We start from the raw sequence: 129,290 nt of genomic DNA on the forward strand, positions 1-129,290 counted from the left end.
TAAAAAATTTAAAAATTAAGCCTGAGGTTTGGAGTTCAAGATCAGCCTGACCAAAATGGAGAAGCCCCATCTCTACTAAAAATACAAAATTAGCTGGGCGTGGTGGTGCATGCCTGTAATCCCAGCTACTCAGGAGGCTGAGGCAGGAGAATCGCTTGAACCTGGGAGGTGGAGGTTGTGGTGAGCTGAGATTGCGCCGTTGCACTCAAGCCCAGGCAACAAAAGTGAAACTCTGTCTCAAAAAAAAAAACAAATTAAAAATGATCTGGGCATAGTGGCATACACCTATGGTCCCAGCTACTCAGGAGGCTGAGGGAGGAGGATCCCTGAGCCCTGGAGTTCAAGGCTGCAATGAGCTATGTTTGTACCACTGCACTACAGCCTGGGTGACACAGTGAGACCCTGTCTTTAAAAAAGAAAGAGAGAGTAAAATAAGAATCTTAAGACAGATGCTTTAATGGTGGGATTTCATGCCCTTTGATATGTCAAAAGCCATATCTTGGCATCACTCCCGGGAGAAGGTGGCACCCAGAATGCCCTCTAAATCTAACTAGAATTCCAGGAGCTTGAACTCAGACTTCTTCATGCTTTCTACTCCCATCATAAACTCCATAAGAAAAAAAAAAAGTCATTCACCTCCAGGTGAGCACCCAACCACTCATAAATTGGACCCTAGTTTAGTTTGGGTCACTTAAGTCTACATGTGGCACAACTAGGGTGTTCCAGGCAGCTGGCAGGTTGATGCCAGTCATTTCCTTCAGTCCCCAAGCCTCAGGCCCAGGAGAGAAGAGGGTGAGGCAGTGTGCTGCTTCTTGGGTTGTCCTGCCCCCAGTCCTCAAGAACTTCTGGACACTTGCCTGCTCCAAACCCCCAGCCACCAAACCCATTTGTATTCCTGGTGGCTGACAGTTCAGCCCCGGTAAGGGTGGCCGAGTGGAAAGAAGAGGAGAAGCAAAGGGGAAAGGCGAGTAAGCCCAGTGAGGTCCCCACCACTCCCATCCTAGGGATGGGGCTCCAGGGTCTTTCCTGCTTCTCACTGACCTCCATAACCAGTAACACACCCCACCCCTGCAGGCACACCCAGGGCCCAGTGAGTCCTGAAGACAGAGGCAGGCATCATTTGGACAAGAACTCACCCATGCAACAGACACGCAGCTCCCCCACACAGCATGTGAATCCACCATGAACAAGTGTCATTGACCAATGCCAAGAAAGAGGACTATGGAGGTAGAAGACCTGGTCTCCAGGCCTGGCTCCTCCTCCATTCGTTGAGGGCCCTTGGGCAGGTTACTTAACCCAAGTCTCAGTTCTCTCATCTACAAAACGGGTTGTCATGAAGGATGGTGCAGGGTCAGCATGGGACTCCCTTGAGATGATGAATGTGAATGAAGCCTCTGTGAGATGGAAAGCATGACGCAAATATTTCTTTTTTTTTTTTTTTTTTTTTTTTGAGATGGAGTCTCGCTCTGTCGCCCAGGCTGGAGTGCAGTGGTGCCATCTCGGCTCACTGCAACCTCTGCCTCCCGGGTTCACGCCATTTTCCTGCCTCAGCCTCCCGAGTAGCTGGGACTACAGGCGCCCGTCACCACGCCCGGCTAATTTTTTGTATTTGTAGTAGAGATGGGGTTTCACCGTGTTAGCCAGGATGGTCTCGATCTCCTGACCTCGTGATCCACCCGCCTCAGCCTCCCGAAGTGCTGGGATTACAGGCGTGAGCTACCATGCCCGGCGACACAAATATTTCTTAAGCTACATGTTCACTAGCTTGACAGGTACCTAGGACCTATCATCCCCTGCCACAGACTCCCTACAGCCGACAGGCATCTTGCCAAATGCTTTGAAGACCCCCTTGCAGGGCACAGTACCAGGTGGCAGATCCACACACATTTACACATTGCATACTGTATAAATATAGGTTTTATTAATAATGGGTGAAATCCCACAAATACAACTGGCATCTCTGTGTGATAGGAAGAATCTGTGGCAGGGTGAGAGGAGGTAGACAGGGATGTGTACAGGAAAAAGGGGGAAAATGAGCCCTGGGGGAGGGGAAATCAGAAGCAGAATGAGCCTGGACCCACCAGGAAAGCCAGACATGCTCTGAGTGTCTGCCACCTGGTGCTCAGGGCAGGATGTTCTGAAGCCCAGGGGCCACCTGCTGATAGGAACAGTGAAGGGACATGGACAGGAGTTTGAATGAGCAGCAGTGGCTGGGGAAGGGGTAGGGGAGTGAAGATGCCAGCATGGAGCACAAAAGGAGGGCCATGGGTGGCAGTGGCCAAGGCCAACTTATGCCCGTGCTTGTGCTTGTGTTGGGTCCTGAACTCCAGGGATCTAGTGCCCTGTGCCACCCCTGGCTTGGGAGGAGGGAAGACTTGGGGGTAGACACCTGCAGGTCCTGTAGACACCCTGGGCAGCACCAGCCTTATCCTTAGAGTCTCCAACATGGGATCCCCAGGAGGAGGTTGGCACTGTCCTCCCACCAGCACCTGCCACCACCAGCATGCCACCATCACTCTTCCTCTGCACTGTAGGGGATGGCAAGTGTGTAGGGCTGAGATAGGCTGTTCGCATGTATGTGCCTGTCACTCTGGAGAGGGAGGGAGCATCACGAGACCATGCATGCGTCAGGGGCAGCGAGAAAGGAGGGTTGGGTCTTCCCCCACTCACCCCCCCAGAATAAAGTGCATTCTCCAGTTCCAGTGGCAGGTGGGAGAGAAACACAGACATTATTGCACAGGTGCCACCAGGCCCTACCCCCACCAAAAGGATGGGGAGAGGGACGGGGCATCCCACAGCCCCAGGCCTCTCCAATCCCCAGGATTGGGAGTGGTGACCTAGACAGAAAACCCAGCTTCTGTCCTGGCAGATTGTCCAAGTCAGCCAGGGTCTAGGGGTGGGGAGAAGAGGAGGAGGAGGAAGAGACTTCCAGAGTCCTTCCCTGTCCATTTCAACATCCATAATGGGACTTCCAGGGGACTCCACCAGGGCCCAGCCCTGGAACTCCAACCTTGTAGCAGCCCAGTTTACAAACACTTGTGTGGTGGGGACCCCCAGAGGGGGCCACTTTGGTCAGTTGTAAGTGGGGCCTAGAGAGCCTGGGGCTCCCAGGCAGACAGCAGAGGAGGGTGCCATGGGCAGGGAGGAGGGAGCAGCCTCCCAGTGGTCTTTGCATGCAGGTGTTGGAGAGAGTAGGGAGGAAGCTACAAACTGCATCAACTTGGGAAGATTCCTGGGCATGGTGTGGAGTGCTGGAGCCCCCACTCCCAGAGCCCAGGCTGGGAGCGCAGTCCGACAGCCAGCCTGTGGAGGAGCCAAGGGAGGAGAGGGTAGCCCCGCCAGGAACCAGTGCCCAAGTCTATAAGGTTAAAACAGTCCCAAAGGGCTGGGGCTGGGGGTTTCCTGCTGCAGGGGCTGGGGTACAGGCTGGGGCAAGCCTCTATCTCTCTGACTTGACCCGGTAACGGAGCACAAGGTAGGCCAGCAGCCGCAGGGCTAGGAAGAAGATGCCCAAGACCAGGAAGTCCATGTAGAGCTTGGCATCCTCCACATCCAGCGCTCGGAGGATGCTCTGTGGCTCCCGGAACGGGCAGCGTTCCTCTAAACATGTCAGGTCTCCTCGCTCCATGCCATAGATCGTCAGGATCACACCCTCAAAGCCATACCTAGGCAGGCAGGGATATCAGATAGGACACAGCACACAGGGTCCCTGCTCTCTGAGAAAACTGCCAGAGCCCAGCTGCAATGCTCTCATCCCTGGGGTGCAGCCAGGGTGCCCCTGCCCAAAGGATAATTGGGGCAGGCAGCAGACTTGGCACAACCCAGGAAGCCCTGGGTATGGACTCCTCCAGGGAAGAGCAGAGGCCAACGAGGAGGGCAGGGGTACTGACCTGACATAGGAGAGATAGGAGCTCCATTGCAGGTAAGTGGGGATGGTCTTGAAGCTGACAAAGAAGCCGGAGAACAAGAGGACAGGGATGGCGGTAACTGGGCCCACAAAAGTGGCCACCTAGAGGGGAGGGGAGGGGGCCAGGCCGTCATAGGGGTGACCAGGACAAACCTAGCTTTCCTAGAGCTCCACCCTACCCCTTGCACCAGGCCCTGCTTCCTCCCACAAGACCTCATCCCCTTGGGAATTCCCAACTGCCAGCCCTCCCACCTGTAGGGAGTTGGAAGCAGCTCCGATCAGCAGCCCCAAAGATTGGGCCACCAAGGCGGTGGCGGTGGCCAGGGCTGAGAAGAGCAGGAAGCGGCTGGTCTCAGCGGGCTGGCCCGTCATCCAGTACACAATGCTGCAGTACACCACCGGACACACCACCTGGGGAGTGGGCACGGGCTGGGCAGTGGACTTCAAGCCAGGGGCGCAGCAGCCAAGACCTCCACTCCACCCAAGCCTGGGCCTCTAGAATACCTATTCCCAGGGTGCCCATCCTGCCTCCACACTCTTGTTCAAGCTGTCCCCCAGATTGATACAGGTCCCCTTCCTCCCTGGCCATATGACTGTCACTTATCTCGTCTCACGTCTTCCATTGGGTCCACCCTGACTGCTTCAGGCACGGTGACTTTTCTCTTCCCTGAGTGCCTAAAGTCCTTCCCACCTGGACCAGCTTATTCATTATATTGTTAATTAATTAACTCTCCATAGGAGAGCCATTTTGTTCCCCCATGAGCTACCAACTCCTAGGGGGCAGGGTCTGAGCCTACTAAGTACAGTCATCCACTGCTCAAGGACATCCAACCAAGAGCCAACCAAAGGCCAAAGGTCCAGCTTGTGCTCTTCTTATTAAGCCAAGCATCCTGTTACGGTGTCCACCCTGAGGAAGGGGCACCTTTTTCTAATTTGCACAGATGTGCCCTATGGATTACTGGTGGCCCTGATGCTTGGAACAGGGTGGCATTGGAGGTAACAACAACCAGCTAACATTTGTTGGGCGCTTCGTATGTGCCAAGCACTATTCTAAGTACTTTATATACATTAACTCATTCAATTCTAACAATCCTGAGGTAGATACTATTGTCATTCCATTTTATAGATGGGGACACTTTAGCAAAGAGAGTGATTTGCCCAAGATCTTGCAGGTAGCAAGTGGCAGTAAGAGCCAGAGAGTACACCATTTCCTACCGCCCCTAATAAGAGTTACAGAGTCATTTGTAGGGTTATTGCCCCCAGTAGCTGAGACTACAGGTGCACAACACCACGCCTGGCTAATGTTTATATTTTTAGTAGAGACGGGATTTCACCATGTTGCCCAGGCTGGTCTCAAACTCCTGAGTTCAATTGATCCTCCAGCCTCGGCCTCCCAAAGTGCTGGGATTACAGGTGCAAGCCACCGCGCCCGGCCCTATAGGGTTATTTTCATCATTTTTTGTTTGTTGTCAGTTGTCGTCACTAAAACATAAGTTCCACGTGGTCAAGACTACATCAGTCTAGTTCATTGCTATATCCCGAGGGCCTGGTACAGAACCTGGACTATGACAGGTACTCACCATCTATTTGCTAAGTGAGTAGAAGGACAGCAAAGGAAGGAAAGTGACAAGTTTGAGGGAGGCAAGAAAGCAAGGATAGAAGGAGCAAGACAAGATGGAGGCAGTGGGCAGGTGGGAGGAAGAGGCCCACCTGAAAGGGCACGTCAGCCATGGTCTTGGCCAGGTAATATGCTTTGAGGCTGTACCAGTAGTTGAGGTGCTCCCTCATGAAGACCGCCATCTCTAAGGGGACTGAGGACACAGGCTGCTTAGGCACACCCGGCTGACACCCTGGCCCCTGCCCCAAGCCCCAGCACCCATGTCCTTGCCCCATGCCCAGGGCAGCTCAGCTCACAGGTGAGCACAGTTGGCATGAGGGCGGCGAACATGAGGAACAGCATGGAGAAGAAGAGGCAGCCGGTGTTGTTGAAGACCTTGCTGGCATCGTCGCCAATATGCAGGTAGAGGAGGCCGATGAGCACGCCAATAACCACGTGGGACACGAACCGTAGGTGAGTCAGGACCTTGGGAGGGGTCATCACCAGGAAAGGGATGTGTTACAGGCCAGGGCAAGCCACAGAGTAGGCTTGGAGTAGGAACTCAGAGCTGCCCTCAGAGGCACAGAGACCCACAGGCACATTGCAGGGCTGTGAGGGAGGGTCCCCATTCGCATCTCCGCTGCTGGGATCCTACAGCCCAAAAGGTCAGGCCTGTACCAGCCTCCTCTCCCCAAGCCTGACGCCTCACCGTGTCCCTGAGGATGGACAGGAAGGTCCTCTTGAAGAGGATGCAGAACTGTGTGAGGGTGCTGGTGGCAAAGGTGTGGCTTTCAATGGGATCCACTTCCTGGGAAGAAGAAATTGGACCGGGATCAGGTGAGCCTACCCCATTCACCCACAGAACACCCAGCTCAGTGAATGAAAAACCTCAGAGCTCTTCTCCAGGGCAAGGGTCCTCCAAGTCTACAGAGAATCTTCCACCATTAAGTTGTGTACCTGAAAGCTAGGCTTAGGGGTATGAATCAGAGCAAGATTCAGACAAAAAGAGGGGGCAAAAACTTGGGAGGGAGGAGATGGAAAGAAAGTAATGGACACCCGTGGTGGCTAATAATAGATTGGTTACTTTTTTAATCCACCAAAACACATTAACTCTAAGGGTATAATTCCTTTTTTGTTTTGTTTTGGCTTTTTTTTTTTTTTTTTTTGAGACAGAGTCGCTCTGTTGCCCAGGCGGGAGTGCAGTGGCGCAATCTCAGCTCACTGCAAGCTCCGCCTCCCTGGTTCACGCCATTCTCCTGCCTCAGCCTCCCAAGTAGCTGGGACTACAGGCACCCGCCACCACGCCTGGCTAATTTTTGTATTTTTAGTAGAGATAGGGTTTCACAGTGTTAGCCAGGATGGTCTCCATCTCCTGACCCACCCGCCTCGGCCTCCCAAAGTGCTGGGATTACAGGCGTGAGCCACTGCATCCGGCCGGGTATAATTCCTTTATGCCACCAATTTTACAGTAATGTTATTTTATACTAATGATAATGACAACAATAACAACAAAAACTAACCAATCTGGTTTTCAGGGGTTATAGTGTCTCATTTAAGGAAGAGAACTAGCACTGGGCAGACGCCTGCTGTACCAGCTACAGTGCTAAGAGCTTTATGTGATTATCTAATTAGTCCTCCCAATCACCCTGTGAGGTAAGTATCACCATCTCTAAGTTAGAGAGAACAGTAAGCCACACTGGCCACTAAGCTGGGGACCATGTTGATCTTGCTTACCAGATGGACACTATGCCAGGACCAAGGACAGCACACTGTAGCTGCTCAACAAGAACTTGCCGAATGAATATGTGAATGAGGAAACCGGAGCTCAGGGAGGTTAAATAATGTGCCTAAGGTCACAGTGCTGTTCACAGTAGGTCGATTCCAAGTCCTAGGTTCTTCCTAGCACCCAATGGTTGCGATGCCTCCGGGGAACAGCCTCTTTGGCAGGGCCACTGTCCACGGTCCAGTCTCCCCTCCCCAACTATGCCCTCTCTGCCCTCTCCACCCCTACTCACTGGAGGACAAGGGGGGCAGGGGGCAGGGACCTCGTTCTTCTCAGGGCTGCTCTTCTTCTCAGCCATGGCGCACAGCCCATTCTGCACAGCCCTGAACAACATGGGGTTCAGGTCTCCATACTCGCCAGAGGCCACCTCGATGACTGGGGACACAAAGTGGAGAGCTCAGTTTAGATTCATACTCACTTCCCAAGGGCAAGTCAGTCCCGCCTTGGGTGTGTGGGGAAGGCAGGCGATGGTGAGATCTCTACCCCTAGAAGGCCTAAGTGCAAGACCAGAGCCCCCAGGTTCGGCCCACTGCTGTTTCCCAGCCCCTACCAACAGACCCCCACTCACTGAAGTCAGCCGGGTTGTGGTAGGTGGGGCAATGCAAGCCGAGTCCCTTTAGATAGGGGATCAGGTTGGTGACCACGCCTTTGAAGATGCACTGACCCTGGCTCAGGATGTAGAGCTGCAGCAGAAAGAGAAGGGTAAGGAAGGAACAGCGGGCCAGGCACCCCTACTGACCCCCTTCCATCCCTCCATCTCAGGCCAATCCTCCTTGAGGCCTGGAGACACTCACCTTGTCAAACATCTCAAAGAGCTTGGCACTGGGCTGGTGGATGGTGCAGATGATGGTACGGCCCCCCTGTGCCAGGGACTTCATGAGGGACACCACTTGGAAACAAGAGGCACTATCCAGACCACTGTCCAGAGAGAGGCCACCAGGGGGCCACGTGAGGTGGGTGAGGCCAAAAGAAGGGAGTGTCTGGGGTGGGGCAGCTGCTGTGAAGGGGATGAAGCTGGCAGGAAGAGGGCACTCTGGCCGCATCTGTATCCTTTATGGTTCAGGCACTTGGAGGGATACCCAGAAGCCAAGAGCACTGTTCAGTTTAATAAGCATATATTGAGGACCTGTTGTATGCCAGGCACTGGGATTACAATGATGCATAAATAAGACATAGACTCTGGTCTAGAAGGAGAGAGAGACAAGCACACAGATGATTTTGGGTAATGTGGAAAGTGCTGTAGCAACACTGGGTGAAAGAGGGGGCGGATTCAGCTCAGCTGTAGCAGGTGTTGGAGGGTAGTCAGAGAAGGTTCCTGAGCAAGCCCAGGAGTAAGAGCTAAGCAGGTGAAGGGGAGAGGGGAGGCACAGTGGTGAAGAGCATTCCAGCAGAAGACACAGCATGGGCAAAGCTTAGAGGCATGAAACACGTGGCTTGACCAGGGAATTATAAGCAACTCAGTATTATTAGAGCATAAAGTACATGACATGAGGCTGGAGAAGTAGGTTCAGACCAGGCCCTTGTAAGTCACCTGACTTTATTTCGAGGACAAGTCGGAAAGGAAACACTGCATGTTTTAAGCAGGGGAGTGAGCACTGAAGATTTGTCTTTAGAAAGTTCACTCTGGACGGGCACGGTGGCTCACACCTGTAATCCCAACACTTTGGGAGGACAAGGCAGGTAGATCACGAGGTCAGAAATTCAAAACCAGCCTGACCAACATGGTGAAACCCCATCTCTACTAAAAATACAAAAATTAGCCAGACATGGTGGTATGTGCTTGTAATTCCAGCTACTCGAGAGGCTGAGGCAGGAGAATCGCTTGAACCCAGGAGTCAGAGGTTGCAGTGAGCCGAGATCGTGCCACTGCACTCCAGCCTGGGTGACAGAGCGAGACTCCATCTTAAAAAAACAAAAGAAAGTTCACTCTAGCTGCAGTTTGGAGAAAGGATTGACTGGGAGACACTGGAGACAAGGAGATAAGAATCTATTGCTGTCCTAAACTTAACATCAACATTAGAGATGCGGCAGGGCAAATCTGAGAGATATCAAAAGGAGGCAGAATCAACAGGACTTGGTGACTGATGGCTGAGGGTGACTGGAGAGGGAGGTGTCAATCAAGGAGGACATCTAGATCTCTGCCCGGGCGAAGGATGGGGCCGCTCACAGCAACAGAATTGGCAAGGGTGGAGATGAGGAAGAAGCCCTTATCTTGGCCCCAGGAGGCTGTGAACAGAGGCTCTGGATCATGGAGAAGACACAGCCTCCAGCCCTGGCTCAGGGCCGAGAGGAGAGGGGTATCCTGGTGGGAAAGGGTGGAGAGAACTACCTGGTGGGCTCATCAAAGAACATGACAGGCGGGTTGTTGACCAGCTCCAGGGCGATGGCCAGACGCTTCCTCTGCCCGCCAGAGAGTAGGGCTGTCCTCGTATGGGAGCATGACATCAGGCCCAGTGCCGTCAGGATCTCTGTCACCTGGCCCCACCCCACCCATGCCAGGTCAGCTTCAGAGTCTCTGCTTCCCCCAGGCACCACCCCAGCTTCAAAAAGCATCTCCCTTAAGTCCATTGTCTCGGCCTAGGCCACCACTCTCCCACCCCCAGCTGGGGGCCTTGAGCTCAGCAGCACCACAAAAGGGAGTGGTCCCACTGCCTCCCTCCCCCACTCACCAGCTCCTTCTTCACCTCCTGCTTCTCACTCAGCTTCAGGTTAGCAGAGACCTGGGGCCCAGAGAGTAAGCGAGAAAAGTATGTATGGGAGGGAGCTCTGCCTTGAACTCTCCGCCAATGGTGAAGGTGGCGACAGCAGACAGAGGGGGTTGCTGGGAGGAGGGGTGACTATCCAGCCCTCACCATCATGGCTTCCAACACTGTGAGGTGCGGCAGCAGCATGTCATCTTGCATGATGTAGCAGGACATCTTGCGGAAGGTCCTCAGCTCTCGTGGCCTCCCATTAACCAGGATCTGCCCCTTCATTCCAGACTCCCTGCAGGGATGTGGGTTGAGGATGGGGGTCAATGCCACTTCAGAATACCTTCTGTGTTCCCCAAGGGATACTTCTTCCTGAGTCCTGCCTCCATTCCACCCCGGTCTCATCCTTACCTGTATCCTGCCAAGATGTTCATGAATGTAGACTTGCCAGCCCCTGAGGGGCCCATGATGCCAATCAGCTCCCGGCGGCAGAATTTACCTGAGAGGCACTTGAGAAGGGTCTTATAACCTGCAGTGAGGTGGGGAGGAATTTTTGGTCAGGCTGCAGTGAACAGAGGTACCCCCAAAATTCTTAGGAGCAGCCATGGCTATCAGTGAAATAGGTAGTCCCTACTCAGTGTGATTGGGTTAGGATGGAGGAACAACCTTATAGCCCTGGCAGGAACCCATCCCTCTCAACCCATCCCCCTAGAAACGACCACCACTAATATCAAAGTACCAGAGGCAACAATCCTCTTCTGAAGGGCATGGGAAAATCCACACATCTCATGGATGGGCGTGGAGAGGGGATCAAAGCTATAGAAGACCCTGGTCCTCTTCTGTAATCACAGTGGCCACTGTCTCGCCCCCTCCAGGAAAACTCCCACTACTGCAGCCCGAGCTGGCTGCCTCTCCTCTGTGTTTCCATAGCACCTCTCCTATGCCAGCATGTTTGTTACTTGATGTGCCTGTCACTTGCCCCGCTCTCCCAGCCTCTTAGTCAGTGAGCTCCTTGGGGGCAGTTCTCACTTATCTTGGTAATCTCAGCAGACTGTCTGGCCTGTAGTAGATGTTCAGTAAGTGTCTGTTCCATGAGCGTGAGTTCTCAGAGCTTTTCCGTAATTCAGAAAAAGCCGTCTTCTTTGTGCTCTCTCTGCCTACCAGGCTTGTCTCTCTAGCCCCTATGTGGCCCAGTAAAATCTCACCTTTCATTCATTCATTGGAAGGCAGCATATGCATTTAGAGCACGGTTTGGAGTCAGGTGGATCTGGGTTCAAATTCTGGCTCCACACTTACCAGCTGTGTGACCTCGGGCAAGTTGCTTAACCTCTCTGAGCTCCAGGTCCCTCATCTGTAAAATGAGGATGATAGTACCTATCTCATAGGGTTGTTGTAAATATTCAATGAGATAATATATGTAAAACACATGACACAGTGCTTGGCACATAGAATGCATTAAAAAGTGACATTTTACTATTAATTCTACTTGATAAATGCTTATTGATATCTACTATATACCAAGCTCTGTACCAAACACTGGATAAAAATTGAGGAAGACACAGTTTTTTATATTCAAAAAGGTCATAGTCTAAGTAAGATAGACAAACAAAAAAATATATGAAGAAAAATAAAATTAGGGTTATAACAGAAGTACAAAAAATGTGCTGTGAGAATGCAAAAAATGGAATTGATGTGAGTCGGGGGGAAAGGGAAAAATCAAGACTGGCCTCATGGAAGAGGTGGCATTTGAGCTAAGCCTTGAAGGATGAGCAGGATTCTAAAAGGCAAAGGGAAAGCAGAGGCCTTCTAGTCTTTGGGAGGAAAAGCTCTGTGATATAAAAGTATGTGTATATACACTCACAATCCAAGGAACAGAGGGCAGAGCCTACATGGAGTGACCTGGTGAGACATGCAAGTGGAGGGGAAGGATGAAGCCACCAAGGAGGGCCTTGCCTGCGATGCTGGCAGACCTGCCTCATAGGTGAGGACATGCCAATCCCTTACCCAGCACCTTGCTCATTGCCGCCCCCTCTAACCCCCACAGAGCCCAAGTCCCTCCCCACTCCATCTCCTTAGTGTCCTTAGTGGAGACAGTGAAGGGATGGCATATTTAACCCTCCCTCCACGACACCCAGGACTATGTTCTGGGCCTGGCTGTCCCTCTGGATGCTTCCCGTCAGAAGGGGGAGCAGCTCCTGCCCGCTGCCAGGTCCTGATCACAGCAACTGCCTGGATGGTACCCATGGTTTACAAAGCTTCAATTGTTTCTCTAACGACATGGGTGAGGCAACTGGGGCCCAGAGACATCTAGTGACTCACCCAGGGTCACACAGCAAGTTCTTTCCTGGGAGAGGGAAGCCGTGGGCTCTAGCCCTCTGCCTCAGTCCTTCTCGCCATCAATCAGAGACATTTGGTGGCGCACTCCAGCATATGCCTTTCAGAGCCACTCACAGGAAGTGATCTCTTGCAGGAGAAGAAACTGGCAACGACGAACCTTCCCCTCAATTAATTACAGTAGCTGGTTGAACACTGATGCCTAACACAAAAATCATCTTACATTTGCCTCTCACAGATACCATCTCAGCTGAGCTTCACACAAGTCTGTGTATTCTTATCATCCCTGTTTACAGATGAGAAAAGCAAGGCCAAGAGCAGGTAGGCAGCCTGCCCAAGGTCACACAGCTTATAAGTGACTAGGAACCCATGTCCCACAACTGCTCAGCACAGAAGAGGCCAGCCAGGCCCTTGGGCTGGAGAGACACTGGTATTCTAGTTCTGCCGCCGTCAGTAGCTCTCTTTGCAATTTTGTCAAGTCACTTAATCTTTAAGGCCTCTGACTCCTCATCTATAAGGGAAGGATAGTAATATCTATTCCCAAGGACTTATAGGGTTATTACGAATGTTAAGTGAGATTATTAAAAATAATTAAAAGGAAGCTGTTTTGAAAAAATAATAAATGCTATACATAATTAGGGGAGATGATAACAAATCCTTACTTGGGAAAGGTAGAACTCCCCCTCTCTCCATCCCCCTTGCTTTCTTTCCTTTCTGCCTACCCTTAATTGCTTTCTGTCCTCTAGAGAAGGGGAGAGGGATTCAATGGAAAACAGAAGTCATTGAGGGGAGGGCAGGGGGCAGAGAAAGGGACAGCAGATGAAAGAAATGGCAAAATGGCCAGTAGAGCAGAATGAGGCTGGCAAGGTCAAAAGGAGGGAAGGGCCAGATGAGGGATATCAATCTGTGGCTGGTGCATGGAAGCAACTGGAGGGCTTGCCCGTCTAGACACATTTTTTAAAAAATCTTAGTTTCTTCTTAAAATTATGAGGAAATGAGAGGGCTAAGGAAATAACTGCCTCATCATTTTGCCCAGAGCTGGTCTCAGGACCAAAAGAGGTTGCTTAGGGACAGGGCACACTGGGCAGGAAGCCCAGATGCCTCAGTTTCCATTGGTTCAGCCATGTGACCTTTTGGTCACTCATGGGAGTCAGGATTTGGAGAGTGCAGAGGCAGATCATGCTCAGCCCTGCTCTGAAGCACCCCAAACCTATTTGTTAAACCTCTGAGAACAATGTCCCAGCCCCACCCCTGGCCCACACCCAGGCTCTGGGAAACAGCCTCAGCTTCCCTACTAGCAGCTAAAGCTGCTCAGGGTAGGGGCTGCAGGGGGCTAGTCAGGGTTCACGGGAACCTGTCCTCATGGGCGGGAAGGGGGAGGTGATGGGACTGCTGTACAGGGAAGAGACAGAAAAGAACAATGCATGGAGAGCTGGGAAACCGGGCTTCTGGTCTCAGCTCTACCACTTACTAGCTGTGTGACATTGGTCAAGTTACTCAACTTCCCTGGGCCTCAGTTTCCTTATTAGTAACATGGAGATGACATCTATCCTGCCAAACTGCCACCTTCCCTGCTTCTGAGCACTGTGGTAAGAATGGAATAAGATGACAGGAATGAGAATGTCTTTATAATTAGGTCCAAGGATATTGCTCAACCCTGCAGACACAGCCCCCTACTTTTTCATACCAGCCCTCATAGGTAGGAATCCTCCATAAACAAAAGAAGGAAAACTCATCAAGGACCACTCAAGGACCAGAGGTCACGGGATCTCTTTAGAAGATAAAGCTTCAATAACCAATTGCACCTAGTATCCCATGGTGCTCACGGTGTTAGGGAGCGTAGATCCTTACACCCCAACAGTGCACAGTGAGCAAGGGGCTGGGGCCCAGATTTTAGTGTTTCCACAGAGCCCACTGGTGCAGGACTTGCCGAACATGGGACACCCAGGCCTCATGCTTCTGGAGAGGCAACTCAAAGAGGGCCCACGGACTCCCCCTACTAGGCTGTTCCCTACCCCTTTTGCGCCAGCAGGGCCCCTCCCGCACGGAATAGGACAGCTCCACGAACTCGATGTCCACGGCTGAGCGCTTGGGTAGGTGGGAGAAGCGCTGGGCTTCAGTGATGTGGTTCTCCACCTTCTTCAGGTGCGTGGTCAGCACAGGGGGTTCCGCCCCGTCCTCCATCGTCACGGTCATGGCCACAGCCCCCGGCCCTAGTCCACAGCCCACGGCCTCCAGCGCCTTCTCCGCCATCACGCCGCCGGCCTGCAGGGAGAGGGCCTGCTCAGTTTGGGGCAGACCACCGAGCCCCGCTCAAAGCTCCCTGGCGTTCTAATGCTTCCCCCGCCCCCACTCCCCACCTCATTCTCGGGGCAGATCCGCGACTGTTAGCCCCGCACTCTGCCCCCGCCCCCCACTCCCCGCACGGAGACGCTCAGTCCCGGGCAGCCCAGCTCCAGCCTGGCCCCAGCCCGTCCCCTTGAAGCCCTCAATCGCTCCTTCCTCCCCGCGGCTTTTCTAATCTCCTTACCCCGCAGGCCAGCAGCCCCTGGGGACTGAAGGGATAGGGGGCGGGGGAGAAGAGGCAGCCGGCGGAGGCTGCCTGCTAGGAGGTCGGGGTAGCAGGGTGAGTGCAGGGCTGACCAGGGGAAGGCGGAGAGGAGGAGGCTTCAGGCCTCCGGCTGCGTCCCACTCCCCATCCCTTGGCGCGACGCCCAGGCCGGCCCCTCCCGCCGGCACCCCCGGGCCCGCGTGCCCCGGGCTGTCCCCAAAGCCAGGCGCACCACCCGGACTCAAAACTAAGCGCCCCACGGCGGCTCAAGCCCCCGCCCCATCTCCCGCATGCCTAGTCACCTTGACGCGCCCCCGGGCCGGTGCGGGGCCGGGATGCTCAGCGCTGCCACGGACCGGGGACGGAGAGCCGGGGCTCCCCTTACCTGCCTCAGGCTGCAGCACCCGCGTCCCGGCTCCCAGTCCCGGCGGCCCGGGCCGGGGCGGGGCCGGGGAGGGGCAGGCGAGGCAGGAGGGCCGGCCCTCGGCTCGGAGGAGATGGCAAGGATGGTGAGAGGCGGTTGGGGTCGCGCCCCGACTCTGCTGGGCTGTGCACACCCGCTTCCCAGAGCCTGGTCCCGGACGCTGTGTCCTCCGAGCCCGCGGGGCGACTGCGCTCTCCTACCAGCTACTGCTCGCCGGTCCCGCCGTTCTTAAAGGGCCCGCGCCGCTCGGCAGCCCGCAGGGGGCGAGGACGGCAAAGGAGAGAGCAGCGCTTGCGGCGCGGGGGCCGGAGGAGGTGCAGGGGTGAACTCAGGACTGGGGGTTGATGGCAAAGGGCCGACTTGGAGGCAGTGAGGAAAGGAGAGCTGGAGTCACTCCGTGGGGACAAGTCCCTGGAAGACAGATTAGGCAATGCTGTTGGGGGTGGGGGAAAGTGGAGGGATTGTAAAGGTGTCAGTCTGTCTTCACACACGTTACCAGTTCCCCAACAATTTCCCTCAGTTCCAGCCCATAAATGAGCGCAGGCCTCCCTCCAGGAATCCCCAAACTAGGTGTAAAGGCTTTCAAAAACGCAGGAGGCTTGGGACATTGGAACATCCTCCTGTCTCCCCAGTCACACTTTCTCTGAGTTAGGACACTAATAAAGAAGGGGAAATGGCAGCAGCTTTGGGAGAGCCTGCAGTAGCTCCAGAGTTAAACTGGAACCCAGTGCTCAGCCTGCTCTGACTGTAGTCATCTAGCCAGAGACAGGCCTTCAAGACAGGCACATGCCATATCCTGGAGGGACCTGTGTGCCAGGGCATGCACAGGGCTCGCAGACATGCCCCGGGCATCTCATGCACCTGCACATTCTCTCCCTTGCCCCCAAAGCCTTCAAATGTAGGTCCCCAGAACACACTTGGGGCTTTCCCCTGCTCTGCCCCTTTCTCAGCCAATTCCTCTTGGCCCTTGCCTGTCCCAGCCACTATGTCTTCAAGGGGTAAGTAGGTTAGCTAGCCAAGACACGTGATCTCAGCTTTTAAGTTCCCACCTGTCACACAGCAGAGACGATGGGAGGGAAGGCTCTGAGGCTGCTGGTGCGACTGCCACTGCTGAGGCTTCTCCTTACTGCAGCAGTTGAGAGGTTACTAGCAGTCAAATCTCTCCCCTGCTGGCCACCCTCCCAACCACCTCTCCACAGCCCTAAAAGCTGGCTGTCCCTGGAGAATTTCTCTAGGCCCCGCCCTGTTACTCTGAGGTTTGTGTGGGGTTTGGGTCCAGTCTTTCCTATCTTCCCCCAACTCCATGCCCCACATCACCACCATTCCTCAGGACCAACCTCCTATTCTCCAGATGGACCCTCCATTCTCCAAGTCAACTTCTCATCAGCTACTATAGACCTCCCCATCCCCCAACAGTTGCATTTATTAACTACTTTGTACCAGGCATTATCTTATTTAATCTTCACAATATCCCTATGAGACAGGTTTTACAACCCCCCTTCAGAGATGAAAAACTGAGGCATAGGAAGGTTAAGCAATAGTTGGTGGCAAAGCAGGGCTTGAACCCCAAAGTCCCTGCTTTTACCCTGCTAATTGGGCCTCTCAGAACCTTATTCCCAAATGGACTGTCTCCCTCTATTTTCTAGACAGGCTCTTCAACCTCCTGAGATAACCTCCATGTCTTAACGCCACCCAGCTTTATTCTTTGGCACACAACTTTCTTCTTTCTTTCTTTCTTTTTCTTTCTTTCTTTCTTTCTTTCTTTCTTTCTTTCTTTCTTACTTTTTTTTTCTTTCTTTCTTTTCTTTCTTTCTTTCTTCCTTTCTTCCTTCCTTTTCTTTCTTTCTTTTTTCTTTCTCTCTCTCTCTCTTTGCTTCTTCTTTCTTTCTTTCTGATGTAGTCTCATTCTGTCACCCAGGCTGGAGAGCAGTGGCGAGATCTCAGCTCACTGCAGCCTCTGCCTCCCAAGTTGAAGCGATTCTCCTGCCTCAGCCTCCTGAGTAGCTGGGACTACAGGCACACATCACCATACCCGGCTAATTTTTGTATTTTTTGTAGAGATGGGGTTTCACCATGTTGACCAGGCTGGTCTCGAACTCCCGACCTCAAATGATCCGCCCGCCTCAGCCTCCCAAAGTGCTGGGATTACAGGCATGAGCCACCACACTCAGCAGATTATGATTTTTTATTCTCAAGAATAGACTATAGGCCAGGCATGGTGGCTCATGCCTGTAATCCCAGCACTTTGGGAGCCAAGGTGGGTGGATCACTTTAGGTCGGGAGTTCGAGACTAGCCTGGCCAAGATGGCGAGACCCTATCTCTACTAATATTACAAAAATTAGCTGGGCATGGTGGCTGATGTCTATAATACTTTGGAGGCTAGGGCACAAGAATCACTTGAACCTGGGAGGCGGAGGTTGTAGTGTGCCAAGATCGCGCCACTGCACTCCAGCCTGGGCGACAGAGCAAGACCCTGTCTCAAAAAATAAAATTAAATAAATAAATAAACCAGACGTGGTGGTGTGTGCCTGTAGTCCCAGCTACTCTGGAGGCTGAGGCAGGAGGATCACTTGAGCCTGGGATCATAAGGCTGCAGTGAGCCATAATCATGCCACTGCATAGACCATACATTCTTACTTCCCAGGTCACACCATGGTTCAGGCCCATTTCCTTCCCCTAGATGAATCTTCCTTTCCTTAGCAAAGGAGGGGAAACTACATTTATTGAATGCCTACTACCTGCTAGGCACATAGCATAGAGATATGGTTGATCTCTGAATAAGGGGCTAGGCCAGTCTCTTTCTCCGCTATATTCCTAGAACTTGGACACAGAAATTGCACTCAAAACCGGGTGTGGTGGCTCATGACTGTAATCCCACCACTTTGGGAGGCTCAGGCAGGAGGATTGCTTGAGCCCAGGATTTTGAGACCAGCCTGGGCAATATAAGGAGACCCTATCTCTACAAAAAAAAAATCAAAAAATTAAAAATTAAAAAAAAGAAAATGCACTCCATAAATACCCATTGACTGAACAGTCTAACCAGTCCTTGTAACAATGTTATGAAGTCAGTATTATTCTTCCATGTTTTAGATAAGGAACTGAAGCTCAGAAATGTTAAGTACAAGTACGAAGTACATAGCTAGTGTGATGGATGTATGGATTCAAATCCAGGTCTCAGTGATTCTAAACCATGGCTTTATCTACAATGTCAAACTTCCTCATTACCTATTGTCACCTTCCCACTTTATAAAGCAGATTTTCTCAGTTCCCCTGAACAGACCTGTCTCATTCTAGGATATAGAACCTTTCCACCCATCCAGAGGTCCACTAGCACAGACCTTCTCCATCCTAGAGATACTCACCACTCCCACCACATATCCCCCAGGATGGACCTTTGATTCCTGAGAACACACACTTCCAACTCCTAGAGTAGACCTTGTAACTCAAGAGCAGTGGTCCTCAAATTTGAGCGCACATCCAAATCATCTAGAGAGCTTGTTAAAACACAGATTAGATTACTTGGCTCCACTCCCAGAGTTTCTGATTCAGTATCTGGGGTGGAGCCAGAGAATTTACATCTCTAATACGTTCTCAAGTGATGCTGATGCTGCTAGTCCAGGGACCACCTTTTGAGAACCATTGCTTAAAAGAACCTTCTTTCCTTAGTCTAGACCTCCCATCCCCCAGAACAAACCCTCTATTTCCCACCACAGACTTTCCCTCAACGTCCAGGTGGATCCTCCCCTATTCCTCCAAACAGATATCCTCCCATTCCCTGAGATGGATTCTCCCCTTTCTCTAGGATTCTCCCAACTCCCACCCCAGACCTCCTCACCCCCACCACCAGGACAGAGCCTCCATCCAGGGCATGTTTCCCTAGGCCCAGACATGTAAGGGTTGATGATAACTGGCTTAAGAGGAGCAAGGCAGAAGCAGAAAATTCCCATCTCAGCTTAGTGCCAGGAGCTAATCTAACAGACACAGGCTGCTCTGGGCAGGGATTTGTGGGAGAAGCAGTTGTTAAGCAGCTTTGTGGGCCTATGAAAAAAAAGGAAGGTTAACAGGGTCCTACGGGAGCTGGAAAGGAATTCGACTGGGGGGATATCAGAACTGACCATTTCTGCTTCCACCATCGCAGGTCTCTTCCACTGTGCCTCCCTTGCCCACCATGACAGTCTGTCACCTCTGGACAGAATGGTTTTAAAGTGTATTTGTTAATGAAGGCCCCTCTGCTGGTCACTTGGAGAGATGCAGCCCAGGACCAGGAAGGAGGGGTGGATAAAGAGGAGACTGACTGCAAACCCCCACCTTGCCCCACCCACTCAGCTGGCTTCAGGGTTCCTGCCAGTACGCAGCAGCAAAGCTCTCCAGTCCTCCTGTGGTTCCCCAAGGCAGAAAGGAAAAATGTGCATAGGCGCTGGAGTGGAGGCTGTGGAGGGGTAACTATTGATTGCCTCTCCCAACCCCTCAGAGACTAGGCAGAGTCTCTGCTGTTGCTGTTGCTTTTTAAAAAAATTATAGGCTGGGCACAATGGCTCACACCTGTAATCCCAACACTTTGGGAGGCTGAGGTGGGTGGATCACCTGAAATCAGGGGTTCAAGACCAGCCTGGTCAACATGGTGAAACCCTGTCTCTACTAAAAATACAAAAATTAGCCAGGTGTGGTGGCACATGCCTGTAATTCCAGCTACTTGGGAGGCTGAGGCAGGAGAATCACTTGAACCTGGGAGGCAGAGGTTGCAGTGAGCAGAGATCACGCCACTGCACTCCAGCCTGGGTGACAAGAGTGAAACTCCATCTCAAAAAAAAAAAAAAAAAAATTATAATAACAATGAAACAAAATCAAGCAATTTTGAAGTGAATTTTAAAAGTGCAGTGTTGCTGGGCGCTGTGGCTCACGCCTGTAATCCCAGCACTTCGAGAGGCCAAGACGGGCGGATCATGAGGTCAGGAGATCGAGACCATCCCGGCTAACACGGTGAAACCCCATCTCTACTAAAAATACAAAAAATTAGCCGGGCGTGGTGGTGGGCGCCTGTAGTCCCAGCTACTCGGGAAGCTGAGGCAGGAGAATGGCATGAACCCAGGAGGCGGAGCTTGCAGTGAGCCAAGGTTGCGTCACTGCACTCCAGCCTGGGCCACAGAGTGAGACTCTGTCTCAAAAAAAAAAAAAAAAAAAATAAAAATAAAATAAAAGTGCAGTGTTTGTCTCTCCCTCTCTCTCCTGCTGTGTACCACCATTTCCTTTGATAATCATGTACCACATTTCCTTTGATAAGAAGAAACTGGGGTTCTCCAAAGCTGCAGAATGCCAAGGGTCTCTGCCCAAGTCTTTATCTCTTTTTCTTCCTTCTCTTAAAACTAGAACTCGCACCACACCTGTTGGCTTTATCTTTTGGGTGGAACCAGCCTTACAGATCAGGTGTCTCCCCAGCTTTTCTCTGGGCCCTGTTCTCCTACCCCAATACTGGGTTGAGAATATACAGAAATAAACAAACTCAGTTTCTCTTACTATACTCTCACAACACACTTCTGACGCCAGATGTGTGGGTGTTTTGCCCCACACTTTAAGCAAGCAATCAATTCTGCAGTGGACACCAGCTGGTTGTCCTCTAATTCAATTCAATTCCAACACTACCTGCCTGGAGATAGTATCAGATGCCACAGGTTGAGGGCTCAGTCCCACAGACTACCCCCCACTTCCAATGCCAATCACAGGTTGTTTCTGTTCATGCTTCTGACCAACTGGCTAGAAATCAGAGTTCCCTCAACTTCCTCATTGGGTTTAATTTGCTAGAGTGGCTAACAGAACTTGGGGAAACACTTTACTTACATTTATCAGCTTATTATAAATGATATTACACAGAATACAGACAAAGAGAGGCAACGGGTGAGGCATATGGGAAGAGGAGAGAAGTGGAGAACTTTTTTTTTTTTGAGGTGGAGTCTAGTTCTGTCGCCCAAGCTGGAGTGCAGTGGCGCGATCTCGGTTCACTGTGAGCTCCACCTCCCAGGTTCATGCCATTCTCCTCCCTCAGCCTCCCCAGCAGCTGGGACTACAGGCGCCTGCCACCATGCCCAGCTAATTTTTTTGTATTTTTAGTAGAGACAGGGTTTCACCATGTTAGCCGGGATGGTCTCAATCTTTTGACCTCTTGATCCACCCACCTCGGCCTCCCAAAGTGCTGGGATTACAGGTGTGAGCCACCGTGCCCGGTCTTCTTTTTTTTTTTTGAGACGAAGTCTTGCTCTGTCGCCCAGGCTAGAGTGCAGTGGCGCCATCTCGGCTCACTGCAACCTCCGCCTCCCAGGTTCAAATGATTCTCCTGTCTCACCCTCATGAGTAGCTGGGATTACAGGCGCATGCCGCCACGACTGGCTAATTTTTGTATTTTAGTAGAGACGGGGTTTCACTGTGTTGCTCAGGCTGGTCTCGAACTCCTGAGGGCAGGCAATCCGCCCACCTCGGCCTCCCAAAGTGCTAGGATTACAGGCGTGAGCCACCGCGCCCGGTAAGAGGTTGGAGAACTTCTATGCACTCTCCAGGAACCCTCCAGGAACTCTCCAGGAACCTCCACATGTTCAGCTATCCAGAAGCTCTCTGAACCTCCTTTGAGTTTTTATGGAGGCTTCATTACATAGGCATGATTGATTACATCATTGGTCATTGGTGATCAACTCAACCTTCAGCCCCTCTCCCCTTCCTGGTGGTTGTGGGGTGGGGCTGAAAGTCTCACCCTTCTAATCCTGCCTTGGTCTTTCCAATGATCAGCGCCCATCCTGAAGCTACCTAGGTGCTGCCAGCCCTCAGTCAACTCATCGGGTCACAAAAAGACACACTGTGAAGAGTCCAAGGATTTTAGAAGTTACATGCCAGGAAATGAGGAAAAAGACCAAATATTGTACATTTGTACAGTCGTCCCTCAGTATCTGTGGGAGATTGGTTCCAGGACTCCCCTTGGATATCAAAGTCCACAGATGTTCAAGTCCCAATATAAAATGGTATAGTATTTCCATATAACCTATGCACAGCCTCCCATATACTTTATATTTTTTTAATTTCATGTATTAAAGCAGACTTTATAGTAGTTTTGATCTGATCTTTGAAAGCTGGCTTTGAATTCCCTGCACACTTACATAAATATTAAATATTTATATATTATATATACTTATATAAAAATATATACTTATATATTTTATATATACTTATTTATATAAGTATATACTGGGCCGGGTGCGGTGGCTCACGCTTGTAATCCCAGCACTTTGGGAGGCCGAGGCGGGCGGATCACGAGGTCAGGAGATCGAGCCCACAGTGAAACCCCGTCTCTACTAAAAATACAAAAAAATTAGCCGGGTGTGGTGGCGGCTAGCTGTAGTCCCAGCTACTCGGAGAGGCTGAGGCAGGAGAATGGCGTGTACCCGGGAGGCAGAGCTTGCAGTGAGCCGAGATTGCGCCTCTGCACTCCAGCCTGGGCGGCAGAGCGAGACTCCGTCTCAAAAAAAAAAAAAAAATATATATATATATATACTTACATATTTATATATACTTAAATATATATTTATATAATGTATGCTCGTATAGTATATATACTTATATAATGTATGCTCGCATAGTATATATACTTATATAATGTATGCTCGCATGGTATATATACTTATATAATGTATGCTCGCATGGTATATATACTTATATAATGTATGCTCGCATGGTATATATACTTATGTAATGTATGCTCGCATGGTATATATACTTATGTAATGTATGCTCGCATGGTATATATACTTATGTAATGTATGCTCGCATGGTATATATACTTATGTAATGTATGCTCGCATGGTATATATACTTATGTAATGTATGCTCGTATGGTATATATACTTATGTAATGTATGCTCGTATGGTATATATACTTATATAATGTATGCTTATATAGTATATATACTTATATAATGTATGCTTATATACTATATATACTTTTATATAATGTATGCTTATATAGTATATATACTTATGTATGCTTATATAGTATATATACTTATATAATGTATGCATATATATTTTATATATATATATATATATATATATCTCGAGACAGTCTTACTGTGTCACCCAGGCTGGAATGCAATGGTGTGATCTCAGCTCACTGTGATCTCAGCTCACTGTGATCTCTACCTCCTGGGCTCAAGCAATCCTCCTGCCTCAGCCTCCCGAGTAGCTGGGATCACAGGCATGTGCTGCCATGCCCAGCTAAGTTTTGAATTTTTAGTAGAAACGGGGTTTTGCCATAATGACCAGGCTGGTCTTGAACTCCTGGCCTCAAGTGATCTGCCCACTTCAGCCTCCCAAAGTGCTAGGATTATAGGCATGAGCCACTGCGCCTGGCCCTTCCCATATACTTTAAATCATCTCTAGATTAGTTATAATACCTAATACTATGTAAATGCTATGTGAATAGTTGTAATACTATTCTGTATATTTTTAGGGAATAATGACAAGAAAAAAAGTCTGTACACGTTCAATACAGATGCACCTGCCATTTTTTTTCTGAATATTTTCAATCCGAAGTTGGTCGAATCCATGGATGTGAAACCCACAGACATGGAGGGCAACTGATATGTTTCACAGTATCATAAAGATCCACCTCACTGATGGGTGGGTCAGAAAGGTCACTCCTAGTAGGCATTAAAAGGCCTTATTTCCCTTGGTCTATTCTACTCCAATGACCTGTCTCCATTCAGAAGCCTACTTCCCTGTGGACGTACTCTGGACTCAGAATAGCTCCATTTAAAAATGTCCCCTTTCTGGGAACGCTAGTACACTGTTGGTAGAAATGTAAACTAGTACAGCCACTATAAAAAACAGTATGGGATGGGCACAGTGGCTCACGCTTGTGGTCCCAGCACTTTGGGATGCCGAGGCAGGCAGATCACTTGAGGTCAGGAGTTCAAGACCAGCCTGGCCAACATGGTGAAACTCTGTCTCTACTAAAAATACAAAAAATTAGCCGGGCATGGTGGCACGTGCCTGTAATCCCAGCTACTTGGGAGGCTGAGGCAAGAGAATTGCTTGAGCCCAGGAGGTGGAGGTTGCAGCGAGCCAAAATTGTGCCACTGCACCCCGACCGGGGCAACAGAGTGAGAATCCGTTCCCCCCCCAAAAAAAATCAATATGAAAGTTTCTCAAAAAACTAAAAATAGACCTACCATATGACCCAGCAATCCCATTGCTGGGTATATATCCAAAAGAAAGGAAATCAGTGTATCGGGGAGATATCTGCACTCCATGTTCATTACAGTACTATTCACAATAGCCAAGAAATGGAATCAACCTCAGTGTCCATCAGTGGATGAATGGATAAAGAAAATGTAGTACATACACACAGTGGAATATTATTCAGCTATAAAGAAGAATGAAATTTGTCCAGGCGCGGCAGCTCACGCCTGTAACCCCAGCACTTTGGGAGGCCGAGGCAGGTGGATCACCTGAGGTCAGGAGTTCGAGACCAGCCTGGCCAACATGGCGAAACCCCGTCTCTATTAAAAATACAAAAAATTAGCTGAGCGTGGTAGCAGGTGCCTGTAATCCCAGCTACTTGGGAGGCTGAGGCAGGAGAATTGCTTGAACCTGGGAGATGGAGTTGCAGTGAGCCGAGATCACGCCATTGCACTCCAGCCTGGGCTACAGAGCGAGACTCTGTCAGAAAAATTTAAAAAATAAATAAATAAAAATAAAAAGAATGAAAGTCTGTCATTTGCAGCAACATAGATGGAACTGGAGAACACTGTTAAGTGAAATAAGCCAGGCACAGAAAGACAAATATCTCATGTTCTTACTCGTATGTGGGAGCTAAAAAAGTTGATCTCATGAAGATGGAGAGTAGAATGATGGTTACCATAGGCTAGGAAGGGTAGTGAAGTGAAGGGTGGGGGATGAAGAGATTGGTTAATGTTTACAAAAATATAACTAGAGGGAAGGAATAAGTTCTAGCATTCTACAGCACAGTAGGGTGATTCTAGTTAACAGCAGCTTATTGTATACTTATTTTTCTTTTTCTTTTTTTTTGAGATGGAGTCTCACCCTGTCGTCCAGGCTGGAGTGCAATGGTGCAATCTCAGCTCACTGCAACCTCCGCCTCCTGGGTTCAAGCGATTCTCCTGCCTCAGCCTCCTGAGTAGCTGGGATTACAGGCACGCGCCACCATGCCCGGCTAATTTTTTGTATCTTTAGTAGAGACGGGGTTTCACCATGTTGGCCAGGCTAGTCTCGAGCCCCTGACCTTGTGATCACCCGCCTCGATCTCCCAAAGTGCTGGGATTACAGGAGTGAGCCACTCTGCCTGGCCGCTTATTGTATATTTCAAAACAGCTAGAAAAGGATTTGAAATGTTCCCAACACAAAGAAATGATAAATGTTTGAGGTGATGGATATCCTAATTACCTTGATTACACATTGTATGCATGTATCAAAATATCACATATTACCCATAAATATGTATACTTATTATGTATCAATTAAACAAAAGTTCCCTTCTCGACCACAACCTTTCCTTTCTGCCCACTAATCTTCAGAAGCCTCACTGGAACCTCCAGTGGTGTGACTCTAACTGCTGTACTACCTCCAGCTCCCCAGGCCCTCACCATCCAGTCTGGACTTCATGATCCATCTCTAGCTGCTCTAATTGCCTTGCTCCTTGGCCCTGTGCAACCCAGGTCCTGGCCGCCATGCCATTGCTGTGATACACGCAGTGGTCTGTTTTCTGTTTTTGTTCCAGGGGTGCTCCTGTCTGCTGAAAAAAAAAAAAATTGTATGGTTGTATTGAAGTTGCCCCTGCCCAATCTTGGTCTCCAATTTCAGCTGGGTCGTCAGGTCTTCTATCTCATTCTTACATCTGTTAATGGCATTTCTAAAATGCGTCAATTCGTATAAATCCTTAATCCAACAGATTATCTTCAATAACTTTAATTCCTACTTTATAAATGAAATAGAGACCACCAAGCATGAAATCCCCCTTATGCCTATGAACAAAATCCATATCTACTCCCATTCCTACCTTCTTCTCTCTACTCCATTCCTTTCCAAGTTTTATTTATCTACTTGTTCTGTATATTCTTCCCACCCCAAATCTAGGGGCTTTACCCTGTCAAATATCCTCTCTCCTGTATTTTTCTCTTTTTTGTTGTTGTTGTTGTTGTTTGTTTTTTTAGACAGAGTCTGGCTCTGTTGCCCAGGCTAAAGTGCAATGGCACGATCACAATTCACTGTAGCCTGGACCTCCCAGCTTCAAGCCATCCTCCTATCTCAGCTTCCTGAGTAGCTGGGATTATAGGCACGCACCACCATGCCCTGCTTTTTGTAGTTTTTTGTAGCTCGGTTCTGCCATGCTGCCCTGGCTGGTCTCGAACTCCCAGGCTTCAAGCAATCCTCTCACCTCTGCCCCTGCCTCTGCCTCTGCCTCCCAAAGTGGTGGGATTACAGGCATGAGCCACCGTGCCAGGCTTCTCTTGTATTTTTGAAATCTTCTCTCACTAGCTTCTTCCCCCTTGGCCTCTAGTCTCTTCCCCTCAGGAAATTAGCCTTAAGTTCCACCAGGGTGGGGACATCCCCATTCCTTTCCAAGTTTCATCTACTTACTTGTCCTCCACATTCCCTCCCTAGCCAAGAAATCCAAGCTATTTAGCATGGTATGAAGAAGTTTTCACCTCTTCCACCCTTCCCTCTCAGCCTTAAGTCTCTCTGCCACTGTACATGAAATGGATATGTTCCTCATTTGAAATGGATATGTTCCTCATTTGATTCCTGATCTTGAGCAAAATTCATTTATTCATTTAACATGCACTGAGTGTCCAAATTCACTAGGTCATAATCTTACAGTAATTATTTATTCCCCATGACCATTCATCATTCCTCTCTCTTCTCATCTTGGAGAAATCATTTTTCTTTTTTCTTTTTTTTTTTTTTTGAGACACTGTTCTGTCATCCAGGCTGGAGTGCAGTGGCACAATCACAACTCACTGCAGCCTCAACTTCCCCAGGCTCAGGCAATTTTCTCACCTCAGCCTCCCGAGTAGCTAGGACTACAGGCATGCACCACCACGCCTGGGCTGAATTTTTGTATTTTTTGTAGAGTTGGGGTTTCGTCATGTTGCTCAGGCTAGTCGCGAATTCCTGGGCTCAAGCCATCCACCCACCTCAGCCTCCCAAAGTGCTGGGATTATAGGCATGAGCCACTGCACCCAGCCTCTTTTTCAATTTTCCTTTTTAGTTGACACTTTTTTTTTTGAGACAGTCTTGGTCTGTCGCCCAGGCTGGAGTACAGTGACATGATCTCGGCTCACTCCAACCTCTGCCTCCCAGGTTCAAGCAATTCTCCTGCCTCAGCCTCCCGAGTAGCTGAGACTACAGGCATGTGCCACCATGCCCGACTAATTTTTGTATTTTTAGTAGAGACAGGATTTCCCCATGTTGGCCAGACTGGTCTCAAACTCCTGACCTCAAGTGATCTGCCCACCTCGGCTTCCCAAAGTGCTAGGATTACAGGCGTGAGCCACCATACCCGGCCATAGTTGACACTTTTTTATATCCACCCAGTTCTTCTAAGTCTTCTGTGGTTGTGGACTTGCCACAAATAAGAGAAAAGAAGTTATCTGCTTCCAACTCCTGGGCCACCTGCCTTCTCTCCTATCCCTACCCCCTTTAAGGAAGACTAAAAGAGTGTCTCCTTAATCTTCAGACACCATGATGCTGGGACCAGGGTTGACTCTAGGTGAAACTCTTAAGGTAACCAAATTAGTATCATCGCCCTCCTCCCTCCAGGAGCCCACTGTCACCCACCACAGCCTTTAGTACCCTTCCAGAGGCCTCTGGCTGCCTAGACTACTCAACAATGACCCCTCACTCCTCATCCAGTACTTTCTAAGCCATGCATACTGAGTCCAGGATCCCAAGTCACCCCTCCTCCTAAAGAATGGAATCACATGGTAACAGACCAGAATCTCTTCTGCTGTCTCCATGGTCCAGATAGAGCAATGCGATTTGGTGTGGGCATGACTGAGAAGACTAGTAGGGAAGGTCCTTTTCATAGAATGCTGGCCTGCTCCCGAAGACACTGCTCATGGAAGAATGGATAAAGTCATTAGTGCTGCATTACTCAAGGGGCACCCCACGCCAGTGCTTAGAACACCAGCAAAACAGGGGAACTGAAAAATAAAAGATAAAATTAGAAACAGAATTTGATAGTTAATCTACATACAGTATGTGTTTTAAGTATAATCATGTTGAACTTTAAATGTTTCATGGCTTAATATTTTCATTCTGATTACATATGAAAAATGGGACACCACAATCTTTTCAAAGTTTAGAACCTTTAAAGTCTTCATCTAGTCTTGGTTAAGTGGAAGATCTCTTCCTGGATGAAACCTTTCCTGATCCCTTGCCCAGGTAATACCATTTACTCCTATTTGGAGCCTTCTAAATGTACCCTGATAAACTTCTATCACTCAGCTTACCTAGTCTTTCCTCACTTCTACATTGCAAGTCCCTCCAGGGAAGGTCCTGGGTTTGATTCATCTTTGTATCCTTAGCACCTGTGCCTGGACTATAGTAGGAACTCAATAAATGGCCGATGGGATTAATGAAGAGATCTTTTTCTTTCCACAAATAGACACACACAATTTTTCATTTACTTACTTATTTATTTATTTATTTATTTGAGATGGAGTCTCGCTGTGTTGCCAGGCTGGAGTGCAGTGGTATGATCTCGGCTCACTGCAACCTCAGCCTCCCGGGTTCAAGCAATTCTCCTTCCTCAGCCTCCCGAGTAGCTGGCACAACAGATGTGCGCCACCACACCCAGCTAATTTTTATATTTTTAGTAGAGATGGGGTTTCACCATGTTGGCCAAGATGGTCTCCATCTCTTGACCTTGTGATCCGCCCGCCTCAGACTCCCAAAGTGTTGGGATTACAGGCGTGAACCACTGCGTCCAGCCTTAGTTTTTCTAGTAACAGAATTAGGTCTTAAAAAAAAAAAAGGCCCAGAGATCCTTTTTGGGTAGCTTCTTGTCCCCAAGACTATTTCCTTGACCTCTCCAGCATAGCAGTAGACCATAAAAATGGACACAGGGTGCTGAGAAGTAGCTAAACCAGACTAAATAATGATTCTTATTTTGGGAGGTTTCAATCTCTTTGATAACCTAGCGAAAAACAGATCCTTTCCCCAGGAAAATGCACATTCAGACACACAATTTTCTAGTTTGGCTCCTGGACCACTTGATTGCCTCTCTTCCCTGGGAAGCTTCCCAATCCACTCTCCACCCCCCTGCTTCCTTCCCACTCCCAGGTAAAGAACCCCTACCCTAGAGGCACTGGGTTCTAATCAGTATTCAGAGTGAGGCCACGGTCAGCTGCCCTATCCTCCCAGTAAGCCCATTCTTGTTCATTCTATAGCACCACTACTGCCCACTCACAGCCAAAGACCTGGGACCTCCATGGAAATGGCATATGCTCTGAGAAGAAATAGCGAACCTTCATCAAGGGGAGGAGGAGAGGACAACAGGACAGTTAAGCAAACAAAAAACAAACCACCTGAGTCACCAGAAGGGGAACAAGCCTAACTATTCAGCTTCTCTTCTGGGTGGCTATATCTCCTCATTACCTAGTAAACTGCCACCAAATGTAAGAATAAATAAATAAGAGTCCAAGCATTTCTTTTATTACCGAAAACAATTTGTTAATAAACACGCTCAATGCCTCCAATCCTGTCCCTGAGGATAATCATGAAAGTCCTTGGGATTGTAGAGGAAACCTTAAAAGGAAAATGGCTACTTGGTTCTCAATGCCTTGGCTGGTGACAAAGGAAGGACCCTTGTAGGGACCAGTCACATGCCATCCTTGGGCCTAAGGAGCCCGAAAAATGGGAATGGATGTGAGCTAAGGATTTAATCACGGTCAAGCATGTCTTGAGGGTTATGGTTAAGCCTGATAACAGCCTCTTTAACAAGAACACACACATCCAGGATCCCCTCAAAGAATCCAAAGTCCTCAGGCTCCCCACAAAATGCAGTCTGGCAAAAAAGGGAAGTCTTTAGAGTCTGCAGAATGATGCAAACCCGGGCCAGAGTGGACCACACTGCTCTCAGCACCACTCCTAAAGGCATCCATTGGCAATGGCTGCCCACTAGGGGCACTGCCACTTGCCTGGCTCAAACTCCAGGACCTGGGGAAGAAATGGTCTGGCTCTGCAGCCTTCAAACCATCTGGATCTCTGGCTCCTCAGCTATTCCTTGAAGCTTTTCCATGATGTCCCCTGAAGGTGGCTCAGGGACTGGGGGAGGCTCTCCTGGGGCTTCAGACAGCACATAGTAGACAATCTCTTGCTGGCCTTGGGCATTGGTCTGATTCACCACGTGGATGACAGAACTGGGGTTGTCCTGAGAGGCTGAGAGGGCTGTGCCTTCGCCACCCTTGCCCTCCTCTTCCTCTTCCTTACGTCCTGGCTCCCCTGGCACTGTTTCTAGAATAATGCCCTGCAGGCTGCTGTCGTTCAGCGACGTTCCCAGGCCCGATCCCTCTTGTGGTTGCCGCAGCAGTTGCTGTGTCAGCTCTACACTCTCGTAGCGAACCAGCTGCAGCCGCATATAGCCATCTTCATGTTCCTTGTACCTGGTGAGGTAGGAGCATAAAGGGCAGCAAACCCAGGCAGGGGGATACAGAAATGGCCTGGAGGCTGGCAAAGTAAGGAACAAATATGAGGGATGGAAGAAGTCCTGGATTCCAAGTGACAGGAGTTGAAGACAAAAAAGGTCTTTATTGGAATATGTAGAAGAAAAGGCAAGAGGGAAAGATCATTACTCAAAATGGAAAGTTTTATGTAGAAACCCAACCAGAAAAACAGAGACTGACTGACTGTGTCAGAGGGTGAAAGTGTCAAAGGATTTATGAGAAGGCCTTGGAGCTAAGGATCAGAATCGTTAGACTCTAGCTCTAGTTCCGGCTGCAGGACTTTTTGGCACCATTTATTGGGTTTGGCACCATGCCTTACAAGATTCAAAAAACAGAAAAATAAGCTTTGCTCCACCATTATTCTTAGGATTCTTTGAATCTAAATGGAAATGGTAGACATAAAACCACCATCAAATTAAGGTTTTATTTTATTTAGTTATTTTTTTGAGATGGAGTCTCGCTCTGTCACCCAGGTTGGAGTGCAGTGGCGTGATCTCAGCTCACTACAACCTCCGCCTTCCGGGTTCAAGTGATTCTCCCACCTCAGCCTCCCAAGTAGCTGGGACTACAGGCATGTGCCACCATGCTCGGCTTTTTGTATTTTTAGTAGAGACGGGGTTTCACATGTTGGCCAGGCTGGTCTCGAACTCCTGACCTCGTGATCCGCCCACCTTGGCCTCCCAAAGTGCTGCAATTACAGGTGTGAGCCACCACACCCAACCCAAATTAAGGTTTTTAAAATTTGTTGAAAAGGTATAAAAACAAGTGTGTTAATCTGGGAAGGAGGGTTGAGAGACATACCGAAAACGGGGATGCCCTGAGGGCCACTTGAACTGGTGCTTCTTGCGAAGGTGCACGGTGAGGTTGTTGCCCCGTGTGAAGCATTTGTCACACACATGACATTTGTACCTTGGCTCAGAGTCTCCCTGATGGGGAAGGAAGGGAGAAATGAGACCAGCTCTTCACCCCAGGGTCCCCCATACTTCCACTAGTCCTTCTCAACACCAGCCCCACTCACTTCGTGTACTTTGCGGTAATGCGACTTGATAGAGCAGAGGGATCGGGCACTGAAGGTGCAGTTCTCAAAATCACACCTGTAGGCTGGCTCCTCGCTATGGGTATCCAGGTGCTTCTGGAGGTCAATAAGATTCTTGCAGCTGCCATGAGAAATCAGGAGGGATTGGAGGACATGGGGAACACTGGAACATGAGCTGTTTTCTGGTCTCTGGTCCCCCTTACCTGTAGTCACAACAGTCACATTTAAAGGGCCGGTCCTCACTGTGACGAAAGCGCATGTGGTTGCGGAGGGAGGAAGGCAGCGGGCAGGTCATGTCACACAGAGGGCACTTATAGTGATTCACTGAGAGAAGCAGAGAGGAGGCTGTGATGTGAGAACTTGTGGAACCTTGGAGGGCAGCAGGGAGGCTGGGGGCCACAGGCCACTCACCATGGTTGCGCATGTGGTCCCGCAACAGCCGCTCTGTGGCAAATCTCTTGGAACAGTGAGAACACTGGAAGTGCTGCTCTGGGGTGGGCAGGCAGAAGAAAGGAGGGCTGTAGGGGATAGTGGAGAGGCACAGAAAGGAGAGGGGAACCATCCCAGGCAGAAGGGAACCACCCAAGGAGAAAAGGAGAGCTTAGGGAGCTATGAATGGACACAGTATCATGGAAAGAACATGGGACTTAGAGACCTGAGTTAGAATTCCAGCTTCACCACTTACTAGCTGTGTGATCTCAGGTAAGTGATTTAACCTCTCTGAGCCTCAGTTTCCTCATCTGCAAAAAGGGGGATAAGAAGCCTACCTCATGGGGCTGCTGTGAGGATTCCCTAAGTAACTGAGACGACATACAGTAAGTACTGAATAACAATGTCTACGAATCTGAATCAGCAAAGAGACTATGGGAGGTGCCTGAGCCCAAAAAGAAGAGGGAGCCAAAAGGCAGGTCTCTTCAGTGGCCACCCCCACTAGAAACATGCCCCTAACCCATTCCACGCAGGACAGCCTGCATCCACCCCACTTCCTCTGACTACTTACGATCCAATGAGGTCTGGCGACGGATGTGATCTAAGAACTTGGTATTGTTGGCAAACATGCCCCCACAGGTTGGGCAGGCTACCACTTTCTCCTGGGTATGGCTGCGGAGGTGTTCCCGAAGTTTACTGCGGTCCTTGAAGGTGCAGGTACAGCCTGGGAAGGAAGCCCTGTCAGTCTCCAGCCACAAAACCCCAGTTTTGCCTAGGATCTGGTACCCCCGAGTCTCTCCAGCCAGCAGCCAACCTTGCCCCTGCAGGACCCCTATCCCTTTCTGTCCCAGCTCTTCAGCAACCCCAGGGTTTCCTCCAGAGGCCAGAAGTTAAGAAGCAGCCCTACCTTTCCAGCCACACAGCACCACCGGGTTGTCCTTGCCAACTGCTTCGTATTCACAGCACAGACTGTGTGCTTCCACATGCCGATAAAACCACTCAGGATTGTCGAAGGAACTCTGTGCCAGGGGCAACTTGGGGTGAGGACTGAGGGTGGGTAGAGGGACTCACCCCTATGTGCCCAAAGAATTCTTGGCTTTCTCCCAAATTAACTTGATGAGGATGGGAAATTTTGAGGAAAAGCACTACACAGAAATAGAGGAGTGGCCAGGTGTGGTGGCTAAACCCTGTAATCCCAGCACTTTGAGAGGCTGAGGCAGGAGAATCACTTGAGGCCAAGAGTTTGAGACCAGCCTGGGCAACATACCCAGACCTTGTCTCTACAAAAAATTTAGAAGTTAGCAGGGCATGGTGGTACATGCCTGTAGTCCTAGCTACTTGGGAGGCTGAGGTGGGAGGACTGCTTGAGCCCAGGAGTTCAAGGTAACAGTGAGCTATGATTGTACCACTGCACTCTAGCCTGGGCTTCAGATCAACAGCCTGTGTGTAAAAAATAAATAAATTTTAAAGAGAGCAAAAGAAATGGAAGAGAGATACTAGCAGGAATCTTGGAAATATAAGGCATCCCTGAAAGGGACAAGGCATCAGAATTAAGACCCCCAGCTTCCTTCCACCCCAATTACTGGCACTGCCTGCTGACCTCACAGTGCTCCCACAGACACAGGAAGTGGTCAGGGATATCAGGGATGACGTTCCGGCTCTGGAAGTCCAGGATGCAGGGGCCAAGGTCAGCCTGGCTTTGCAAGGCCTGCAGCCCCCACTGTTTCAGCTTGGTGTGGTAGCAGTGGAAGTAGACATGGCGGATGAGGTCAGCAGAACTGTCCAGGGAACAAAAGCCACATTCCTGCCACAAGCAGGAGAATTCTTCCTCTGTAGAAAGGGGTTTAAAAGGAAGAGTCTGACACTTTCCAAGGCTCAGGTCACCTTCCACCTGCAGCACTAAACAGAGAGTGAGGAGGCTGGACTCTAATCAAATTACCAGGAGTTCATTTAGCAAATACCAGTATTTAATGACCATAAACTGTGTGCCAGGTAGAGGGACTATAACAAGTAAAAAGTGTCCCACTCCTTGCCCTTACATAGCTTTCTGTCAGGGAGAAAGCATATTCATCAAATAATCAGATCTATAAATATAAAATTGCAACCAGTGATGAGTGTTACAAAGCGGGGATATACATGGTGCTATAAAAGTATTAAACAGAGGTAATTTGACATGGTGTTCTGAGAAGCGTCTCCATGTTGAACTCTGAAGGACGATGGATGAGTATCTGTAAATAGGTGAAGAAGTGTGGTCCAGGCAGAGGTGAGAGTGTGTGCAAGGCCTATGCCAGAAACAGACAGCAGAAATGGCCGGCATGCAAGTCCTCTGACTTGAGTTTCTGCAGTTTCTGATGAAGATGCTGCCTCTTGATCTGACACCTCCCACTTCTCCTTGTAAAATCACCAGTCCTCCTTCCCCTCATGTTTTGCTCAAGATCTGCCTTCTCCAAGAAGGCCCCATCAACTCTTCCAATCCATTTCCTATCTCTCTAGCATCCCTAAGCACTGTATTTTCAGTGCTTTATATAAGTTAACTTGTTTTGAAACACAGATACTTTAGAAAATATAATCATTCCCAATTTTGCTTTTGTATAAATATGACTTGAATTTTGAAACTATCAGTCATGGTTCATAGTCACCAGACTTAAAACAGAATTTGGGGTGCGAGAAGGAGAGCTGCCTCCATATTTCCTGTAGAATAGAGTTTTTCAGACTGTGTTGTGACCCACTAGCAGGTGATGAAATCAGTTCAGTGAACTATAAACCACATTTTGGGCCGGGCGCGGTGGCTCACGCCTGAAATCCTAGCACTTTGGGAGGCTGAGGTGGGTGGATCACCTGAGGTCGGGAGTTCGAGATCAGCCTGACCAACGTGGAGAAACCCTGTCTCTACTAAAAATACAAAATTATCTGGGTGTGGTGGCGCATGCCTGTAATCCCAGTTACTCGGGAGGCTGAGGGAGGAGAATCACTTGAACTCGGGAGACAGAGATTGCAGTGAGCAGAGACTGCAGTGAGCCGAGATCACGCCATTGCACTCCAGCGTGGGCAAAAAGAGGGAAACTCTTGTCTCAAAAAAAAAAAAAAAAAAAAAAGCCACATTTTCTTTTTAAATAAAAGAGAATAGGATAGAACATTGCAGAAAGCATTCAGTTAAAAAAAAAAAGTATTATTTCAAGGTTTTTTTTCTTTAACTTTGTATCACAAGTTTGTGATACAAAATGTATTCCTTTGACACATGTTCTCAGAACCTCCTGAGGGCTGAGTCACAGGCAAAATAAAAATATAATTAAAAAAGAAAAGAAAAGGCCAGGCGCGGTGACTCACGTCTGTAATCCCAGCACTTTGGGAGGCCGAGGCAGACAGATCACGAGGTCAGGAGATCGAGACCATCCTGGCTAACACAGTCAAACCCCGTCTCTACTAAAAAATACAAAAAAAAATTAGCTGGGCGTGGTGGTGGGCGCCTGTAGTCCCAGCTATTTGGGAGGCTGAGGCAGGAGAATGGCGTGAACCCGGGAGGCTGACCTTGCAGTGAGCAGAGATCCAGCCACTGCACTCCCACAAAAAAAAAAAAAAAAAAAAAAAAGAAAAGAAAAATGTATTCCTGCCAGATGCAGTGGCCTATGCTTATAGTCCCAGCTGCTCAGCATGCTGAGGCAGGAGGATCACTTGAGGCCATGAGTTTAAGATCAACCTGGGTAACATAGCAAGACTCTGTCTCTAAAAAAAAAAGTTGCTTTGGCCGGGCGCAGTGGTTCACGCCTGTAATTTCAACACTTTGGCAGACTGAGGCGGGCAGATCACAAGGTCAGGAGTTTGAGACCAGCCTGGCCAATATGGTGAAACCCCGTCTCTACTAAAAATACAAAAATTACCCGGGCATGGTGGCGGGCGCCTGTAATCTCCTCTACTAGGGAGGCTGAAGCAGGAGAATCACTTGAACCCGGGAGGCGAAGGTTGCAATTAGCTGAGATCATGCCATTGCACTCTAGCCTGGGCAACAAAGTAAGACTGCATCTCCAGAAAAAAAAAACTAAAAAAACCTTTTTTTTTCTTTTTCTTTTAAATCCTGCCACACTTATTAGTACTGTGACTTTGGGCAAGTTATTTTATTCCTCTGTGCCTCCGTTTCCTTATTTGTAAAATGGGCATAATAATAGTGCCTATCCCATCCTGGCTAACACAGTGAAACTCCGTCTCTACTAAAAATACAAAAAAAAAATTAGCTGGGCATGGTGGCATGTGCCTGTAATCCCAGCTACTCAGGAGGCTGAGGCAGGAGAATTGCTTGAACCTGGGAGGTGGAGGTTGCAGTGAGCTGAGATCGCACCACCACACTCCAGCCTGGCGACAGAGTAAGACTCCATCTAAAAATAATAATAATAATAAATAAAAATAATAATAGTGCCTATCTCATAGGCTCTTTGGGAAATAGTGCTTTAATGTAGGTTTAAAAAAGTACTGGCCGGGCACGGTGGCTCACGTCTATAATCCCAGCACTTTGGGAGGCTGAGGCGGGCGGATCACCTGAGGTCAGGAGTTCAAGACCAGGCTGGCCAATCGGGCATCCTGGCTAACATGGTGAAACCCTGTCTCTACTAAAAACACAAAAAAAATTAGACGGGCGTGGTGGCACGCACCTGTAATCCCAGCTACTCGGGAGGCTGAGGCAGAAGAATTGCTTGAACCCAGAAGGCAGAAGTTGCAGTGAGCCGAGATCGCACCACTGCACTCCAGCCTGGACAACAAGAACAAGACTCCATCTCAAAAAAAAAATAAAGTACCCAGCAATACTTGACACACAGTAGGTACTATAGAAGAGTTCACTACTGTTATTGTTTTCAGATTGGATTTTATTAAAATCCCAGTTATTTGCTATTGATAAAAGGCATACCTAAAACATAAGTCAGACAAAGGTTAAAAAGTGTGAGATGGGGCCAGGTGTGGTGGCTCACGCCTATAATCCCAGCACTTTGGCAGGCCAAGGTGGGCGGATCATGAGATCAAGAGATCGAGACCATCCTGGCCAACATGGTAAAACCCCATCTCTACTAAAAGTACAAAAATTAGTTGGGCGTGGTGGAGTGTGCCTGTAGTCCCAGCTACTCGAGAGGCTGAGGCAGGAGAATTGCTTGAACCTGGGAGGCAGAGGTTGCAGTGAGCAGAGATCGAACCACTGCACTCCAACCTGGCAACAGAGCAAGATCCGTCTCAAAAAAAATAAATAAATAAATAAAATTGGGAGGTGGGAGTGGGGTTGGACTTGGTGGCACGAGCCAATAGTCCCAGCTACTCAGGAGGCTGAGGTAGGAGGATTGCTTGAAGCCAGGAGTTTGAGATCAGTGGGCAACATAAGCAAGATCCTGTCTCTAAAAAAAATAAAAAAATTTAAAAAAAATTGGCTAATGGGCCAGGCATGGTGGCTCACGCCTGTAATCCCAGCACTTTGGGAGGCCGAGGCGGGCGGATCACGAGGTCAGGAGATCGAGACCATCCTGGCTAACAGATGAAACCCCGTCTCTATTAAAAATACAGAAAAATTAGCCGGGCGTAGTGGCGGGCGCCTGTAGTCCCAGCTACTTGGGAGGCTGAGGCAGGAGAATGGTGTGAACCCGGGAGGCGGAGCTTGCAGTAAGCCGAGATGGCGCCACTGCACTCCAGCCTGGGTGACAGAGCGAGACTCCGTCTCAAAAAAAAAAAAAAAAAATTGGCTTGTGGTGGTGGTACATGCCTGCAGTTCTAGCTACTCGGGAGGTTGAGGCAGGAGGATCCCCTGAGTGTTGAAGGCTGCAGTGAGCTATGATCATGACACTGGACTCCAGCCTAGGTGACAAGGTGAAGCCCTGTCTCTAAAAAGTAAGATGTATTTCTGACTGGTTGCAGTAAAAGAAAAAAAAAAATTGGGAACACTAGAAGAGTAAAAAAAAAAAAACAAACCACACACAACGACAAAACACAGGTTGCCAGCAACTTGTACAGAATGATTTAAAAAAAAAAAAGCACATTCATCTGTACTTAAATATATGTAAACACATGCAGAGAGATGTCAAAAATAATGTTCACTAAAGTACTGTCAGCAATTACTTCTTGATGGCAGGACGGCATATTTATTCCTTATATCCTTGTTGACTGAGTTTTCTATAAATGAGTTTACAATGTTTTCATATACAACAAAAACATAATTAGGAAAATAAACCACCATTCTCTTAGGCCGCCTTCTCCCTCTAAGGAAAAGAAAGTCAGATTTTCCACCTTTCCTTGAGCTCCTCCCCTTCCTGTGTCCTGCTCTCTTACCAAGTGGGTCATCCTCCTCTTCCTCTTCTTCCTCCTCCCCAGAGCCATGCAGGTGCTGCTGCAGGTGCTGAGTGACATGCTCGAAGAACTTTTCCATGGCTGAGCACACAAACGAGCAGGACCCCCACTCACACTGTAGCCACAGATTCTCCTTCCGGGGAACTTTCCCAGGAGGCGGCATGGCCTTCACCCTAGAGAAAGAGGAAGAAATCCACAGCTGCAAGAATTCCACCCAGGTGCTGCTGGGGGCAAAAAGCTGGGCAGGCAGCCTGCCTAGAATCAGCACGTGTTGTTCCAGTGACCCATGAGAAACCCTGCGCTTTTACAGTAAGGATGGAGTAATTCCTTAAATCCCTGGAAGATGTCTGGTGTCTGTGGAAAGGGAAAACAAAAACTAACACTATTGAGTGTGTGCCAGGCACTGAGCTAAACGCTTTAACAGACATTTTCTCATGAAGCTTCAGAGCAACTCACCAAGAAGGAATTATTCCTATGTGAGGCAGAACAATGCTCAGGTTCAAACAGATGGCTTTTGAGAAGGATCAGTGTTAGCCGGGCGCGGTGGCTCACGCTTGTAATCCCGGCACTTTGGGAGGCCGAGGCGGGCGGATCACGAGGTCAGGAGATCGAGACCACAGTGAAACCCCGTCTCTACTAAAAATACAAAAAAATTAGCCGGGCGTGGTGGCAGGCGCCTGTAGTCCCAGCTACTCGGAGAGGCTGAGGCAGGAGAATGGCGTGAACCCAGGAGGCGGAGCTTGCAGTGAGCCGAGATTGCGCCACTGCACTCCAGCCTGGGCGACAGAGCAAGACTCCGTCTCAAAAAAAAAAAAAAAAAGAGAAGGATCAGTGTTCAAATCCTGGCTCCACGGTCTACCACCTACTAGCTGTATGACCTTTGTCAAGAACTTAACTCTTAACTTCTGAATACTCTCATCTGCAAAATCAAGATAATAAATGTTTTTAATTTCACACTTACTATATGTCAAGCACCACAGTAAGCATTTTATTTGCATTATGTCATTTAATTACCAACACCACCCTTTGCCATAGGTGCTTTTTTTTTTTTTTTTTTTTTTTTTTTTTTTTTTTTTTTTTTTTTTTTTTTTTTTTTTTTGAGATTGAGTTTCTTCGCTCAGCTCCCAGGCTGGAGTGCAATGGTTCGATTTTGGCTCACTGCAACCTCCGCCTCCTGGGTTCAAGCGATTCTCCTCCCTCAGCCTCTTGAGTAGCTGGGATTACAGGCACCCACCACGCCTGGCTAATTTTTATATTTTTAGTAGAGGCAGGGTTTCCCCATGTTGGTCAGGCTGGTCTCAAACTCCTGACCTCAGGTGATCCACCCACCTTGGCTTCCCAAAGTGCTGGGATTATAGGCGTGAGCCACCACGCCCAGCCGGTAGGTGCTATTTTTAACCTCATGTATAGATAAACACCTGAAGTTCCAGAGGTCAACTGACTTGCTCACGGCCACACACTAGTGGTAATGGTAGGGTCATGTTGGGCTGACTCTAGTCCATATATGGTTCTACTCCATATAGCCTGCAGATGAGCCCAGAAGCTCCTTCTTATTGAATCATAAGTCCCCTGCCAGACTTTCAAAGTGCCATACAATCTGCCTTTACCTAACCTATCCAATGAGTTACTCCACCACTCTGCTAATACCTTCTGTTAAAATGTAGATTCCATTTGAACATAAAAGCCGTATCTGTGTAGTTTATACTGCACCTTGGGTGTCTATACACTGCTAGGCACGCTTAGGCATGTAAAAAATATTTTTTTTCTTGAGACAGAGTCTCACTCTGTCACTCAGGCTGGAGTACAGTGGCACAATCACAGCTCACTGAAGCTTCGACCTCCCCAGGCTCAGGAGATCCTCCTACCTCAGCCTCCCAAGTAACTGGGACCACAGGCATGCACCACCACATGTGTCTAATTTTTGTTTTGTTTTGTTTTTGTAGTGACAGGGTTTTGCCATGTTGCCCGGGCTGGTCTTGAATTCCTGGACTCAAGCAATCTATCTGCCTCAGACTCCCAAAGTGTTGGAATTACAGGCATGAGCCACTGCACCCAGTCTGTAATAAATATTTATTGAAGAAAGACAAACACAAAACTGAAGGTTCTTGGCCGGGCACAGTGGTGCACACCTGTAATCGCAGCACTCTGGGAGGCCAAGACAGATGGATCATCTGAGGTCAGGAGTTCGAGACCAGCCTGGCCAACATGGTGAAACCCCGTCTCTACTAAAAATACAAAAATTAGCCAGGCGTGGTGGCACAAGCCTGTAATCCCAGCTATCGGGAGGCTGAGGCAGGAGAATCGCTTGAACTCGGGAGGCAGAAGCTGCAATGAGCCGAGATCGAGCCACTGTACTCCAGCCTGGGCAACAGAGTAAGACTCTGTCTCAAAAAAAAAAAATAAAAAAAAACCACACACACACACACACACAAACAAAAAACTAAAGATTATTTTATTTTATTTTTATTTTTTGAGACAGTCTCGCTGTCGCCCAGGCTGGAATGCAGTGGCGCAATCTCAGCTCACTGCAACCTCCACCTGCCGGGTTCAAGAGATTCTCCTGCCTCAGCCTCCTGAGTAGCTGGGATTACAGGTGTGTCACCACGCCTGGCTAATTTTTGTATTTTTAGTAGAGACAGAGTTTCACCATGATGGCCAGGCTGGTCTCGAACTCCTGACCTCAGGTGATCCACCCGCCTCAGCCTCCCAGAGTGCTGGGATTACAGATGTGAGCCACCATGCCCGGCTGGTTCTCAATTTTAGATCTGCACACGAATGTAGTTATCCAGCGCCTGCCTGAGAAGTTCGGATTCAGGAAGGCAGGGGTTAAGCCTAGAAATCTGCCCTTTTTACTCAGCACCCCAGTTGTGATGCAAGCAGTTCCATAAGCATACTTTGAGTAACAATAAAAGAATAAACGAAACACAGAACAGAGGGTGACACTGCAAGCAAAACTTCTGCTAGCGAGAGGACAGTAGCCGACCTTGGCTCTGTCTCCTGAGTGTCACCTTCTCCTCAGGAATTCTCACTGATTCTTGCTGACCCCACCATGTTGCTCTCTCTGGCCTACCTGAGACAGGTGGGAACTCTGAAAAAAGGCCTTTACTGAATACTAAAAGGAAAAAAACAGAAAATACAAAAAAAAAAAACAGAAGATCCTTCATGCCTCCAATACAAGCTTTTCTGAACCCACTATACCTACCGTACCTACATAGCCTTTTCTCCTCCTCAAAGAAGAATCCAGTCATCCTTAACACTCTGGGGTGCATATGGAGTTGCTGAGCTGCTCACAGACTAATAGTGAATACCTATTACAAATATTGACTGCTGGGCCGAGCGCAGTGGCTCACGATCTTAGCACTTTGGGAGGCTGAGGTGAGCAAACGGCTTGAGCTCAGGAGTTTGTGACCAGCCTGGGCAACATGGCAAAACTCCATCTCTACTAAAAATACAAAAATCAGCTGGGCGCAGTGGCTTATGCCTGTAATCCCAGCACTTTGGGAGACCGAGGCGGGTGGATCACAACGTCAGGAAATTGAGACCATCCTGACCAAATACAAAAAATTAACTGGGTGTGGTGGCACACGCCTGTAGTCCCAGCTACTAGGGAGGCTGAGGCAGGGGAATCACTTGAACCCGGGAGGCAGAGGTTGCAGTGAGCCGAGATCGCGCCATTGCACTCCAGCCTAGCAACACAGCAAGATTCCATTTCAAAAAAAAAAAAAAATCAGCCGATGTGGTAGCATGCACCTGTAGTCCCGCTACTTGGGAGGTTCAGGTGGGAGGATGGCTTGAGCCCAGGAGGCAGAGGTTGCAAAGAGCCAAGATCACACCATTGTACTCCATCCTGGGCGGCAGACCCAGACCCTGTCAAAAAAAAAAAAGGAAGAAAGAAATATTGAATATTGACTGCTTTTATAATGTTGGGGTAAGAAAAGTAGAAAAAAGCTTCAAAAGTCATAAAATCCCACACCTCCTCTGACTATTACAGCCTGAAATGGCTCTTCTCAAAGTGGTCTCAATTTTACTTCTCCAGGTCTAGGTAGGGAAACGAACATCTATTGAGAAGCTACAGAGTGTCAGCCCTGTGGTGAGTCCTCTCTACACTTCATCTGATGTAAGAGCACCCTCATTCCAATCCAAAGATCATGCTCTTTCTCCCACATGATGCTGTTCTCTGGCTTCCTCACCCATACTTCATTCCCTCTTCCTCTGATTCAGTCATCTTTGTCTCTGAATACTCTACATTCTCCTAAAACTCTCTGCCTACGCAAGTTTTTTTTTTTTTTTTTTTTTTTTGAGACGGAGTCTTGCTCTGTCGCCCAGGCTAGAGTGCAGTGGTGTGATCTGGGCTCACTGCAACCTCCGCCTCCCAGGTTCAAGCGATTCTCGTGACTTAGCCTCCGAAGTATTATAGCTGGGACTATAAGCACGCACCACCACGCCCGGCTAATTTTTGTACTATTAGTAGAGATGGGGTCTTGCCATGTTGGTCAGGCTGGTCTCAAACTCCTGACCTCAAGTGATCCTCCCGCCTCAGCCTCACAAAGTGCTGGGATTACAGGTGTGAGCCACCGCGACAGGCCTGCCTATGCAACTTCTATTCGCCCTTCAAACCCAAAAGTCCTCTCTTTGATGACCCCCTTCCCAATTCATCCAGGTACAGCTGGCATATCCCATCTCTTGCCCACGGCATCCACACACATCTTTGCTATCAATGCAATGAAACTTGTTTCCCCTAGACTAGGAGTTTCTCAGGACAGTGGCCATCACTTATTCACTTCTCATTCTCAGATTCAGCACAGACCTTTGGACACCCCAGGTACTCAATAAGTATCAGGAGATAATCACATTCCGGGAAGCCTTCCTAAACTACCCCATCCCTGAATCTACTCTTGCTCCTTAGTTCTATGGCTGGCACAGCTGACACCATAAAACCACAACCCTATTTTTATGTTGCCATGGTCGTTTTATGTGTTCTGGTCTCGTTTACCCAATTGGACTACAAGAAGCTTCTGAGCAGAAACCATATCACACCTGCCTGTGTCCCTACACTGTGCCGAGCACAAATATTCTAAACATACACTTGCTATTAGACTGGTGGGTAAGTCCAAGGAGGCAAGCTAGCTGGCGATAGAGAATGATCTGAAACCTAGGCAAAACTCCCTGACTCTCTCTGACTGTCCTCCTGCCTTCTTTACTTTCTCTTTCTGTGTCGCTTGTTTCTACTATGAGGAGATAGGAGCATGATCTTCGCTCTACCCTCTTAACACGTAAGAGGGCATATATTGTAACGCAAGACAATGAATGAACTGTGGTATTCAAGAAAAAGAGGGTCCTAAACGCCTAAGAACTCATAATTTGGCCAAAAATATAAGACTGATACGTGAAGACAACAACCAAAACCAAGTACGCGATGAGGGAGACCAGGACAGAGAGACACCTCCGCGGTCAGGCGAAAAGTTAGGCTCCCCTAAGCACTAGGGCCCGCATCACGCCTCGAAGGACAGGTAGAATTTGGACAGAAGGAAGGAGACCGTCCCGTTGGGCAAAACCTCTCCACTCGCAGTCCCGCAGGCTTCCCGGAATCCTTCCCGCTAAGGCGTGGCGGCGACCGAGTCTCAGCCGCAGCGAAGCCCCTAGACTAGAAAGCTGGGAGGTTCGAGTCGGGGTGAGGGGACCGGACCAGGGCAGACCAGCGTGGCCAAGCGGCAAGAATACTCGCCGAGGTGGCTCGGGAAGAGCTTGGCCTCCTGCAGCCGCTGCAGAGCACATACCCCAGCTTACCGTCTGTCGGCTCCAGGTCTCTTCAGCTCTTCTCCCACCTCAGACCTTCTCCGGAGAGGCGCTTGAGGGACAGTCAAGGAAAGCCAATCGTCGTTCTCGGATCCGACTGACAGCCAATGGTAGCTGTGTCTGGCGGAACCCGTGCGCACCAAAACACGGAAGGGGCGGGAACGGTGGGTGGGGCTAGGCGTCCCGGGCGGACAGAGGCGCGACCGGATACGTGCAAAAGGTAGCACAGGACCGCGCCTCGATGCTCGGGGCGACGCAAAGGCGGGGAGCCTATGGGCCTGAGTTCCCCTAACTGCGCAGACTCGGCCTCTGGGACCCAACGGGCATGCGCAGGGCTCGCGCCTGGTGCCCAGTGGGGTCTCCCTCACGTGGTTCTTCGCTTTAGTTGGCTGGTTGCGTGGGCCTCGCGGAGAAAAAGGCGTGGGAGGCTGCCCAGCGCTGTCGGCCCCGCTCGGCTCAGATTGAAGGTTCTACCCTTTCCTTCAGCCTCTTAGTCTTATTATATTTTAAATGTTGGTATTATGTGTTTCTCTTTCCCCCCAAAACTCGGCTTCCCTTCATCCATTCGCTCGTTCAGGTCAGAAAGCTAGCAGTCATCACTGATTCCTCTCACTTGTCACATCCAGTCCATTGCCAAGTTCTGTGGATTCTACCTCCTTTTAAAACAGGATATTTCAAATTCATCCCCTTTTGTTTATCTTCACCGCCTCCCCCACCTCCCCTGTCCAGTGATGACCTCCAGGCAGGATTTATACATTAGTCTAATGGGTCCCGCTGCGTGCACACTTGCTTCCTTCCAAAGCATTCTCCGCTTTGCAAAAAGCAGACCTGATCAAGTTACCACCTGCTTCAGACAATTCAAAGGCATTCTATTGCTTTCAGGGCAAAGCTCCAAAACCATACTGAGGTTTTCTAGACACTTGAGCATCTGGGCTCTCCCTGTCTGCTTTTTTTTTTTTTTTTTTGAGACGGAGTCTTTCTCTGTCCCCCAGGCTGGAGTGCAGTGGCGCGATCTCGGCTACACCGCAACCTCCACCTCCTGGGTTCACGCCATTCTCCTGCCTCAGCCTCCCAAGTAGCTGGGACTACAGGCGCCCGCCAACACGCCCGGCTAATTTTTTGTATTTTTAGTAGAGACGGGGTTTCACCGTGTTAGCCAGGATGGTCTCGATCTCCTGACCTCGTGATCCGCCCGCCTCGGCCTCCCAAAGTGCTGGGATTACAGGCTTGAGCCACCGCGCCCGGCCTGCTTTTTTTTGTTTTTTAGTCCTTCTCGACCGTATTTCTTGCTCTCCAGTCGCAAATTTCTTTCACCTTTTCCACCACACCAAGCCACCTTTTACCTCTCAAGCCTTGAACTTGTTTTCTTTACCTGGAATAATCCCTTTCTCCTCCTCCCACATTTATTTGACTGATTCCTACTAATTTTTATGGTCTCAGTGTAGATGCTTCTTTTTCCAAAAAGTCTTCCTGATAGTCCTTTCTTGTATTTAACAATACAGATCAGTCACATTGTATTTCTCTGTTTACTCTCAGTCTGCATTCTGCACTAGACTAGTTCTCCACCTTTATAACTCCATCAGTGGGCTGGGTGTCGTGGCTCACGCCTGCGATTCCAGCACTTTGGGAGGCCAAGGCGAGTGGATCACATGAGGTCAGGAGCTCAAGACCAGCCTGGTCAACATGGGGAAACCCCGTCTCTACTAAAAATACAAAAACTAGCTGGGCATCGTGGCAGAGGCCTATAATCTCAGCTACTCGGGAGGCTGAGGCAGGAGAATCGCTTGAACCCAGGAGGCAGAGGTTGCAGTGAGCTGAGATGGCACCACTGCACACCAGCCTGGGCGACAGAGCAAGACTCTGTCTCAAAACAAAACAAAAACAAAACAAAAAACCCATCACTCACTTAGCCCAGTGGCTGAAACTCGCTAAGGGTTCAAGACATACTTGTTAAATAATATACCTTAACAAAGTTCGTTAAGATTGATATTTTATTGCATTGTAGTTTTCTGTATCTTCCTTTTTTTTTTTTTTTTTTGAGACGGAGTCTCGCTCTGTCGCCCAGGCTGGAGTGCACTGGCGCGATCTCAGCTCACTGCAAGCTCCGCCTCCCGGGTTCCGGCCATTCTCCTGCCTCAGCCTCTCCGAGTAGCTGGGACTACAGGCGCCCGCCACCACGCCCGGCTAATTTTTGTTTGTATTTTTAGTAGAGACGGGGTTTCACCGTGGTCTCGATCTGCTGACCTCGTGATCCGCCCGCCTCGGCCTCCCCAAGTGCTGGGATTACAAGCGTGAGCCACCGTGCCCGGCCCTGTATCTTCTAATCTAAAAATAAACCTATATAATTTGTGTAATCAGAAAACACATTAAATGTTCAATATATATAAAATAAAATTTAAAATGCCATTAAGGTAGTAAAGTCACACTTGTGCATAAATTTTGGTTTCAACAACAGTGAGTTATAACTTGGTCCCTATTTTAAAATAGGGTTTTGCCGGGTACAGTGGCTCATGCCTATAATCCCAGCACTTTGGGAGGCCGAGGTGCGCGGATCATGAGGTCAGGAGTTTGAAACCAGCCTGGCCAACATGGCGAAACCCCACGTCTACTAAAAATACAAAAATTAGCCAGGTGTGGTGGTGGGTGCCTGTAGTGCTAGTTACTCAGGAGGCTAAGGCAGGAAAATCGCTTGAACCCGGGAGGCAGAGGTTGCAGGGAGCCAAGATCACTCCACTGCACTCCAGCCTGGGCAACAGAGAGAGACTCTGTCTCAAAAAAAAAAAAAAAAAAAAAAAAAGCGTTTTAAAAAATGTAATTCAAAAAGTAACAAAATATATCTTACCAACTTTATTCATTCAAAAATGCATATAGTAGTACTTCATGAAATGCCAACCTCATTTTAATTCAGATTTACACCACTGAAAATAGCTTTTATCTTTATTTAGCAATTTTATGAAGAAAAAGTTCATTCTTCACACAGAGCTGTGTAAACTCAAACATAGGTTACAGAGCAAAAATTTCAGGATTGCTCTGGGATCCATATATATGTTTCCAAAATTTAAAGCAGTGTCATTCTGTCTAGCATAGTTTACTTCTATCTCAATCTGCTTCTCTTGAAAATAAGCCACAATTTTGGCTGGGTAATTCAGACATATCCTGAGATTTGTTCTTTAAAAGCTGCCACAAAAACTGAAAGCATAATTCATACTCATTAAAAGCTGTGGATCTCTTCTGAAAGTGTGAAATGGATTAAGTTGATGAAAATATGTTTCGTATTTTTTTCATTCATTTAAACATTCCCTATTTTTGAAACGTGATTAGGCTCTTCTTCACTAAAATATGTGATTCCATGGAACTCTGGGCAGCTCAGCACTGGAAGCTCAATACAGATTCCAGTTACCATCTACTCAATCCCCAGGTCCTGTAGAAATCTGAATACCTGTTCTCCCATCAACAAAAGTTTCTTGTGCAATCACAAGTTCACTGTGTTTGATTGTCGTGTCATACTGGTAGAAAAACTGTTCCTCTGTGAACCACTAAGAGTTACATTTCTTAGATTGGGGAAACAGCTTGAAAAATCTCTTTGAATTTTCATGACCTAGAATTGAACATTTCACTACATAAAAATCAACCAAATCGATGTGTCCATCAATGGAGGATTGGATAAAGAAAACGTAGTGAATGTAGTGAGTGACAAAGAAAATGCAGTTTATAAACTCCAACTTGACTTTAATAAATTAAATTCCAAGCTGTCACACAGCAATGGACATCCTCATCATCTCCCAACACACACACACACAGTGGAATACTACTCAGCCATAAAAAAGAATGAAATCATGTGTTTTCCAGCAACATGGATGGAACTGGAGGCCATTATCCTCAGTGAAATAACTCAGAAACAGAAAGTCAAATATGGCATATTCTCACTTATAAGTGGGAGTTAAATAATGGGTATACATGGACATATAGAGTGGAATAAAAGACATCGGAGACTACGAAAGGTGAGAAGGTGGGAGGAGGGTGAAGGTTGAAAAACTACCTATTGGGTATGATGTTCACTATCTGGGTGATGCGTACACTAAAAAAAGCCCAGACTTCACCTCTATGCATGCAATATATGCATGTAAGAAACCTGCACTTGTCCCCCCAGATATATAAAACTAAATTGAAAAAAAATATCTATACCCTCCATTCTTCCCAGATATCTCATATTTGGTGAGTAGTGTGGACAGGAGCATGGGGAATAGTAACAATTTCCACATGCTATCTACCCAAAGGCATGTGCCCTAAACACCCTGAGATGTAGGTAGTCATAGAACGTCAAGGCTGAAAGTGACCTGAATGATTATCCAGGTCACCCTTATTTTAGATATGAGGAAGTTGAGGTCCCCAAAGGAGAAGTTGCCTGCTCAAGATCACTTGGTTTTTCTGTGGCAGACTCAGTTTTCTTGCTTCCTGGTCCTGCATTCTGCCCAATATCCTGTAGCAGCTTACCTGGTTCAAGTCCTGTGTAAGATCTCAAGCACGGGAACCAGGGACACAGAGTTTGCTAGGATCTATCAATCCCTGAAATTTGCCCACATTTCAGAATGAGAGAGCTTTTATTATGTTGAAACACTTCTAAGACTTCCCCCTCCCAGTTTCTTCTGAGGCAACAGTTAACACTCAGCACTTCATTTACTTCTCATCCACAACCAAATGATAGCCATGATGATTGAAGTTCCCATTTTACAGATGAGAAAACTGAGGCACTTAGAGGTTACATGACTTGCCCAAGGTCACACAAGTAATTAGAAGAGCTAGGACTCAAACCCAGGCAGGCAGTCTAGTTACAGGGTCCAAGCTTTGATCTCCATTACATCCTAGAAGGAGTAGCCTGTTCCAGCAAGGGGAATGAAGACTAACCTGTACTAGTCGATTGACTTTTTTGCTACAATTTCACACTCCAGAGCCTCCTATCTCTTCCATCCTTTCTCTGCACACCCCTTCTTCCCTGCAGGAACTTTTTAGCAGATCCACAATGTGTGTCATCTACCCAACCTCATTATCCGGGCCCCTGTCTCTCATCTTCCCACACCATCCATGTCATAGCCTGGCTGCCTACTGCCTTTCAAAGGATAACCAGTTGTCCAGTTTATAAACTCCATTTGACTTTAATAAATTAAATTCCAAGCCATCACACAGCAATGGACATCATCATCGTCTCCCAACACACAGAGGTGCAGCCTTGCGTGGCTCCATCATCACAGTCTTTAAATAAAGCCCCTAAAACCATCTCTCTGGGGAAGGCTTCCCACCAGGCTCCCGGCTCCCTCCTTCCCACAGAGCCACTGCTCACAGAGAAGGCATCAAGTACAAAAAACGGTAATAAAGGGGAAGGTAGGGATGAGGAGCAGGAGGGGAGGCAGGGAGGTGGGGAGTACCTGCCCCCCATCCCAGGCCGGCCCTGCTCTCTGTGAGCTGCCAACATTCTCAGAGGCAGACACTGGTGCTGGTCTGAGTGGGGACCTGAGGGAGGTGTGGGAGCCCCATCCCAAAGGGAATTACCCACCCTCCTGGGACAGAAAAGAAGGGTCACCTGGGAGAGATGCCCTCTATCATCTGTTCATGGAGGGTCTTAAGCCACACATATAAATAGAAAAGAGAATAAATAAGGGAGGAAGGGTCAGCTGAAGAGCTGAGCACGCTGGGACTCCGCTCAGGGACCAGGCTCAGCAGGAGGCAAACGCTTCTGGGGAATGCCCACACATGCCGGACAGGGCCCTCCTCTCCCTCCCAGCCACCAGTCCCTCGTCCATGTCCTCGGCAACGGGTGCCCACCTCTCATGTGCTTCCCATTCCAAGTATCCTTCCAACCGGCCCCATAGCCCAGGGTGGACAGGGCTTCCCGGAACCCAGAGGGCTTTCCTGGCCCAGGCACTGGAGATCCAGGAAGGGGTATGGAAGGGGAGGTGGGGAATGGGCTGAGAGAACTCGTGCCCTTTCAGAGCTGGGTCCTCAGAGCTGGGGGCTGGGGTTACCATTGGCCTTGGGTTTGGATTTGAAGGAAAAGCGCTTGATAAGGCGGCGAGAAAAGCTGCCGGCCTTCTTTCGGACACTGGGCGTGGCCGTTGCGTTGGAGAGGTCATCGTGTGATTGGCTCAGGCCAGCTTCCTTCTGCCTAGGCCTCCGGCGGAAGATCAGCTTAGTGCCGCTGCGCAGGAAACTCACTGCAGGGGAAGAGGGGGAAGCTGAGGCAGAGAGGGGCACGGGATGGGGTGAGACGGGGGCAGAGACACGATCGAGAATGGAGGGATAGAGGATGTGGACAGGATCAGTCCCGTGGCCCAGAAGCCAGGCTTCCTCAGGAAAGAAAGCAGAAACATACTTCTCTATAAGACTTCGTGAAAAAAAGAAAAAAGAAAACGAAAGCAGAAACAAACATGTGCTTTATCCTTCCTGAGGCAAAAATCGTGGTACTTGTGGGGATCTGTGTACACTCCTAACTCTGCCTGCAAAAGAGATATCACGGGGCTGGCTGCTTTGTGAGAACAAACTGGGATTGGGCCTCTTTCCTATGGGAAGACAAAAGCTACCAGAAGGTACTCCCAAAAGCCTATAAATCATGAAGGGAAAGGTGGGTTGACACTGACTTGTTAACCGAATTCCAGGCTGTGAGCAGGAAGTGGTGCAACTAGAAACTTCAAAGAGGTAAATTCAGAACCAGTATAATGAGCAAGGTGCTCACCCAGCAGGCTTTGGAGGTAGAAACCTCATTATCTCAAGAAGTGATGCAGGCTTAAAAAATAGATAGATCAATCCAGGGTTGATAGTCTCACTGGTAGAGGAATGAAGATGTTTTAGGGTGAGCCTCTCATCTTTTAAAGTTAGAAGAACTACCACCACTGGTCACTGCTTGTCTTGCTGCCAGATGGACAACCCAAGGGTAGGATTTCTTATACTCATGGGGGAGAGGGTGCAGAATGAAAGGGAAGAATTTTTTTTTTTTCGAGACAGAGTCTCATTCTGTCACCCAGGCTGGAGTGCAGTGTCATAATCTGGGCTCACTGCGACCTCCACCCCCCAGGTTCAAGCGATTCTCCTGCCTCAGCCTCCCGAGTAGCTGGGATTACAGGCGCCTGCCACCATGCCTGGCTAATGTTTGTATTTTTAGTAGAGATGGGGTTTTCCCATGTTGGCCAGGCTGGTCTTGAACTCCTGACCTCGTGATCCACCCACTTTGGCCTCCCAAAGTGCTAGGATTACAGGCATTAGCCACCCCGCCCGGCCATGGAAAAAAAAAATTTTTTTTGGAGACAGGGTCTCACTCTGTCACCCAGGCTGGAGTGCAGTGGCACAATCATGGCTCACTGCCTCAACCTCCTTGAACCTCAACCTCCCAGGCTCAAGGAATCCTCCCACCTCAGCCCCCTGAGTAGCTGAGATTACAGGTGTGTGCCACTATGCCCGGCCAGTTTATTGTATTTTTAGTAGAGACGGGGTCTCACCATGTTGCCCAGGCTAGTCTTGAACTCCTGGACTCAGGTAATCCGCCCACCTTGGCCTCCCAAAGTGCTGGCGTGAGCCACCACACCCTGCCTGGGAATAAATTTTTATAATTTTTTTTTAAAGGGCAGGAAAACTGGCACTTAGACTCGGGAAGAAAGAACAATGGAGGTAAAGGGAAATACTTTGGCATCCCTTCCTATCACAAGCATGTCAGATCTAGGCCAGGAACCAAGGCACCAAGATCCCCCTCTAGGCTAGCTTGGCTGAACTAGGCTAGGAACTCCGGCTATCTCTTAGGGGAGGAAGGAGAAGGCACGCTGGCTTGAGGTCTCCCAGGTCATGACATGTGTATAAAAGAAGAGATGAGGGGCACCCTGCCAACGTCCCCCTACCTTTGTGATCTTTGAGGCTGCGGGTCTCCAGGGCACCAGTGGACCCTGTTTCCGACTCAATGTCATCCACAGATGGCCTCTCAGAAATATCCGAACGGGTTGTCTCGTCTGCTTCCTGGACACTTGTGGGACTAGAGAGGGCATCTAGGGGTCCTGGAGACATGGCTGGTGGGTCTGAGGGAGGTGAAGAGGGACCTCCGCTGGTCCCTGCATCATCTTGCATTGAGGCTTCCAGGGATGCCGCATAGCCCAGGGATAGTGCCAACTCGTCCTGAGCAATGGGCACCTGGCAGGAGGGACGAGTTTTAATGGGCAGGAGTGACCGACCCATTAGGGCTTTCTCCCCATCCCAGCTGCTCTCCCCAGAGCCCTGTTACCTTGGAAACACCAGAGATGATGAGAGTGCTGCGCTTGGTGGGTGTCTTCTTGGCCACCCGCCCACTGGGCTCCGTCAGCTGGCGAATCGCTGTCTCTGCTACAGGGTCCAAGCCGTTGGAAAGGTGGCTGTCCCCTGCTAGGGGTGCAGAGAATGAATAACCTGACTTCCCCTGGCTTTTTCTTGGATTGGAACTCCTCCTATCCCACCCAGAGTACTTTTTGATGCTGGGGCACGAGGGCCAACCCACACTCATGCACCCCATTCCCCACTCACGGCTGCTGCTATGGGAGGTATTGCTGGGGCCACTGCTCTCACTCAGCACAGTTGTCGTCTTCTCGGTCACCTCCACCTTGGACGGGGAGCGGGAGGGGGAGTCTGGTGGGTGGGGGAGGGTCAGTGAGCTGGGAGGTGCTTCAGAGTGGCCCCCACCCCTACTGTCTTTGTTGAGATGCAGACTTTGGGTGACTCAGAGGGCAAGAATGATTAAGGGGTGATTAATCGCAAGGGTGATTAAGATGCCATGGGGACTAAAAGACACCCCAAGAGCTAATGGGAGTGTAGGAAAGTGCCACGGGGCCTGCTGAGGGTGTGGGGAGATGCTACGAAAATATGGAGGGGGGACAGGGGGGTACTGGGGCCCCCTGAAGTTGGGGCAATTCAGTGGGGCCCCTAGAATGGCAGAAGTGCCATGGGGGCCCACTGAGTGGGGTAGAAATACCACAGAGGCCTCTGGGTTTGTTGGAGGACCCCGGGGGAGCTGGAGGGCTGAGGGTAGCAGGATGGACAATTATAGTCAGCTGGGACCAAAGACACCTGTGAAAAGCCAGAGGGGAAGCTGGAAGGTGGGAGTGCAACAGTCCTGTGTAAGGAGGGGCAGGAGGATCCAGAAGGGTGGCAGAGTGAGAGGAATTGCTGGGGAAATGGCAGGAGGTAAGGGAAAGTTTGAAAGAGACAAAGATTGGGAGGAAGATGTGGTAGGACTGGAATGGAATGTCTGAAAACAGGGGGAGTTGGAATTAAGGCTTTCTCTCCTCTTTCACTGTCCTGCTTTGGGTCTGCAGACCTGGGCCCCTGGCTAGAGCTGGGCTCCCAGGCTCCTTCTTTTTACCTAATTTGCCGTCTATACGGGGCCGGGACTGGACGGTGGTGACTGTGGTGACAATGGTGCCATCGGGCATGATGGTCCGGTCAAGCTCAATCTTCTTGGTAGGTGTGATGCTGGGGCGTGGAGTGGAGGAGGTGGGAGTACCCAGGTTCCGGGGAGAGCCCTCCTCGTACTGAAGCTGCCCAGGGGTGGGAGAGAGAAGAGACAGAGCCTCAGAGACTGCCCATCCCCTGTGTCCTCCCACCTACCCCAGGGGTCAGCTTCTCACCTCCACTGCCATGGTGGCTGCTGGTCCCAGGGCTTTCCCTGGCCCTGGGGTGAGTGGGCACACCTGTCTTCGAGACAGTGGTCTGGAGGGGGTGCCCACAGGCAGTGTGGCCTGGCCTAGGAGTTCGGCTGGGGAAAGGGATGGCACTGTGAGCTGGGCCCATGGCCAGATCCCACTCTGCACCCACCCAGGGGTGCCCCTCCCGCCCCTCACTCACTGTCTCCACAGCTGCTGCTCCTCAGCACTTTGAGGGTCAGCTCCCGGCTCTGGGGGCCCAGATCCCTGTGGGACAAGAGGAGATGGGGCAGGAAGGGGAAGATTAGCAAGCTGAACCCACACTTGAGTGGATCATAGGCCAGAGGCAGAGAGCTGTGTACATAAATAAAACGGCACAAATGCTCCAATCAGATTCTCCTGGCCTCCAAATTCTCTCTCGTCCCAAGAGAAAGGGACAGGGCCTGAGTGGAAACCATGCTTCTCAGCTGTGCATTCAAATCCTCCCTGGTCCTGCTCCTCCCGTCTTGCCAGTCTCTCAGTTGCAAGCCACCCTCTTTCATTTGCTCCAGCTCTTCCCTCTGCCGAGACTACTTTCACACTCTGATGAAATCCTACACTTGCTCTGAAGTGTGGTTTAAATGCCATCTCCTCCATGAAGCCTACTCTGATCCTTATTCCCTCATGGGAATTAATCTCCCCCTCACCTAGGCACCCTGACGGCACATTATATAAACCTCAACTGGAGCGGTTGTACCATCTTCTATATGTACACCTGTCTCTGCTTCAAGCTTGTCATTGATCTAGGGGTGGGGGCTGTATCTTGGTCAAGTCTGTATCCCTAAGACCCATGCCAGGGCCTGGCATACAACAGGGGCTCACGCCAAAGACTACTGAAAACAGAGCTGATTCCTGCAAGGACTGTGCTGGAAGGGTTTGATCCTCTCTGCTCTGGAGCATGGGGTCGGGGCAGGGTTACTCCTTACAGTGCCAGGTCTTCTGTCCACTCCACCTCAGATCCAGCCCTCGCGGGCTTGGTCCACTTCTGCTGCATGGGGTTGTCAAGTTCAGCTACACAGCACAGTTCCTCGGTGCCTGTGAGGAACCAGAAGTTAGAAGATGCTCAGATCAAAGATGGGAAGTCACTGCAGAATAAAGAGGCTGTACCCTTGGCAGAGGGGCAGAGAGCATCTGCAACCAACCATAGCCTTGGCAGTCCCGCAGCCACTTCTAGCTCTCACCTTCCAGCTCATTTCCCAAGTGAGATGCCCGAAGCTGCCGTAGGAATAACCGGGTAGGTCTGGGGATGGCTGGCTGAGCCTGGGGCATCATGGGTGGCTTCTCACTCGGTACCTAAGAGCAGAAGAAGGTCCAAAGAGCAAGAATCCTGACATAGCACCCTGGGAACAAGGTGCATGCAAATCTTTTGCTTTGGGTGCCAACTCACCAGGCCTCCTGGGGCAGAGCAAGCCCTGAGGTTGACCATCATGGCTGGCTGGGTGCTGACTATGGCGTCCTTGATCAGTTCCTCAATTGTGGAGAGCTCTACTTGTTCTTCACCTCTCTGCAGAGAGAAGAAGGGAACAACAAGGAGGTGGATCCCCCACCTCTGCCTCCCTCCCCGTTCTGCCTCTTCTCTGCCAGCCCTGCCTCCTTACCTCCCTGGCCTGAAGCTTGGGAAGCACCGTTAGGCTGAGATCTGGGCGATCAGTGAAGGCCCAGGATATGAGCAGCCCCTCACCAGGGATTTCCTCCAGGTTGACTTCCAACTACAGACAGGAACAAAGTGACTGGGCTGACTTGCCCCATTTCCCCAAGGACTCCTAATTCCTGAGGACCCTCCCTTCCTGAATTCCATCCCAGAGAGGAAACAAATGGAAGAAGCCGAGCCAACGGAACCGCCCCCTGCCCAACTCGGGTTTCCCACATCCCCTTCTACCTGTGTTGGTGGCAGTGTCAGAGTGACGTGGTAGGTCTCCATGGAGACGGCAGCGGGGGACTGCTGGGTCACAGAGACTGGGAACCGCACCTCCTCAGCAGAAAGCTGGCAACGCAGCACCTGAGACCGGCGAGGTGGGTCAGATGTGGGGGAAGGGTGCTCACCCTGCTTTGAACTGCCCTATAATAGTTCAGCAGACCCCTCCCCACTTCCATTTTCCTAAGGACTTCATGTTTTCAGGATCATAAATCCCTAAAAGAATCAGATAAATGCCAAAGACTCCTCTCCCCAGAAAAATGCATATAAACACATATCCAACATTTTGCACATAACTTCAATGGGATTCTCAGACTTCCTGAAGCCAATCCTTAGATCCCTAAGGCATTCACAGACTCCAGGTTAAGAACCTCTGGACTAAAGGGAGCCCTTGGGGTCAGTCCTTCTTGGACCCCAAAGAGGGCAGTGCCCATCAGACCCTTACCATGGTATGCTCAGATTGGTCTACGCAGGTCACATGACTGATGCTGGCTCTGGGTGGGAGTTGGGGCACCTCCTCAAAGGCGATTTGGATGGAGCTCTGAGGGAGTAATGTGGGCATAGGATCAGGTCTCTGGAGCTGCCCCCCACAGGGCTGGCCTGCTCAGTTGCTGGCTGGACTCTGCCACTGCGGAGGCCTCAGCTGCAGGCTGGCTTCTGGCCCCTCCTTGGCTCAGGGCTTTAAGACAGGAGGTAGTCCCCTCAAAGCCTCCCTCTCCAGGGGCCTGTAGCTGCTAGGAGCCACGGAGCAATGGGGAGTTAGTCCACCTCAGAGACTAGGTCACCTTAAGCTGAAGACCCTGGCTTCCTCCTGGAATACCAGGAGCTTCATTCTTCTTCTCCCCGCAATCCCTTTCATCCCCTACCCTACCCCCTAAAAAAACAAAAAACAAACAAACAAAAAACCCTACATAGAAAAAAGTTAAGGTGCTGGTTGCCACCTATATATAATAGCTGGGCAGAGAGGGAAAGGGCTAAGCCACGGGTAAAGGTGGTAGAGCCACTTTGTTCAAAATAAGAGCTGGAGAAATGAAGCTAAGCCTTCTTCCAAATAAATAAGATGTGGAGGCTTCAAGAGTATGATGCTTCATATTCTTGGAGATGAAGACTAGCATGGCCTTGGGGATCTGTACCAGGGGGACTGGGAAGAGACACAAGCTCAGAGGACCCAAGAGTCCAGGGGCCTGGCTAATTCCTCAAGGCAGATAGCAGGATGGTATTAGCAGAAAGCTGCTTAGATCTCAAAAGAGCTGCTCCCTAATTCGTCCACAGTAATGGAGGCAACCTTCCACAGCCCCACCTGGAGAGCAGTGCGGACATAGAATTGAGGAAGGGGCACAGAATTGGCTGGCAACTCTTCCTTGGGTCTTGAGATGGAGGAAACAAATCCATAGGGTTCATTTGCCTGGCAAACCAGGGGAAGCCAACTCCTTTGCTCTGGTAGCTGTCTCATTCAAAGGCTAGGCTAAGGAAGATGGGGAGACGGATGCTTGAAACCTCAATCTCCCCACCCTCTGCAAGGGAGGCCAATGTCCAGCTGAGTCAGCTATCCTGGGGAGTTGCTTCTGACCGAGGGACAAGGTACAGGGAGAGTTGGATGAAGAGGTGGGTTCAAGGTGTAAACTGACAGATGCCATCTGGCTTTCAGCCGACCAGCTGGACAGAGGAAATAGAGCAATTTCTTGTGGCCATTTCTGTTTCCAGCATCTGGGGAACTAGTAAGGTAAAGCCTCCAAACTCATAGTGGCTGGAAATAGAGAACCCTCTGAGCAAGGAGCTGATGGACTGTGCGAGCAAGGAGAGATTGCTGGGCCAGGATGGGAGGGAGCTCCAGAAAAGAGAGACTTCTACCTCCCACCTTATCTCTGTCTCATGACCATGCTTCCTGCCCCACTTCCTGGGAGGCCAGATGCCCATGGTGCAATGGGAGGAAGTAGGCTGGACTGGTTTGTGACTGACCCTCAAGGGGCAGCTCCAAGCTCATCTACTGGTAAGGGCACTGTCAATCTGCTCTCTACCAGAACACTCCCCAACCCCCCCATGAACCACAGGCCAGCATGGAGGATAAGGATGTGTTTGACTGTAGCAGTGAAATTACTGTGGGGTAGGGGGGTGATTCAGGCTCCCTGGGGATCTGCCTGACCACACCAGGGATTTGGGGCATGAAATGTTAAATGGGTGTGGTGGCATGAGAAGCAGGCAAATTCCTTCTGCAGGTGCACCTGTCTCCCATGCCCCAACACAACCAGCACCCAGGCAAGGCGGAAGTGCCCTCAGGCACAGGGATTAGCGTTGCTATGAGAACAGCAACTTGTGCATGGGTTTGGAGCCAGAGTACCTTGCCCACAGAAATGGAGGTCTGGGGACCCAGTTGGATTTCTACAACCCCCAGCCTTAGCGGCACCCTTTTCTCTGATCCAGGAGGGGAAGAGAAGCCATAGGGTTCCCCAGTTTATGCCCACCCTCATCTGGCCTCCTAGCACGAGCAGTCAGTCCCTCCCCTGGAAGGAAAGGCTGAAGGGACCACCCAAGCGCTTGGTCCAACTCACCCCGTCCCTGCAGGCCTGCTCGTTCAGCGCTCGCACCCAAGCCCGCTGCCAGTTCTCCCGGAAAGACTTGAAGGCGAAGAGTGACGCCAGGAGGCCCCGGACTCCTGGCTCCTCGGCGGCGCCAGCCCGAGTCGCCCGCAGCCGCAGCAGCGAGCGCCACACGCCCAGCTCCCTCAGGGAACCTGCGGGTTCCCCGGCTAAGGCGGGTCCCGGGCCCCGGTCCCCGCGGGCCCGCGCCAGCCACAAGCCCCGGGCATATTGCAGCAGCCAAGCGAACACCGTGAGCAGCGAGGCGGCGAAGAGGATCAGCAAGGCCGCCCAGCCCACGTCCCGCTGCCCCCAGCCCGGATCCATGCTCCGCGCGGGCTCCGGTCCCGGTCCCGGCTGGGGCTCAGCCGCTGCCCCGGGGGAGCATGGCCCGGGCTGGCCGCGGGGCGGAGGCGGGCTCCCCCGGGGCTAGGCGCGCGGGGTCGGGGGCTCTCCGCGGCTGAGTGCCCAGGACTAGTGGGTGCCACAGAGCGAGGAGAGGAGGTCCTTGGGGGTCGCGACGCCGGGGTCTCTGTCTCCGTGGTCCGGGTCCCTCCTAGCTTGGTCAGCAGTCGGACCCCAGTTAGTCGCCGGCCAGTGCCCGACTCCTCCCACCGCGCGGGCCCCGCCGGACCCGGGAGGGGACTGGTCTGCAGAGACCCTGGGGCTCGCGGGCCGGCACCGGCTCCGGGAGGGCTGCGTGCGCAGAGCTGACACTGACAACACCGCCGGCGCCCCGCCCCCACCCGCCCTTAAAGGAGCCGCACCCGCGCCGGGCGGGGCCAGGACATCCTGGCGCTCCCTCGCTGGAGGAGGGCGGGAGGGCGAGCAGCGAGCGGAGGAGGTTCCGGGGTTGAAAATAGGCGGGATCTTTGATCACCTCGCCCCATCTTGCAATCGCGGTGCTCCCACACTCAGCTCAAGGCAAGAGTAACTTCACTTACCTAAGATGCTGCCTTTGCTTTCCCCTGTGCTTGTTAGATGTCCACAGGTCGGACGCCTGTGAGGTTAAGAAGGAGATGACCCCTGTGGAAATCACCGCCCCCTTCTCCCAACACCCCCAGACTCAGCGACTTCTAGCTTCCCATTTCCTGGGGGGAGCTAGGCCCAGGGTAAAGAGATGCAGAGCATCCCTCCCAGATAGAAGTGTCTGGCAGAGGTCCAGCTGATGTCAACAGAGAGAAAGCAGAACCTGAAGCTGGGAGAGGTTGAGAGTAGAACACCGAATTTTGAATGCCCCCCACCATCATCACCCTCCTTCCTCTTGGAGCTTGGACCCAGAAACAGCCCCATTAACCTCCTTGCTCATGTAGGTTTGTTCTGGAGATTCCCAAGCCCAGGCTGTGTGTCTGTTTTTAAAAATAATGTATTTCCATAGTAACAGCTCCTGCCTATGGAGCACGTGTAGAGGGGGTGGTAATGACAGGGGAGCTGGCAATGTAGCACTGGACTATCAATAGATTCAGCCACAAGACCTTGCCACTCCAAGTATGTGATATCCCAACAAGCTCCCAAGAAATGGTGCTGTAGGTACACTGCCCAACCTCTGGCCTCAGGAGCCATCTTTTCCTAGACTCAAGGAGTTGATTCAACCTCTACAGGACTGGGGCTCATCAATGCTTGCTGAGGACAGGGGAAGGAAATACCTGCAAAAGGATTCAAAGGAATCCTGGGGGAATTCACATTCTCCCAAGAGCCCCTTCTTCACACATGTGGGAAGCTCTTTGGCACACAGTCCCTTTCTTAAAGAGGTAGGATGGAAGGGTGTTAAGTATCTTTCTCCCAAACCCAAGTAGTTGTCTGAGGAATGAGCACATGAGAATAAGAGAATAAAACAATGCCTTCTAAAGTGTGGGGTTGCAGGGCTAGACAGAAACTGACAGGTCAGCAACAGGTTTGTCTGAGCCAGAGGAGGTGGTGGGGTAGCCTGGGCCTCCCTGGATTTCCCTGTAAGGAATGATGGGGAGAGGTGGGGGTGAATGAGGTAACCTCCTGTGGCCCTGCCCATGCATTGTCACTGGACTGCCAAATCAGTGGAGATTCCTAGAGTCTGGGTTTCTAATCTCAAAGGGAGGAGAAGGCATGAAATCAAGGGAGGAGAGAACTCAGGGCCAGAACCCAGGGATGCAGGAGGAAGCTGTCAGTGGGAAGAGCAGCTAGGGTTTAGGGGAGCAGGTTATGCAGGAAGTTGTCCAGGTAGAAGATTTCCCTATGAAGACCCTCTTCCCCCAAGAATCCTTCAGGAACCCTCAGACCCCCCAGTGATCTCCATTCTCTGACTTCTTTGATTTATTCCCTCAACTTCTCCACTGAGTGCTTGGTCCTATGCTGCCAGATACTGCTTCACAATTCAGTCTTACATGAGTCTCCCTAGTTAGTCCTCCCTCTTTTTTTTTTTTTTTTTCTTTTTTTGAGACAGAGAGTCACTGTTGCCCAGGCTGGAGTGCAGTAGCTAGATCTTGGCTCACTGCAACCTCCACCTCCCAGGTTTGAGCGATTCTCCTGCCTCAGCCTACCAAGTAGCTGGGACTATAGGCATGTGCCATCATGCCTGGCTAATTTTTGTTATTTTTAGTAGAGACAGGGTTTTACCATGTTGGCCAGGCTGATCTCGAACTCCTGACCTCAAGTGATCCTCCCGCCTCAGCCTCCCAAAGTGCTGGGATTACAGGTGAGAGCCACTGTGCCCAGCCTAGTCCTCCCTCTTTCATCCATTACTTAGACCTCTAGCACTTACCTCATTCTGCCTTAGAGTCTAGCTGATTGTTTATATGTCTGCTTTTTCCATGCATCAGGAAGCTGCCTACGGGTGGGAACCATGTCTTAGTCATCTCTCTTCCCTCAAATTCAACCAAGATGCTCTAAATATGTTGAAGTAGACTCCCTGGGGCAAGCAACTGCAATTATATTAGTTTGTATCCTCCACAGTACTGAAGAGCTTCCTATGCACATAGTAGGGATTAACAAACTTTGTAATTTTAAGAAGTCTAACAGAAAATACTCAAGTATGCTTTGAGAATTTCTATGCCATTTCTGTCTTTTGAAATATCATTCATGCCATACCAGTGGAATGGGAAATCCTGGGGCTTGCTTTTAATTAACAACTTTTTTCTAGACTAAGAGGGGAGAGGTGGGAGGAAAAGGAAAAAGAGTGATTCAGCTGCCTGGACAGAGCCACAGATAGAGTCCTGCAAGTATCACAGCCCCAGACTGTCCAGAGGGGTCTCATTGTCTTTGTGGCACTATGAAACATTTTTGGGACAGGCTTTGTCTAGCAATCAGATTTAGTGGATTGGCCTTGCTCATTGGGAGCCACTCAGGGCTACTTAGAAGAGATGTGCATCTCAAACACTGTCTGCTCAGTCCGGGGCCACTGATAAGTCAGCTGGTCTGTGAATCCTAGGGCCTGCTTCAGCATTCAGGAAAATGCTTTGAACTTTTACCAGGAAAGGCACACAATTTCAAGTGAAGCCAAAAGTCATGTGTGTGTTTGTTTCTCCTTCTGATTAGTCTGATCATCAACTGGGCCTTTACCATCATGTGAACAAAAATACTCAGATTATCTGACAAGTATTTTAGTAACCATTTTCTGATAGTAACATGTATATGTGGATGATGAATGCTTAGTATCTCTTGTCTTTGATTACATCCTCCCACCCTCCACAGGAGGGTGGTGGTAGGGAGGGCTAATGATCTCTGGAGAAGAAAGAGACAAAGCTTCCCAATACCAGGCTGGGAAGGAAGATTTATTAGGATTGGCCTCCTAATAAAAAAGGAAATAGATACAGACTGGCTCTCAGACCTCCAGGGAGTCTCAGTATACTCGTCATCAACAAGATAACTGAATGCTGCCTCCTCTGGGATCCCACAAGCTCCTCCTTTCCACCTGCTTCTGGCGCCTCACTGTCACTGCCTGTGAAAGGTCCCTCTACTCTTATAATCTACTGAAATGATACTTCTCTTCCTCAAGACCACTTACTCTGGTCACAACTAATTGCTCCCTCCATATGCACCTATTGCCCTCAGTCCTCCTTTCAGCCTCGGCCTCATTATGTGTGATGATGCCTTCCTTGTACACAGATGTCTGTGTTCCTAGCCCCATGGGGACACCCTGTGGAAGAGAAAACACTTGCCTCCTGGGAGTTTCTAGTTTAAGAGGGGCACACGTGCATACACACAACACACACACGGAAAAATAATAGCAGTGGGATAAGTACTGAAAATCTGGTGGAATACTAGCAAGTAAATTACGAAAATTTATGTATTTTATACATATCTGGGTTTTTGTTGTTGTTAATTAGAGCCATTTTCAAGTAGAAAAGCCATTTCACATCTGATTTAGTTTGTTTGTTTGTTTTGAGACAGAGTTTCCCCTCTGTTGCCCAGGCTGGGGTGCAGTGGCATGATCACGGCTCACTGCAACCTCCACATCCCAGGTTCAAGTGATCCTCCTGCCTCAGCCTCCTGAGTAGCTGAGATTACAGGCATGTGCCACCACACCTGGCTAATTTTTGTATTTTCAGTAGAGACTGGGTTTCACCGTGTTGGCCAGGCTGGTCTCAAACTCCTGACCTCAAGTGAGCCACCCACCTTCGCCTCCCAAAGTGCTGGGATTACAGACGTGAGCCACTGCGCCCGGCCTCACATCTGATTTTGAGAGAAAGAAGAAACTATCTTCGGCTTAAAAAGAGTCAACATGACCCTGACTCCTGGAACATGCCATAGAGGGAAGAGTGGACAAAGCGCTAGGCTATTGGAGTCCTTTTCCTAACTCACTGGTGGTGACTTCCTCTCTGACAAATGGAAATCATTTGCCGCCTAAGAGCCTGTCGGGGAATGAAAGGTAATAAAGATGCTGGTGAACTGGCTGGGCGTAGTGGCTCACGCCTGTACTCCCAGCATTTTGGGAGGCCGAGGCGGGCAGATCACCTGAGGTCGGGAGTCCCAGACCAGCCTGACCAACATGGAGAAATCCCGTCTGTACTAAAAATACAAAATTAGCCGGGCGTGGTGGCGCATGCCTGTAATCCCAGCTACTTGGGAGGCTGAGGCAGGAGAATCGCTTGAACCTAGGAGGTGGAGGTTGCGGTGAGCTGAGATCGCGCCATTGCACTCCAGCCTGGGCAACAAGAGCGAAACTCCGTCTCAAAAAAAAAAAAAAAAAAAAAAAAGCTGATGAATTGTTGTTTGCAAGGGAACAGGCCAAGCAAAATGCACAGCGACCTGCAGGAGACCAAGCAAAATGCATAGTGACCTAGAGGAAGAAACCTAACTGGGAGTTCCTCAGACTCACAGGAAGTCAGTTGTGGGTCTGATTCCTCTCACTCCTCAGCTCTTTCCAGAGCCTCAGCCTGGAAATCTCCATCTCCTCCTTGTGGGAGCTAGGTACAATGCAGTGATCCAGGGCCAAGCTCAAGTCCCGAGTTAAATCCAAGACCTGAGGGTACTCCCAATCCCTCAGTGAAGTGCTGCGCTGGGTTGCCGGGCAACTAACTGCTACAGCTGGGGCAGAAGGTGGGTGGCATGCTGAGAAAAAAATACCAGAATCGAGGACAAGAAAAACAGAGTGGGAAGGGCTTTTCAAGGATCTACGCTTTAGAATTGACACTATCCTTCCAAATCGTAGCTGCGTTTCCGGGAACTGAGTTGTGTTTACCTTGGCTTCCGACTATGTTGGCAACACGTTTCCTGCAAGGAACAGGGGCGGCTCCACACCCTCGTTCCTCCTCCCCACCCCCTGCCTTTCAATAGCTATCTTCCTGGAGCCAGAGGCATCCCAGATTAAGGGAGAGGTACGGGCCCTTTAAGCTTGACCTACGGAGGAGGACGGAGCTAAAACTGACGTGGAACCGGAATGTGAGCGGTGTCAGACACGTGGTACAAGGAGGCATTCATCTTGGAACCGGGCAATTGGCATTTCCGCTCTGGGTAGTACATCTTTAACATAATGTTAGGGAAGTATCCGTTCTTGGCTGCCTTTCTTTAATTGCGTTTCCAGTACTCTCTCGGTGATTCTACTCTCGAACATAGAATGAAATTTAGAATCACACTTCTCTTCCACCCCCACCCCTCCCCCACCTCCTATGCCCATATTAAAAATGGCGGCCACCGCCTTCCGCAGTGATAGTTGTTCAGCGAACAAGATCCGGGCGGAAACAGTGGGTAGGCCGGTGCAGCGGGGCAGAACCTAGGTTGCCTTAGAGAGGTTCTCCGGTGTCCCGAGGGCGGCTCAAGTCAGAGTTGTTGGGTTTTGCTCAGATTGGTGTGGGAAGAGCCTGCCTGTGGGGAGCGGCCACTCCATACTGCTGACGCCTCAGGACTGCTGCTCAGCTTGCCCGTTACCTGAAGAGACGGCGGAGCCGGGCCCCTGACCGGTCACCATGTGGGCCTTCTCGGAATTGCCCATGCCGCTGCTGATCAATTTGGTCGTCTCGCTGCTGGGATTTGTGGCCACAGTCACCCTCATCCCGGCCTTCCGGGGCCACTTCATTGCTGCGCGCCTCTGTGGTCAGGACCTCAACAAAACCAGCCGACAGCAGATGTGAGCAGCGGCACACGGGTCCGGGCAGGGGGCAAGGGCTAAGGAAGGAGTGGCTAGGGCAGGGGCGGGGACCGGGGTGCTTGACCACACGTGAAGACTCAGAACTAACCCAGGCAGCCTGGAACTCGGAGAGGTGATGAGCAGAACTTACTCGCACTGGGGAAAGGATGGGTAGGGACCCTTGGGTATATCTGGGACTCTGGCAGTGGTGCTTTCCTCCCTCCGCCCGCCTCACCACTTACCAAAATAAAAAACCGGGAATGAGAAGACCACTTTGGGTTATTGTAACACCTGTACTAGTGAGTGACCACGCCCCCTTTCCTCTTCCCCCTCGCCCCCTTGCTGCTGGGCCACAGCCCAGAATCCCAGGGAGTGATCAGCGGTGCTGTTTTCCTTATCATCCTCTTCTGCTTCATCCCTTTCCCCTTCCTGAACTGCTTTGTGAAGGAGCAGTGTAAGGCATTCCCCCACCATGAAGTAAGTGGGTTCGTGGGGGTGATTGTCTGTGGCTGGGACCTGGGAGGTACCTGAGAGAATTGGGGTTATTTGGGCTTGTGGGGAGGGACTAAGAAATGATCAGAAAGACAGGAATTCTTAAAAGGTGGAATGGGAGCAGGCTTGAGTCATGGACCTGCCCGAGCCTCCCCCAGTTTGTGGCCCTGATAGGTGCCCTCCTTGCCATCTGCTGCATGATCTTCCTGGGCTTTGCGGATGATGTACTGAATCTGCGCTGGCGCCATAAGCTGCTGCTACCCACAGCTGCCTCACTACCTCTCCTCATGGTCTATTTCACCAACTTTGGCAACACGACCATTGTGGTGCCCAAGCCCTTCCGCCCGATACTTGGCCTGCATCTGGACTTGGGTAGGTAGTCCTGCCACTGCTGCCCCTATGGCACCTACTTCAGGGAACCCTTCCTGGTGCTCCACATTCTCCTCCAAGTGTTCCTTTTCTGTCTCTGTGTCTTCCTAGATCCTTTCTGGTAGCCCTTCATCCTATCCTGTCCTCACCACTTTTCTAAAAATTCTTAAATCCTCCTTCCCTAGGTGGCACTACTTCTTTTCCTACCATCTCTCCCTCCAGGAATCCTGTACTATGTCTACATGGGGCTGCTGGCAGTGTTCTGTACCAATGCCATCAATATCCTAGCAGGAATTAACGGCCTAGAGGCTGGCCAGTCACTAGTCATTTCTGCTTCCATCATTGTCTTCAACCTGGTAGAGTTGGAAGGTAGGTGGGATTGGGGGTGGGGAGAGAGAAGTCTGAGTGTTAAAGACTGGCCAAGATCCCCTCTCTCAGCTAACATGAGTGACTGCTTCTGCTCTCCAATAACAACTCAGTTCCTACCACTTCTTTTTTTTTTTTTTTTTGAGACAGGGTCTCCCTCTGTCACACAGGCTAGAGAGCAGTGGCGCGATCTTAGCTCACTGCAACCTCTGACCCAAACGATCCTCCTGTCCCAGCCTCCCAAGTAGCTGGGGCTACAGGCATACACCACCACACCTGGCAAATTTTTGTATTTTTTGTAGAGACAGGGTTTCACCATGTTGCCTAGGCTGGTCTTGAACTCCTGGGCTCAAGTGATCTGCCAGCCTTGGCCTCCCAAAGTGCTGGGATTACACTCTTGAGCCACTGTGCCCAGCCAGTTCTTACCACTTCTTAGATAAACATTAAAATGCTTGATCATACAATTACTCTTGCTTTCTTTTTTTTTTTTTTTTTTTTTTTTTTTGAGACAGAGTTTCGCTCTTGCCCAAGCTGGAGTACAATGGTGCGATCTCGGCTCACCGCAACCTCCGCCTCCCAGGTTCAAGCGATTCTCCTGCCTCAGCCTCCCTAGTAGCTGGGATTACAGGCATGTGCCACCACACCCAGCTAATTTTGTATTTTTAGTAGAGACGGGGTTTCTCCATGTTGGTCAGGCTGGTCTCGAACTCCTGACCTCAGGTGATCTGCCCGCTTCAGCCCCCCAAAGTGCTGGGATTACAGGCGTGAGTCACCGCACCCAGCCATGAATTACTCCTGCTTTCTAACAGCACCCAGTCCGGAGCAAAACTACTTTCTTTCACCCTCTCCCAAAATACCCAAAACAAATGCTACTACAAGCCCCTCCTAACACCCTCTTACTGAGACATTCCGTGGTTCCCAATGGTGTGTGGTTTCTGAAGTTTCCCTTTTTACAACAAGTCATTAAACCTAGCTTTGAACTATAGATGTGTTTCTGGTGGTCTTTGGCTGATGAACATCAACAAGTGTTTATTAAAGCTAAGTACTTTTTAAACACTATCTTATTTAAATCTTGTAACGGTTTTGTGTGGCAGATGTTATAATCAGCCTTGTTTTACAGATGAGAAAACAGGCTTAGAGAAGTTAAATGTGTCATGATCAAGATCGAGGTCACAAAGCTAAGAAGTAAAGTTGGTATCCAAACTTACATCAGAATGGGCTAAACCAAATTTAAGATAGTAACTAGTTTGGAAGGCTGCATGAAAGAGGTGGAATATTGGGAATTGCCTTGGGTGACGTAAAAGGGGTATTGAGTTCTTAAAAGTGACTTGGGTGAGGTGTATGATACAGCTGTAAACAGAACTTAGACAAAAATAGGACCAAGGTATGCAGAGGAAGTGGGTATTAACTTTCCCTTCTTTCTTCCTTGCTTCCAAAGGTGATTGTCGGGATGATCATGTCTTTTCCCTCTACTTCATGATACCCTTTTTTTTCACCACTTTGGGATTGCTCTACCACAACTGGTAAGTAGGCCTGTGGATAAGGAGACAACTACCTAAACACATGGCAAAGATGGCCCTTATCATAACCCACCTTGTGGTGGTGAAGCTAAACCTGTGCATACCTCTATGGAGTTTTCTGTGTCTTCAGTTGGTCGCATTCTGAAATTTCTCTCTACCCAGCAGTAGTTAGGGATGAGTGCGTGGAGGCCCCAGGAATAGATGAATTCAGGGCCTTGGATCCTGCAGAGTTGCTGCACAACTGGAGTCTCCTCTGAGTCAGAACTAGGGTCAGGGCTAGTCCAGTGCCCATAGGGTGTGATGTGAGAGAAAGGATTGGTAATGCCTCTTGCCACTGGCTCAGATCCTCTCCCCCACACAGGTACCCATCACGGGTGTTTGTGGGAGATACCTTCTGTTACTTTGCTGGCATGACCTTTGCCGTGGTGGGCATCTTGGGACACTTCAGCAAGACCATGCTACTATTCTTCATGCCCCAGGTGTTCAACTTCCTCTACTCACTGCCTCAGCTCCTGCATATCATCCCCTGCCCTCGCCACCGCATACCCAGGTAGCTGCTTTGGGGCTTGAAATGGACATCATAGCCTTTTCACTTGGTATATCTAATGCCAGCCTATACATTTGCTGTGCAAAGGGAGTGGGCCCAAAGAAGGGCTATTTCCATGTGAGTAGCCCTTTATAACTTACAAAGCACATTTATTTGCATAATATGATACAGTGGTTCTGATAACAGTAAGCAGCAGAGCCAGAAATAGATCTCAGGTTGACTCCACATTCAATGCTCTTCCTATTAGCCACAGGGAGGAGGGTTCAAATAGTGGCCCAGTCACATGAAGCTATCTTCCCCCCGCAGACTCAATATCAAGACAGGCAAACTGGAGATGAGCTATTCCAAGTTCAAGACCAAGAGCCTCTCTTTCTTGGGCACCTTTATTTTAAAGGTAACAGGGTAACAAGGAGGTAAGGCCCTAGGCTGCCATCCTGACCTTGAGGAATGGGGAACCTAGGCCTATATCAGATCCAAGGGGAACTTGAAAGCATTAAATAGATCCACATTCCTAAAGCATAGGTATTAGCTGAGGTTCTTTTCACCTCTGGTCCCTCCAGGTGGCAGAGAACCTCCGGCTGGTGACAGTACACCAGAGTGAGACTGAGGATGGTGAATTCACTGAATGTAACAACATGACCCTCATCAATCTGCTACTTAAAATCTTTGGGCCCATACATGAGAGAAACCTCACATTGCTCCTGCTGCTGCTGCAGGTGAGGATGGGGATCAAGTTTATACCTCCTTGTCTCCCTTTCTGCGTGATTCTTACTCCAGTCCATTTCTCCTTGCAGATCCTGGGCAGTGCCATCACCTTCTCCATTCGATATCAGCTCGTTCGACTCTTCTATGATGTCTGAGTCCCTTGATCATTGTCCTTTACCTCACAGTCTCTAGGATTCGTAACTCAGGCTGACCTCTGTCTGGTCCCAGACTTCCTCCTTGCCCAGGCCTCTCTCACTCTTCATACTCCTCCAGATTTTGTTCTCAGCATTTTCCTTTCCCTGTGATCACTGGCATCCTGGGCGTTTCTCGCCCTCTGCTGACTACTGATTGGATTTTACCAATGGCTTTCTGCAACTTGCTACTCTCTCCCTCTCCATCCTATCTTTGCAGCCTCATAGGGTGGGATACAGCAGCTTTTTTTTGCAGTTATCCACACTCACGTTTCAGAGTCCTGACTCTCAAGGAACTACTGGTTTTTGGGATAGAACTTGGGCCAAGGCTAGGGACACAGGCTCCACGGTGACATGTCATTTGATTGTAAATTAAGTGTTCTGATTAGTAAGAACTAAGCAGGGGGCCACATGCTCTCAATGGAGACAATAAAGCGTTGTCTTTTTCTTATTGTTCCTGTAGGTATATTTCCTATATGGGCATTTTTGGGTAGTTTGGGAGGGTTGGTGGGGGTACTTACTCCAACAGAATGCCTATCTCTCTGCCCCATCAGACCCCGTCTAACAAGAAGTGAACAGAACTGAGACCAAACAGAACATAATGAATAAATATCCTGATACTTCAGGTGGCATGGAGGGCCACAAAATTGAAGTTATCCTGTTTCCTGGCATGGGATCAAACTTTCAAAGAGTCACCGGGTGCAGTGGCTCATGCCTGTAATCCCAGCACTTTAGGAGGCTGAGGCAGGAGGATTGCCTGAGCCCAGGAATTCAAGACGGCCCGGGCAACAAAACGGGACTCCGTCTCTACAAAAATAAAATAATTAGCCAACTGTGGTGGAGCACTTGTAGTACCAGCTACTCGGGAGGTTGAGCAGGGAGGATCCCTGGAGCCCAGGAGTTCGAGGCTGCAGTGAGCTGAATTCACACCACTGCACTCCAGCCTGGCTGACAGAGCGAGTGAGACCCGGTCTATTAAAAAAAAAAAAAAGAAAGAAAGAAAAGGGGTCTAATTTCTTCCCGTTTTCCATTCTCCGTTTGTCAGGTAGGAGAAGGGAGGAGGGAGTGACCGGACCTGGAAGGGAGGGCTGCAGTAGCTATAATGTTGACCCCTTTCCTTTAAAAATCCTACGCCGGCACAGATTTCCCAGAAGCTCTCTAGGTGGCCTCAGACTCCACCCCTTTGGTCTTCCGGTTCTGGTTTCCGACTGTAGTGTTTAAATCTCGCGCGCTTTACAAGGATTGGCTACATCAACGGGTAGTTGGCAGTCTGCGTGCTACCCCTCCTCCTCGCCTTTTCTCCCCGGGCAAAAGGTTTTCAAATTCGACCAATCAGCGGGCGCGCTCCCTCAGCCGAGCCGCCATACCCAAGGGTTAACCGCAACCAACCGGAGGCGGGTATTGGAGAAAAGAGCCAATCAGGAGGGTGCGGAGGTGTGTCCTGGGGGCTTATAAAGGCGGCCTCGCGGCGCGCGCGCGACAGCAGTTACACTGCGGCGGGCGTCTGTTCGAGCGTTTGAGCCGTACCTCACCGGTCTACCTCGCTAGCATGTCGGGCCGCGGCAAGACTGGCGGCAAGGCCCGCGCCAAGGCCAAGTCGCGCTCGTCGCGCGCCGGCCTCCAGTTCCCAGTGGGCCGTGTACACCGGCTGCTGCGGAAGGGCCACTACGCCGAGCGCGTTGGCGCCGGCGCGCCAGTGTACCTGGCGGCAGTGCTGGAGTACCTCACCGCTGAGATCCTGGAGCTGGCGGGCAATGCGGCCCGCGACAACAAGAAGACGCGAATCATCCCCCGCCACCTGCAACTGGCCATCCGCAACGACGAGGAGCTCAACAAGCTGCTGGGCGGCGTGACGATCGCCCAGGGAGGCGTCCTGCCCAATATCCAGGCCGTGCTGCTGCCCAAGAAGACCAGCGCCACCGTGGGGCCGAAAGCGCCCTCGGGCGGCAAGAAGGCCACCCAGGCCTCCCAGGAGTACTAAGAGGGCTCGCGCCGCGGCCGGCCGCCAGGCCTCCCCATGCCACCACAAAGGCCCTTTTAAGGGCCACCACCGCCCTCATGGAAAGAGCTGAGCCACTTCAGACTGCGGTGCAAGCGGGCCGCGGCTCCCCGCTCCCTTCCCCTCCCCTCGCCCGCCTTCGCCGCCCGGCCTCGAGTCCCCGCCCGCCCCCGCTCCTGGCCCGCACCGCCTGCCGCGTCGGCCTCGGGCCCTGCCCCGTACGCTGTCCGCCCTCCGGTAGGGCTCGGGCCTTCCAGATGCAGCTTGGGCGCTCTTCGGGGACCGCCGTGGCGCGGAAGACCCGAGCCTGCCGGGGGGAGGCCGGCGGCGCCGCACCTGCCCGCCTCGGCTTTCGTGACTCAGCCGCCCCATCCCGAGTCGCTAAGGGGCTGCGGGGAGGCCGCAGCACCTTCTGGAAGACTTGGCCTTCCGCTCTGACGCAGGGCCGAGGTGGGCAGTCCAGGCCGAGAGGCCGGCGGCCCTGAAGGTGAGTGAGGCCCTCGGCAGCTGCAGCCGGGGTGTGTGGTACTCCCCCGGCGTGGTGCTTAGCCCAGGACTTTCAGACGTGGCCGCTGGCCTGGAGGCTTTGGTGGGAGAGACACGATCGCTGATTTCGATCTGGCGCCCCCTCTGCGGCCGGGACCCAGGCCTTTCACATCAGCTCTCCCTCCATCTTCATTCATAGGTCTGCGCTGGGGCCGGGACGAAGCGCTTGGTAACAGGCACGTCTTCCTCCCGAGTGACTGCCTCCGGACATTTAGGGGAGGGCAGAGGCCTGCAGTTTGGCTTCACGGCTGGCTATGTGGACAGCAAGAGTCGTTTTCGCGGAAGCCGACTGGCAGCCAGGCCTGTCAGGCCCCCCCCACGCCGCCCCATTTCCCTTCCAGCAAACTCAACTCGGCAATCCAAGCACCTAGATACCAGCACAAGTCGGTTAATCCCTGTCTGGACTGAGCCTCCGTTGGCTTCCGAACTGGAATTTTGCAGCTAACCCTTCCACGACTAGAACCTTAGGCATTGGGGAGTTTTAGATGGACTAATTTTATTAAAGGATTTTTTTTTTTTTAATGGAGCATTTGTTTTCATTTTGCAAGAGAGTTGTAGGATTAGTGACTTTCTATACTTTCCTGATAGTAGGGGTGGGAGGGGCCATGCAATATAAATAGGCTCCACTGTTAACTGAAGAAGGGGCAAACCATAGGAATTTAAGATTATGGCTGTGTTCCTTGGTGTTCCTGGGAGACAATTTATTCTGCGTGAAATGAAAACTATTGAGGCAGAAGCAGAAGGGATGTACCAGGAGAACTTTGGGCAAAAGTCCCAGCCTCTGAGGTAAGGATGAAAGGGCTTTGTGTTTGTTCATATCTTCCCGCCAACCACACACACACACACACACACAAAAAACACCTTCAGAACTGGTTTATTAGTAGAGTTGGTTACATTCAAAGGCTGTTGCTTGGACTTCTCTAAAGAGATGAAGCCCCCACATACTGAGGAGGCAAGGCAGTCATCAAGGCCCCAAGGTGAGGCAATCCCTGGAAGGCTTGAACCCTGCAGTTCAGTCTCCTGGGGTAATCACTCCCCAGGTAGCAGGGGCACTGAGGCCCGGGATGTAGGCACTGGACAGCAGCAACCCAGGCATCTGTGCCCCACAAACCAGTTAATGGGCATCGTTAAGCTGCCGTGCAACATCCAGGATGTTTTTGGCTCCTTTGCTCAGCAACAAGTTGGCCAGGCTGATGCCCAAGTTCTGGGCAGCCAACTGGGGCCCTCGTGGAATGTTACGAGCAGTGATGCCTACCAACTGTGGGTCATCCTCAGGGCCATCTTCATGCTGTATGAGGGAAGGAGGTGGGATTTGGTGAGAACAAAAGAGATGATATGCACTCTTGTTTATTACTCCCTCGCCTTCCAGCTTTGGTACCTGGGCGGGGACATGGATGGTAGCCTGCATGGTCTCTTGTATGCTATCTGAGCCGTCTAGACTCCAGACTCCTCCAGTCAGATACAGCTGGGGAAGAAAACAGTTGCCTCAGCACAGTCTGAGAGGGGACTACTTAGAAACCTGGGATGCACAGGAAGAAATGTCACAGTCCTCCCTCCCTGGCTTCCCACTCATTTCCCCCCACTTACTTGCCCATCCTTCATAGCTGTATGCACGGCTACTGGCACACTGCAGCCTCCTTCCTGTAACGAGAAGTTCTTGTGAGCTGCAAGGGCTCTTAACACCACCCTGTGACCACAGACCTGAGGACATCACTGAAAAGGCAACTGTGGGCCCAGACCTGGTCCTCTCCATACACAACATTCAACAAGAATGAGTTAGCACTATATACAGAGCGTTCATGTGAGAAATCTTCCCTACCACCTTTCCCAGCTCTCCAAGTCCCCAGCCCTCCACAGGTGGAGCACAGGCCCTACCAGGTGCCTCAGGAAGGCCCTTTCGGCGATGCAGCGAAGCAGAGTCTCGGGATCGTGCAGCACACCCACCAGATCCAAGATGTCCTGGTCCTTGGCTCGGACTTCCACGCCCAAGGCCCCCTGATGGAAAAACAGCCTAGGACATCAGGCCTGATCTTTCCCCAGCCAATGGTGCAAAGCATGGGACCACCTCTATCTACTTGCTCCCCAGGGCCTTTTGGACCGGTAGCATCCCAAGGCCTGCCCCTCCCTGAGAATGCTATTCTGGGGAAGCAGATGCAGAAGGTTGTGAGACTAGCTTCTTGGTTGAGAACAAAGGGAAGGGATATGTCACCATGTGGCTTCCCTGGTCAAGTATACCTGGCCCACAGCATACATGCATTCCTCAGGGTGCAGGATCTGTGGAGGCGGAACAGGTAGTCAAAAGGGTGGATATGGGGATGTCTAAAAACACCTGGCAGTGAGATGGGGGTTCCCTATCATCTAGAAAGCCTGGGTAGGCATAAGTGTGAGTCTGGCCTCTTTTTTTTTTTTTTTGTAAATTTTCTCCATGAAAGCCTAGAGTCTGGCCTCTGATTCACAATCTTCCCAGCCTATGGTGTTAGAGGTGGGGTGGTCAAGAAGTGAAGACAGATGGTGCTTGACTTACAATGGGGTTACATCCTGATAAACCCATTGTTAAGTTGAAAACATAAGCTGAAAATGCATTTAATACACCTAGCCTACCTTACATGTGCTCAGAACACTTAAGATAGCCTATTATAGTTGGAAAAAATCATCTAACACCAAGCCTATTTTACAATAAAGTGTTGAATACCTCATGTAATGAATACTGTACTGAAAGTAAAAAACAGAATGGCTGTATGGGTACTAAGTACAGTTTCTACTGAACGTATATCACTTTCACACAATCAAAGTCTAAAAATCCTAAATTGGGGATAACTGTAAGGCAGAAAGGAGATGCAGATGAGCTGGGGAGAGGATAGGGGCAGGCCCTACCTGCCCCACCCGGTTGTGCCAGCCCATGCGCTGCAGGCCAGCTGTTGCCAGGATGATGGCACTGAACTCCTGCTGCTCGTCCAGCTTCCGAAGCCGGGTGTTGAGGTTTCCGCGCTGTGGAGAGTTGCTAAGGACCACAGTGTCGGGCAATCTGGGGCCTCATGTGGTTCCCTCTGCCTGAGTCTGTCTTTCCCTCTCTAGCTGGCTGACTTTCAGTCATCTTCCAGCTCTCAGCTTAATGGTAACAGCTAACAGTTACATCATACTTACTACATGCCAGACACTGCTTTAAAAGTACTTTCCATATGTCAGCTCATTTCATCTTCACAACAACCTTGTGAGGAAGGTAGTATTATTATCCCCACTTTACGGATAAGGAAAATGACATAGGGAGGCTAAATAACTTGCCAAGGTTACAAGACCACTGAGAAACCTTCCCTGACCCCCCAGACTTCTGTGTTTAGATGTTCCAACTAGAAGTTTCCAGAAAATTCCCAACTTCACTTATTGGAGCACTTAGCACATACTATTTTTAAATTTAGTTTTATGAAATGTACTACATATTCATTGTAAAAGTCAAAACAACATAGTAGCATATAAAAATGGAAGTACTGGCCGGGTGCGGGGCTCAAGCCTGTAATCCCAGCCCTTTGGGAGACCGAGGCTGGTGGATCACCTGAGGTCAGGAGTTTGAGACCAGCCTGACCAACATGGCGAAACCCGGTCTCTACTAAAAATACAAAAATTAGCCAGGTGTGGTGGCACCTGTAATCCCAACTACTTGGGAGGCTGAGGCAGGAAGATTGCTTGAACTCAGGAGGCAGAGGTTGCAATGAGCCTAGATTGCGCCACTGCACTCCAACCTGGGCAACAGAGCGAAACTCCGTCTCAGGAAAAAAAAAAAAGAAGTACTCCCTATCCCTCCAGAAGTAGTCACTGTTCAGTTCAGTATAACTGCATTATCCGTAAGTAAGAAGTAAACTCTACATATGCAGGGGAATGTTTATCTTGCTCACCATTATCCCCAATGCCTTGCACTCCAAACACTTGTCTGGGGCTAAGAAAACATTAGACTATAAATGAGTGGACGGATGAGTGCATGGAAAGACAGACAGGCCACTGACCCCACGGGCTGCTTGCTGGAAGCCCCTTCCACTCTCCGGACTCCCAGAGCCCTCTAGACCTTGTCTTTTTCCTTGGCTGCTGCCCCCGTCACTCTTCTAAAAGGATCCATCACTCTTCTAGAAGGATACAATACTCCTGAACTCCAGATGCCGGAACTTTCTCTGCAGCTGGGCTGCTCTCCGCAGGGAGCTGGTTCCCACCACACTGCCCAGAGAGAGGTTACAATGAGATTTTAACACTAGGCGGTCACTGTTCCTTTCCTCTTCCTCCCATCCATGCATCTTCTGGGCACATCCCACCAAGCTGCCTATCCAGGGCCCACTTACCTCTTCTCTGGCAAGGTTTCTAAGGTCTTCCCAACAAATTTGGGGTGAAAGACAACAGCATCATGAGGGTTTTCCCGCCTGGGGGAGGAGGGAAGGGCATAGAATGAGGGAAGACATTTAAGTTCAGATCACCTCTATTCTCTCTCGATTGCCAACTCACTGGTATTTCCTGAGTTTTCTGCCACCAGTCAACACTCCTCAGGGCAGAGGAGATAACCCTGAAGCAGAGGGTCAGGTCCCAAAGGGAAAGGCAAAGTTTCACATGATGCCTACCCCTGCCCAAGCCCCTTACTTGCAAGACTCTTACTTGCAGATGGCTCCGATGGTGAAGCCAGGAGGAAGCACAGTGGGCAGGTCCTTCAAGGAGTGAACAACCAGGTCCACTCTACAGAGATGGAAAAGGGGGGCAAAGAGAAAGAGTATGAGCAGCCAGCCTTCACCCCTTCTCCACCCACCTGCCTGTACTTCAGTGGTGGAGCCTAGGGCAGTTCAGGAAGCACACCTTCCCAAGATCTCAGAAGTATGAAACCTGCTGTCCTCTCACTCTGCCTCCTGCCCTCCCTCCCTGGCCATTCTTGCAGTCCAGGCAGCCATATGGCTCAGAACCAGACACTCTCTTTTTCTGAAGCCTGAAAAAACCCACCTATGAGCCACCTTCAGCCTCTCTGAGGATTTAAGCCCAGCAGCCTATCTGACACCCGGGGTCCCAGCAAGAGACCTAGCATTCTAGGGTCCCAGCAAGAGACTGGGAGGGCACCACACTCTCCTATCTTTACTTACTCATTCTTCTCCAGAGCGTGTTCAAGCTCCTTGGTAAACAGGCTCTTCTCTCCAATCTGCCGGGCAGAAAGAGCCTGAGTGAATCCCTTCAGGGAAGGAAAGAAGAGTGGGGACAAGAACTGGGGAGGAAGATGTTCTTACCTTAGAGAGTGCAGTATCAAGAATCTTGTCCCCTGTGGTGGACATAGCAACTGAGGAGAGAGTCAGTCAATCAGGTGCTCATTATTGATCAGCATTTACTGAGCCTAGCACTGTGCTATGATTCATGATGGGGACAGAGGCACATAATCCCTGGTTCCTGCCCCCTGAGTATATACAATCGAGCAGGAAGACCAGAAACACTCATAAAAAGACCCAAAGCTCAAGATGTTAAATGCCAGGCTAACCCAGGTAGTCAGAGCTGGAGATATTCAGAGGAAAGCACCTTTGGAACTGGAAGCAGCCCAGAGGGAATCTCGGGGCAGCGGGACGGGCTTTAGCTATAGGCAAAGCCAGAAATGTTGTGTTCTCCCCTCTTGGGGTACTGGGCTTCCCATTAGCTTCCACTCCTTTCCAGAAAACTCACTGATTTCAAACTGCAGGCCAGGATACAAGGCTTTCAATGTTGCCACCACACTGTCCGTCTGTATGCGAGCAAGCTGTGGGTAGAGATTTGGATTAGTCCTGCCCTTCCCAGCCACTGCTCAGACTCTTCAGACTCTCATAGGTTAGGCAGATCCTGAGGGACTGGAATTTCCATCTGCGAATAAGAAGGGGCCTGGGAGCCCTCTGCACTCTAACAATTTTCCCAGCCTAGGGACGATCTTGCCATAGAATGTAATCTGCCATTCCCCGGAGAACTTAACGCCCAGCCACCCCATCTCCTTCATACTAGGAACTAACCCTCCGAATCCCCCAATTTGTGATGCTGTCAGCATCATAACTGTTCTGACAAACCTCCTCCACCCCGGCTCCTGCACCCACCTGGCTCTTGCGGGTACCCACGCGAATCACTCTCATCTTTGGGCTGTTTTCTTCCTGCAGAAAAAGTCCCCAGGTCACAGTCCCCTCTGTTCCTAGTGTTCCTCAACACCTTGTCCAAGAACCAGAATCACTGGCTTGGAAGAAAGGAACTTCAGAACCTGGCCTGTGGCCAGCTGAGTCTCACAGCAGGGAAATACTCCAAGGCTGGTCCCTTTAACCTTCCTCAGTACCTTCTGCCCTCCTCAGGGATCCAGAGAAGCAGAGACCAGAGGGAGGCGATAGTAGGACCTGCTGTTGCTGCCGCTGCAGTAACCAGGACACTGAGCCCTGAAGCCCACCTTCGCCAAGGCAGTTGTCAGTGGGAGTGCTGTGCACAGCCAGGCGGGTAAAGAGATAAGGCCCATCAGCCTGGCCACAGGAAGGGTGGGGCCTGCAGCTGGCAGGGGCAGGGCAGCCAGGACCACACTGGAGAACCTGTGCTGAGTCACTGGAGGATAAGATTCATTATCTACAACAGACGAGGCACTTGAGGAAATTTCAGTGCCATCCAGATGCCACATGGAGTAGACTAGAGTCTAAGAGCAGCAAGCTGCCACCTTCTCCAGCAAGAGGCCCAGATGTCTGGCTACAAAAGAACTCAAGAGGATGAAGATCCCACAGTGGGGGAAGCTGACAGTATTAAGGGTCCCTTAATCTGGCTGGACTGCATGCATTAAGGACTGAGGTAAACAGATCTGATGTACAGTCCTGCTCAGCCTCTTGGCTGGGTGACCTTGGGTACACTGTCCCATCAGGATCTGTTTGTTCATCTATAAAATGAAGAGGTTGGACTCAGGTTTCTTCTGCCTCAGATGTTCCATAAGACTAGGAGGCTGCGCTGCCTAAAGTTCGTTCACCTAGAGTGCTGCCTCTGGTTTCACCAACATGGAAATATTGACAGGCCAGAGCGCAAGTCAAGAACTCAAGAGGACACGCCTCTTCCTCCTGCCAGAGTACCTTGCACAAAAGTATTCACTGCTAAGCAGGTAGAACTGAATTCTTCAGTCTAAGACGGAGGTCCCATTTCTCTCTCTCTTTTTTTTTTTTTTTTTTTTTTTTTGAGACAGAGTCTCACTGTGTTGCTCAGGCTGGAGTACAGTGATGTGATCTAGGCTCACTGCAACCTCCACCCCTGGGTTCAAGCTGGACCTACAGGCATGTGCCACCATGACCAGCTAATTTTCACATTTTTAGTAGAGACGGGGTTTCACTGTGTTGGCCAGGCTGGTCTCGAACTCGTGATCCTCCTGCCCCAGCCTCCCAAAGTGCTGGGATTACAGGCGTGAGCCACCACACCTAGCCTGATCCCATTTCTTTCTACATCAGACAGTAGCCATTGTAGATACTGATACTGTCGACAGTCGACATTCCCTGATCTGGAATGTTCATCCTATGGAGTTCTTTTTTTTTTTTTGCGACAGAGTCTCCCTCTGTTGCCCAGGCTGGAGTGCAGTGGCATGTTCTCAGCTAACTACAACCACTGCCTTCCAGGTTCAAGCGATTCTCCTGACTCAGCCTCCCAAGTAGCTGGGACTACTACAGACGCACACCACCATGCCCAGCTAATTTATATATATATATATATATATATATATATATATATATATTTTTTTTTTTTTTTTTTTTTTTTTTTTTTTTTTGAGGTGGAGTCTCGCTCTGTCGCTCAGGCTGGAGTGCAATGGTGCGGTCTCAGCTCACTGCAACCTCCACCTCCTGGGTTCAAGCGATTCTCGTCTCAGCCTCCCAAGTAGCTGGGACTACAGGCGCACGCCACCACGTCGGCTAGTTTTTTGTATTTTTAGTAGAAACGGGGTTTCACCGTGTTCCCTAGGCTGGTCTCGAACTCCTGAGCTCAGGCAATCCACCTGCCTCGGCCTCCCAAAGTGCTAGGATTACAGGCATGAGCCACTGTGCCCGGCCTAATTTTTATATTTTTAGTAGCGACGGGGTTTCACCATGTTGGCCGGGGTGCTATGGAGTTCTTTTGCACCCAGACATCTGGGGCCTCTATTGCCGGAGCAGGTGACAGCTTGCTGCCCTCAGACTGTGGTCTACTCCATGTGATCACTCCAATAAATTAACCCTGGGAGACCCTTTGCAACTTAGGCTAGGCTTGAAATTAAACGTGGCCACCAAAATTCTGGGCCACAGGGAACCCACAGAAAGGACTCTAAGGTCCCAGAACTACTAGGTTCAAACAATTCCTTAAGTTCATTGAATGTGCACAGCATATTCAAGTCAAACTGTTTCATTAAAAAATAAAACACTGAGCACTTCTATGTTGAAGCTATTGCTTTTGCATATTGTTGTCCTCTCAAAAATCCTATCAGGTAGACAAGACAGGCATCTTTGGGACCATGTTACAGAAGCAACGGGTGGCACCAAGGGATGAGGTGACTTGCCTAGGGTCACAGAGCTAATAACCGAGAGTTGGGGCTACCATTCAGATCTTCCTACTCGTAGTCCAGGGCTCTGGAATGACTGCAAGAGCAAAGATCCCAGCCCTCACCAACTGGCTGGACAGGGGGAGATTAGCAGCTCCCCATCTCTTTCTTATCTCAGCCTGGCAGTGGCCTCCACCAGCTCTGCAGTTTGTCTGTGCACAAGCCCTGCTTGCTCGTAATGTAAGGGCCCACGGCGGCCTCCCACCCACGGTAGCAATTCAGTAGGTGTGTCTCAGCTGGGGACTTGGAGCGTTGGCTGTGGCTGGGAGACCACTGTAACACAAAAAGAAGACGCACTTCTAAGACGTTTGTGTGCAGTTCGGAGGCTTGGCTTATGCTCTCTCCTATGAATCAAAAGTGGAACGTGTCTTCCCAAAGGGGCCGTATCTGCATCCGCCTCGGCCCAGCCTCGAATGAAAGGACCCCCTCTGTGTAGACGAACGTTCTTGGTCTGGGTCACTAAATCTAGAGCCTGGCATCCCAGACCTGATGGGAATCCCACCCAGATGCCCGCAGGAACCGGAGTTCCGTTCCAGACAATCCTTCCACTCTTAACCCAGCATCACTGCTCTGATTTCCCCATTCCTTCCGGACGGCAACCGAGCTACTGGCCCTTTAAAAGCTACTCGGACCAAAAAAAAAAAAAAAAATAGATAGCCGTTCTGACCAATAGACGACTGAGAATGGCAACCTGGGGCCAATCGCTGCACGGCTCGTCCAGAAGCCCAAAGTGTGCTGGTCACCGGCTCAGCACTCACCGTCGTTGCAGCCGCATTGCCGTTACCAGACATGGCTCCGCTTGGAAAGTAGGCTGTGTGTGGGTGCCGCTAAGGTCCCCCGGCCCCGGGAAGCCGGGGGCTCCGGCCGGCGAGTACCGGGGACACGTGGGGCCCGAGATCGTCCTACAGTCTGACTCCTGGTCTCCGCAGGGCCTCGCGTCACTTCCGGCGCCCTCCCTCGAAGGGGAGGTCCCTTCCTCTGGGCGGGAATTGGAACATTGCGACAGAGTGGACCTCCCCATTCGACCTCTCCATTCCCCAGCTGTGACATGAGCAAGTAGTGCGGCTTGTATGGCGCTTCCTTTGCTCTGTTCAAACTGAGCTTTGCTACAACCTTGAAGTAGGCATTTTTCTTTTTAATACGGGGTCTCACTGTGTCCCCAGACTAGAGTGCAGCGGCATGACCACGGGTCACTGCAGCCTTGACCTCCCGGTTCCAGCGATCCCCCCACCTCAGCCTCCCAAGCAGCTGGGACTACAGGCGCACATCACCACGTGGGACTGACTAATTTCTAGATTTTTTGTAGAGACAGCGGGGAGGTGGTCTCACTATGTTGCCCAGGCTGGTCTCGAACTCCTGGACTCAAGCAGTCATCTCGCCTTGGCCTCCCAAAGTGCTGGGATTACAGGCGTGAGCCACTGGCCCAGCCAGCATTTCAATTCTTAAAATGAGGAAACTGGTTCAGAGAGATTAAAGGTCATGCCTAAAGACAAGTAACTGAAGTGGGAGCACAAACGCTACATACTTGTAGTGAGAAAAGGGCTTATTAGGAAAAGTGCTTTCCCATGAACATAATTTTTTTTTTTTTTTTTTGAGACGGAGTTTCGCTCTTGTTGCCCAGGCTGGAGTGCAATGGCACGATCTCGGCTCACTGCAACCTCCGCTTCCCGGGTTCAAGTGATTCTCCTGCCTCAGCCCAAGTAGTTGGGATTACAGGCATGCACCACCACACCCGACTAATTTTGGATTTTTAGTAGAGATGAGGTTTCTCCATGTTAGGCAGGTCTTGAACTCCTGACCTCAGGTGATTCACCCACCTCGGCCTCCCAAAGTGCTGGGATTACAGGCGTGAGCCACCACACCTGGCTCCCATGAACATAATTAACAATCATGATTATTAATAATCACCCAGCTGGGTGCAGTGGCTCACACCTATATTCCCAGCACTTTAGGAAGCCAAGGCAGGAGGATTGCTGGAGCCCAGGAGTTTGAGACCACCCTGGGCAACATGGTGAAAACCTCATCTCTACAAAAAATACAAAAATAGCCAGGTGTGGTGGTACACACCTGCTTGGGTGATGGGCACCAAATCTCAGAAATCACTACTAAATAACTTATTCACATAACCAAATACCAACTGTTCCCCAAAAACCCACTGAAAAAAATACATTTCAAAAAAAAAAAAAAAACAGGTTGAGAAGGTAAGATGTGCCTTAAGTCAAACAGCACAACTAGGATTCAAACCCAGCTCAGTGGATGCAAAGTCTACTCACAGCATAGCAGCTACAATACTGCCACTGTTTTTTTCTTTTTTACTTTTTGAGACAGGGTGTCCGTCACCCAGCCTGGAGTGCAGTGGTGTGATCAAGGCTCACTGCAGCCTCAACTTCCTGGGCTCAAGCAATCCTCCCACCTCAGCCTCCTGAGTAGCTGGGACCACAGGTAAGCGCCACCAGGCTGGGCTAGTTTATTTTTATTTCTTGCACAGATGGGGTCTCACTATGTTGCCTGGGTGGCTGGTCTTGAACTCCTGGACTCAAGCGATCCTCTCACCTCAGCCCTGCAAAGTGTTGGGATTACAGGCATGAACCACTGCGCCCAGCCCATGGCAATCCTAAATACTACCTAAACCACAATGTCAAACTTACTTCCTCCAATTAAACAACATAGAAGATGAAATTAGGTGAGGCTGTGGGGAAAACAACATACAAGCAATTTTCAGACAGGCAGCACCACCCAAATTACACAGGGACACCTAGCAACATAAATTTTAGCTGACCATTTCAGAGAGGGAAAGGTGTTTCCAGAAAGGACCTTTTATCCTGTTTATCATCTGGTATTAAGTATAGCAAGACACCAACCTACCCATTATTTAAGGTAGGTTAAGCCCAAAGCTCCCTACCAGAATCTGCCTCCTGCTTGAATATTTTGCCCAAACTACAGCCATAGAGACCAGGAAGAGGAAAGAGCAAGAGCTGTTTCCTGGAGCTGCTCCTGGAGCTCAGTCATTAGGTCTTCTGCAGAGGTTCTTCAGTAAATTGAACTGTATGCGATGCCACAGGCCCCACCCATTACCAGAACCAGACTGAGTCAACATGGTCTCCAAGAAAACCATAGGAGGGAAGTGGAACGCCAGGAGAGCAGAGGGAAGGAAGTCCATCATGCAGTTAAGAATCACCAGGAAGTCCCCAGAAAAAAATCCTTAAGCTCCCAAATCATTATATTCTTTTATTTATAGACTCTGAGAGCAAGGACCCAAGCACAGCCTGGTGCTCTTGGATAGAGAAGAAAGCAGCTATTGTCCACACTCAGAGGTTGCTGAGGTGCCCTCCCCCACTGATCTGGAATGATCTACACTGCTAGTGAAGAGGAGGGATGGCAGGCTGGCTAAATAAGAAGGCAGGGAAAGAAAGTCCGCTTTAGTTCTGAGGGCTGTGACATTAGATGAGAGTGGAGCCCTGGGCATGTCAGCCAGCCTTCTGTGTAACGCCCGCCCAGGTCCCATTGTGTCTGTTCTCTCGGTCCTCCACTGTTGCCCACATCTTCCTCCAGGCTGCTTAAGTGCCCCTCCTGGAGTGCATGAGCAGGTCGCGTTGCAGCCCAGCCTCCAGGCTAGAGGTCAGTCTGGCTGTGGGAGGGTCAGTCAGCAGAGTCAATTTGTTGAAAACACCTCTGCCAAAGTAGTCAGCAATCACAGAAAAGCTGTCATTGGAGCACTTGAGCTGCAGGAGAAGAGGAGGGAAGGAGTACAAATCAGAATCAAAGTACTTGTTTCTTAAATGAGGAGGAGATAAGGAAACAAGCCCTCCAGTGACTCTGTGACACTAGTGGGAATGCCCTGGCCCATCTAGCCCACTCATCCCCACCTGATGCTGGAATTGATCATGGAGATCTCGTTTCTGTTCCTGGGCCCGGATCATATCCATGACCTTCCGGTTTTCAGGGAGGCAGGTGGGGCAGTCAGCATCACTTTCTGAGTAACTCTCGAAGCAGTGTTGGTGGAAGGAGTGGCCACACAGGAAGTGGACTGAGGGCAACTCCAAGGCACTGTTACAGATGCTGCACTTGGTCTTTTGGAAAATCTTAGGACTACAGGGAAGAAAGACCAGAAATGAGTGGCAAAAGTGAGGGCAAGGCCAGGAGTCAAGGATGAGAAAGAAGGCAGCTGAAGTGCACAGGGCAAGGTCCCTGGTAAGGCCCCTGAAGGCCCTGCCCTGCTCTTCTTATTGCCTTAAGGGAGTCAAGTGATTACAACAGCCCTGGACCTGCAGTGAGTCTCAGCATGCTCCCAACAAGGCCACCTCAGCCTGGGGATTGTTTCCTCTGGCTCCATTTTCACAACTGCCACTAAATTAACCTTCAGGTCTGTACTCAGATGTGACCCTTTCAGTGAGGCCTTTCCTGGCCATCTTCTCGAAACTTGTTAACACACTTCTTCTCCCACTCCCCTTGCTCAATTCATTTGCCACTCAGAACTTATCACCACCTAACATACTACAAAAGTTTGTCTATTTGGCTGGGCGTGGTGGCTCACACCTGTAATCCCAGCACTTTGGGAGGCCGAGGCAGGTGGATCACCTGACATCAGGAGTTCTAGACCAGCCTGGCCAATATGGTGAAACCCGGTCTCTACTAAAAATACAAAGATTAGCCAGGCATGGTGGCAGGCACCTGTAATCCCAGGTACTCGGGGGGCCGAGGCAGGAGAATCACTTGAACCCAGGAGGCAGAGGTTGCAGTGAGCCGAGATCGCGCCATCACACTCCAGCCTGAGGGACAAGAGCTAGACTTCGTCTCAAAACAGAAAAAAAAAAGAAAAAAAATTGCCTATTTGGCCAGGTGCGGTGGCTCACGCATGTAATCCCAGCACTTTGGGAGGCCAAGGCAGGCAGATCCCCTGAAGTCAGGAGTTCAAGACCAGCCTGGCCAACATAGTGAAACCCTGTCTCTACAAAAATACAAAAATTAGCCAGGCATGGTGGCAGGCGCCTGTAATCCCATCTACTCAGGAGGCTGAGGCAGGAGAATCGCTTGAACCCAGGAGGTAGAGGTTGCTGTGAGCTGAGATCGCGCTATTGCACTCTAGCCTGGGTGACAGAGTGAGACTCTATCTCAAAAGAAAAAAAAAAAGTTTGCCTATTTAACATGTTTGCTGTCTGTCTCTTCTAAAACATAAAGCTCCATGAAGGCAAGGCTTTTTGTCTGTGCTGTTCAGAGTAGTGTCTGGGACATCTCAGAGGCTCAGTATTTGTAGAATGAAGAAACTGTTGTTCTCTAATAAATATTTTACAGAATGTTAAGGGCACGTAAGATTTCAGAGTTGGGATTACGGCCGGGCACCGTGGCTCATCCCAGCACTTTGGGAGGTCAAGGCGGGAGGATCACTTGAGGCCAGGAGTTCGAGACCAGCCTGGCCAACATTATAAACCCCATCTCTACCAAAAATCCAAAAATTAGCTGGGCTTGGTGGCACACGCCTGTAATCCCAGCTACTCGGGAGGCTGAGGTGGGAGGATCACTTGAGCCCAGGAGGTCAAGGCTGCAGTAAGCCGTGATCATGCTCCTGCACTCCAGCCTCAGTGACAAGATCCTGTCTCAAAAAAGAAAAACACCAGAACGGCTTCCAACCACAATATGGATGTGTTTAGAAAAGGTAGAATACAGGCATATAAAGAACAAAAAGTACCTGCTACAAAATAATATCATCCAAAGACCAATAAATAATGATCTACGTAATAAACCATTTTTTGGAATTCCTCAATTAAAACACATCTTGAAGAATCGAAATGCTCAAAAGCACTCCATAGAATCCTCTACGGAAAGTACTTAGTAATAAATACCCTGTGAAGGGCAAGTTATCCCCTGGACTCCTCCACATATCCATGCCCCGGGTACCTGGCCTTGAGCTCTTGGATCTCCTGGCGGATACGGGTGGTCTCCTCTCGGTACCGCCGCACCCGCAGCTCATCCTGTGCAATCTGCTGGCTCTGTTTCTGTAGTTTTTGGACCAGGTAGTCCCTGATGACGGACAGTGTGGCTGTGGAGTTGTGGGCCAGGGTCTGCACCACTGAGATTGGGGTCCAAGAAGAAACAAGACAATCAACCAAGTGTGGCACTCTCTGGATAGAGTTGAAGGGCCCCTGCCACAGGGCCCAGCTGTCAGCAGCTTGTCACCCACCCATCTGTCTTCCCAAGTACCTAGAAGAGGTGGCATGAGGTTCTTGTTCTCGATATGCTTGAGGACAGCTGCCATGTACTCCTTGCAGTCCTCCTCCTTGCGAGCGAAGTAGCTGAGGGCCTGCTCCCACAAGGAGGGGTCCTGCTCCCCATGGCGCTCACACACGGTGATGACCTGCCGGTACTGCTCGTGCTGCATGTGGTAGTGCATGATCTGCTGGAACCTGCGGCCGGGGCAAGGGCACACCTCAGTGGCTGTCTCTGGAAAATGACTTGGATTCTTCCCCTTTCCCTGAAATTCCCCAAACTCTTACAGCTTCCCCTGCTCATAAAGGTAAAGGACACCATCCTGGAAGTCATGCATCTGGCACAGGACCAGGGCCTTGTCAAAGACGTCGCAGAAGCGACCACTCTTCAGCAGGGAAATGGCCTCTGCGTGAAGCTTCTCTTTGACCTGGAGAGGAAGGATGACAGAGCTGCTGGACAAAAGGGGAAAATCACAAGGTCTCTTGGGACAAGGCCAGTCAACTCTTTCCCTCAGTCCATTCCCTCTTCACAGAGGACCATTGAGCCCCGAGGTAAGATGTTACTGGTCTAAGGAATGCAGTGAAAGGCAGCCACCAAGATGGAAGAATGGAGACGGCATGAACTGTCTTTTCTCCTGCAACCCTGGCCAGTCCTCACCTGTGGATCCTTCTCATGGGCCCAGTTCTGCAGTCGCAGCTCAAGGAGTGTGTCGTAGATGCCCTGGGGTGAGTCTGGCTGCACTTCACTCATGTGCTCTAGGAAGGCTTTCAGCTCTCGCGGGTTATTGGCAAAGATGGGGATGAACTCCTCAGAGTTAGCCTAGGATGGCAAGGGAGGAAAAAGGAGGCTGAATGAGTGGGTGTGATATACAGGAAGCCCTTAAGGTGATCCCCACTGTCTGAAGCTCTTTTCCCTGCAGCCTCACCCTGCAGCCTGGGGCCTCCCTATCGCTGCGGCCTTCGAGGCTGGGCCGATAATCAGTACAAAGTCCCTTCAGCAACTGAGTTGTCTGCTCTGGTATGTGGTGCATGAGGATCTTGCCGTAGCGCTTCATGTTGCTCTCTGCCTGCTCAAAAGGCAGCTTGCCGATGTATCGAAGGGCTTCCTGATAATTCTGTGGAAAAGTAAAGGGCAGAGTAGTGTATACTCCTTCCTCAGCCACCAGGAAGCACTTTCGTCATTCTGGGGATGTTTTCAAAAACAACAGGGCTCTGCCCAAGTTGAGAGTCTCACCTCTACCCAGGAGGATGGGGTGGGAGGATCACCTGAGCCCAGGAATTCAAGTCCAGCCTGGGCAACATAGCGAGACCCTGTCTCTTGGGGGAAAAAGACAGAGTCTCACCTACCTTAATGTCTTCTAGCTGGATCTTCAGGTACCACTCATGATGTGCATGGTTCTCCGCCAGATACAGGGCATGGGAGTAGTAGCCAGCCTGCCGGAGGACCTTGATGGCTGTCTCCACATCAAAGTGGACTTCACTCTCACTCTTTGTCTGCCAGGGAGACATGAAATCACTTACACAGAGGTAGCTAGAGAAGGTAGAGGAAACAGGTCTCTGACTTTCACACAGATTCCTAAGGTGATATCATAAAGTTCACGCTTTGAAAATATTATGCTAGTCAGCCTGTGGGAGTTTCTGACTAAAGTTTTCCTCTGCCCCTACCATTAGAGGGACACTGCTAGGGACAGGGCTTCCCCAGTGCCACCATTCTGGGCTTAGATACCATGGGAATTTCTAGAATCATAAAACAAGAGGGGAGATGGCACAGAACTAACAGGAACAGCCACTCCTCTAAATAAGGTCAGCCCCTTCCTCTCCCTATGTCTTGCTGAAACGAACAAGTCCCAGTGGAGCCACCTCATGCTCAGTGGGGGCCTCCAGGACTTCCCCACCAACAACATCCTGCACCTTGATGAACTCCTCCAGCTTCGAGCTGTCCTTGAGCTTGGTATAGCAGTTGAGGAGCAGGGTGGTATGGTCGGCATTGGCCAGGGATTGTCGGTGCAGGGTCTGCAGGTAGGCAGTCAGGTTGTGAATGCGCTGGGCATCCAGAAACTTGCGGATCACATAGGACGGCTCCAACTTTCCAATGGTTCTAGGGAGACATGTGCACCAGATAGCATCTGAATCAGTGTACTTTTCCAGCTCATGTACACAGGAATCACTTGCAGATCTTCTCAAAACGCATATTCTATTTCAGTGGATCTGGAATGAGGCCTGAGATTCTACATTTCTAACAAAGTCCCAGGTAATATCGGTGCTACTAGACTGTGGACCACACTGGGTAACAAGGCTCCAGAGCACTGCTTCTTAAATTTGGCTAAAAATAGGAATTCTAAACAGAACAGGGAAGAGGCTAAACAGGTTTCTTTTTATATTATTATTATTTTGTTGTTGTTTTATTGTTGTATTTTTGTTCTTTTTCTTATACATTATTTTTTAATTTAATTAATTTTTTTTTTTGAGATGGAGGTTCGCTCTTGTTGCCCAGGCTGGAGTGCAGTGGCACGATCTCAGCCCACCGCAACCCCCGCCTCCCAGGTTCAAGCGATTCTTCTGCCTCAGCCTCCTGAGTAGCTGGGATTACAGGCATGTGCCACCATGCCCAGCTAGTTTTGTATTTTTAGTAGAGGCAGGGTTTCTCCATGTTGGTCAGGCTAGTTTCGAACTCCCGACCTCAGGTGATCCACTCACCTCAGCCTCCCAAAGTGCTGGGATTACAGGCGTGAGCCACCACTCCCAGTCTTTTTTTATTTATTTATTTATTTTGAGACGAAGTCTCGCTCTTTAGCCAGGCTGGAGTGCAGGGCACGATCTTGGCTCACTGCAACCTCCGCCTCCTGGGTTCAAGCTATTCTCCTGCCTCAGCCTCCCAAGTAGCTGGGACTACAGGTGCATGCCACCATGCCCAGCTAATTTTTGTATTTTTAGTAGAAACGGGGTTTCACCATGTTGGCCAGGATGGTCTCAATCTCTTGACCTCGTGATCAGCCCACTTTAGCCTCCCAAAGTGTTTGGATTACAGGCATGAGTCACTGCACCTGGCAATTTATTAATTATTATTATTATCTATTATTACTTTTTTGAGATGAAGTCTTGCTCTGTTGCCCAGGCTGGAGTGCAGTGGCACGATCTTGGCTCACTATAGCCTCTGCTTCCCAGGTTCAAGTGAATCTCCTGCCTCAGCTTTGCGAATAGCTGGGATTACAGGTATATGCCACCACACCCAGCTAATTTTTTTTTTTTAAGATGGGATTACAGGTGCCCGCCACCATGCCCAGCTAATTTTTGTATTTTTAGTAGAGATGGGGTTTTACCATGTTGGCCAGGCTGGTCTTGAACTCTTGACCTCAGGTGATCCACCTACCTCGGCCTCCCAAAGTGCTGAGATTACAGGCGTGAGCCACCACGTCTGGCCTTTTTTTTTTTTTTTTTTTTTTTTTTTAGTGGAGACAGGGTTTCACCATGTTGGCCAGGCTGGTCTCGAACTCCTAACCTCAAGTGATCCACCTGCCTTGGCCTCCCAAAGTGCTGGGATTACAGGCATGAGCCACGGCGCCCAGCCACTATTTTTAAATTTTATTTACTTATTTATTGTTAGAAATGGGGTCTTGCTATGTTGCTCAGACTGGGCTCATACAATCCTCCCACCTCGGTCTCCCAAAGGGATAGGATCACAGGCACATGCCACTGCACCCCAGCCTTAGACAGGTTTCTTTTTTTTTTTTTTTTGAGACAGAGTCTCACTCTGACACCCAGGCTGGAGTGCAGTGGTGTGATCTCAGCTCACTGCAAGCTCTGCCTCTGGGGTTCAGGCCATTCTCCTGCCTCAGCCTCCCAAGTAGCTGGGACTACAGGCGCCTGCCACCAAGCCCGGCTAATTTTTTGTATTTTTTAGTAGAGACGGGGTTTCACCGTGTTAGCCAGGATGGTCTCGATCTCCTGACCTCATGATCCACCCGCCTCAGCCTCTCAAAGTGCTGGGATTACAGGCGTGAGCCACTGCACCCAACCACCTTAGACAGGTTTCTAAAACCCCTTCTCAAGGCAGAAAATGCCAAGAATTAGTACTGATGGAAGGAATTATGGAAGCAAGAGATGAATATCTTTTCCCCCTTAAAGAACCAGGTCAAAGTGAATATTTACAAAGGCCAAGCTAAAGGTTAAAATGAGAGGTAATCATCAGCTCAACTGCATACTGGTCATATAATATTTGACCCTAAAGTTCCCTTTTCAACAAGGAATCTTGTCCTCTCATTTAAGGCATCATAGTTCTTGTAAAGAAAATTTAAAAGGCCGGGCACTGTGGCTCACACCTGTAATCCTAACACTTTGGGAGGTCGAGGCAGGTGGATTGCCTGAGCTCAGGAGTTAGAGACCAGCCTAGAGAACATGGTGAAACCCTGTCTCTACTAAAAATACAAAAAATTAGCCAGGCATGGCGGCGTGCGCCTGTAATCCCAGCTACTTGGGAAGCTGAGACAGGAGAATTGCTTGAACCCGAGGCAGAGGTTGCAGTGAGCCGAGATCACACTATTGCACTCCAGCCTGGGTGAAAGAGCGAGAATCTGTCTCAAACAAACAAACAAACAAAATGCTGGGTGCAGTGGCTCATGCCTGTAATCCCAGCACTTTGGGAGGCTGAAGCGGGCAGATCACCTGAGGTCAGGAGTTCACGACCAGCCTGGCTAACATGGTAAAACCCCGTTTCTACTAAAAATACAAAAAATTAGCCAGGTGTGGTGGCACGCGCCTGTAATCCCAGCTACTCGGGAGACTGAGGCAGGAGAATCATGTGAACCCGGGAGGGGAGGTTGCAGTGAGTCGAGATCGTGCCACTGCACTCCAGCTTGGGCAACAAGAGTGAAACTCCATCTCAAAAAAACACTAGCAAAAACAAACAAACAAAAAAACCAAAACCAAAAACAGTTCCTGGTAGAATTCTAGCCCCTACCTGGAGCACGGATGGGCTTTAGCTATCTAGCTGCCTGTCCCTGAATTCACAGCTATATCCCAAAGTGCCTCCAGACTGACCGGATATACTGCTGGACAGCCCCATCATGGTTGCCCTTGCTGTAGAGATGGTCTCCATACTGCATGAAAATCTGGGCCAGCCCATCACTGTCCAGATGCTGGCTCTTGGCAAGGTTAATCGCCATTTCAAATAGGTTCTTCTTAAACAGCATCTAGAAGGGAAGAGAGATTAGAAAATTGGTAGAAGCAGTCCTGGGAAGACACTTTCCCAAAATGTGCGCACAACACACAAAACAGAAAGTCCCGGATTTCTGATCTGCCTAGATCCTAGACAAACCAAGAGCTACCAGATATCCCCAACATCAGTATCACCTTATTTCATAAGGTTCTCTGGAAACAAAGTGAACCCTTAGAGTGGGCTCAGGCTCCCAGCCACTACTTCCCTCTAAAGCCCCATCCCAGGCCATTTACCTTATAATCCTACCCTAAGGAAGCTGAGTAAGGCTGTGACCCACAAGGAGGGAAACACCCTGGCCAATATGACTTGGGGAACCTGCTCCTGCAGCTGCTTCTAGGTGCCTGTGGCCAGCTCTGGGAGCCTGGTGGCCTTGCCTCCAGTTTGGTCTGTGTGTCCTTCTCCTGCAGTGCGTGGACCCGCCCATCCCGCGTCAGCACGTACAGGGAGCCCCACTCAGCAAGTACATCCACTACATCCTCAAAGACGGTGCTATAGGCTATGAACTTGTTGCACAGGTCATAGATGTTTAGAATCTGCTTGTCGGAGCTCTGTGAATCCCTGCTGGTAAACTCTGACCTGCATAGGAAAGAAAAAGCACCAGATATTTGGACATCTCTGTCTTATCTCCCCTTTATTTCCTTTCCCATGATAGCTTTGGTGCACATTTCACCCAGCACAAATCACCTCTCTGGTCCCTCTCATCCCATAACATGCAGCGCTGTGCCAGTAGTTGTAGAAAGAGAACACATAAACCTGATCTTACCCTTTAGGATCCTACAATTAACCCAAGCAACAGATTAGAAAATTAAGTACACTCAGATATCCATTCATTTAGAAAATAATAATCCAATACATGGTATATGTAAAACATTGTGCCTGGAACTAAATGAAAGCAAAACAAACCAGCATCTAACAGGGAGTACTTTCATCATGCAGAAGACCCCACTTATCCCTTAAAAAAACAAAACCAAAACAAAACAAAAAACTTGCATCCTACATTTCCCAGCACTTTCTAATTTCTCCACTGCTGAATCCCTTGTTCCTCTGCCCAACTTATTTTGACAAAAGAGTTAAAAAACGAAACAAAACAAAACAAGGCCGGGCACGGTGGCTCACGCCTGTAATCCCAGCACTTTGAGAGGACGAGGCGGGCGGATCACGAGGTCAGGAGATCGAGATCATCCTGGCTAACACAGTGAAACCCCGTCTCTACTAAAAATACAAAAAATTAGCCGGGCATGGGGGCGGGCACCTGTAGTCCCAGCTGCTTGGGAGGCTGAGGCAGGACAATGGGGTGAACCCGGGAGGCAGAGCTTGCAGTGAGCCGAGATCGCACCACTGCACTCCAGCCTGGGCAATAGAGCGAGACTCTATCTCAAACAAAACAAAACAAAACAAAAAAAGCAGGTCCAAATTTCCTGGAGCATTCTAGTATGCTAGGGCTATGTAGCAAACACCTGCAGTAAAAACACCCATTTTTCAGTAAAAAAAACATTATAACCAACTCTAGCTATAAGTGTCACCAGCCGGGTGCAGTGGCTCACGCCTGTAATCCCAGCACTTTGGGAGGCCGAGGTGGGCAGATCACTTGAGGTCAGGAGTCTGACACCAGCCTGGCCAACATGGTGAAACTCCGTCTCTACTGAAAATACAAAAAGTAGCCGGGTATGGTGGCACATGCCTGTAATCCCAGCTACTCAGGAGGCTGAGGCAGGAGAATCACTGGAACCCAGGAGACGGCGGCTGCAGTGAGCCGAGATCACGCCACTGCACTCCTGGGTGACAGAACGAGACTCCATCTCAAAAAAAAAAAAAAAAAAAGAAATGTTACCTACATAACACCAGAGTAGGAGTAGGAGATTGGCAGGATCCAGGCATTAGGATTTTAAAATCAGGCGGATTCTGGGGAACAAGTCCAGCCCTCTCCCTGTCCCTTCTCATTGAGTCCTTACTTGGGAGAAACCTTCCGGTCACGGGAGACAATGATAAGGTAGCCTCTAAACCAGTGGGCAATGAGCTTATGGCCCTCAAAGGCGAAGCAGGGCCCACGTTCATCAGGCTGGTACAAGTAGACACACTCATCCCCGGCCACAATGAACTGCAGGTCCTGAGAAGGGTCACTTAGGGCTGAGCAGCGCAGGCCACAACCATGGGTGTCCAACTCCACGCGAGGGTAGTCTTTTCCAGAAACTATATAGGACTGCCAGAAGTAACAAAGGGGTTAACAGGCTCCTTTGAGGAGGTAACACTAAGCCTTCACAAAGGTATTCCCATCTCCATACTGGCTCTTTTTTCCCTCTTAGCATTCTAAGTCTTTCTCTTGGCTGCTGGCCTTCTTCATTAACCATCACCCATCTATTAAATATATAACCAGAAATCACAATTTCTTTCTCTGTATATGTTATCACTATCTAGTACAGAAATTCTACAAGTAAGAGAAATGTAATAATCTACTGTTTTATCAAGAGTATTCCTGAGAGAGCAGAGTGTTGTAAATCTGGGGCACCAGGAACAAGAAAGGTAAAGATACTTGTCCAATGTCATTTAAAAAGTTAGTTAGAAATAGGCCGGTGCACCGGGCGCAGTGGCTAACGCTTGTAATCTTAGCACTTTGGGAGGCTGAGGCGGGTGGATCATGAGGTCAGGAGATCGAGACCACGGTGAAACCCCGTCTCTACTAAAAATACAAAAAAAAAAAAAACTAGCCGGGCGTGGTGGTGGGTGCCTATAGTCCCAGCTACTCGGAGGCTGAGGCAGGAGAATGGCGTGAACCCAGGAGGCGGAACTTGCAGTGAGCCGAGATGCGCCACTGCACTCCAGCCTGGGTGACAGAGCGAGACTCCGTCTCAAAAAAAAAAAAAAAGAAAAAGAAAAAAGAAAGAAATAGGCCGGTGCAGTGGCTCATGCCTGTAATTCCAGCACTTTGGGAGGTTGAGGCAGGTGGATTGCTTGGGCCCAGGTGTTCGAGACCAGCCTGGGCAACATGGTGAAACCCCATATCTAGAAAAAATACAAAAATTAGCCAGGCATGGTGACACGTGCCTGTAATCCCAGGTACTCAGGAGGCTGAGGTGGGAGGATCGCTTCAGCCCAGGAGGCAGAGGTTACAGTGAGCTGAGACAGCGCCATTGCACTCCAGCCTGGGCGACACAGCAAGATCCTGTCTCAAACGAAAAAAAAAAAGCTAGTTAGAAATAAAATTCAAGGCCAGGTGCGGTGGCTCATGCCTGTAATCCCAGCACTTTGGATGGCCAAGGTGGGTGGATCACCTGAGGTCAGGAGTTTGAGACCAGCCTGGCCAACATGGGGAAACCCCGTCTCTACTAAAAATACAAAAATTAGCTGGACATGCTGGCGTGTGCTTGTAATCGCAGCTACTCAGGAGGCTGAGGCAGGAGAATTGCTTGAACCTGGGAGACAGAGGTTACAGTGAGTCAAGATGTTGCCACTGCACTCCAGCTTGAGCAACACAGTGAGACTCCGTCTCAAAAAAAAAGAAAGAAAATTCACATCTTTTTACTACAAGCCCAGAGTCTAACTCTTCCCAGCTTCCTAGGCAAAGAAATAAAATACAAAGCTAGGCAAATGTTTTGAATTATATGATTAAAACTTTAACACTCCCACCTTTCCTGTCACTTCATTACCCTATCCCCCTGAACAGTGGAGAAGCCCTCCCTGCCTGCTCCTAAGAGTGGAGGCCTTGGTCATACCTGGACATTCTCTGTTGTCACAACAAACAAGTGAGTGGTCTTTCCTGCTTGGCGAAAGGCCAATCCAGTTACAGGATAGTTGCCCTTGTGCAAAATCTGGGTCTTGCTATGCCGGTCCCGGGTGATGTCTCCTTTGTTCAATGTAACACTGCCATCTGTGAAACCTGTAGGAGAACAAGAAAATTACTTCAGTGAGGCTGAAAAGATCAGGAAGCGGAGAGGGGAAAAAAGACCACTTGAGGCACTCAGAAGTGACAAGCTTTCTCCATATACCCAACCTCTCTAATGGTTAACCTGAATATTGGTACTCACTGACACACTTTCAAAGAACAAAATTAAATGCCTTCCCATTCCAAACTTTATTTTTTTTATTTATTTATTTATTTATTTATTTATTTATTTATTTATTTTGAGACAGAGTTTTGCTCTTATTCCCCAGGCTACAGTGCAATGGCGCGATCTTGGCTCACTGCAACCTCCGCCTCCCAGGTTCAAGTGATTCTCCTGCCTCAGCCTCCCTAGTAGCTGGGATTACAGGCATGTGCCACTACGCCCAACTAATTTTGTATTTTTAGTAGAGATGGGGCTTCTCCATGTTGGTCAGGCTGGTCTCAAACTCCCGGTCTCAGGAGATCCGCCCGCGTCAGCCTCCCAAAGTGCTGGGATTACAAGCATGAGCCACCATGCCTGGCCCCCATTCCAAACTTTAACATCTCAAAGGCCTCAGTTCAGTACAAAGTGGTCTTGCGAAAACAGTAAAGGATGTGAGGCAGAAGCAACTCTGAAGAAAATCTATAACAAATCTAGGAGTGTTAGTTTTGCCTTCTGTTTACCAATGGCCATAAAGTTGAGATTTTCATGGACAGTCAAACAAGATACAACAGTTGGCTCTGTTCCTGGAATAGCAGGGAAGATTCGAGTGCAGAGTGGATTGCCACCATCTCTCTTCTCCAGGTTCCAGATCTTAACCTGTGGACAGACCTCAGAAGTGTAAATGCTAGTCATCCTCCAACAAAAAATCATTCCTAGGCTTCTGGATCTTTCCCATTTCCCTGCTGGGACTCACCAAGGGGTTGATGCCCTCTTCATCTTCTCCAACAGATGCCAGAATATTGTGCTGCTTCAGTTGGTACAGGTGTGTCACCCGTAGTTTGTAGGCCTGGAAGCCTGTAAGCTGTAGGGAACGTGGCAAGAACCAGATCTGGCCTTCCATATGTGCAGGGTAGTCAAGGAGCCTCCTTTCCAAGGAGAGATACTTATATTCAGACCAGAACTCAGATAACAATTACATGTATATAACTCTAAAATTTTCAAGGATGTTCCCACATATCATCTCATGGAACTCCTTATCTTAAAAAGAGTGAGGCTAGGCGCAGTGACTCACGCCTGTAATCCCAGCACTTTAGGAGGCCGAGGAGGGCAGATCACCTGAGGTCAGGGGTTCGAGACCAGCCTGGCCAACATGGCAAAACCCTGTCTCTACTAAAAATACTGAAATTAGCCAGGCATAATGATGCGTGCCTGTAATCTCAGCTACTCAGGAGGTTGAGGCAGGAGAATTGCTTGAACCTGGGAGGCTGAGGTTGCAGTGTGCCCAGATCACGCCATTGCACTCCAGCCTGTGCGACAAGAGTGAAACTCCGTCTCAAAAAAATAAATAAATAAAAATAAGTGGGCCGGGCGCGGTGGCTCACGCCTGTAATCCCAGCACTTTGGGAGGCCGAGGCGGGTGGATCACAAGGTCAGGAGTTCGAGACCAGCCTGGCCAATATGGTGAAACCCCATCTCTACTGAAAATGTAAAAAATTAGCCGGGTGTGGTGGCACGCGCCTGTAGTCCCAGCTACTCGGGAGGCTGTAGCAGGAGAATTGCTTGAACTCGGGAGACGGAGGTTACAGTGAACCCAGATCGCACCACTGCACTCCAGCCTGGGCAACAGAGTAAGACTCTGTCTCAAAAAAAAAAAAAAAAAAAAGAAAAAGAAAAAGTGAAAAAGGCCAGAGTTTAGTAGCAGCAACATGAAGATGAAAGCAACAAACTGCCAGGCTCATTTACCTCCTCGCCAACGATAACGGGCAGGGGAGATCATGTCACTTTACATATTCATCTTTTAAAGCCAACTTGCATTCTTTTTCTTATTGATCTCAAATTAACCTTGTCAAACTGGCATGTACACTTCTCTTACAGATAAGGAAATTAAAACCCAGAGAGGTTAAATGACTTGCCCAGGATTGCTCAGTTGATAACAAGTTAGGAAATGCACTTCCTTCTTTCTTCCCGTAGACCACAGAACAACTCTGGATGACCAGCTAAAGGAAAGAGGCGCGCGGCACGGACCCCTCCGACAAACAGATTTCATCCTAACTCGATCTCTTCGGGATCCCGGGAGGGAAAAGACAGCTCCAAACGAAGGATATCTCCAAAGACCAGGCTCCCTCGGCCTGAGTCGCAGACCGTGATGCCAGGAGGGAGGCAAAGGAACTTGGAAGCAGCGGATCCAGAAGCAGGTGTGGCCCCGGGAGCCGCCCCATCATTGCCCAGCGGCTCCTTCACCAGCTCCTTGTCGAAGAAAACGAAGCGCCGCCACTGCAGGTAGGCCGCCATTTTGGCCGAGGGCCCCCACCTCCGGGAGCTTTGTCACGTGAGCTGAGCCAGCGAATCACGTGGTCTGCAGCTTCCGGGAGCCCGCGGGCCCAGGAGCTCTTGAGTCGGGGTGACAGCTTCCCGCTGCTGGGAAAGTGGGCGGGGCCGCGCGCGGTAGTCATAGTGTGCGAGTTTGCCGGATGTGACTGTAAGTTCGCTAGCTAAAATGCTTGAGAGCCGACCCTTCATCCCTTTGAGCATGTTTCTTCCTAAAATGCGCGGGTACTGGGAGATCAAGATGACGGATGTCATGTGCCTTGTGAACGGTCACCCGCCGTGCGTAAGTGAATGACGTTTTGATCTCACAGGACTGTTTTGGGGCATAAATGAAACAGTGTATGTTAAACCAGTTTTTCGGCTGTATGAGAGGAGAAATAAAATTAGAAGTTTGTGTCTGCCACCACGCAGATTGTGAATCATAGTCAATGTCCTATATTCGTTTTTGTTTCCCCCGTCAGAGCGTATGACACCTAACAGACGCTCAAAACGTTTCTTAAGGAAACGGGCTGGGCGCGATGGCTCATGCCTGTCTGTAATCCCAGCACTTTGGGAGGCCGAGGTGGGGGAATCACTTGAGCCCAGGTGTTCGAGACCAGCCTAGGCAACATGGTGAAACCGCATCTCTACAAAAAATACAAAAATGAGCCTGGCGTGGTGGTGGACACCTGTGGTCCCAGCTACTTGGGAGGCTGAAGTGGGAGGATCGATTGAGCCCCGGAGGTGGAAGCTGCAGTGAGCTGTGATCGAGCCGCTGCACTCCAGTGTGGGCGACAGAGCAAGACCTTGTCTCAAAAAAAAAAAAAAAAAAAAAAAAAAAGGAAACTGGGAAATACTGGTGGGGCAAGAATTCCCAAGGCCCTGGGCTTTCTCCCCCTTTCCATAGTGGCAGGGTATGGGACATAGAACTGAGCAAAAACCTGGAAGTGGCAGCTTTGAGAGCTGAGTGTTTTAACGAGAAGTGGCAGGTGTCCAAGATATTACATAGCCATTCTCCACTCCCAACTCTGGCTAAACCATCTTTGAATCCAAGCAAGATCCATCCTCATGGACAACTACTGTAGGTTTACTGTTTGTGTGCCATGAGAAGCTATAGACAGAAGTGACATAGCATCATTTTGAGATGGTAGGGACATATGGAAAAGTGACCCTGTGGTATTTGTGAAGTTTATTTTTTGCACTCCCCCAACTTCCTTTTTTTTCTATTTTTTTCTTTTCTTTTCTTTTTTTTTTTTTTTTTTTTTGAGACAGAGTCTGTCTCTATCCCCCAGGCTGGAGCGCAGTGGCACAATCTCAGCTGACTGCAACCTCCACCTCCCGAGTTCAAGCGATTCTCATGCCTCAGCCTCCTGAGTAGCTGGGATTACAGGCGCCTGCCACCACGCCCGGCTAATTTTTGTATTTTTAGTAGAGATGGGGTTTTGCCATTTTGGCCAGGCTGGTCTCAAACTCCTGACCTCAGGTGATCCACCTGCCTCGGCCTCCCAAAGTGCTGGAATTACAGGCGTGAGCCACCACACCCAGCCCTCCCCCAACTTATTTCAGAATATTTGATGCTGTATTTCCACCAGCCAGAGTTCCCTGAGAGCGGGGGCTACGACGTCTTGTTTACCATGACCGTGAATGAGGCCTAGCAGAGCCTGGTAGAAGTTCAATGTTTGGTTGAAGGAATGAATGTGGATGCCTCTCCTCTTATCCACTCCTCTCCTTAATCTGGTTGATGGGCAGGTGGTGTCCATTTGTCTGAAGAGGTAAATGATAGGAAGAAACTAGCCACCACCATGCATACAGATTTCTTGACTTCCAACTCAAGTTTCTTTCCTCTTCATCACACAGGATATCTCCGATTCATTGGAACTGTTTCAGGATACCAACTCTTGGGCAGAAGCACAAATGGGAGCAGGTTGAACCCACTTTCACCTACTGAGCATATTCCATACTAGTCATCAGAATGTTTAGATAGTATGTTAATATGTCAGTTGTTAAGCCTATGAAGAATATATGTTAAAAGAAGCAATGTGGCCAGGCAAGCTGGCTCACGCTTGTAATCCCAGCGCTTTAAGAGGCTGAGGCAGGAGGATCCCTTGAGGCTAGGAGTTCAAGACCAGCGTGGGCAACAGGCTTCAAAAAAGCAGCAATGTGAAAGCAGAGATGTGAACAAGAGATAGAGTGCATATTTGTTGCTTGGGTGCTCCCCCTGTTGTCCAATGGCAGAAGCTCCACGTCTTCCTCTGAGGGCTGAATCTGGTTCTACTTGTGCCCATTGGATCCTCTTATTGATGAGGGATACAAAGGCCGAGATTGGCCTGCCAGAGAGACCCACAGCACCTCTTCAGACTTACTACCTTCTTTCTTTCCTTCTTTTGATAAATATGTATTGAGCACTCCTAGTCCAGGAATTGTACCAAATGCCCAGAATATAAATAAACAAGACATGGTCCTCAACCACCACCCTAGAGACAGGCATAAAAAGAACTGACAGTAACAAGCCCCTAATTTCATGTAGTAAATTATATCTAATAAAGTGCCTTCGCTTTTCATGGAATCTTCATAGCAACCATCTGCAGAAGAGGTATCATTATCTCTGATGAGAAATGGAGTCTCAAAGAGTTTAATTTAAAGTGGCTCTCTCTGGGCAAAAACTTCAAAGTTCTTTGGAAACAAAATGAGTAATTCAGTCCCCTACCCTTTAATTAGATAGTTTGATGGGTGTAAAGCTAGATTATGCTTGTCAGAACATACACCAGGGTTTGTCTCTTAGTTACACTGGTCTGCACCCAGGAATTTCAGGATAGTGAGGAATATAACCAAGCAAATTACACAGAAAATGACTGTTCACTTACAGTTAGTTCTGCACACTGAGAACTCGAGTTCTGAAGGGACTAAAGATAAAGAAGAAATACAAGTCTTTAGTTTCAAATTAGAGAGGTCATAACTCAGAATCAAGAATGCAAGAATTGTCTTGCAGTATTCTCTCTTTTCCCTTTAGCAAACTGCTGCCCATGATATAAAACAGTTATATCCACTGGAACAAAACAGGAACACTTCTTGTCCCAAATGCAAACTTTAATTTAATTTAATTTTATTTTATTTTTGAGACGGAGTCTCACTCTGTCACCAGTCGTCAGGCTTGAGTGCAGTGGCGCGATCTCGGCTCACTGCAACCTCCGCCTCCCGGGTTCAAGTGATTCTCCTGCCTCAGCCTCCTGTGTAGTTGCCTCAGCAAACTTTTAATCTTCTGTTTTTCTCATCTGGCTCTCCAGGTAGAAACTATCTTCTTTTCTTTTTGAGATAGAGTCTCCCTCCATTGCCCAGGCTGGAGTGCAGTGGCACTATCTCAACTCACTGCAACCTCCGTCTTGTCTCCCAGGTTCAAGCGATTCTTGTGCCTCAGCCACCCAAGTAGCTGAGACTACAGGCACACGCCATCATGCCCGGCTAGTTTTTGTATTTTTTGTAGGGACGTGGTTTTGACATGTTTCCCCGGTTGGTCTCAAACTCCTGGCCTCAAGTGATCCGCCCGCCTCTCCCTCCCAAAGTGCTGGGATTACAGGCATGAGCCACCATGCCCGGCCTGTTGTTGTTTTAATGTTCTTCCAGTTTTCATCAATAACCACATATTTCTTTCATTCTTTTTTGTTTTGTTTTGTTTTTTGAGACACGGATAGAGTGCAGTGGCACAATCACAGCTCACCACAGTCTCCACCTCCTAGGCTCACATGATTCTCCCACCTCAGCCTCCCAAGTAGCTAGGACTACAGGCTCATGCCACCATGCCCAATTAATTTTGTTGTTGTTGTATTTTTAGTAGAGACAGTGTTTCGCCATGTTGCCCAGGCTAGTCACAAACTGCTAGGCTCAAGCAATCCACACGCCTCAGCCTTCCAAAGTGCTAGGATTACAAGTGTGAGCCACCATGCCTGGCCACATATTTCTTTCTTTTTTTTCGAGGCAGGGGCCAAGGGGGACAGGGTCTCACTCTGTCGCCCAGGCTGGAGTGCAGTGGCGTGATCTCGGCTCACCCCAACCTCTGCCTCCCAGGTTCAAGCGATTCTCCTGCCTCAGCCTCCCAAGTATCTGGGATTACAGGCGCATGCCACTGCCACCCAGTTAATTTTTGTATTTTTACTAGAGACGGCGTTTCACCATGTTGTCCAGGCTGGTCTCAAACTCCTGACCACAAATGATCCACCCACCTGGGCCTCCCAAAGTGCTGGGATTACAGGTGTGAGCCACCATGCCCGGCCCTAGCCACATATTTCTTTTGTAATTCTAAAAATATTGTTAATAGAAGTAGGAAAAAATTTATCTTGGTTCATCTCCTGCTGAAAATGGGCTCTCTCCTGCCTGGGGTTCCAGCAAAGTCAAACCTAGAGTCTCTTGAGGCCAGGCAAGGTGGCTTATGCCTGTAATCCAGCACTTTGGGGGGCCAAGGTGGGAGGATTACTTGAGGCCTGGAGTTCAAGACCAGCCTGGGCAACATAGGCAGACCTCATCTCTACTAAAAATAAATAAATAAATAAGTAGCCAGGTGTGGTGATGTGCACCTGTAGTTCCAGCTACTTGAGAGGCTGAGGAGGGAGAATTGCTTAAGCCCAGGAGACGGAGGCTGCAGTGAGCTATGATCACACCACTGCACTCCAGCCTGGGCAAGAGAGTGAGCACCCTGTCTCAAAACAACAACAACAAACCCTAGAGTTGTTTGTGTGATAGACAAAATAATTTTTAAATGTTTTATTGAAGTTACAACATACAAAAAAGTTGTATAGTAGTACAACCCACTGAAAGTCCACAAACTAACTGGACACTCCCATCGTAATCAGCAATGAGAACATGGCTAGCAGCCAGGCACAGTGACTCAGGCATGTAATCCCAGTATTTTGGGAGGCCGAAGCAGGCAGATCACCTGAGGTCAGGAGTTCAAGACCAGCGTGGGCAACATGGTGAAACCCTGTCTCTACTAAAAATACAAAAATTAGCTGGGCATGGTGTTGCATGCCTACAGTCCCAGCTACTTGAGAGGCTGAGGCTGGAGAATGGCTTGAACCCCAGAGGCAGAGGTTGCAGTGAGCTGAGATTGTGCCACTGCACACAAGCCTGGGTGACAGAGTGAGACTCTGTCTCAAAAAAAAAGTGGGGGGAACATATCTAGCACCCCCAGAAGCTTGCCTTATGTCCTCTTCTAAACCCTCCAGCTTGGGCAACAGAGGGAGACCCTGTATCTAAAGGATAGCAGCATCCTGACTTCTATCCCTGTAGCTTAGTTTTGCCAGCTTTTAAACTTGATATAAGTTAAATCATACAGTATATACTTGGGCTTCCTTTTTTTTTTTGTTTTTTTGTTTTTTTGTTTTTTTTTTTTTGAGACGGAGTCTCGCTCTGTCGCCCAGGCTGGAGTGCAGTGGCGCAATCTCGGCTCACTGCAAGCTCCGCCTCCCGGGTTCACGCCATTTTCCTGCCTCAGCCTCTCCGAGTAGCTAGGACTACAGGCGCCCGCCACCACACCTGGCTAATTTTTTGTATTTTTAGTAGAGACGGGGTTTCACCGTGTTCTCGATCTCCTGACCTCGTGATCCGCCCGCCTCGGCCTCCCAAAGTGCTGGGATTACAAGCGTGAGCCACCGCGCCCGGCTACTTGGGCTTCTTTCACTCAGTGTTATGTTTGTAGAATTCATCTAAGTTGTCCTATGTAATAATAGTCCACTCATTCTTATTGCTGTATAGAATTCCACTGTATGAATCTCTGATTCATTTATCTATCCAATTGTTGATAAGCATTTGGATAGTTTTCAGCCTGGGGCTGTTATAAATAAAGCTATTACCAACAGCCTCTGGGTGAACATATGTTTACTTTTTTTTTTTTTTTGTGACAGATTCTCACTGTGTCACCCAGGCTGGAGTGCAGTGGCACGATCTTGGCGCACTACAACCTCCACGTCTCGGGTTCAAGCAATTCTCCTGCCTCAGACTCCCCAGTACCTAGGATTACAGGTGCGTGCCACCAAGCCGCGCCGGGCTAATTTTTTTTTTTTTTTTTTTTTTTTTTTTTTTTTGTGATGGAGTCTGGCTCAGTCGCCCAGGCTGGAGAGCAGTGGCACGATCTCGGCTCACTGCAACCTCCACCTCCTGGGTTCAAGCGATTCTCCTGGCTCAGCCTCCTGAGTAGCTGGGACTACAGGCACGTGCCACCACCATTTTTTTGTATTTTTAGTAGAGATGGGGTTTCACTGTGTTAGGATGGTCTTGATTTCCTGACCTCGCGATCCACCTGCCTCAGCCTCCCAAAGTGCAGGGATTACAGGCGGGAGCCACCCCCAGCCGACAACTAGTTTTTAAATAATTCTTCTGGTGTAGGATGTTCTCTCTGATCAACACTGCCCTCAGCCCATCATGTAATTTGCATGGTTTATGTACATATATACCCTCACCAATGTGTCTATTTTACACCTCTGTCAGTTTGGCACATGTTCTGCAAGACGGCAACTTTCTTCCCTTGGGTTTCTGCAGTGTTGGGGAAGGGATATAGTCCTCAAATGTTAACAAGTTATTCTGGAGAAGACCCAATGTAAATCAGGTGTTTTACATTAAAAATTTCCCATTGTTCTTCAGCTTGTTCTTGTGAATCACTATTCTCCCCTCTGGTCCCAGAACAAAACAGCTGACTCCTCAGAGCACTTGCACCTGCTTCACTACCCAGGGGGACAGATACCCAGGTTGAGAACTGTAGCTGTGGCAGAACCATGCTCCCACCAGAGGTATTCATGGTTGGAGATCTCTTAGGAGCTTCAAGAGCTTTTTCTTCTTCTTTTTTTTTTTTTTTTTTGAGACAGGGTCTCACTCTGTCGCCCAGCCTGGAGTACAGTGGTACAATCTCGGCTCACTGCAGCCTCTGCCTCCTGGGTTCAAGCAATTCTCCTACCTCAGCCTCCCGAGTAGCTGGGATTACAGGCATGCACCACCACATCCAGCTAATTTTTTTGTATTTTAGTAGAGATGGGGTTTCACCATGTTGCCCAGGCTGGTCTTGAACTCCTAAGCTCAGGCAATCTGCCTGCCTCGGCCTCCCAAAGTGCTAGGATTACAAGCATGAGCCACTGTGCCCGGCCCCCCAGATTTTTAATAAGCGCATGAAACGATGAACATATTTGTTTCCCAACACATTATGACTTATTTGAGGGTAAGGACAAGCTCATACCCATCTCTGGATTAGCAGCACCTAGCCCAATGCTTGCATATCAGAGTGACCGAATAAATGTTAAAACACATGCTCTCTGTTTGAAATGGATGGAAAGGCTGGGTGTGGTGGCTCATGCTGTAATCCTAGCACTTTGAGAGGCCGAGGCAGGCGGATCACCTGAGGTCAGGAGTTCGAGACCAGCCTGGCCAACATGGTGAAACCCTGACTCTACTAAAAATACAAAAATTAGCCAGGCATGGTGATGTGTGCCTGTAGTCCCAGCTACTTGGGAGGCTGAGCCAGGAGAATCGCTTGAACCCGGGAGGTGGAGGTTGCAGTCAGCCAAGACTGCACCACTGCACTCCAGCCTGGATGACACAGACTCTGTCGCAAAAAAAAAAAAAAAAAAAAAAAAAAGAAAAGAAATGGATGGAAAGAATCTACTGGATAGTTGGCCAAAAGTGGAGTCAATTACTGAGAAACAAAATCTTTCCCTGTGGAATTGAACCGACAGCTTATATGTCTATCATTATGGCAGAACGAACCCCATGCTATGGAATGTTCTACAGCAGTAAACAAGGAAGTGAATCACAGTTACATGGTGTGGGGAAAAGAAAGAGAGATCAGCCTGTTACTGTGTCTATATAGAAGGAAGTAGACATAAGAGACTCCATTTAGTTCTGTATTTGAGATGCTGTTAATCTGTGACCCTGCCCCCAACCTTGTCCTTGCAAGAGACATGTGCTGTGGTGACTTAAGGTTAAAAGGATTTTGGGCGGTGCAGAATGTGCTTTGTTTACTGGTAAGGAGAAAACCGCCTTTAGGAATAAGGTGGGGCTTGCTGGAGCAATACTGCTAAAAGGTTTATGGAGATGTTCGCATATACATCTCAAAGCACAGCACCGGTGATGGTAAAGATAATTATGAATAAATACTAAGGGAACTCAGGCCGGTGCCGGTGTGGGTCCTCTGTAAGCACAGCACCGGTCCCCTGGGCCCCGCTTTTCCTTCTCTACACTTTGTCTCTGTGTCTTATTCCTTTTCTCAAGTCTTTCGTCCCACCTAACGGGAAGCACCCACAGGTGTGTAGGGGCAGGCCACCCCTACACATGGAAAATGCTCCACACTTTATTATTAGTTAAAAAAAATTGCAAACAATGTAATTGTGTAACATTTTATGGTTTTAAAAAAGATAAAAGGCAATCAAGGTGTTGGTTGCAAAAAATAAAAAATGTATATTATGAAAAGATAAAAGCTACATGTTTCTAGAGATACATATATGTGTAAAAGAGGGAAAGACCTGGAAGCTTATACACCACACTGACAATAGCAGGTACCTCCACGAGAGAGTGGGGGTTTGGGTTGGCGTCAAGGAAATTTACCTTTATGTAGAATGAATTTTTTAAAGATTACATTTGTGTATTATTTGTGTAATTAAATTCTGTTAAAATTTTAAGTGAATTTCTATTTCTACCAATTTTTCTACTGCCTGAATACATAACTATTCTTAAAAGGAAGAATAGACTCTCTGGGACTGCCAATAATTTTTCCTTGTAAGCATAGACACCAGACCACTCTCCACCTAAGCATCACAAAAAATTTAGAGAAAGGAAGAGCTAAGAGCTCCTTAAACAAGTTCAGGCTTGACACAGCCCTGGCCCTGACAGCCAGGGCCTTCAAGCGGGCCTTTCTGTGAAGGGTGGCCAGGCATCAACTTAGCAGGAGAGAAAACAGATGACTTATTTCCATCCACACTTAAGGAAAATGCACTTTCCAAGGACTGCGCACATTTCTTTTTTCTTTTTTTGAGAAGGAGTCTCGCTGTTGTCGCCCAGGCTGGAGTGCAGTGGCGCAGTCTGGGCCCGGATTCAAGGAATTCTCATGCCTCAGCCTCTTGAGTAGCTGGGATTACAGGCGCCCGCCACCAGGCCCGGCTAATTTTTGTAGTTTTGGTACAGACGGGGTTTCACCATGTTGGCCAGGCTGGTCTCGAACCCCTGACCTCAAGTGATTCACCCGCCTCGGCCTCCCAAAATCCTAGGATTACAGGCATGAGCCACCGCGTCCGGGCGACTGCGCACATTTCTATGGAGCTGTAAGTTAAAAGAGAAGGCAGTGAGGTGCTTCTGTCATTCTATGACAGAAACAGCTAAAGAGTAGAGAAATGTTCACAAGACTTAATAGAACAGAAATAGGAGAAGGTGCACACAAGCTCAACCAACTACAGCCTCACAAATAAATGTGTCTTTTGTGTGTAGCACTTAAGTTTGGAATATTCTTTCTTATACAAATGAGTGGGGCTTAACCTAAGAAATCCAGGCCAGATTCTGCGACGAATGCATCGGTTATCTCTGACCCATCAGCAAACATCTTTTTCTGTGGCTTCAGTTTCCTCAGTAAAACAGACGGGGTTGCGGCGGACTCAGTCCGAGGCACAGCCTTTCTCCAACGTCTATCCAAAGCCTAGGGCGCCCCAATACCAACCGGCAGGCCAGCGCCTCCTCCGCGGGGCTGCGGACAGGACGCCTGTCATTCCATTCCTCGGCCGGGCTCTCCAGGTGACCGGAAGAAGAGCCCAGAGTGCGGGACTTCAGTGCGCCCGACCTGCTCCAAGCGCAGGTCACTCCCGAACCCCGGCAGCGAAGCATCCAGCGCCGGAAAGGGTCCCGCGGTCGCCCCGGGGCCGCGGCTGGGGAGGAAGGAGTGGAGCGCGCTGGCCCCGTGACGTGGCCCAATCCCAGGCCGACGCCGGCGGCTTTTGCCCAACCGGTGGCTGGTCCCCTCTACTGGCCCAAGGACAAGGCTTGCAAGGGGGGGCGGGGCCTGGGACGTGGTCCAATGGGTACGCGCGCCGCGGCGGCGGGGGCGGGGCCGGGCGCGCAGCGCAGGGCCGGACGGCCGAGGCTCCAATGAGCGCGCGCCGCGTCCGGGGCCGGCTGGTGCGCGAGACGCCGCCGAGAGGTTGGTGGCTAATGTAACAGTTTGCAAACCGAGGGGAGTTGTGAAGGGCGCGGGTGGGGGGCGCTGCCGGCCTCGTGGGTACGTTCGTGCCGCGTCTGTCGCAGAGCGAGGGCCGCAGGAGCCGAGGCAGGAGGTAGCGGGGGTGGATGGAGGTGCGGGCCGGCCACCCCTACTAGGGGAGAAAGCGTGCGAGCTCTGGGGGCGGGTCGGGAGCGCAAGGGAGGGCCGCGCGGACGCCGGGCGCTCGGCCTCGCACCCGGGAGCACGCAGCTCGGCCCCCGGTCTGTCCCCACGCGCTGGGGCGGGCCGGGATCCGTTTCCGGGTATGGGAGCCGCCGCCTTCGTCAGGTGGGGCTTAGGTGAACACCGGGTACCGGATACCCGCCGGGCGGGGAACCTTACCGCCTCTGGCACTGCGTCTGTGGGCACAGCGGGGCCGGGGAGTGAGCTGGGGAAGGGGAGGGGGCGGGACAACCCGCAGGGATGCCGAGGAGGAGATAGGCCTTTCCTCCATCCTAGCCACCCCCAACGTCATTACCTTTCTCTTCCCGTCCAGGCCCAGCCTGGCTTTCCCCGTCAGCGGGGGAGCTCCAGGTGTAGGGAGGTGGTTGAGCCCTGGGCGGGGATCCCTGGCCGCACCCCAGGTGTCTGACAACAGGCACGGTGCTGCGGTGCGCCACTCACTGCCTGTGTGGTGGACGAAAGGCTCGGGTCTCCTTCCTCTTGTCCTGTTAGCTTCTCTGTTTAGGGATGTGGCAGAGCCGAATACCCATGCTCTTTCACTTGGGCCTTTGTGTGGGCGCTGCTGGGATGATTAGAGAGTGGTTTGTACTCATCAGGAGGGAGAAAGGGAGAAGTAGGCTGCTCTGCCCTGGGTAAGAATGGAGTAGGTATGAATCTTACAGCTTCTCCGTTCTGGGATGTGGTTCTGTCTCCTTCACTCCAGGCATCCAGTTTCAAGTGTTTTCTTTCTTCGCCTCCCCCAGGGGCACAATGGCAGTCAAAGTTAGGAGGCAGAGGCCGAGGAGGCGAGTCTGTTGGGCCTTGGTGGCTGTGCTCTTGGCAGACCTGTTGGCACTGAGTGGTATGTACCCCAGTAGAAGGAGCAAATGGATAAATGATGACTGAAGGATGCATGATGGGAAGTGGGCTTGGGGCTCTTGGTCAGAAGTCTCTCGAGTTGTTAGGTCCAGGCCTTTTTGTCTTTTGCCATCTTAATTTACCCACGGAAAGTGGTACGCTTTGATTAGAGGGAGTCTCAGGAAGGTGGGGGAAGGGAGAGCTAACTGACAAACCTCTTTTCCCTTCAGATACGCTGGCAGTGATGTCTGTGGACCTGGGCAGTGAGTCCATGAAGGTGGCCATCGTCAAACCTGGAGTGCCCATGGAAATTGTCTTGAATAAGTGAGGGTGGCCCCCGTGTTAAGGGTGGGGAACGAGGGAGTCTGGGCTCCAAGTGTGAATGTGTTCGTCATAGTGCCCACAGCAGACTTCGGCATCTGAGTGGTTAAATGTGGGTGAGTGTCAAGGCTTCTGAGTCCGTCTGCAGGCACCTGGGCCCAAAGTCTCTTTTCCTCAGGGAATCTCGGAGGAAAACCCCGGTGATTGTGACCCTGAAAGAAAATGAAAGATTCTTTGGAGACAGTGCAGCAAGCATGGTGAGCTAGCAGTCTCTCTTCCCAGAGTGGTGGGCAGAGGAGAGGAGATGGCAGCCCCCAGAGTCTGTTTCCTTATCAGTCTCTGTGATGTAAGAGGTAGGTAATGGTAGACTTGGGAGCCTAATACTACTCTGCTCCTTCTTCACCCCTCAGGCCATTAAGAATCCAAAGGCTACACTACGTTACTTCCAGCAACTCCTGGGGAAGCAGGCAGATAACCCCCATGTAGCTCTTTACCAGGCCCGCTTCCCGGAGCACGAGCTGACTTTCGACCCACAGAGGCAGACTGTGCACTTTCAGATCAGCTCGTGAGTGTTCTGCTGGGGAAGGTGGTCTCAGCAACACTGCTGGGCTCCTCATTGGTGTGTGTTCCTGATTGTCCCGCCTTAATGCCTGGCTTTCCTTGGCTCCAACTACCTTCCCTCCCCTCAGGCAGCTGCAGTTCTCACCTGAGGAAGTGTTGGGCATGGTTCTCAATTATTCTCGTTCTCTAGCTGAAGATTTTGCAGGTGAGTGGTCAAGGTGGGGCCCTTGGTGGCCAGGCTCCCCAGGATCTAGGGCAGTGATTCTCCAACAGGGGCAACTTTGCCTCCCAGGGAACATTTAGCAACATCTGAAGATATATTTTGGTTGTCACATCTAAGGGGTGCAACTGGTATCTAGTGGGTAGAGGCCAGGGATGCTGCTAAACATCCTACAGTGCACAGGACAGCACCCACAACAAAGAATTACCTAGTCCAAAATGTCATTAGTGACGAGATTAGAAGCTCTCATCTAAGGTATGGAGCCGGCGGGACCCTTTTCTGTTGTCATCTGTAGAGCAGCCCATCAAGGATGCAGTGATCACCGTGCCAGTCTTCTTCAACCAGGCCGAGCGCCGAGCTGTGCTGCAGGCTGCTCGTATGGCTGGCCTCAAAGTGCTGCAGCTCATCAATGACAACACCGCCACTGCCCTCAGCTATGGTGTCTTCCGCCGGAAAGATATAAACACCACTGCCCAGGTGAGCCAGGGGAGTCTGACCAGACATGCAGGGTGACTGAATCTAAGGATGGAGGCCACTTGGTCCCTTTTGCATCTTGTTTGCATGGCTGGGCTGGCCCTTGGCAAAATGCACCAATAGCCTCCTCCCAGCCCCTGTTGGAGCTGTTTAGTTTTGTGTTAAGAGTCAGACAGCCCCTTGGAAGCAGGTGGGTGGGCAGGCAGGCCCCCTGGAGTTTGAAAAGGTTCCTGTGATAGTTGCCTTGATATCTCTACAGAATATCATGTTCTATGACATGGGCTCAGGCAGCACCGTATGCACCATTGTGACCTACCAGATGGTGAAGACTAAGGAAGCTGGGATGCAGCCACAGCTGCAGATCCGGGGAGTAGGGTAAGTGGATACTTGGCAGGGAGGGCTGCTTGTGAAGACCCTCAAGTCAGGGGTTTCTTCTTGGAGGAGACACACTGCTTTGCTTTCCTGCATGCTGCGGGAATGCTCTCCTGATTGAGGCATCAGTCATTGTAGGGGACGACTCACAAAGAGTAAGGGGAAGCTGGGGCACAGGGGAGGACAGTTTGGGAAAATTGGAAGACCTGGAAGTTTCAAAATGTATTCTAAGGAAATCCATGGAGCTGCAGGCAATATGTAGGGTGTCAGATTCAATCATGTTTTTGTTCTCTTGTCATTTCCAGTTAAATAATTTACCATTCTTGTTGTCTTATTTCTTTTTAAATTGTTTTTTATTTTTATGTCCTGTGACATAGCCCTCAGGAGATCCTGAGAACATGTGCCCTGTTGTCTTATTTCTTTTTGTTTTTTTTTTTTTTTTTTTTTTTTTTGAGACGGAGTCTTGCTCTGTCGCCCAGGCTGGAGTGCAGTGGCGCGATCTCGGCTCACTGCAAGCTCCGCCTCCCAGGTTCACGCCATTCTACTGCCTCAGCCTCTCCGAGTAGCTGGGACTACAGGCACCCGCCACCACGCCTGGCTAATTTTTTGTATTTTTCGTAGAGACGGGGTTTCACCGTGGTCTCGATCTCCTGACCTCGTGATCCGCCCGCCTCGGCCTCCCAAAGTGTTGGGATTACAAGCGTGAGCCACCGCGCCTGGCCATTATTTCTTGAAATCATCTTTTTCCGTCTTCATTACCCCCAGCCCAAGTTACCATCACCTCTTATTTGCAGAATTAAAAACATCTCCCTGTTCCTAGTGACGTCTCCTTTCAGTTCTTTCTTCATATTGCAGCCAGAGGGTTCTTCCTAAAATCCAACCTGATCATTAGCTGTTTCTTTAAAAACCTGTCACTGGCTCCAAAACTTTCCCTGCGCCTGTCTCAACTCTGCCTTCCGCAGCCTGTCTGAGCCCTGAGCCCTCTCGCTCTTTGAGCCCCAGTGATGCTTGCCTTCCTCTGGAACTTGCCATGCGCTCTCCCACTTCAAGGTCTTTATGAACACTGTTGCCTCTGTCTAGAATGTTCTTTCCCCTCCAGCTAGTGAATTCTGAACTCTTCAGTTCAAGTGATGCTTGCACTGAACTCATCCTTCAGGTTTCAGTTCAAGCATCACTTTTTAGGGGACATGTTCTTGGGTCTCCCTCAGTAGCCTGAATCTCCCCCCATGCACGTTCTGCAGGCATTGTCCCCTCACCTTTACAACATGGGACGTAGTGATAATTTCACATTTATGTGATTGTTCAACTTTTCCATAGCAGGGACCCTGTCTCTCTCCCCACTGCCACATTTGTATTCCCAGAGGGAAGTACATAAGTAATGCTCAGTAAACACTGTCGAATGAATGAGTGGAAGAAGGGTCACTGCGAGGTGTCAGCTGTGCTGGAGAGAGTTGAGGGCAGAGTGTGTGTCCACACATGGGGCACTGGAGATGAACAAGGTCCCCTGAGATGAAGGAATGGTGCCATGTGGGGATGAGAGGCTCCTCTGCAGATGCGGGGACTCCATGTGTTCTTCACTTTTTTCCCTGCTCCCTTTTCTCAACAGATTTGACCGTACCCTGGGGGGCCTGGAGATGGAGCTTCGGCTTCGAGAACACCTGGCTGGGCTTTTCAACGAGCAACGCAAGGGTCAGAGAGCAAAGGATGTGCAGGAGAACCCACGTGCCATGGCCAAGCTGCTGCGTGAAGCTAATCGGCTCAAAACCGTCCTCAGTGCCAACGCTGACCACATGGCACAGGTGCCCACAAGTGGCTGGTTGAGGCAATATTTTGTCCCACGTACAGGGTGGGGGACCCTGCCATTGAACTGGGCTGCTCGTGCCTGGCATGGCCCATGCTCCTCCCTCTACCATCCTCCCAAAGACCTATTCTTTTTGTTTCTGTCCTACTCACCAAGAGAGCGGGACCTGGGCAAGAACCCCCTGACAGTCCCCATCCTCTCCCAGATTGAAGGCCTGATGGATGATGTGGACTTCAAGGCAAAAGTGACTCGTGTGGAATTTGAGGAGCTGTGTGCAGACTTGTTTGAGCGGGTGCCTGGGCCTGTACAGCAGGCCCTCCAGAGTGCTGAAATGAGTCTGGTGAGTGAGTAGGGGAGGGCGGGAATGCCCCGTAGGAAAGGGCATAGGAAACCCACGGGACGTCAAGGGACGAGTCAGTGCCGAGGAAGAGCACTAACTGCATGCTGTTCCACCTCTCATTCTTACCCACTGCAGGATGAGATTGAGCAGGTGATCCTGGTGGGTGGGGCCACTCGGGTCCCCAAAGTTCAGGAGGTGCTGCTGAAGGCCGTGGGCAAGTGAGTGTGGGGGCTAGAGCGCTGGGCTGAGTTCTGCCTGGGGCAGGGCTTTGGGCTGAGCAGCTGGAGGGCTGAGGGGAGGGAAGTCCCGGTTGCATGCTCCAGGGTAGACCCTGCTGAGGCTTGGGGCTTTCCCAGGGAGGAGCTGGGGAAGAACATCAATGCAGATGAAGCAGCCGCCATGGGGGCAGTGTACCAGGCAGCTGCGCTCAGCAAAGCCTTTAAAGTGAAGCCATTTGTCGTCCGAGATGCAGTGGTCTACCCCATCCTGGTGAGTGAGCCTGACTGAGCAGGTGAAAAGCTCCCTTTACCTCTCCCAAGTGGGGTTTCCCCTTCTGTCTGCTCTGGCTCATCCCTTTGTCTTTCTGCTAAGAGGTATTCCCCACCCCACCCCCATCCTTACCCCAGAACCTACTCAGGTTCTCTAGTGTGCAACAGTGTGCCTCTGTCTGCCTGCTGTGTAGGTGGAGTTCACGAGGGAGGTGGAGGAGGAGCCTGGGATTCACAGCCTGAAGCACAATAAACGGGTACTCTTCTCTCGGATGGGGCCCTACCCTCAACGCAAAGTCATCACCTTTAACCGCTACAGCCATGATTTCAACTTCCACATCAACTACGGTGACCTGGGCTTCCTGGGGCCTGAAGATCTTCGGTGAGGGGCGGGGGTGCAGGATGGGAGCTCCAGGGAGAGGGAGGCGTGGCTACTGGATAATCTGAGGACTGGGGGTGAGGGAGGATGTGGGCCTGCGGGGCTGAAACAGGGCAGCTATGAGCAGCTTCGCTGGAGAATGCATCTGTCCTCCTGAGTGTGCCCTTGGGGTGTGCCCCTGACACCTCGTGCCAGGAAGGAGGCCATGTAGTCTAGAGGGGGAGATAGGTTGGGGTGGGTCCCCCTGAACTCCTCTTTCCTCCCCAACCAGGGTATTTGGCTCCCAGAATCTGACCACAGTGAAGCTAAAAGGGGTGGGTGACAGCTTCAAGAAGTATCCTGACTACGAGTCCAAGGGCATCAAGGCTCACTTCAACCTGGATGAGAGTGGCGTGCTCAGTCTAGACAGGGTGAGAGCTAAAGGAGACCCTGTGTGCAGAGCAGGGGCTCAGGCCCTGCCAGCCATTTCCAAAGTGGGTTCCACATGGCATTAGGATATGATAACCAAAAAAGGTTTAGGAATCAGAAAAATGTTGGCTCTAAACAGAGCTAACCGATGATCTGGTGCAGACCTCCTTATAGCCTATAAATGCTTATAGGCATTGTAAATTTCTTGGAACTATTGAATGGTTTGATATAGGCATTGTGAATTTCTTGGAACTATTGAATGGTTTGAAGAATCCACTCTTTTTTTTTTTTTTTTTTTTTTGAGAGGGTCTTGGCTCTGTCACTTAAGCTAGAACATAATGGCATGGTCATAGCTCATTCCAGCCTTGAACACTTGGGCTTAAATGATCCTCCCATCTCAGCCTCCTGAGTAGCTGGGACGATACGCATGTGCCACTACATCCTGCTGAATTTTTTTGTACTTTATTTATAGAGACAGGGTCTCACTATGTTGTCCAGACTGGTCTCTAACTCCTGAGATCAAGCGATCATCCTGCCTCAACCTCCCAAAGTACAGGGATTACAGGTGGGAGCCACTCTGCCTCGCCTCAGGAATCCGTTTATTATTATTATTAGTTTTTTTGAGACAGAGTCTTGCTCTGTTGTCCAGGCTGGAGTACAGTGGCGTGATCTTGCAACCTCCACCTCCTGGGTTCAAGTGATTCTCCTGTCTCAGCCTCCTGGGTAGCTGGGATTACAGGAGCCTGCCACCATGCCTGGCTAATTTTTGTTATTTAGAGTAGAGATGGGGTTTCACCATGTTGGCCAGTCTGGTCTCAAACCCCTGACCTCAAGTGATCCACCTGCCTTGGCCTCCCAAAGTGTTGAGATTACAGGCATAAGCCACTGCACTCGGCCAGGAATCCGTTTTTGAAGAACAAATCTGGGGGTAATATGGATGCAATGGCCCATACAGTTATTGAGTGGAGAAGTAGGGGGCTCTTTGGACAAAGAGGAGCTGGGACCCTATTCATGGAGGGCTGTTAATCAAAGGAGATGGGTGACTACCTCCAAGTCCTTAGAAAAGGCAGGTGAGAGACTAGGCCTGCGACGGCATGGAGTGTGCATAAGCAGACACCCACTTTGGCAGGATGTTTGTGGAGAAAAGGTGGATTAGCCTGTGTGTTTCTTCATTTTGAACCTGTTTTCAGGTGGAGTCTGTATTTGAGACACTGGTGGAGGACAGCCCAGAAGAGGAATCTACTCTCACCAGTAAGATGAGCATGCATGTGTGTATGGGAGAGAATGTACTTGTGTGAGGGTTGGGGAGGTGGACAGGGCATGGCCCTTGTGTTAGAAGGTGGAGTCACTGCTGTGGTCTCCTTTTGAGTCTTTGGGTTTTGCTCCCCCTAGAACTTGGCAACACCATTTCCAGCCTGTTTGGAGGTGGTACCACACCAGATGCCAAGGAGAACGGTACTGATACTGTCCAGGTGAGTTCAGGATGGAGCCAGGGAAGCATGGAGGACGGTGGGGGGTGCAGGTAGTAGCAGCAGAGGAAGGGGGTGAGGGTAGGCCACCCCTGCCCCTATTGTGTTAACCATTCACTCCCCAGGATCCTCTGGGCTCTGAGCTGTTTCTTGACCGGCGCTCCCAAGGCCCATTCCCCTCATTGCAGATGCTCTTCCTTTGTCCAGCTAGATTGCCACAGTCCAAGCAGGCCATTGACCGTTTCCATACAGCAGTCACCTGTATAGAACCCCCATGGGGTTGGCGGTGCTGAGCCAGGCCTGCCTGGAGGCTCTGCTCCTGATCGTTCCTTGGGGCGCCTGTGGTGTTTCCCAGGAGGAAGAGGAGAGCCCTGCAGAGGGGAGCAAGGACGAGCCTGGGGAGCAGGTGGAGCTCAAGGAGGAAGCTGAGGCCCCAGTGGAAGATGGCTCTCAGCCCCCACCCCCTGAACCTAAGGGAGATGCAACCCCTGAGGGAGAAAAGGCCACAGAAAAAGAAAATGGGGACAAGTCTGAGGCCCAGGTGAGCTGTGGCAGAGGAAGGCCAGTGTGGATCCAGAGGCTAAGGGAGCGGGTGCCTGCCTTGTTTCTGGCCTTGTGGAGAATGTTGGAGGGCAGAGGCTTCTCCTGACACCTCTGACTTTTCCCACCCAGAAACCAAGTGAGAAGGCAGAGGCAGGGCCTGAGGGCGTCGCTCCAGCCCCGGAGGGAGAGAAGAAGCAGAAGCCCGCCAGGAAGCGGCGAATGGTAGAGGAGATCGGGGTGGAGCTGGTTGTTCTGGACCTGCCCGACTTGCCAGAAGATAAGCTGGCTCAGTCGGTGCAAAAGTAAGTGAGGACAGCTGGTATATGTGTGTACATGTGTGTGCAAGGTGGGCAGGATGTGGGATGGCGCCCTGGGAGGGAGGGCTGTCTGACCCAGAGTCTCAAGTTCTCACTTGCCCTCTCCCTCATCCCTACCCCTCCTTTGTCCCACAGACTTCAGGACTTGACACTCCGAGACCTGGAGAAGCAGGAACGGGAAAAAGCTGCCAACAGCTTGGAAGCGTTCATCTTTGAGACCCAGGTCAGTGGGCAAGAGGCAGCAGCACCCCTACTGGGCTTACGCCTGGCTCTGTGGGCCTTGCCTCTGGGCTTGCGGGTGCATGTGTTTACATGTCCCCCTCCCCAGGACAAGCTGTACCAGCCTGAGTACCAGGAAGTGTCCACAGAGGAGCAGCGTGAGGAGATATCTGGGAAGCTCAGCGCCGCATCCACCTGGCTGGAGGATGAGGGTGTTGGAGCCACCACAGTGGTGAGGGGCCTCTCAGGACATGGCAGGTGGAATGGGAGCTCTCCTTCCTCTCCCAGGGTCAGAGAGAAGAGCTGGGGCTTGAGCCCATAAAGAAGGACATGGGGCTGACTCCAGGCTCTGTTCTCATCCCTTCCACCCCTCTGCCCAATCCCACATCCATCAGATGTTGAAGGAGAAGCTGGCTGAGCTGAGGAAGCTGTGCCAAGGGCTGTTTTTTCGGGTAGAGGAGCGCAAGAAGTGGCCCGAACGGCTGTCTGCCCTCGATAATCTCCTCAACCATTCCAGCATGTTCCTCAAGTGAGCAGCCCCTGAACCCTTTTTGCAGTCCTGCCAAGGCCACTGGTTTTCATTCCTACCAGCTTCCCACTCCCCACACTCCAGGCCCCTCTCCCTCTGGGGCTAATGGTCTCCTTTCTGGCTTCCAGGGGGGCCCGGCTCATCCCAGAGATGGACCAGATCTTCACTGAGGTGGAGATGACAACGTTAGAGAAAGTCATCAATGAGACCTGGGTAATCACTTCGCAAATACTTAACCAGATACTTAGCTGCCATCCTAGGTACTGTGGGAGAGGCGGAGAGATGAAGCCACAGCAGCCCATGCCTCCTGGCTTAGCATCTAATCTGAAGACAAAAGATGTTTGTATTTGAGCCCACATCTGATTATTCCCAAGCAAGGGCCATGGCCATAAGAGTCATCAGCCTGGAGGAGCAAAAAAGCCCATCTCATGAGGACAGAGAAAGCTGCTTTGAGGGGCTGGGATTTGAGCTAGGTTCAGAACATGGTCCAGGGTTTGGCTAGGTGAAACTGATGTGTCATGTGAAGTAGAAACTGTTTTGGATGTGTGGGGACTCTTGAGCCAGAGCTCAGTAAAGTGGAGAGTCAAGAAATGAGTATTCAGCCAGGCGCGGTGGCTCACGCCTGTAATCCCAGCACTTAAGGAGGCTGAGGTGGGTGAATCACCAGGTCAAGAGATTGAGACCATCCTGGTCAACATGGTGAAACCCTGTCTCTACTAAATATACAGAAATTAGCTGGGCATGATCGCCTGTAGTCCTAGCTACTCGGGAGGCTGAGGCAGGAGAATCCTTTGAACCCAGGAGGCCGAGGTTGCAGGTTGCAGTGAGCCGAGATCGCGCCACTGCACTCCAGCCTGGCAACAGAGCGAGACTCTGTCTCAAAAAAAAAAAAAAGGAGTTTTCAAGGAGTTTGTTCAGTTGTAGTCATTCCAGAGTAGTAGGATGTAAACCAGAAACATGCAGGTTGGGACTTCATTGTGGAGAACCTTTAATACCCTTCTAAGGAGTCTATTAGCCTCATGGGGCCGAGGCCAGGGGTGGCAGTGATTTGCAGTCTGAGGGAAGAGGCTGGTTGGGGGTGTGATTCCATCTGGGACAGAGATGTCTGCTCTCTCCATGGCTAGCTTGGAGCCTCTCCTGGTCTCACCCACAGGCCTGGAAGAATGCAACTCTGGCCGAGCAGGCCAAGCTGCCCGCCACAGAGAAGCCTGTGTTGCTCTCAAAAGACATTGAGGCTAAGATGATGGCCCTGGACCGAGAGGTGCAGTATTTGCTCAATAAGGCCAAGTTTACCAAGCCCCGGCCCCGGCCTAAGGACAAGAATGGGACCCGGGCAGAGCCACCCCTCAATGCCAGTGCCAGTGACCAGGGGGAGAAGGTCATCCCTCCAGCAGGTGAGGACCGGGTACCTGGCTGCATGTTCTGCTGGACAGGGAGACGGCCTCCTTTCCTTCCTGAGGCCATGTCTTACCTCTGGTTTCCTTCCAGGCCAGACTGAAGATGCAGAGCCCATTTCAGAACCTGAGAAAGTAGAGACTGGTGAGTTGGAGCAACCACGGTTGAGCACGTGGATGTTGCATTAGCCCAGGGATAGGCAAACTGGTAGGCACAGCCTCTTTCTAGACAGCCCATGAGCTTGAATGGCCTTTGCGTTTTTAAAGGGTTGTTTAAAAAAAAAAAGGCCAGGCGCGATGGCTCACGCCTGTAATCCCAGCACTTCGGGAGGCTGAGGCGGGTAGATCACCTGAGGTCAGGAGTTCGACACCAGCCTGGCCAACATGGTGAAACCCCATCTTTACTAAAAAAAAATACAAAAAAAAAGTCAGGCGTGGTGGCGCACATCTTTAATCCCAGCTACTTGGGAGGCTGAGCCAGGAGAATCACTTGAACCTGGGAGGCGGAGGTTGCAGTAAACCAAGATGGCGCCACTGCACTCTGCACTCCAGCCTGGGCAACAGAGACTCTGTCTCAAAAAAAAAATAAAAACAAGAGTAGGCAAAGAGACCAAATGTGGTTCATGCATCCTAAAATATTTACTAGCTGGCTCTTCATGGAAAAACTGGCCCAGCCTTCCCTTAGCCTCTTCCTCCCTTCTGAGGAGACTAACCTGTTCCTTCCCAAAGCAGGATCCGAGCCAGGAGACACTGAGCCTTTGGAGTTAGGAGGTCCTGGAGCAGGTGAGGGTGGAGCTGGGGCTACAGTGGGAAGCCTGGTGGGGTCTCAGGAAATCCTCTGCAAAGAACTGGGGTTGGTTCCTCTGTTTCACCTGCCATGATTGTTTTGCTCCCCCAAACTCCCAACAGAACCTGAACAGAAAGAACAATCGACAGGACAGAAGCGGCCTTTGAAGAACGATGAACTATAACCCCCACCTCTGTTTTCCCCATTCATCTCCACCCCCTTCCCCCAGCACTTCTATTTATTAAACATCCAGGGTTGGGGGAGGGGTTGGTCCTGCCCTCGGCTGGAGTTCCTTTCTCACCCCTGTGATTTGGAGGTGTGGAGAAGGAGAAGGGAGGGACAGCTCACTGGTTCCTTCTGCAGTACCTCTGTGGTTAAAAATGGAAACTGTTCTCCTCCCCAGCCCCACTCCCTGTTTCCTACCCATATAGGCCCTGAATTTGGGAAAAATCACTATTAATGTCTTAATCCTTTGCCTGTGGGTAGGAAGAGAATGGCTGCCAGTGGTTGATGGGTCCTGGTGATGGGAAGGGTATCAGGTTGCTGGGGAGTTTCCACTCTTCTCTGGTGATCCTTCCCTCCCTTCCTCTCCCACCATGCGATCAGCATCCTTTCAGGCCAGTTTCTGCAGAGCCTCGGTTACCGGGTTTGGTTTCTGAGTGCCTATCTGTGCTCTTTCCTCCATCTGCGGACTTCTCTTGCCCTGAGCCTCCCTTCCCCATTCCCATCCAGCTCCTTTGCCCCTGGTTTCCTTGGCTTCCTGCTGCAAATTGGGCAGTTCTCTGCCCCTTGCCTAAAAGCCTGTACCTCTGGATTGGTGGAAGTAAATCTGGAAGGATTCTCACTCGTATTTCCGACTCCCAGTGGCCAGAGGAGGGAGGGACACAGTGAAGAAGGAAGCCCACCACCTCTCCGAAGAGGAAAGCCACGCAGAGTGGTTGGCATGGGATGCCAGCATCCCGCAAGCTCTGTCATAATCTGCCTCTTCCCAGCAGCCTGGTACCCCAGGTTCCTGTAACTCCCTGCCTCCTCCTCTCTTCTGCTGTTCTGCTCCTCCCAGACAGAGCCTTTCCCTCACCCCCTGACCCCCTGGGCTGACCAAAATGTGCTTTCTACTGTGAGCCCCTATCCCAAGATCCTGGGGAAAGGAGAGACCATGGTGTGAATGTAGAGATGCCACCTCCCTCTCTGAGGCAGGCCTGTGGATGAAGGAGGAGGGTCAGGGCTGGCCTTCTCCGTGCATCGCTCTGCTAGGATGGGGGCCCCCCGACCCACCATGCCTACGCCTAGGGAGCCCGTCCTCCATTATTCCGTCTGTAGCAGGAGCTAGGGCTGCCGCCCCAGCTCCAAGACAAGAATGAACCTGGCTGTGTCAGGCATTTTGTCTTTTCCTTTTTTTTTTTTTTTTTTTTTTTGCCACATTGGCAGAGATGGGACCTAAAGGTCCTACCCCTCACCCCACCCCCACCTCTTCTGTATGTTTGAATTCTTTCAGTAGCAGTTGATGCTGGTTGGACAGGTTTGAGTCAAATTGTACTTTGCTCCATTGTTAATTGAGAAACTGTTTCAATAAAATATTCTTTTCTACAGTTTTTGTGCTGTGAGTTTTTAAAAACAGAAAAAATTTTAAATAGAAATTTTGGGCCAGGCATGGTGGCTCATACCTGTCATCTTAACATTTTGGGAGGCCAAGATGGGAGGATAGCTTGAGGCCAGACCAGCCTGGGCAACAGCAAGACTCTGTCTCAAAAAAAAAAAAAAAAAAAAATTATCTGAGTGTGGGGATGTGCGCCTGTAGACCCAGCTACTTGGGAGACTGAGGCTGGAGGGTGGGTCCCTTGGGCCCAGGACTTAGAGGCTTCAGTGAGCTATGATCGTGCCACTGCACTTCCAGTATGTGTGAAAGTGAAAACCTCAAAAAGTTTGAATAATTGTATCATCAAAATGTTATTAACACTTTGGACTTAGTTGAGATTTGTATATTTATTTTTTTCAAGGAAACAAAATACTGGTTTATTTTACTGCTAACATTATTTGGACTCCTATATCCCAGGCATTTTTAGGTAACATACTTTTTTTTTGAGATTGGGTCCTGCTCTGTTGCCCAGGCTGGAGTGCAGTAGTGCAATCCAGGCTCGTTGCAACCTCCGCCTCCCGGGTTCAAGTGATTGTACTGCCTCAGCCTCCTGAGTAGCTAGGATTACAGGCACCTGCCGCCATGCCCAGCTAAATTTTTTTTGTATTTTAGTAGAGACGGGGTTTCACCATGTTGGCCAAGCTGGTCTCGAACTGACCTCAAACGATCCACCTGCCTTAGGCTCCCAAAGTGCTGGGTTTACAGGTCTGAGCCACTGGGCCCAGCTGGTAACATTAATTTTTAAAATAGCAACCTCATCGTACAAATAAGATACCAGTTCATAGAGATTTAGCAAGTAATTGGTCCAAGGAATGAATCAATGTTGAGTGCTTCAGCTAGATTTGAGCTTAATGCTGACCCATTCGCCCTTGTTCTTCCTACTTAGCTGTGGGAATGTGTTCGTAGAGATTCACCATTGGTAGTACAGTTTTGGTTCATCAGTTTGGGATGGAGCATGCCTAGCCCAAATTTTCTATTACCAATGGAGGATCCCTCTTTGAAGGGGTGGGTTGTCCCTCCACACCTGTGGGTGTTTCTCGTTAGGTGGAATGAGAGACTTGGAAATGAAAAAGACACAGAGACAAAGTATAGAGAAAGAAATAAGGGGGCCCATGGGACTAGCGTATAGCATATGGAGGATCTCGCCAGCCTCTGAGTTCCCTTAGTATTTATTGATCATTCTTGGGTGTTTCTCAGAGAGGGGGATGTGTCAGGGTCATAGGATAATAGTGAGGAGAAGGTCAGCAGATAAACACGTGAACAGGTCTCTGCATCATAGACAAGGTAAAGAATCAAGTGCTGTGCTTTAGATATGCATACACATAAACATCTCAATGCCTTACAGAGCAGTATTGCTGCCCGCATGTCCCACCTCCAGCCCTAAGGCGGTTTTCCCCATCTCAGTAGATGGAACATACAATCGGGTTTTATACCGAGACATTCCATTGCCCAGGGACGGGCAGGAGACAGATGCCTTCCTCTTGTCTCAACTGCAAAGAGGCATTCCTTCCTCTTATACTAATCCTCCTCAACACAGACCCTTTACGGGGGTGTCGGGCTGGGGGACAGTGAGGTCTTTCCCTTCCCACGAGGCCATATTTCAGACTATCACATGGGGAGAAACCTTGGACAATACCTGGCTTTCCTAGGCAGAGGTCCCTGCGGCCTTCCGCAGTGTTTGTGTCCCTGGGTACTTGAGATTAGGGAGTGGTGATGACTCTTAACGAGCATGCTGCCTTCAAGCATCTGTTTTAACAAAGCACATCTTGCACAGCCCTTAATCCATTTAACCCTGAGTTGACACAGCACGTTTCAGAGAGCACGGGGTTGGGGGTAAGGTTATAGATTAACAGCATCTCAAGGCAGAAGAATTTTTCTTAGTACAGAAAGTACAGAACAAAATGGAGTCTCCTATGTCTACTCCTTTCTACACAGACACAGTAACAATCTGATCTTTCTTTTCCCCATACCTCTTGTCACTAATCATGTACATATCTAAGCAGTTGTATACGGTATACAGCGTGTTGCTCTGTCACCCAGGCTGGAGTGCAATGGTGCCATCTTGGCCCACTGCAGCTGCGACCTCCCAGGCTCAAGCAATCCTCCCTGTAGCAGGGACTACCTGGCTAATTTTTGTATTTTTTGGTGGAGACAGGGTTTCACTATGTTTCCCAGGCTCGTCTTGAACTCCTGGACTCAAGTGATCTGCTTGCCTTGGCCTCCCAAAATGCTGGGATTACAGGCTGGAGCCACTGAGCTTGGTCCCGTTGTATTTACATTTAATAACCACGAAGGCCCATCTGGGTATAGTAGCTCACGCCTGTAATCCCAGCACTTTGGGAGGCCAAGGCAGGCAGATCATGAGGTCAGGAGATCGAGACCATCCTGGCTAACATAGTGAAACTCCGTCTCTACTAAAAATACAAAAAATCAGCTGGGCGTGGTGGCACCCGCTTGTAGTCCCAGCTACTCGGGAGGCTGAGGCAGGAAAATCAATTGAATCCAGGAGGATAAGGTTGCAGTGAGCTGAGATGGTGCCACTGCACTCCAGCCTGGGCGACGGAGCAAGACTCCGTCACACACAAAAAAATAATAACCCACGAAGGGTTGTCTTTTTTCTCTAAAAGTTGAACAAGTCAGATAAGTTTTGAATGTGGAAGTTTTGGGTTTTTTTTTTTTTTTTTTTTTGGATGACTTTTAGACAGTTTCAGATTCACAGCAGAATTGAGCGGCAAGTACAGAGTTGCCATATACCTCCTGTCCCCACATACTCGATCTCCCCCAGAATGGTACATTTGTTACAATCACTGAACTTACAGTTTATTATCACCCAAAGTTCTGTATGACACCATAATGGTGGGTACATATACATTTGTCAAAACCTATAGAATGTGCAACACCAAGATAACTGAAACTGTAGACTTTGGGCAAATATGATGTGTCAATGTAGGTTCCTCAGATGTAACACCTGTAGACCTCTGGTGTGAAATGTTTATTTATTTATTTTTTTGAGACGGAGTCTCGCTCTGTCGCCCAGGCTGGAGTGCAGTGGCGCGATCTCGGCTCACTGCAAGCTCCGCCTCCCGGGTTCACACCATTCTCCTGCCTCAGCCTCCCGAGTAGCTGGGACTACAGACGCCTGCCACTACGCCTGGCTAATTTTTTGTATTTTTAGTAGAGACGGGGTTTCACCGTGTTAGCCAGGATGGTCTCGATCTCCTGACCTCGTGATCCACCTGCCTTAGCCTCCCAAAGTGCTGGGATTACAGGCGTGAGCCACTGCGCCCGGCCTCTTTATTTATTTATTTTTTTGAGACGGAGTTTGTCTCTGTTGCCCAGGCTGGAGTACAGTGGTGCAATCTCGGCTCACTGCAACCTCCACCTCCTGAGTTTGAGCGATTCCCCTGCCTCAGCCTCCTGAGTAGCTAGGACTACAGGCATGTGCCATCACGCTCAACTAATTTTTGTAATTTTAGTGGAGACAGAGTTTCACCATGTTGGTCAGGCTGGTCTTGAACTCCTGACCTCAGGCGATCTGCCCACCTCGGCCTCCCAAAGTGCTGGAATTACAGGTGTGAACCACTGTGCCAGGCCTTAAATGGCATTTTTAAATCTATCTGGGATTTATTTTGTGTGGAGTGTGCAATAGAGATCTAAGTTGGTTTTTTCTAAATACCTAGAACAATGTATTTATTTATTATTTATTTATTTTGAGGCAGGGTCTCATTCTGTCACCCAGGAGGGAGTGAAGTGGAGTGATCACAGCTCATTGCAGCCTCAACCTTTTCGGCTCAAGCAATTCTCCTGCCTTGGTCTTCCAAAGTGTTTCAATTACAGGCATGAGCCACTGTGCCTGGCCTTATTTATTAGTTAATCCACTCCACTCTATTGATTTGGGATGTCTTCCTTTTTTTTTTTTTTTTTTTTAACTTCTTTGGAGACAAGGTCTCACTTGGTTGCCCAGGCAGGAGTGCAGTAGCACAATCGCTGCTCAGTGCAACCTTGACCACCCAGGCTTAAGCAATCCTCCCACCTCAGCCTCCTGAGTAGCTGGGACTATCAGCATGAGCCACCACACCTGGTTAATAAAAAAAAAATTTATTTATTTATTTATTTTAAATTTTGAGATGGAGTCTTGCTCTGTCACCCAGGCTCAAGTGCAGTGGCATAATCTCAGCTCACTGCAGCCTCCACCTCCCTGGTTCAAGTGATTCTCCTGCCTCAGCCTCCCTAGTAGCTGGAATTACAGGTGTGTGCCACCATGCCCGGCTAATTTTTGTGTTTTTTTTTTTTTGAGACTGAGTCTCGCCCTGTTGCCCAGGCTGGAGTGCAATGGTGCCATCTTGGCTCACTGCAACCTCTGCCTCCCAGGTTCAAGTGATTCTCCTGCCTCAGCCTCCTGATTAGCTGGGATTACAGGTGCACGCCACCACACCTGGCTAATTTTTGTATTTTTAGTAAAGACAGGGTTTCATCATGTTGGTCAGGCTGGTCTCGAACTCCTGACCTCATGATCCGCGCACCTCAGCCTCCCAAAGTGCTGGGATTACGGAAGTAAGCCACCAACGCCCGGCCTATCTTCTCATTTCTTAACATTCTTTGGAAATACAGTGAACAAACTAGCATTTGAGTCCCTACTATCCTGATCATAAAGTGCTTTAAAATGTTTTTTCATTTAATTCCCACTGGCTGGGTGCGATGGATCATGCTTGTAATCCCTGCACTTTGGGAGCCTGAGGCAGGTGGATCACCTAAACTCAGGAGTTGGAGACTAGCCTGGCCAACATGGCAAAACCCCGTCTGTACGCCGGGCGCGGTGGCTCACGCCTGTAATCCAGCACTTTGGGAGGCCAAGGCGGACAGATCACGAGGTCAGGAGATCAAGACCATCCTGGCTAACACAGTGAAACCCCATCTCTACTAAAAATACAAAAAATTAGCTGGCCTTGGTGGCGGGCGTCTGTAGTCCCAGCTACTCGGGAGGCTGAGGCAGGAAAACGGCGTGAACCTGGGAGGCAGAGCTTGCAGTGAGCCAAGATCGCGCCACTGCACTCCAGCCTGGGCGACAGAGCGAGACTCCGTCTCAAAAAAAAAAAAAAAAAGAAAGAAAGAAACCCCGTCTGTACTAAAAATACAAAAATTAGCCAGGCGTGTTTGTGGGCACCTGTAATCCCAACTACTCAGGAAGCTGAGGCAGAAGAATTGCTTGAACCCAGGTGGCCTGGTCCCGTAGTCTTAGCTACTTGGGAGGATCGCTCAATGCTCAGGAGTTTGAGGTTACAGTGAGCTAAGATACCATTGCACTCCAGCCTGGGCAACAGAGCAAGCCTCTCTCAAAACAAAAATAAATAAATAAAAAATAAAAAACAGACCGGGCACGGTGGCTCACGCCTGTAATCCTAGCACTTTGGGAGGCCGAGGTGGGTGGATTACCTGAGGTCAGGAGTTCGAGACCAGCCTGGCCAATAGGGTGAAACCCTGTCTCTACTAAAAATACAAAAATTAGCTGGGCGTGGTGGCACATGCTTGTAATCCCAGCTACTCAGGAGGCTCAGGCAGGAGAATGGCCTGAGCCTGGGAGGCAGAGGTTGCAGTGAGCCGAGATCGTGCCACTGCACTTCAGCCTGGACGACAGAGCAAGACTCTGTCTCAAAAACAAACAAGCAAACAAACAAATAAACACCATCGACCGGGCACAGTGGCTCATGCCTATAATTCCAGGACATTGGGAGACCAAGGCGGGTGGATCCCTTGAGCTCAAGATTTCGAGGCCAGCCTGGCCAATACGGTAAAACTCTTGTCTCTACGAAAAACAGAAAAATTAACCAGTTTGGCTGGGTGCAGTTGTTCACGCCTGTAATCCCAGCACTTTGGGAGGCCAAGTGGGGGCAGATCACCTGAAGTCGAGAGTTCGAGACCAGCCTGACCAACATGGAGAAACCCCATCCCTACTAAAATTACAAAATTAGCCAGGCATGGTGGGGCATGCCTGTAATCCCAGCTATTCGGGAGGCTGAGGCAGGAGAATCGCTTGAATCCCGGAGAAGGAGGATGCAGTGAGCTGAGATCACTCCATTTCCAAAACAAAACGATAGGGCTGTTAATTTAGGTGGTAGTTACAGGGGTATTAACATGTGTAAAAGATCATTGAGTTGTACATGTAAGATTCCTGCACTTTTTGTATTTTATTATGTGTGCGTTAAATCTTAAAAATAAAAGGGGAGAAAAACCTGATGGCTCCCTACTCCTCTATTAGGTAAAGTAAGAATCTGCTCTGGTTTGGTTTCGGAGGAACTGTTTCCTGGTCCTCTGATCTACCTGGCTGAAAGCACAGTGCCTGGTACAAACTAGGCTCCTCCCCAATTTTGAATTAACCAAGTTCAGTGACATTGTCATCCCATTTTTTTTTTTTTGTTTGAGACAGGGTCTCGCTCTGTCACCCAGGCTGGCACGATCTCGGCTCACTGCAACCTCTGCTTCCCAGGTCCAAGAAATTCTCCTGCCTCAGCCTCCCTAGTAACTGGGATTACAGGCGTGTGCCACCAAGCCTGGCTAATTTTGGTATTTTTAGTAGAGACAGGGTTTCACCATGTTGGCCAGGGTGGTCTCAAACTCCTGACCTCAAGTGATCTGCCTGCCTTGGCCTCCCAAAGTGCTGGGATTACAAGCATGAGCCATCACGTCCGGCCTGTCATCCTATTTTATCTCATCTCCTCCTCCTCCTCCCTTCCCCGACCACCTTCTCTAGAGTAAAAGATCTTTGCTCTCAATTTTGGAATACTTACAATTCCTTCAGCCACTCTTGTTTAGGAAGATATAAGGGAAGAGAGCGAGAGACAGGAGGCAACTCCAGGGCCAAACAGGTTTATTCACAGGAATAAGCCTGCGAGGAGTTCCAATCAGGAGTCTGGCTGAGACCCTGATCGCTTTCAAGCTGAGGCTTTTATAATAACGTTTCTATTGGGGAGGGGTCGGGAAGTGCTGGCTGATTGGGACTATTGGGGACTTTGTTAGGCTATGTTATCTTCTGTTGAAGCTATGGGCGGGGTTAACATTTGCTCTGTTTCTGAGAACACAGTCATCATTGTTGTAAAATAGCATCACTACTGTTAGTTACTCCTCACAATTCTTACCTGGGATCAGTGAAAACCATTATTGTTGATAACTCTTATAGAATTTCTGAGCTCTTATCGAAACCATCTGTTGAGTCTTCACAATGATCTACCAGGCTGGTAGGAAACGGGAGCTCATAGAGATTAACCAAGGTCATACAGTTAGAATGCTGTGGGTCTGGGGCCGGCGCGGTGGCTCACGCTTGTAATCCCAGCACTTTGGGAGGCCGAGGCGGGCGGATCACGAGGTCAGGAGATCGAGACCACGGTGAAACCCCGTCTCTACCAAAAATACAAAAAAAAATTAGCCGGGCGTGGTGGCGGGCGCCTGTAGTCCCAGCT

General features: G+C 50.0%; 8 protein-coding genes across 32 annotated transcripts; 3 read left to right on the plus strand and 5 right to left on the minus strand.

The window, feature by feature from the left end:
- Positions 1-1,886: 1,886 nt before the first annotated feature.
- ABCG4 (ATP binding cassette subfamily G member 4) lies at positions 1,887-15,516 on the minus strand. 4 transcript variants are annotated; one of them, XM_030829524.1, is made up of 16 exons: positions 15,248-15,482; positions 14,327-14,576; positions 11,274-11,328; positions 10,389-10,506; positions 10,140-10,272; positions 9,957-10,007; positions 9,617-9,762; positions 8,082-8,205; positions 7,856-7,970; positions 7,520-7,662; positions 6,214-6,312; positions 5,822-5,990; positions 5,618-5,718; positions 4,160-4,318; positions 3,891-4,009; positions 1,900-3,665 (listed from the first exon to the last, which is right to left on the minus strand). In XM_030829524.1, exons 3-16 carry the CDS (start codon positions 11,326-11,328, stop codon positions 3,440-3,442), a joined length of 1,758 nt encoding a protein of 585 aa, XP_030685384.1. In that variant the 5' UTR covers positions 14,327-14,576; positions 15,248-15,482; the 3' UTR covers positions 1,900-3,439. The 4 variants fall into 4 exon arrangements, with proteins under 4 accessions (XP_003253317.1, XP_030685381.1, XP_030685384.1 ...); XM_003253269.3 differs by lacking the exon at positions 11,274-11,328 and having other exon boundaries at positions 1,887-3,665; positions 15,165-15,516; XM_030829521.1 differs by lacking the exon at positions 11,274-11,328 and having other exon boundaries at positions 1,887-3,665.
- A 14,464-nt stretch (positions 15,517-29,980) lies between these two features.
- Positions 29,981-44,690, minus strand: HINFP (histone H4 transcription factor). Of its 3 annotated transcripts, none has more exons than XM_003253262.4 (10): positions 44,580-44,690; positions 38,775-38,965; positions 34,078-34,307; positions 33,385-33,496; positions 33,049-33,201; positions 32,460-32,537; positions 32,252-32,372; positions 32,031-32,169; positions 31,814-31,938; positions 29,981-30,952 (listed from the first exon to the last, which is right to left on the minus strand). In XM_003253262.4, the coding sequence occupies exons 2-10, from the start codon at positions 38,953-38,955 to the stop codon at positions 30,538-30,540; spliced, it is 1,554 nt and encodes a 517-aa protein (XP_003253310.2). In that variant the 5' UTR covers positions 38,956-38,965; positions 44,580-44,690; the 3' UTR covers positions 29,981-30,537. The 3 variants fall into 3 exon arrangements, with proteins under 3 accessions (XP_003253310.2, XP_030685256.1, XP_030685257.1); XM_030829396.1 differs by having other exon boundaries at positions 44,570-44,639; XM_030829397.1 differs by lacking the exons at positions 33,049-33,201; positions 33,385-33,496; positions 34,078-34,307; positions 38,775-38,965; positions 44,580-44,690 and adding an exon at positions 32,734-33,022.
- A 4,556-nt stretch (positions 44,691-49,246) lies between these two features.
- Positions 49,247-59,796, minus strand: C2CD2L (C2CD2 like). Of its 2 annotated transcripts, none has more exons than XM_030794505.1 (14): positions 58,739-59,796; positions 56,635-56,730; positions 56,154-56,273; positions 55,873-55,983; positions 55,662-55,778; positions 55,456-55,567; positions 55,201-55,309; positions 54,438-54,502; positions 54,221-54,348; positions 53,956-54,130; positions 53,121-53,222; positions 52,846-52,982; positions 52,469-52,754; positions 49,247-50,797 (listed from the first exon to the last, which is right to left on the minus strand). In XM_030794505.1, exons 1-14 carry the CDS (start codon positions 59,090-59,092, stop codon positions 50,586-50,588), a joined length of 2,124 nt encoding a protein of 707 aa, XP_030650365.1. In that variant the 5' UTR covers positions 59,093-59,796; the 3' UTR covers positions 49,247-50,585. The 2 variants fall into 2 exon arrangements, with proteins under 2 accessions (XP_030650365.1, XP_030650366.1); XM_030794506.1 differs by having other exon boundaries at positions 49,719-50,797; positions 52,846-52,979; positions 58,739-59,795.
- Positions 59,797-63,964: 4,168 nt separating this feature from the next.
- On the plus strand, positions 63,965-69,952 carry DPAGT1 (dolichyl-phosphate N-acetylglucosaminephosphotransferase 1). 6 transcript variants are annotated; one of them, XM_003253264.4, is made up of 9 exons: positions 63,965-65,306; positions 65,663-65,783; positions 65,957-66,170; positions 66,390-66,536; positions 67,972-68,056; positions 68,415-68,603; positions 68,907-68,994; positions 69,161-69,316; positions 69,395-69,952. In XM_003253264.4, exons 1-9 carry the CDS (start codon positions 65,146-65,148, stop codon positions 69,458-69,460), a joined length of 1,227 nt encoding a protein of 408 aa, XP_003253312.1. In that variant the 5' UTR covers positions 63,965-65,145; the 3' UTR covers positions 69,461-69,952. The 6 variants fall into 6 exon arrangements, with proteins under 6 accessions (XP_003253312.1, XP_030650369.1, XP_030650368.1 ...); XM_030794509.1 differs by having other exon boundaries at positions 63,965-64,279; positions 64,517-65,306; positions 69,161-69,952; XM_030794508.1 differs by having other exon boundaries at positions 69,161-69,952.
- Positions 69,953-70,947: 995 nt separating this feature from the next.
- LOC100594276 (histone H2AX) lies at positions 70,948-72,563 on the plus strand. The gene is made up of 2 exons (XM_012495847.2): positions 70,948-71,982; positions 72,181-72,563. The coding sequence occupies exon 1, from the start codon at positions 71,046-71,048 to the stop codon at positions 71,475-71,477; it is 432 nt and encodes a 143-aa protein (XP_012351301.2). The 5' UTR covers positions 70,948-71,045; the 3' UTR covers positions 71,478-71,982; positions 72,181-72,563.
- A 335-nt stretch (positions 72,564-72,898) lies between these two features.
- HMBS (hydroxymethylbilane synthase) lies at positions 72,899-81,540 on the minus strand. Of its 5 annotated transcripts, XM_030794514.1 has the most exons (15): positions 81,284-81,359; positions 80,658-80,865; positions 78,110-78,163; positions 77,712-77,784; positions 77,288-77,337; positions 77,147-77,202; positions 76,674-76,751; positions 76,367-76,444; positions 76,169-76,244; positions 74,916-75,029; positions 74,277-74,315; positions 73,917-74,036; positions 73,629-73,682; positions 73,420-73,506; positions 72,899-73,329 (listed from the first exon to the last, which is right to left on the minus strand). In XM_030794514.1, exons 3-15 carry the CDS (start codon positions 78,143-78,145, stop codon positions 73,156-73,158), a joined length of 1,035 nt encoding a protein of 344 aa, XP_030650374.1. In that variant the 5' UTR covers positions 78,146-78,163; positions 80,658-80,865; positions 81,284-81,359; the 3' UTR covers positions 72,899-73,155. The 5 variants fall into 5 exon arrangements, with proteins under 5 accessions (XP_030650374.1, XP_030650372.1, XP_030650373.1 ...); XM_030794512.1 differs by lacking the exon at positions 80,658-80,865 and having other exon boundaries at positions 81,351-81,536; XM_030794513.1 differs by lacking the exon at positions 80,658-80,865 and having other exon boundaries at positions 81,284-81,529.
- A 2,260-nt stretch (positions 81,541-83,800) lies between these two features.
- VPS11 (VPS11 core subunit of CORVET and HOPS complexes) lies at positions 83,801-98,451 on the minus strand. 3 transcript variants are annotated; one of them, XM_003253260.4, is made up of 16 exons: positions 98,138-98,451; positions 96,787-96,935; positions 96,554-96,689; positions 95,721-95,884; positions 93,963-94,210; positions 92,385-92,586; positions 91,833-91,984; positions 88,707-88,893; positions 88,143-88,289; positions 87,722-87,910; positions 87,454-87,615; positions 87,084-87,223; positions 86,791-86,993; positions 86,488-86,659; positions 84,459-84,681; positions 83,801-84,314 (listed from the first exon to the last, which is right to left on the minus strand). In XM_003253260.4, exons 1-16 carry the CDS (start codon positions 98,322-98,324, stop codon positions 84,150-84,152), a joined length of 2,826 nt encoding a protein of 941 aa, XP_003253308.1. In that variant the 5' UTR covers positions 98,325-98,451; the 3' UTR covers positions 83,801-84,149. The 3 variants fall into 3 exon arrangements, with proteins under 3 accessions (XP_003253308.1, XP_030650377.1, XP_003253309.1); XM_030794517.1 differs by having other exon boundaries at positions 96,554-96,701; positions 98,138-98,348; XM_003253261.3 differs by lacking the exon at positions 98,138-98,451 and adding an exon at positions 97,946-98,110 and having other exon boundaries at positions 96,787-96,958.
- A 9,959-nt stretch (positions 98,452-108,410) lies between these two features.
- HYOU1 (hypoxia up-regulated 1) lies at positions 108,411-121,789 on the plus strand. 8 transcript variants are annotated; one of them, XM_030828816.1, is made up of 26 exons: positions 108,411-108,498; positions 109,485-109,582; positions 109,809-109,902; positions 110,078-110,156; positions 110,310-110,464; positions 110,589-110,665; positions 110,976-111,157; positions 111,414-111,529; positions 113,133-113,325; positions 113,533-113,667; positions 113,803-113,885; positions 114,024-114,156; positions 114,350-114,537; positions 114,806-114,944; positions 116,133-116,193; positions 116,335-116,414; positions 116,767-116,952; positions 117,084-117,256; positions 117,407-117,494; positions 117,600-117,722; positions 117,886-118,019; positions 118,148-118,232; positions 119,173-119,413; positions 119,508-119,558; positions 120,146-120,196; positions 120,323-121,789. In XM_030828816.1, the coding sequence occupies exons 2-26, from the start codon at positions 109,492-109,494 to the stop codon at positions 120,382-120,384; spliced, it is 3,000 nt and encodes a 999-aa protein (XP_030684676.1). In that variant the 5' UTR covers positions 108,411-108,498; positions 109,485-109,491; the 3' UTR covers positions 120,385-121,789. The 8 variants fall into 8 exon arrangements, with proteins under 8 accessions (XP_030684676.1, XP_030684674.1, XP_030684675.1 ...); XM_030828814.1 differs by having other exon boundaries at positions 120,143-120,196; positions 120,323-120,794; XM_030828815.1 differs by having other exon boundaries at positions 108,446-108,631.
- The last annotated feature ends 7,501 nt before the right edge of the window (positions 121,790-129,290 follow it).

This window comes from Nomascus leucogenys, chromosome 15 (assembly GCF_006542625.1).
Source record: "Nomascus leucogenys isolate Asia chromosome 15, Asia_NLE_v1, whole genome shotgun sequence".
NCBI classification, from domain to species: domain Eukaryota; kingdom Metazoa; phylum Chordata; class Mammalia; order Primates; family Hylobatidae; genus Nomascus; species Nomascus leucogenys.

Bases quoted from the DNA above. Each gene is read 5' to 3' on its own strand.
- ABCG4 (XM_003253269.3), bottom strand. From the start codon at position 14,564: ATGGCGGAGAAGGCGCTGGAGGCCGTGGGCTGTGGACTAGGGCCGGGG. The intron at 10,273-10,388 runs GTAAGGATGAGA...ACATCCCTGCAG, and splicing joins AACATCTTGGCAGGATACAG to GGAGTCTGGAATGAAGGGGC. The intron at 7,663-7,855 runs GTGAGTGGGGGT...TTGTGTCCCCAG, and splicing joins CCACAACCCGGCTGACTTCA to TCATCGAGGTGGCCTCTGGC.
- HINFP (XM_003253262.4), bottom strand. From the start codon at position 38,955: ATGCCGCCTCCTGGGAAAGTTCCCCGGAAGGAGAATCTGTGGCTACAG. The intron at 33,202-33,384 runs GTAGGGCTGCTT...CTTCCTTCCCAG, and splicing joins GGTGCTGTGTGGCTGGAAAG to GCTGTACCTGCACCTTCAAG. The intron at 32,170-32,251 runs GTAAGGGGGACC...TTCTCATGGCAG, and splicing joins TGTGACTGTTGTGACTACAG to CTGCAAGAATCTTATTGACC.
- C2CD2L (XM_030794505.1), bottom strand. From the start codon at position 59,092: ATGGATCCGGGCTGGGGGCAGCGGGACGTGGGCTGGGCGGCCTTGCTG. The intron at 55,779-55,872 runs GTAAGGAGGCAG...TTCTCTCTGCAG, and splicing joins CCAAGCTTCAGGCCAGGGAG to AGAGGTGAAGAACAAGTAGA. The intron at 50,798-52,468 runs GTAGGGGGACGT...CTTCCCCTGCAG, and splicing joins CAGCCTCAAAGATCACAAAG to TGAGTTTCCTGCGCAGCGGC.
- DPAGT1 (XM_030794508.1), top strand. From the start codon at position 65,146: ATGTGGGCCTTCTCGGAATTGCCCATGCCGCTGCTGATCAATTTGGTC. The intron at 65,307-65,662 runs GTGAGCAGCGGC...GCTGGGCCACAG, and splicing joins AAAACCAGCCGACAGCAGAT to CCCAGAATCCCAGGGAGTGA. The intron at 65,784-65,956 runs GTAAGTGGGTTC...AGCCTCCCCCAG, and splicing joins AGGCATTCCCCCACCATGAA to TTTGTGGCCCTGATAGGTGC.
- LOC100594276 (XM_012495847.2), top strand. From the start codon at position 71,046: ATGTCGGGCCGCGGCAAGACTGGCGGCAAGGCCCGCGCCAAGGCCAAG.
- HMBS (XM_030794512.1), bottom strand. From the start codon at position 81,383: ATGTCTGGTAACGGCAATGCGGCTGCAACGACG. The intron at 77,203-77,287 runs GTAAGAACATCT...TCTGCCCGGCAG, and splicing joins TTGATACTGCACTCTCTAAG to ATTGGAGAGAAGAGCCTGTT. The intron at 74,316-74,915 runs GTAGGGCCTGCC...CCGCCTCCACAG, and splicing joins GGCACAACCGGGTGGGGCAG to ATCCTGCACCCTGAGGAATG.
- VPS11 (XM_030794517.1), bottom strand. From the start codon at position 98,324: ATGGCGGCCTACCTGCAGTGGCGGCGCTTCGTTTTCTTCGACAAGGAG. The intron at 95,885-96,553 runs GTAAACAGAAGG...GTTCTCCTACAG, and splicing joins TCTCAACTTTATGGCCATTG to GTTTCACAGATGGCAGTGTT. The intron at 92,587-93,962 runs GTAAGGACTCAA...TTTCCTATGCAG, and splicing joins GACCGGAAGGTTTCTCCCAA to GTCAGAGTTTACCAGCAGGG.
- HYOU1 (XM_030828811.1), top strand. From the start codon at position 108,824: ATGGGAGCCGCCGCCTTCGTCAG. The intron at 109,903-110,077 runs GTGAGGGTGGCC...TCTTTTCCTCAG, and splicing joins ATGGAAATTGTCTTGAATAA to GGAATCTCGGAGGAAAACCC. The intron at 120,197-120,322 runs GTGAGGGTGGAG...AACTCCCAACAG, and splicing joins GTTAGGAGGTCCTGGAGCAG to AACCTGAACAGAAAGAACAA.